The sequence below is a fragment of the Centruroides vittatus genome, unplaced genomic scaffold (genome assembly GCF_030686945.1).
Source record: "Centruroides vittatus isolate TY-2023 unplaced genomic scaffold, ASM3068694v2 contig_391, whole genome shotgun sequence".
Classification (NCBI taxonomy): Eukaryota; Metazoa; Arthropoda; class Arachnida; order Scorpiones; family Buthidae; genus Centruroides; species Centruroides vittatus.
Window position 1 is genome coordinate 861,514 of NW_027122207.1, and position 144,179 is coordinate 1,005,692.

Here is a 144,179-nt window from a genome sequence, read left to right on the forward strand (position 1 = left end):
TTACACTAAATACAAACAAAAACTTGAGTGTAACAAAAAAATTGACAAGATGGAATTTTTTTCATTTTTACTAAGCTGAAATCTATAAGAAAATGTATAAAAATCCTATGAAGTTTTTTACTTGCAGATCTGTGTTATTTACCTATTTCTTTACCAAATAATGTTTGTAGTACGTTCCTATTTTATATACTTGAAAGATTGTTTCTTATTTATATGATATCTATACAAAGTACAAATGTCAAAGTTATTTTCTTGTCAAATAAAATATAGCAAGTTTATCTGTTAATTTACATAAAACTATATGTATAAGGTACATTTGGCAAGTGATTTTCTTGACAAACAACATAAATTACTTTATTTTCTTCCAAATTATTTTTGATGTTTTGGTACAATTCTCTTATGTTTATTGTTTTTTATACAATTTTTTGTAATTCCTGATTTTTGTTCAATAAACTTATAATTAATATATTTGTATTTCATTTGTACTCACCGATACATTTTTATAAAGTGATTTTTTATTGTGGGGAAGGGTATACGGGTGCCAACTAAAGCAAAATGTTTATAAAAATGGTTGGAAGCTGGATCTGCAGAGGAGTTGCAGGAGAAAATCAAGATCAAACTTCTCCATTTCACATGACAACTTGTGAAAGTTAATAGAATGATTAAGACTAAATGTTGAAATTGCCAATTGCAGAACTGATGATCTCATATGATCATTAAAGATAATAACTGAACATAAAAAAACTTGTTGTAAAATAAATAATAAATTTTAAACTTTGAAATTTGTGCACATTTTTAGGATACATGCCCTTATATCACAGATTGATATTCAGATAAACAACTTCATTAAATTGAACAAGCATTTCTTCAATTGTAGAAATATTTTTTAATGTGGGTCAATGATTTCTTCCATTCATAATTTCAGGAAAAACTTTATGACAAAAATAATTATTTTGTCATAATGTAACATATCATTCAAACATTTGAATAAATAAGTAATACATTTGTTTGATGGTAATAAAGGTTATACATTGAAAAATAAGCAATTGGAAAATGTCAACTGGGAGGCATGGACAATGGTCTTTTTCACATACTGTAAGTTAAAAAAAATGCAAAACCATTGGCATGGTTTTGCATTCTTTTTAACACTACAACTCTATGTCATCTTTGACATGGAGTTGTAGGTTTATCTTAATCATCTGTATTCACATGTATCTTCATGAAAAAATGAAGATCACAAACTTATCAAAAGGTGGATGATATATAGAAAAATAAGTTTGAGTTAAAATACTGAGAATTTTGACTTAATGAGACTGTATTGCATGGAACACCCTACATAATGTGCCCAGGAAACAGGTTCAAGTTAATGCAGTTTGATTTAATAATAATAATAATAATAATAATAATAATAGCTCTCCCGTGGTCACCACCTGGTCGTGGTGGGAGAGCCCAGTAATTTTACTGATCCATAGGGCAATGCAGGCTGGAGCACAAGCTCCTGGTAGGGACACCCATGCCAGTAAGATCTATGGGGAGAAATGAAGCTAAGTGTGACCACACCCACATTCTGTGTAGATATTTATTATGGTAATAACCAGATCAAAGTGTGATACCGGCTCGGACGTCGCCCGGGTTAACAAGGTCCGCGTTCGTGGGTTAGGCAGAGGCTCACGTTCGAAAAATAGGCCACAGTCTCCCTTGGTTACCGGTGGCAAAAGCAGCACCGGCCCAAGCATGGCTACTGCAATGCCCTCAACAGATGTGAGGAACCAACCCAGCCTTGGTGTTTCTGTGGCAATGCATCCACAGACCACAAAGGCTGGAAAACCACGCCAACGGATGAAACGGACAGAAGAAATGAATGAGTTTATCATCCGTACTTACTACACAATCACAAAACTCGAAACAAACATGACAGCATACAGACAACAACTACACCATAGATTCACACAACAGTATCCTCACCTCACTGTCACCGAACAAAGGGTTGTTGATCAAAACAAGAACAATTATACACAACAACCTTATTCCACAAACAACACTTGAACTTATCAAACAACAGGTTGCTGATCAAATACATCAACAGACAGAAACATCTAACATTAATGAAGATCATGTAACCTGTCAGGATAATTCAGCAACAAGCATTGATAATAACACACATACAACAATTACCACTAATGATACTACAGACACTTCCTCTTCCATCACTGATAACATAGACATGGATTTAGTTAATACGCTCTCACTTATATTTCAGGAAACACTCACTAAATATACAGGTACAGATCCCACACAACGACCACGAATACCAAAAATCAACACGTCAAAAGAAGTAGGAAAAACACTAAATTACATAAACACTCACTTACTACCACACTACATTCATTCAATTTCTACACTTGCAGACATTCATACATTAGTTTATGCTGGGGCAGTCGCAGTAGTGACACACCATGGACTGAAAGTACAATCACAGACAAATACACAGAAAACACAATTCTATCACAAGCCTGCCTGGCAGAGAAGAATAGAAATACAAATAAATGACATTAGACAGCAATTAGGCAGGCTGACACAATACGCTAAAAGCAACATAACACCCAAATTAAGGAAACAGCTCAAAAACATTTTCAAGAAAATAAAAACACACACAAAACATGAACATCACAACACACACATTACAGAATACATTGATACACTAAAACAAAAACTTGCTGCCAAAGCACGTAGACTCAAACGATACAAAACATGTACACTACGAAAACAACAAAATAAATTATTTACAAACAATGAAAAACTCTTTTACAGACAAATTAATAACAAAGCAAACACTGATACACAGCACAGTGGCACACCAACAGAAGAAGAACTCACAACATATTGGTCTTCTCTTTGGTCCAGTGCTGTCACGCACAATGCTGATGCAGGCTGGATCGAGGAGGAGAACAGAAACTTGCACAACATACCAACTATGCCCTGTGCTGAAATAAACATACATGATTTCCAATACACTGTTAACAGAGCACACAACTGGAAGACACCTGGTGTAGACAACATTCACAATTTCTGGTACAAAAAGTTCACATCACTGCACCAGGAACTAGCTAAACACCTAACACACATCATCATCAATCCACAAGACATGCCAAATTTTCTTACTCAGGGCATCACCTACATGAAACCTAAAAACAACAATACCACAGACCCCACACAATACAGACCAATTACATGTCTTCCAACACTCTACAAATTATTGACATCCTGTATCGCAAACAAAATATACAAACATGTTGAAGAACACGACATTCTAACGGAACAACAAAAAGGTTGCCGTAGAAATCACAGAGGATGCAAAGAACAGTTACTCATAGATTCAGTCGTTCTACGGCAAGCACACAAACAACACAGAAACATATACATGGCATATATAGACTACAGAAAAGCATTCGACAGTGTTCCACACAGTTGGCTGCTACATATTCTACACATGTACAAAATACATCCATCACTCATTGCATTCTTTCAAAACACTATGCAGCACTGGAGAACAACACTACATCTCAGGGTTCATAACACTTCCATACAAACAAACCAAATTTTTATTAGGCGAGGAATTTTTCAAGGAGATTCCTTGAGTCCTCTCTGGTTCTGCTTAGCCCTGAACCCATTATCCAACATGTTAAACAACACGCAATATGGTTACAATATCAGGCATGAAAAAACAACACAGTTTACACTGTCACATCTCATGTACATGGATGACATAAAACTTTATGCATCCACACAAAAACAACTTCGTCAACTCCTACAAATCACACATTCATACACCAAGGACATACAAATGAAATTTGGCCTAGATAAATGCAAAACACTTCACATAGAAAAAGGAATCCTGAAGAAAGAAGATTTTGCACTTGGAAATGGAGATGTTATTGAATCCATGGAAGAGGGCAAGTTCTACAAGTATTTAGGATTCCAACAGGCCAAACTAACAGAACATACACAAATAAAGCAAAGATTAATTAAAGAATACCAAAGTAAGTTAAATGCTATTCTCAGAACACAATTAAATGCAAAACACACAGTTAAAGCAATAAACACATATGTCATCCCAGTACTCACATATTCTTTTGGAGTTACACATTGGACTCACACAGATCTTGAGCAAACTCCAAAGGAAAACAAGAACAACACTTACTAAGCATAAACAACATCATCCTAAATCCGCCACAGAAAGATTAACTCTTCCACGTAAAGATAGCAGACGTGGCCTGATTGTAGTGAAGGTTAACTATGTCAAACAAATACAGTCACTATGAGAGTTTTTCTACATTAAACAAGAAACAAGAAACATCACAATTACATAAAGCAGTAACTCTAGCAGACTCAAATAACACACCATTAAACTTACAGTCACATCATATGGACACAACACAACATATAAAAAGCATAGACACCATTAAGCAATCGTGGGCTCAAAAGGCACTCCATGGCAGGCATCCTTATGATCTGGCCCAGGATTTTGTTGACAAAACTGCGTCAAACAGCTGGTTAGCACAGGGATGCCTCTTTGGGGAGACGGAAGGATTCACGATCGCCATACAGGATCAGGACATAAATACTAAAAACGACAGAAAACACATACTCAAAGATGCAACACTCACAAATGACACATGCAGAAAATGTCACGTCATGCCAGAAACTATACAACACATCACTTCTGGTTGCAAGCTCTTGGCACAGACAGATTATTTACACAGACATAATCAAGTAGCAAATATAATACACCAAGAGCTTGCAAAGAAACACAAATTAGAAGACATTCACAAACCTTACTACAAATACATTCCACAGACAGTATTGGAAAACAACACGCACAAAATGTACTACGAGAGAGCCATAATCACAGATAAAACAATTTACCACAACAGACCAGACATCACACTCATTGACAAACACAATAAAATCACATACATTATAGACATATCCATTCCAAACACTCACAATATACAAAATGCTTGCACTGAAAAAATTAGTAAGTACACAGAACTCATCCAGGAAATAAGACATCTGTGGAGGATGGATAGGGTGCTTACTGTACCTGTTGTTCTCTCCTCTACATGTGTCATACCACACACACTACACAAAAGCCTGGGCACATTACAATTGAATAGAAACACATACATCACACTACAGAAGGCCACTATATTGAATACATGTCATATTGTGAGAAAATTCTTGAATACAGACACACACACTGATACACTTCTTTAATTTCTGTTTTGGTTACTATGCCTTGACTTTGGTCCGGCATAGTACACAGCCACCGGTGTTAACAGAGTATATCTCACTTAACAAAACACACAATAATACAGTAAAACCTCACTATTATTATTATTATTACTAAACTAAATATGTAAAAAGTTCTATTAATTTTCGCCTACATACTAAACAGAATACTACTCTCTAATGTTTTGAAATATATTTAATTGAAACTAAAATTATTTATTACAAGAAATACTACTAATTCATAATTTATTTACAAATTTTTATTTAGTAGGTGGTTTCCAAGACTGTATTTTTGGGTTTGTTGTGCTATAAGGCATATATGCTTTATTAGTTCCAGTAAAATTTTCTGTATGATTTATCATCCATTTATATTGTACAGGAGGCACTTTAGTTGGTGGATCATCTGTCATGTAATGCAACCAACGATGCCTGTAAATATTACATTATTAAAGAAAATTTGTAAATATCTATAAATTTATTTTAAAAAAAGTTATTTTTATTCTTCAAAAACTGGAATGACTCGCATAAATGAAGGACCAACACCTGAAACCAGCACAAACTCAAAGTAATTTTACTAATACACAAAATAACACTTTTTACTTATAGCTGAGATAATTTTAATTAGAAAACTAACGTTTTCGGCTTACTCAATAAGCCATCTTCAGGTTCTAACATTCGAAAAAAGGAACATTATCATTCCATTAACAGAATACAAATGTTTGAAAAAATTCAAACCGTTAGCAACGGACAGAAAAAGAAGAACATGGTAATATAAGTAAATAAATATACAAAAATAAATAAAAACAAAAAAGGAAGAACAAAGTAATATAAATAAATAAATATACAATCAAATCGTTAATCGTATAGTGGGAAACGATTCCACTGGTGATGCTTTTTTAAAAAGAGTGGCAGGTTATCGAGGAATGATGCCAAAACAAGCTAAGACAAGCCTACGAGTTCGTCATACATCTCTTAACTACGAATTTCCAAGCTGTTGGTAGAGGCATGCATAAATGCGAGGGACGCTGACAGCCTACCAACAGCTTGGAAATTCGTAGTTAAGAGATGTATGACGAACTCGTAGGCTTGTCTTAGCTTGTTTTGGCATCATTCCTCGATAATCTGCCACTCTTTTTAAAAAAGCATCACCAGTGGAATCGTTTCTCACTATAACGATTTGATTGTATATTTATTTATTTATATTACTTTGTTCTTACCTTTTCATTTTTATTTATTTTTGTATATTTATTTATTTGTATTACCATGTTCTTCCTTTTTTGTTTTTATTTATTTTTGTATATTTATTTACTTATATTACCATGTTCTTCTTTTTCTGTCCGTTGCTAACGGTTTGAATTTTTTCAAACATTTGTATTCTGTTAATGGAACGATAATGTTCCTTTTTTCGAATGTTAGAACCTGAAGATGGCTTATTGAGTAAGCCGAAAACGTTAGTTTTCTAATTAAAATTATCTCAGCTATAAGTAAAAGGTGTTATTTTGTGTATTAGAATAATTATTGGCTAAGCTAGTATCTGCTTTATGTAATTTTACTAATGTTTTCATATATAACAGACATTTACAAATAGATGAAAACATTCATAAACTTACTATTTTGAGTTCCTTTATGGTGGTTTCTAGTGTTGAACTTTAATTATTGTTATTCGGTAATATGCACATCATCAACGTGTAACATTTCTAAAATGTGGATTGTGTCAAAAATCGAATCTATAATGCTGTTATGATTTTAAATGAAACTGCTTATTTTTGTACTGAACACGTAATAAATTTTTAACTGAAAAATGTGTAATTTGATTAAGCAAAATTTAAAAATTAAAAATCATAACTTTATAACTATTGAGTTTAATTTATTTCTGTCATAAATACTAAATCTCAGCTTTGAGATGTCTTCAAAAGTTTTTAAAATCAAAATTATGTAAGAAAGCATTTGATTAAATTACAGAGTATTATAAAATGTTCTCTACATACATAAAACAAAACTTTAATGCTCTCATAAATCTTACCATTCAGCTGGAACTTGACTACCATCATAATCCATATGAATATATTCATTATATTCAACCCATCTATTACGGCCTGAAAATAATTAAGATTAGAAATAGACTCAATTACATACATACAAATTAAAAAATAATAATGTAAAGAACAAATAAACTAATAAATTATTTTCGTATGAAAGATACGAAAATAATCTCCGATCTTTAAAACATATAATTAAGCAAAAATATCCCATGCAGCTGAAAAAAATTTTTTTTGCAGACCTGTGTAATATATGTTGGAGGGTAAATAGTGTGTGGAAAGTTGAGCATATTGGTTGGGTATCCCTTGTTATTGTGTTGGTCTTATGTGTCCAGTTCTCGGGGTCGGACAAATACTATTTCTTCTTTCTTTCTGGTTTTTCTGTTTTGTCTGGTTGTCCATTTTATTAATTGTGGTTTGATGATGTGGTGTGTAGTTTACTGTTAAGTTGTTTGTCCCCAAATAATTAAGTTTTCAAAAAAAGTAAAACTTATTTTGAAATTAATAAATCAATATCATGATCAATTTATAAAAAGATAAAATGCAAACTTTATTGATAAATTAAATGTAAGCATCAAATAAATTTTTATATATCTAAATTAATGTAAAGAAGTTGTAAATAAAGCAATAAAAAAAAAAAATTAAAACATGCTTGAAATTTTTACTTTTCTGGGTGTTACAACAGAGGGAAAGTATGGCAATCCAGAAAAAAATGACCCTCCTCAGATTTTTACATTTTTGGGCTCAGGACACATTGAAACTTCAAGAAATGCAAAAAAAATTTGGGAGTAATTTCTGTATGTATAGATGTACAGGAAGACACTACTAATTTCAGGTGAAGAGCATATATTTTAAATTAAATTAATTAAAAATTGCAGCCTGGCATTGTGACATCACAATAAATAATTACTCATTTTAATTGTGGTGTTTCTTGTTTTTTTTGTAGAAATACTCTCTTTCGATGTCTGTATTTCTTTGTTATGAAGATTATATCAGTAAAACCTCATCCTTCCTTTTCACATAAAAGTATCAACTTTTTCTGTGGAAAATTTAGGACAGCATTTGTTGTTTTGTTAATGTTTGTTTTTTTTTTCTTTCTTTAAAGTTGTTTTAGTTTTGTGTGTGTCGAATTTAAACTCCAAGTGAAATCTGAATATTAAAATAACATGTATAATTATTTAATAATGATAAATTTAAATAAATAATTTTGAAGCAGATGAAAACTTATTTGATGGCAATCATAAAAATATTCAAAATGAATTATTAACATCACTGATTTTTATTTAATTTTTTCAAAACTCTGTTTACATTATGATTAAATTCTTATGAAGTTCAGAGAGGGACAGGGTGTCCCAAAAGTGGTAAACCCTTTTGAAATAAGGATAAAAATGAGAGTTCTCATTACGTCCTTGTTTTGTGTTGCAGGTTGTTGCTGTGACTTTGAAGATCAAATATGAATCTTGAAGCAATGCCATTGACTGTCTTGCACACAATGGCATTACTTCAAGAGGTGCTTCCAAATCATATGTCATCACAGAATGGAAACATCATGTGGCCTCTGAAATTGTCAAAGCTCCAAGCTCCTAATTTTTTCTTCTGAATAAATGCAGAAGAAATAATTATATATATGCCCTTTCTCAAAGAAAGGCATGCGTGAATGAACCAACAAAATTGCTGTTCTCAAGAATAACATTTGCAGTGTAATTTAATCTCTCCCAAGAAACTTTGGAGAAATTTATGAAAACAATGATGTCTTGAATTTTTCATTGCTGAGATGTAAAAGATGGTCATATGCCCAATGTTATTTTTCCATAAGTAATCCCAATCTGTACGCTTCTAACAAATACTACAATTTTGCATAATTCAGAAAGTATTTAATAATAAATAAATCATGTGGATTTACTACTTTTGGGACACCCTGTACAATTTAAATTTAAAAAAAACACTAAAATAAATTATATTATATTTACCATAAAAATATAACTTGTTTTCATAATATTTGTTACCATATTTATCTTCACCAACTAAAGTGCCAACTTTGGCATCGTCCATTCTGAAAATAAAAATATCTCATTATATTAATAATTATGCATAATTATGAATATTTCAATCATAAAACTGAAAAATTCCAGCAATGAACTGCATAACTTTCCCATCAAAAAAGTTAAAATTGTGTGTGAGGCCATCTGTTATAAAAAGATTTGTAATAAAATCTCATATTATTAAGTATTATAAAATAACAATAGACAATTTTTATTTTATAAAACTCATCTCTAGCTTCAAAATTCTATTCAAACAACAGAAATATTTAGTCATATTTAAAAGGTAACCACAATATGACAAGGCTGCTTATTAGTTAAACTAAATGTTGTACAATGTAAATATTAAAGAAAAATACAACAGAAATACATATAAAACTATTTTCTTGCTTCAAGAATAACAGCTTGAATACATTTTACTATATTAAGAAATTTGCCTATGCAGGTTATCTATAAATAGTTTTCTAAGTTTTGGTGGGTAATATATTTCTTTATTTCCTTTTATTATCTATATGCTGAAATCATCCATGGATCTTTATGTTGTTCATAGCAGTGCAATTAAATTTTTGCTAATTATTTTTGTGTGACAGCATCATTGCTTTACAATTGAAATTTGCCAAATTATATACTGTATTTTTGTATTTCACTTTACATACATATACATGTATCTGCAAGTATATATACAGAATCAGATATTACTGCAAACATAGATGCAAGCAAGAGGCTTAAAGAAAGAAGCAGCGATAATGGCTAGTCTGTTCACAACACTATAATGTACTTACATAACGGCAAATTTGACATATAAATGCATAATGCAGACTATTTTATTAGACCATTCATCAGTAAACATGGGAAAATCGTACAAAAGGTCAGAGGAGTAAAATAGATTTTGTTGCATATGATATAGATTGAGAGATGTAGTGGAGGATACAAGAGTTATGAGAGGAGCTGACAGTGGCTTGGACCATTAATGGTATCAGTGGTGCAACTGAAGATTGGGCGGTGGAACAAAAAGGAAAACAATAGCTTTGCAGTGAGTAAAAAAGTACCTGATGAGTAGAAAAGATGAGTATAGAGAGCATGTTGAGTTGAAACTGGGGAAAGTGAATAAAGATTGAGTGATGTGGAGGTTTGGAAGAATATCCAATCTTGTGTGATAGCAGCAGCAAAAGGGATGTGGAATAATGAGTGTGAAAGAGTGTGTGGTGGAATGACAGAGTTGAGCGAGCAATGAAAGAGAAAGATTGTATATATGGGCTGAGTGAATGGCAATGTGAGTGAGAATAGATATAGAATAAAGAAATGAGAAGTTGCATGGATAAAAAGGAAAGTAAGGATAGAATGAATAAGAATGGACTGAACATTTTAGAAAAATAGAAAACCGTTCTGGAAGCAAATGAAAAATATATGTGGTAACAGAAAAAAAGTGTACCATGTATATGAAGTGCAAATGGTAAGCTGCTGTGGGATGCATAATAGGTGGAGTGAATATTTTGAGTCTGTTGAGGGGCAATGGAGGTTGCACGAATGGAGGAACAGTTGTAGTTAAATACAGTTCAACATTTTAGGTCATATTTTTTTTTATCCTTACAGCTTTATCAAACCAATTATTCTTCACATACACTCAAAATTTAATTAGAGCCAGCTCTAAGCATTATAAAAGGCAAAGAGTAAACTTGAGAAGATACAGCTAAAACACTAATCCACTGTTAGCATTTAATATAATATTAATATGTAAAATTACTTAGTTAAGTAACTAAATACTATAATTATATAATATTACTATTACATAGTATACAATTACAAGAACACAATTACACTGGGTGTATTTCTTAACAAAGCCACTTTGTTAAAACAGTTATTTCCATTTAGCTACTGTAGTGCTACTGCAGCAATGTTCATTAGTGCTGAAGACAGAAGTTAAGATAGCTACCACTATATAATATATGCATATTAAATTAATAACCTGTATAGCTTCTTATAAGTTCCTATAATTCCACCATTCTGTTTAAGAATATCGAACATTCTCTTTAGTTTATCCAGAGCCAAGTATCTCGCCATCTTGGCGAATGGTTTTTAAACGCACAGCGCCACCTTCCAACTTATGTATAAAAGAAGAAGAAAAAAAAAGAAAATTTATTATAATTAATAAACATCTAAACTTTTAACAATCATTCCAATATATAAGATTTTTTTTAATTTAAAAATAATAATATAAATTATAATTTTCTTTTAATGTTACAAACTATCATTTTCTTTCTCATTCAGTTCGTAAATGGATCACAGTTTAGAATTGTGTGTAAACACATGCCGGTGAGTTGCAATTTGTTTTCATACAAAAATTTAAGTAAATAATATTTTTAAATGTTTGTATGAAAAACTATAATAAACAAATGTATTTAATTATTTTTTATTTATAATCGGTAACGAATTACAGTAAAAACAATACTTTTATATATGTCAATACAGACCTGTGTCCTGCATGTCTAATATTGCCTATTAGTAGAAGTTAATTTGTATATGCATTCATATATACACGTTATCTAAAAGTAACTTTTACAAGCATATACATTAAATATATGCTACCAGGAACTGTTGAGTTAAAAACTTAATTAAAACATAATTAATCTTTTACATGTGTTGCTTCATTAGGCTGTATTACCTAACTTTTAATCATGTAAATGATTCCATTATTTTAAATTTTACTTTTCTGCTTCAAACTGATATGTTACCGATAAGTTTTAAAAGGCATGGAATGATTCTTATTGATTTTTTATTAAGCTTATGTTAAAGATAATATTACTAAATATTCCTATTTTTTCACATGTTCATAGTTTCATACTTTATGTAAACATAATTTATTTCCTGTAACTTAGGAAATATATTTCCTAGTTTTATAGGAAAATTTTGAAAAGCTAGGACCTATAACTTTCAAAAATTTGTCAAGGAAAAGTTCCTTTAAAATACAAATATATTCAAATATTTAATTTTTTTACTTTTCTTACTAAGAGAATTTATCAGCTGAAAAACTGTAATACGGAAAATTCTCATTAGTTTGAAATTCAAGGGACGAAATAATTGCGAGTTCAAATTATCAAGTTTTGAATAATCTGCAGTTTACATATTTCTGTACTTTATGCCAAATGTTGTGTAACTGATGTAATTTATTAAGCAAACAGAATACAACTACATATACAGAATGCTATTTTCATTAATTAATAATTTATAATATTAAATATGATATAAATAAACTGCAGGTAAACAGCACATATCCATTGAGAACCTCACAGGTTGCCAGATAGGTTTTATAAAAAGTAAAGCAGAATTCCTCAAAATGTAGCCCAAATTATTTTTAAAGTGGCCTGAAAAGCAGTAAGTCACCCAAATTTAGTAGTCTACAAATATCTCAATTTGCTACTTGTAACCCAATCTTGCAATCCTGAAACTCAGCCATATTTTATGAGATAAGAGGAAAAGGGGTAGACCATGGGTAAGGTGACACCCAAAAATATATTACTGTAAAACCAAAGCCATATTGACCAGATTAGAGTGGTCTATTGTTCTCTTATAGTATTAAGGTACTTCAGTTTAAACGAATGAGTTAACATATGCATATTATAGTTTGAACAGATTTTTCACTTTGAATTTCGAAGTACCCATATTTTGAACTAACTAAATTCTGTAATGTGTAAATCTTTATATCCCCAGCTTATAAAGATAGTACAGTTATGAATTAATGGGATTTCAAATTATCTGAGTTTGAATTAATGAGGATTTCCTGTATGTAAATAAGAAATATATAGCAAATACTGTTTTTTTAGTATCATGTGACTATAAATGTAAATCCTCTCATTATTCAATCTGACCAATAAAATGAGCCAGGTATGGATTAATGTGAGATACAGGGCTATATTTAATAATTAACTTACATTGTATATAACATTTATTAGAATATATCTTTGTATATGTAAGATTTAAAACAAAATCAAATGCTTGCTTAACAAAACTCGTGATGGGCATGCACAGGTGCGCATGCCCATATGTAAGGTTTCTTTACAATAAATTTTTATAGTTTATTTAAAAGCAAGTTTTATATTTATAAAATATAATATGTGTATAATTTATACATATAAAGTAGGTCTGTAACGTATGCATTTGTGTGTGTGTACAATTTAATCTACAATCATTGTAAAAATTTAAGGAAAGCTCCTTTTTAGAATTCTAAAATAGATCTTTATTTATTCTAGGAACCCCATTTATTCTATTATTTTAAATATTTAATTCTAAGCCTAATACAGGGTATTGTTAATTCTAATATGCTGGAAAGAACTCAATGAAATATGATACAGCAACTTTCCAACCGACCTCAGTGCACCTGAAGAAGGTCTTTCAAAATGGCTGAAAACGTTTGTGCTTATTAGTTTAATTGCTAGAAACAACGTGTGTAAGGTTTTTTGTCTATGATTTTAAATTCAAGCATTTTTGTAACATATAGATAACTTCATTGAGAGTACATAACTACAGAATAAGAAAAACCATGGTATCTTGAGTTTAAATTGGTCCCAAAATTTTTCTGATTGTCAAGAATTCCTCAACCTCTAATTGACTACTGCTGCTATTTTTTTTTTTTTTTTTTTTGCTAATACAGTTAATAATAATAATGACAATAACAAAACAACAACACCTATATAAAATACATCCAACATTTATTTTTAGAAAACTGAAGAATACTCCCGGAGAACAAAGTAGAGAACAACACTACAGCTCAATCTTCACAACACATGCATTAAAACAAACCAAATACATATAAGATGAGGCATTTTCCAGGGAGACTCACTCTAAGTCCATTTTGATTTTGTCTGACCTTAAACCTATAGGATTGCATAGGTGATTTTTGTGTTTTTAACCTATTGAATAGTGATCCAATAGGTTAAAAACACAAAAATCACCTATGTAATCTTATCAATGTATTTATTAAAATTAATTTTTTTGATCAATTTGACTGATCTTCAATTAACAGCATCTTTGAATAAAAGAAGACAATTTAAAAATATAATATAATGTTTGAATTAAAAAAGGAACAAGAAACTTAAAATAACAAAAATAAATAAATAATAAAACAGAAATTTTTACTAAATGAATACAGTTTAAAAATAGAATGGAATATTTGAATTAATATGGGAATATGAAATTTAAATAACAGAAACAATAAATATATAAATAAAAAATAAAATTTAATACACTAATAATTTAATATTTAAGGAATGAACACTAGCTTTTGAATACAAAGAATTGAATATATGGTAAAGAATCAAATACAAGATTTGATTCATCCTCCATTAGTCTCAACAGATTTTATTTTCCACAAAAATATCAACCATGCAGAGTCAGTGCATAGGTTCACTTTTCCTAAGGAATATTAAAAATTTTTGAAACTTTATTTAAATAAAATTTTCAAACATATAAAACTATTAATTAAAGTTTAACAACTAATTTTATTGGTAGAACCCTAGAATTCCACAGAATGCAAATTGGAAGCCACTTGTGTAGTCAAATGTAGAACACTTCATATAGGAAAAGGAGTCCTGAAGAAAGGTGATTTTGTACTTGGAAATGGAGACACAGTTGAATCCACGGATGAGAGTGGAATCTACAGATTCTTTCAAACTTGCAGAATATGCATAAATAAAACAAAGACTATGAATAGAATACAATAGCAGATTAAACTCAATACTAACAATATAGCTGAATACAAAACACACATTACAAGTAATACCCCATTTGCACTGAGCATTTCAATCTAGATTGTGATAAGATTGGTGACTGTGCTATGGTGCGACCTCTCTCAACCATTTCATCTTGACTGAAACAAAGTTCAATCACAATCAACACAAGAGAGTTTTTGAAACTAGATCCAGTCATAAGAGAATTCCCACAATCCCATGCATGCAAGAAGAAACAAGATGGCTATGGAACACATGTTAGGCTATCAACAGAGAAATAAAAAAGATATTTGGGTAGATGATGGAGATCTGGATATTATTAGATATGTGGCAAGAAAAAGTATTTATTTCTAATCAAAACTTCCATTGTTTTGTTGGTGATCATGACTTATTGAATAGTTATGTCGGTTTTATCATTGCGTGCAATAACCGAGTTCTTCTCAAGCGGACTGCCTGTGCAAACAGCTTGATGTTCGACTGGTGACGGTTGCAATCAAGATTGTGGATAAATCAAGATCAAAGTGAGTCATGGATTGTGTGCGAACACAGTATAACACATCTATCATCCCAGTACTGATATATTCATTTGAAGTTATACATTGAACATACACAGAACTAGAAAAACTCTAGAGGAAAGCACAAATAACATTAACAAAATATGACAAACACCATCCTAAGTCATCCATAGAAAAGCTGACTCTTTATCATAGAGGGAGGATGAGGTCTGCAATACAAACAAATACAGATACTGAAAGTAAAGCTGTGACTCTTGTAGACCAAACAGTGCACCATTAAACTTACACAAAACTGATCTGGATCTAACACAGTACACAAAAATGCACAGATACCATCAGACAGTCCTCAGCTTAGGCGTAGCTCAATGATAGGCATCCCAATGATCTTAGCAAAGATCATGTTGACAGAACTGTGTCATGCTGCTGGCTGACTTATGGGTGCCTCTTCAGAGATACAAAGGGTTCATGATAGCCATACAAGACCAGGTCATAAATATAAGAAACTATAGGAAGCACATTTTAAAGGATAACACTCACAGATGACTCTTGTAAAAAATGCCACATAAGACTATACAGCACATCACATTGGATTGTTAGCTTTTAACACAGACTACATACATTAAGATAATGACAACAAAATAGCAAATATATCAAAAGTGTGCACACAAACACAAACTACTACATATCCAAGAACTATACTATCTCAGACATACAGAAAATAAAACAAAATACACTATGGATGAGTTATAATTGAAAACAAAAGAATATATCACAACAGGCCAGACATCCCATTCATTGACAAACAAAACAAATCCCACATAATAGACATGGCAGTACTAAACACTCATAACATGAAAAATAAATACACTGAGTATTTACTAATTTTTTCAGACCTTGTCCATGAAATAAATTGTCTGTAGAAAATTGTTAAGGTACTTTTTGTTCCTATAGTCATTTCTTGCATAGGCATCACAACACACACTACACCAGTGGTTCCCAAAGTGGGTGCTACCACCTCCTGTGACTGGTGAGTAAATCTAGGGGGCAAAAAGTAGCAAGTGGGTGGCAGGGGGCATTGGAGGCAGGATACTGAATGGTAATCACAGTCAAGGGTTGGAGTTACTAACAACCTTTCCCTTTCCTCTGTTAAAGTAGGTAAAAAGAAACATTGCGTTTAATGGTGTCCAGATGTAGATAACAATATATAGTCAAGACACAAAGTGTGAGGTTCATAGAAAAGTTCTTTTAAGAATATATCCAAGCCTTTCTCACAAAAGGGAAAATGGGTTAGGGGAGGTTGGGGTGCAGTTGGGGATGTCGAGTTGGTGGAACCAATGGTGCAGTGGTTTGAAAAAGTTTGGGAATCATTGCTCTACACAAAAGTCTCAAAACATTAGGACTTCATAAAAGCACATAAATCACACTACAAAATGTTGTCATAGTAAACATGTCACATAGTCAAACACAGATACATGTGCAAACAGCATGTAAACAAGAAATTTTTTCTGTAGTTATGCCTTCACTTTGGTTTGATGCAGCACTAGGCACTGGTATACAGTCAAACCTGTTTTTATGCGGTCTTTTTTTGTGTGAATTTTTTAATGCGATTTTTTATTTGTGCGGTTTTTTTTTGTGCGATTTTTTTATTTGTGCAGTATAGTTGGCGACTAGTCTCGTGCGATTTGTCATGTCTCACGTTGACTTATTATAGCTAAATAAACTTATTATAGCATAAATGAACTTATTATAGTAATATTATTGCATGAATATGCGAAAAATGAAATAATTTATTTTTTAAGTCAACAAAACACCACCTGGACAAAAATATGTAAAACAGACGATCGATGAGACGATGCAGTCAAGTGCTGACATCTGTTGTCAATAAATTCTATTTCGTACGGTTTTGAGTTATTTTCTATGTGAGACTTTTTTATGTGGTCCCTATTGACCGCATAAAAAAAAATACTTTTTTAATTGTGTTGCGAAAACTATTTTTTATAGCCCTCGTGAAGTTTCGTGCGATTTTTTTTATGCGGTCCCTATCCACCGCATAAAAACAGGTTTGACTGTATATACTGTATAGGAACACTCCAACATACGATAATAATAATAAATAAATAAATCTGATGAGCCAGTATTAATCCACACACTGTTTACATAGAAAAACTCTACTTAGTTGTGCAAGTTTACAACATTCTGAACCATAATATACATAACCCATTGGATTAATAATTTTTAATGAAACAATTTCAATCAATCTCTAGAAATACCTTATTCTCCCTTAGTGAGTTGATATTGACCACTTTGAGGATCCTTGATTTAAATTATAAAATTTTTTTTCATATACATATTTTAAAAATAATTATAAAAACATTTATGAAGTTTTGCAATCCTTTCCATAACTAAAATTAATTATCTTAAGGGCTGTTGTATAGATTACTCCCCATGGAATTTCGGGACTTTGGAATTTGAGTATATATTTGAACTCGGGATCAAGACAAGTTCAACAATACCCTACTTTTAGACCAGAGATGAAAAATAAGAAAGTTATCGTATTTACAATTTCTTGCCTTTCACAATGAATTTATGCCATTTTAGAGTTTTCCACTAGGTGGCATTCAACTGTTTATGCTCCCGACGGACTCCTCCCGGGGGAGTCACTGGCAGGCCGCCGAGTGTTTAATGTCACTAGTTATTGATTCACAGTAGTACTTGAACAAAAGAAAAAAAAAGGAAACATATACTGAACTACAAGCAGCACCACCTAGTGGAAAATTCTAAAATGGTGTAGAATGGCAAAAAATCGTAAATATGATAACTTTCTTATTTTTTGTCTCTGGTCCAAAAGTAGGGTATCGTTGAACTCATCTTGGTCCTTTGAGTTCAGATATATACTCAAAGTCCCAAAATTCCATAGGGAGTAATCTATACAACTTCTATCTTAAGCACTAAGCATTTAAATGCATTTAATTACTATATGAGAATTATGTTAAGAATCACAAGTATTTAATATATATGTTACCGGCAAAACCCGATTTTACACCAAACTAGTTTGGCGTAAGCGTGTCAGGCCAAACTAGTTTAGAATTATTATTTAAGTATATTAATGGTTAAAATAAAATAAAATTAAAAGGCAATCAATTAGATGAACAATATTTATTCAAACATAGTCTACTTAATAATTATGGTAATTTATTAGAATAGGTTAGTGTGAATGTATGTTTCTTTAATTCGAATAAATAAATCCAGTAGACTTCCTCACAGCAGTCTACCGGATTTATTTATTCGGATTAAAGAGACATACATTCACATTATGTATATACAGCTACCATATCTGACATTGAGAATAATAGGTTAGGTTAGGTTAGGTTAGAACGCACGTCCCCACTGTTCCCTGTCTTCTAATTGCTGGACTCAGAGACGAGTCGCCACCTTCGATACGTAGGGTAACATTAACCCCGTTTTTTTATAATTAAGTAGACTATGTTTGAATAAATATTGTTCATCTAATTGATTGCCTTTTAATTTTATTTTAACCATTAATATACTTGAATAGTAATTCTAAACTAGTTTGGCCTGACACGCTTACGCCAAACTAGTTTGGTGTAAAATTGGGTTTTGCCGGTAACATATATATCTATTATATATTTAATATTTGATATTTGCTGATATTTTCAAGATTTGTTAAGAAACTATACATTACTCTCTGTTATGTTTAAGTTAAATGATTAAAGATGAATCATAATAAATATAAAAATATATTATTTATATTTATAACCAAACTTGTTGTAGATACAAACATTTCATCTAAAAAAATTTCTTTAATTTCATACAAAACAAAAATACATGTGAGATGATTAAAATTTAATAGATTGTTAAATTCTGCAATTGAAAGCATAAGATAAACTGTGTAATTACTAAATTTTCCAAATTTCGGTTATAATTAATATCATGACATTAATATAGTTATTATATTTATTGTTGATCCACTTTATACTGGAAAGCTCTAAATTATTTGAAATAGACTAATGGAACTTGAAATATGTTTATCTTTTTTAATAAAATGTATAATAGATAGGGTCTGAAAAATGGACCTTTTTCAATGCTCTATCCTTTTTCTTCCTCAAAATTTAAGTTTGTTTTGTAAAATATATTATTTTTGTGAAATATACAGTCAAACCTGTTTTTATGCGGGGGATAGGGACCGCATTAAAAAAAACGCATAAAAAAAATCTCACGAAACTTCACGAATGGCTGTAAATAATAGTTTTCGCAACACAATTAAAAAATATTTTTTTTTATGCGGTCAACAGGGACCACATAAAAAAGTCTCACATAGAAAATAACTCAAAACCGTACGAAATAGAATTTATTGACAACAGATGTCAGCACTTGATTGCATCGTCTGGTCTATCGTCTGTTTTACATATTTTTGTCTAGGTGGTGTTTTGTTGACTTAAAAAGTAAATTATTTCATTTTTCGCATATTTATGCAATAATATTACTATAATAAGTGCATTTATGCTATAATAAGTTTATTTAGCTATAATAAGTCAACGTAAGACATGACGAATCGCACGAGACTAGTCGCCAACTATACCGCACAAATTAAAAATTCGCATTAAAAAAATCGCACAAATAAAAATCGCACATAAAAAGAGCGCATAAAAACAGGTTTGACTGTATTATTTTATTGTAAAATGATTTTTTTTAGTGTTTTTGTAATTTAAACTTAGAATATTAATTTTAATCTTATTTTATTCATTACATAAGCTAGCTAGGTAAAAGAAAAAGTTCTTAAATTTATTGTACTACTTTGCTTTAATTTATTATTTTATCATTGCATTTTAGATTATAAAGAATTACACAATACATCACATTGCATAACCTGAGTACTAAATTTGATATATAGTTGTATGTCCTTTGATATATAGTCTCATCTTTTTAAAGCAATTAATCTAAATGATTTTTTTTTATTTTTTTTAAAATGAATTTGAAATCACATTTGTTTTGTTTTTTTTCTTTGAAATATTCAATATTGACAGTTTATAAAATTTAAAACAATAAACCAATATTTTTGCATAAAAATCATGCATTCTTTGCATAATGCATAAAAGACGATACAACCCAGGACCATTTTCAATTGAAAACTAAGTAGACATATTTTAAAGTCTTTTTCTTTAATCCTTTTCCACTATCCAATACAGAAGTAATAGTAAGTTGGCTTTGAAGATATAATAAATTTTTCATAAAACCTCATAAATAGATTATTGAAAAATTAAAACAAAGTTAAAATTGATCAAACACAGACCTTTTATTTTAGGATCTGGCGTTTTTTACATAAAAACAATGATAAAAATTTTTGGCAAAAAAGGATTAAAGAAAAAGACTTTAAAATATGGCTACTTATTTTTCAATTGAAAATGGTCCTAGGTTGTATTGTCTTTAAGCAAATAATGCACTGTTTTTATGCAAAAATTGTTTGTGAATACCAAAAGCACCACCAGAGGACTCAAAGCAGTAGTTAAATATGGCTGCAGGACATGATAGTTATTGTAAGAAAAATCTTTATCATTGTCTTAATGTAAAAAATGCCTGATCCTAAAATAAAAGGTCAGCATTTGATCAATTTTAATTTTGTTTTAATTTTCTCAATAATCTATTTATGGTGTTTTATGAAGAATTTATTATATCTTCAAAGCCACCTTACTGTTACTTCTGTGTTGGATGGTGAAAAAGGATTAAAGAAAAAGACTTTAAAATATGTCTACTTATTTTTCAAACCAATATTTCTTTCTACTTTTACTATCATTTATTGCATAACTAATTTGCTTTATTAGCCACCGAAACTGAATCACCATACATACAGTGAAACTGCTAATGTGACACCTGTGTAAGATTTCCAGTTTGAGCTAGTCTCTTCACTGGTCACTTTCAATGTAAATATATATATCCATTATTATGTTTTTTAGTATGTAAATTATTGTGCTTGCTTAACATATTTACAACTTTTATTTTCTTATGCTTGTAACTTTAGGAGTCTTGATTTCATTTGTTTCTTTGTTCTAGATTTCTTCATTGACAAGTTTTTTTTTATAGCCTATTTTACATTGTTATTAAGATAATTTTTTATAGGTATTACAAATTTAAGCAAACAGGTAACTTCCTTATAAAACGTTTAGCACAAATTATTCACAATTTTATCAATAGTATGATTGCATAAATAATCCAAAAACTAAAAAAAATATTTTTGCTTTTATTATTCAAAACATCTTTAAGTTAAGTTCATTATAAAGATCAAACAGTCAAAGCAAAAGTGTTTAAATTTAAATTACTTAACTTGTGCAAGGAATTAAAGTACTTAAATTTAAAATTATAAACAAAATAGTAAATATGTAAAATATATAATAATAATAATAATAATAATAACTCTCCCGTGGTCACCACCTGGTCGTGGTGGGAGAGCCCACTAATTTTACTGATCCATAGGGCAATGCAGGCTGGAGCACAAGCTCCTGGTAGGGACACCCATGCCAGTAAGATCTATGGGGAGAAATGAAACTAAGAGTGACCACACCCACATTCTGTGGAGATATTTATTATGGTAATAACCAGATCAAAGTGTGATACCAGCTCGGACATCGCCCGGGTTAACAAGGTCCGTGTCCGTGGGTTAGGCAGAGGCTCACGTTCGAAAAATAGGCCACAGTCTCCCTTGGTTACTGGTGGCGAAAGCAGCACCGGCCCAAGCATGGCTACTGCAATGCCCTCAACAGATGTGAGGAACCAACCCAGCCTTGGTGTTTCTGTGGCAATGCATCCACAGACCACAAAGGCTGGAAAACCACGCCAAAGGATGAAATGGACAGTAGAAATGAACGAGTTTATCATCCGTACTTACTACACCATCACAAAACTTGAAACAAACATGACAGCATACAGACAACAACTACACCATAGATTCACACAACAGTATCCTCACCTCACTGTCACCGAACAAAGAGTTGTTGATCAAAAAAGAACAATTATACATAACAACCTTATTCCACAAACAACACTTGAACTTATCAAACAACAGGTTGCTGATCAAATACATCAACAGACAGAAACATCTAACATTAATGAAGATCATGTAACCTGTCAGGATAATCCAGCAACAAGCATTGATAATAACACACATACAACAATTACCACTAATGATACTACAGACACTTCCTCATCCATCACTGATAACATAGACATGGATTTAGTTAATACGCTTTCACTTATATTTCAGGAAACACTCACTAAATATGCAGGCACAGATCCCACACAACGACCACGAATACCAAAAATCAACACGTCAAAGGAAGTAGGAAAAACACTAAATTATGTAAACACTCACTTACTACCACACTACATTCATTCAATTTCTACACTCTCAGACATTCATACATTAGTTTATGCTGGGGCAGTCACAGTAGTGACACACCATGGACTGAAAGTACAATCACAGACAAATACACAGAAAACACAATTCTGTCACAAGCCTGCCTGGCAGAGAAGAATAGAAACACAAATAAATGACATTAGACAGCAATTAGGCAGGCTGACACAATACACTAAAAACAACATAACACTCAAATTAAGGAAACAGCTCAAAAACATTTTCAAGAAAATAAAAACACACACAAAACACGAACATCACAATGCACGCATTACAGAATACATTGATACACTAAAACAAAAACTTGCTGCCAAAGCACGTAGACTCAAACGATACAAAACATGTACACTACGAAAACAACAAAATAAATTATTTACAAACAATGAAAAACTCTTTTACAGACAAATTAATAACAAAGCAAACACTGATACACAGCACAGTGGCACACCAACAGAAGAAGAACTCACAACATATTGGTCTTCTCTTTGGTCCAGTGCTGTCACGCACAATGCTGATGCAGGCTGGATCGAGGAGGAGAACAGAAACTTGCACAACATACCAACTATTGATTTCCAATACACTGTTAACAGAGCACACAACTGGAAGACACCTGGTGTAGACAACATTCACAATTTCTGGTACAAAAAGTTCACATCACTGCACCAGGAACTAGCTAAACATCTAACACACATCATCATCAATCCACAAGACATGCCAAATTTTCTTACTCAGGGCATCACCTACATGAAACCTAAAAACAACAATACCACAGACCCCACACAATACAGACCAATTACATGTCTTCCAACACTCTACAAATTATTGACATCCTGTATCGCAAACAAAATATACAAACATATTGAAGAACACGACATTCTAACGGAACAACAAAAAGGTTGCCATAGGAATCACAGAGGATGCAAAGAACAGTTACTCATAGATTCAGTCATTCTACGGCAAGCACACAAACATACACATGGCATATATCGACTACAGAAAAGCATTCGACAGTGTTCCACACAGTTGGCTGCTACATATTCTACACGTGTACAAAATACATCCATCACTCATTACTTTCTTTCAAAACACTATGCAGCACTGGAGAACAACACTACATCTCAGGGTTCATAACACTTCCATACAAACAAATCAAATTTTTATTAGGAGAGGAATTTTTCAAGGAGATTCCTTGAGTCCTCTCTGGTTCTGCCTAGCCTTGAACCCATTATCCAACATGTTAAACAACACACAATATGGCTACAATATCAGACATGAAAAAACAACACAGTATACACTGTCACATCTCATGTACATGGATGACATAAAACTTTATGCATCCACACAAAAACAACTTTGTCAACTCCTACAAATCACACATTCATACACCAAGGACATACAAATGGAATTTGGCCTAGATAAATGCAAAACACTTCACATAGAAAAAGGAATCCTGAAGAAAGAAGATTTTGCACTTGGAAATAGAGATGTTATTGAATCCATGAAAGAGGGTGAGTTCTACAAGTATTTAGAATTCCAACAGGCCAAACTAACAGAACATGCACAAATAAAGCAAAGATTAATTAAAGAATACCAAAGTAGGTTAAATGCTATTCTCAGAACACAGTTAAATGCAAAACACACAGTTAAAGCAATAAACACATATGTCATCCCAGTACTCACATATTCTTTTGGAGTTATACATTGGACTCACACAGATCTTGAGCAACTCCAAAGGAAAACAAGAACTACACTTACTAAGCATAAACAACATCATCCTAAATCTGCCACAGAAAGATTAACCCTTCCACGTAAAGATGGCGGACGTGGCCTGATTGACATAGTTAACCTTCACTACAAACAAATACAGTCACTGCGAGAGTTTTTCTACAAAAAACAAGAAACATCACAATTACATAAAGCAGTAACTCTAGCAGACTCAAATAACACACCATTAAACTTACACTCACATTATATGGACACAACACAACATATAAAAAGCATAGACACCATTAAGCAATCGTGGGCTCGAAAGGCACTCCATGGCAGGCATCCTTATGATCTGGCCCAGGATTTTGTTGACAAAACTGCGTCAAACAGCTGGTTAGCTCGGGGATTCCTCTTTGGGGAGACGGAAGGATTCATGATTGCCATACAGGATCAGGTCATAAATACTAAAAACTACAGAAAACACATACTCAAAGATGCAACGCTCACAAATGACACATGTCTGTGTAGATAATCAAGTAGCAAATATAATACACCAAGAACTTGCAAAGAAACACAAATTAGTAGACATCCACAAACCATACTACAAATACATTCCACAGACAGTATTGGAAAACAACACGCACAAAATGTACTACGACAGAGCCATAATCACAGATAAAACAATTTACCACAACAGACCAGACATCACACTCATTGACAAACACAATAAAATCACATACATTATAGACATATCTATTCCAAACACTCACAATATACAAAACGCATAAACGCATGCACTGAAAAAATTAGCAAGTACACAGAACTCGCCCAGGAAATAAGGCATCTGTGGAGGATGGATAGGGTGCTTATTGTACCTGTTGTTCTCTCCTCCTAGTACTTGGTGTTCCACATAATTTTTAATTCGTAAATTACATCTGTTATAAGTAAGAACCAGATATATATATACATAAAAATGCCAGTAATATACACTTAACTAAAATATAATTAGCTGAGAATTAAAAGTGTGCTTAGGGCACCACATTTTGCTCTCCTGTAAAATATTTTGGAAAGCTGGGAATGAAGCATATATATCTATATTATAAGTAAGAACCAGATATATATATATATATCTGGTTCTTCTTATAATTATATAATTATAAAATATCTGGTTCTACTTATAACAGATGTTCTCTCCTCTACAGGTGTCATACCACACACACTATACAAAAGCTTGGGCACATTACAATTGAATAGAAATACATACATCACACTACAGAAGGCCACTATATTGAATACATGTCATATTGTGAGAAAATTCCTGAATACAGACACACACACTGATACACTTCTTTAATTTCTGTTTTGGTTACTATGCCTTGACTTTGGTTTGGCATAGTACATAGCCTTGGGTTTACTTGCAAAAAATTGTAATGTTACTGACGTTTTTGTTCCACAGCTAAGACCTTCCTCAAGTAGAATTCCCTAAGAAATCAAATCTAATGAAGATTGTAATAAGTTTTATGCACCATGTACATTATCAAAACTATCAATCTAAATCACAATATACTAGTTTTTATAACAATATTGAAGGAATTGATGATTCAAGTTTTATTTTTTTATTAAAAGTAATATGAAATTGTTGTCAATAGCTTTAGCAAATAAAACAACTTTTATGCTTTCTTAATGAAAGTTTCTCTTTTTTACTAATATTTACATCTGTAATATTTTAAAATTAAATATATATTTAAATAATTTATTAATAGTTTATTTATATTAATTTTTTAATTTTATAATTAAATTATATAATATATACATTTTTTTTTGTTTTTTCTTTCTTGGAAGAAGCCACATAAACTAGCACTTTTGTCAGGTACGTCAGTTTATATTTATTAAAACTGTTAAGTAAATATACCATATTTACTCGCTTACAAGATGATCTCACATATAGAATGAGGTGTGACTTTAAAGATCAAAATAAAAAAATTAGATTTATTAATACAATTCTAATTTTATTTCATTTACTCATAAATAAAATATCAAATGCATGTAAATGCATACATTGTCCCATAAAAATTACTGGCATTTTAAACTTTAAGAAAAAATCTTGTAAAATCGACTACATAATTTGTTCATGTAAGTGGAACAATCGGGAACTTTATTTGCCAATTCATAACAGTCGATTACACTTATGAGTTTCTCCGAATTCTGTTTTCTGATTAATCATCTGTTTTCACATGCAATTGGATTAAACTTATATCAAGCTCCTGTGTGATTTTGGAATTTCAAATTGAAATTCAATTCATAAGCTTTGCTTTTCCTATTGCTATTTGTCTTTACTCCTGACAATACACAAGAATGATTGAAATGACCCAGATAAAATACTTTTGTTTTTAAACACCAGAGGGTGAGCATCCAGTAAAAAATGCAAACACATGGTTCACAAAAATTATTGCAAAACTTCAAAGAATCCTTCACTCATGCATATAGGACAACCTAGGTTTTTGAAGCAATGAAAAATGAATAAAAAGCTCGTCTTATATGTGAGTAAATACGGTACTTTAAATACTAATAATAAATTTTATGCATTGGTTTTTGAATGATTTAAAAATACTTACGATTCCTATATTACAATTGCATTATGTAGATTTATAATTGAATTAATTATTTTAAATAATCTATATTTAATAATAATAATTTTTGAAATTCAAATTTTAGGAAGTGACTGCATAATTTTTTCCTAATATTTTAATTTCTCCCTAGTGATTAAAAATTGAGAAATCACATTTACAAATATTGTTTCAGTAAGAGAATTTAATTATTAAATTTTTTAATAACAGGTTGATCCTGGAATAATGACATCTTTTCCTCCTATAAAGCATTTTATTTCAAGAAAATGGGGTGGTAAGTTTTATTCTGGTTATGTTAGAATGACATAAATGAATAAATTAAATCACTGTTTATTTAAGAAAACCAATATATTTTATTGAATTGGTCGAAATCCTTAGCTTAGAAAGATGCAAAAATAGAATACTTACATTGAAACAAAATTTAAATTAAATATTCATGACAATAGACTAAAATTTTTGAAAATAAACTCTAACACTTGTTAATTTTAAAATATGATAAAATATTAAAAATAAATTATAATTGAAATTAAATGTTCAGAACTATATGTCAAAGTAAAATTTTGAAAATTAGAAACATGTTATTAAAATAAAACTTTACAAAGAAAAAATATTTTTAAGTAAGTTTTGAAGTTTTGATTCTCTTATATAAAGAAAATAGTATCAAAATTTATTTAAGAAACAGTTTTAATTTTATATAAATTTTATTACATCATTATTAAAACAAATTTGAAAAAGAGTGATATTTATATAAAATTTTATCCTCTCAATTTCCTGTCAAATTTTACATTTATCATATGTGGAGTTTTTAACCTTTCTATCACACCTTGGTCTCCCTCCAGCCCTACCTATTGCTCTATTGATCACAATGAAGCATATTTTATCAATAAAGTATACTATTATTTTAATTTTTCTCAAAATAATTTTTCCCTACTCAGAATAGCTTTTTTTTTGACCTGGCTATCAGTTACAATTGTCTCTTGAACACCTACCCAATTAATGGATTCCCATTGAACCATACATCAATTTTCTTGAAAGGTTCCAGCTGCATAAAAATTTCCAAATTAAAACAGTTTGGTAAAATGAACTTTTATGAATACAATTTAATTAAATTCTTAACTCTCTTCTCCAGATTTTTGTAATAAATGATCACTGCCATCCAAATTAGTTCAAATGTGACAGAGTCTGCTGTAAATGATTTTATATAAATTACCTAAATATTATACTTTTATAATTATTTAACATTATAATCTTACTGACTGATTGACTATTGATGTTATTGACCCATTCAATGATAAGAGATATTCGAGTAAAAGCAGACTTCTTACAGAAAAACGAAATGATACATTAAAAAAAGGACATTGAGTACATTATTAACGAAAATCTAAAATCTCCAAAAGTCAAATATTTTAGGCACTATGATATGTTAAAACCTATATATTTTAGCCTTCAATGTTTCTTAGGATGTCATGATTATTTACAGTTATCTGATCAATACATATGACACTAGTATTGTTCATATCATTTCTTTGTAATAAATGACTTCATTTTAATAAACAAGATCAACTAATAGCTAAAATTTTTTAAAAATTGGAGATTTATTTATAATTAAACAATTTTTGACATTTTGTCTCCAGATCACTATTAGAATATCCTATTTTAAATAAAATTATCATATTTTGAATTAAAAAAAGTCTTTAAATTAATTAAAATGAAATATCGAGCATGTATTAAATCATTTCTTGTGAATTACATAGTAGAATATGTTTTTTTTAAATATATATTTATTATAACATAAAATATTCTGGTTACATCATAGAATTTACATTATTTAAGTCAAAATTATCTTAGTTTATCTAAAAAATAATATATTTAAGTGTTGGTACACATTACAGTATAGCAACATAATAATAATAAATTAATTAATTAAATTCCAGGACAATAATAAAATATAAAAAATATTCAAAAAAATTGGATGAAACAATAAATGTTTTCACATCTTCAGACTAGAGTCAAGCTCTACAGGGTTTTTTTTTCCCACTGATTTTCCCTTGGCTGTGATCTTGCTAGATAGTAGATAGGGACAATTGACTCTAGCCTCAGGTATTAAAAAAAAACAAAATGTGGACACATTTATTGTTTCTTCCAACTTTATGAATACTTTTTTATATTTCATTGTTGTTCTGGCCATTTATTTATTTATATTTTTTTTATGATTGTGTGCTGTCATCATGGGATTTTTAAACAATTTTGCAGATCAAGGCAGATGACTACCTCAAATTAAAGGTCAACTCAACCATAAAGATTGTTGTGTTTCTGAGATGAATATATTTTATATAATAATAATTATTTCAAAAAATGATACAATATTTCAAAAAAGTGATGACACATTTCAAAAAAGTAATATTTTAGATCATTCTATATTGGATTTTTAATTCCCACACTTAATTCATTTCCTTTGTTCTGCTTGTTCATAACAAGGTTGAGAATACATGATTATTATTAGCTCTTTCACCACTTTTTTTGGAACTTTTAGATTCCAAAAATATAATCTTTTAACAACATCAGCTTTAAAACATTAAAGCATTAAACATAAAAAATTAAATGAAAGTTCCGAACTCTTATTTATTTGTGGTAATTAGCAAACTGAAACTGTCCATATAGTACAGACAAAATGAAAAGGTTTTCAATTTATAAATCTTAATTTAAATATAGTGTTAAAATAAATAGTAAAAGATTCTTACAAAATTATTTTTGGTAAAATATAAATTGGCTTAAATATCATACAAAATAAATATAAATATAAATTTTAATTAAGTTTTTGTAATTTACTAAAGTCTTAACATTAAAAATTAGTTATTATGGTTGGGTTGTATTGTATTGTTGCTTGTACCTTATGTAGAAGAGATATGCAGGGATTCAATGAAGATGCTTTTTGAATAATAATGAGCAATTCTGCATAACAAACTATAATTAATATCCAAATTCTTTTTTTCTGGAACTATTAAAGCAGAATTATTCTATTTTACTCCTATATATTGTTTAGATAAAAAAGCTATTCTTTAGGTTTTATATTCCTTAATTCTAGATTTGAGCAATCTCATTGTATTTTGTAATGTATGATTATTCTGTACATCTTATGGCTGTTTTCTTGCATGTATTAATACTTGGAGCTTTATGTATTTTCATTGTCATAGAAATTTCTATATTTACTTTTTCATTCTTGATTAAGTCATTACTATTTGTCTCTAATGGTGATAACCCCTCTTTTTTCATTTCAAAAAGAGCTTTTTCAAAGAGCAATTTCAAAAAGCTTCCTCTATATAATGATTTTTATTATGATTTGAATTGAATTATATTTAAATTAATAAATAAGATTATTTTTTATGCTGTTATCTTTTTGTGAGGTTTCATGGATTTAAAAGAAGTAATTTTTAAGAACAGTGTTTTTATTTTAAAATATTATTAGATTTTTCAAACATATTTTATCATATTATTTCAAAATAACAATATGTAATTAATTTATAAAATTTTAATATATGAATATTTATACTGTGAACAAAACTGAAATGTTAAATGTGCAGATACTTTGTTTTAAATCAACATAATAAATCCAAAGTTATTTATCACTTGAAATAAACAACTAATTGTCTTCAAATTCAATAGCTTAGAATAAATAGAATACTTTCTAAAAACTAAAAATATTAATAAAATAAAAATGCAATTTATAATGTATTTGTTTTTATTAATAACAATGCTGTTTTAAATTTATTTTTTTTACAAAAAAATTCAAAAAATTTCTTCTAATTGAACTTGCAAAAAATTACTCGAATTTACTCAAATATTCTGATTAAATGATATAAAATTTATTCTTGATACATTCACAAAGATTTATATAAAATTATTCTTACTATTAATGCTTTTTTACTTTAAAAATTGACAATAATTTTATCTTTTTATTAATATTTTAAATTTTATTTTAAAAATCATAATTTACAGATGAAAGCTCTGACTAGAAAATTCCTTCAATAGAGAATCATTGATATATCAGTACTATTGGATAAAAGAGCTTGCATTTAATTTACAATTTTGTATATTTTTATAAGCTATGGAAGATTATTTTAATCGAATTATTAGTTAAATAAATTTGAAAAACCATTATTTTATTCTTATTTTAGAAGTCACAGTTTATCTTTAGAAATACAATAAAACATTAAAAGATTAAGAAAAAACAACAATTGGAAGTTTTACACTATTTAAAAGTTTGATGATGATCATTTCAGATCATCATCAAACTTTTTGCTAAATTGTTAAATTTATTTTATTTTTCTGAAAATGGATTATATTTATTTAAAACCAACTTTTGGGCTGCAATTTTCAGATTGCAGACATACATTTCCACTGTCATCTATCTATCTGTCCTTTATTAATCTTGAGAATAGAGTTATATTAAAATTGAGACCAGATATGGAAAGTTTAAAGACCGGATGCCCTGATTAACTGTATACAAACTTCCAGTCTGGACCAGGAGTCAAATAACTTTTTAAAAGATGATTAATATTTGCAGCCTGGCAGTGTGACAATGTCACAATACTGTACATTTGATTTTTTACCTTAAATGTTTCTATCACTTGGAATATATATGATATGGAATGAGAGGAAAGAGTATGATTTAAATTTGGATTTACATATACATATCTGAGAAACTTTTTCTGCACTTAATTTGTGCACTTTTGAAACAATAACTTTGTGAAATTTAATACGGTATCATTAATACTGTGTCAAATTTCACAAAGTCGTATGTATAATTTTTAGGTGAGTCAGAAAACCTATAATATTTAATTTAACTGTTATTTAAAGATTTATGAATAAAAGTTGTAAAATGTTATGTATGAAAATTCACACTTATACATTATTAATGATATTTTTAAACCAACTTCACTGCCTGTAACTGGTGTGCTTCTTCTCCAGTGAAAGCAGAGGACTTTGCAAACATTTTCAAACCTAATGTGGTTCTTCTTCAGGCATTATGGAATTCTCTATTCAAATTTGAATTTCCAGTTGAAATAGAATAGATATTCGAATAGAGAATTCCATAGCGCCTGAAGAAGAACCACATTAAGTTCGAAAACATTTGCAAAGTCCTCTGCTTTCATTGGAGAAGAAGCCCACCAGTTACAGGCAGTGAAGTTGGTTTAATTTATCTACTCCAATGTTAAAATATTTCTTTCCAATGATATTTTTTTTTAAAATATATTTTAAAAAATTCTTTTTTATTGCATTACCAATAAAAACTCTTTAGGATTTTTATTGTATTTTTTTATCACATTATTTAGTAAAATTATTTTATGTAAAATAGTAATTTCTATTAAACAATCATTTTTAAAAAATTTTAAATTTTAAAATTATTATAGTGCAGTTTTTACAATGTATAAAGAAGATTTCATTGTTTTGATTTTACATATAGCTTTTATTTTTGTATTTTAAAAAATTATCTTGGTTTTTCATGAGTCCTATATACTATTTTTATATCTATTATCAAATAATATAAAAATGATTTTGAACAAATTTGATAAATGATACTTTTTAATTTTTTTAGGTGTTTTAAAAGTATTTATAGGATTGGCATTGTTATATGGAACATTTATAGTGATGACATACTTTTCATATGGTAATACTTAGTTAATTTTTTAAATTATATATTAAAAATTATGACAAACTTTATGCATGCATTTATCATATATTAATTTGTAGAAGAAAATGTTATATTAAATAAAAACAAATCTATTAATTTTTAATAATAAAATGATAAAGATGGATTCATTATCAGGCTAAAACTTGGTAAATTGTATATTACATACTTTGGATTGAAGGTAAATGATTAAGCAAATATCATTTATCTTTAGGACTTTTCCTGTCTTTTGTAAAAATAAATATGTTATAATAGTAATAATGTGATTAAAAATTATTTACATTTATCTGACTTTTGCTAGCCAAAAATCTAATTACAATTGAATATTTTTCAATTATAAAAAGGAATATGAAAAATTATGAACTATCAAAAATTCAAATTATCTGTTTTTTGAAAATTAATTCTACAAGCTTCTAATGTTCGGTTGTATTCCTTATTCTTTGGCAATATCATTTTCTCATTAGTTTTTTCCTCCACTTTTTTAATCTCTTTAATCTTGTAATCTAAAGATAATCTGTGTGTTTGATGTTTAGACATCACAAAAACATAACTAAATTGCTCTATTATCACTGAACCTAGGAATCATGTGACAATATCACTTATATCATGCAACTTTACAGAACATACAGTATGCATTTTGGGAATCCTTGAAATATGTGCATTCTACAAATCAGTTGATTGGATGTAACATTCTCCTTTTAAGTTTCATTTTCCAAATATGAGAACTACTAAATTCAAATTATCAAGTTTATATTTAAAAATCTTGCTTAACTGTATTTTTTAAACATTTATTTAAATATATATTTTAAGGGGAATAAAGTAGGTTCTGTTAATGTAATAAGTTAATTCAGATTAATCGAGTTCATATTAATCAGGTTTAATGTAGTTTAAAGTTTTTAATCTTGTATTGGTATTACTATTAGTGATGTAACAGAGTAATTCTGGGTAGATTTATCTCATTTACTAAGTTAGGAAAGAAAAATGTATTCAGAAATTTAAAACTGTTTTTGTTGATATATAAGTTAAAATTTTTAACTTTATAAATTATTTTATTTGATTTTTTTAATTTATAGTTATCAATATAATTGTTTTTAATGTATAGATGGATCTTTGATTAAAACTAGATAATAACTTTTTCATTATATTTTACAGGAAATAATGAATCAATAAGTACAAAACTGAATAAAAATACAAGTAAAATTTTTGTTTTATTATTGTATTAAATATAAAAACTATTTAAAAAGTATAATATAATTTAAATTGTTGATCATTAAATTATTAATATACATATACTCTTTATCATAGTTAATAATTGAGGATAGATTTTTCTCTTTTACTTCTTTTGCTTATATTTAATTAATTTTTATTCTCTTTTACACTTAATATCTTGTATAAAGAAGTAAAAAAGGATAAATAATTTTTGTATGCTATATTCAAATAGAATTGGATTATTTTTATAATTAGCAATAATATGAACTATTAAATACTTTTTTACAGGCATTCCTTTACAAGACATTATTGCTACAAATGACAGTGTTATACAGTTAATGAAAAAACCATCAGAATTTCAAAAGTAAATGTAAATGAAATAAATTAATACAGTTTAATTACAATTTTTAGATTTTAAAAATTAAAGTTAATTAATTTTAATTTTTTTATGATGTAATTTTTGAAAATTTTTCATTTTAAAACATTTTCAAAGATTATTGTAAATTTATAAAAGAAGAGTTTAGTCAAAATTTTATATTAGAATATAATTAATTGTAAAATATGAGGTTTGTGGCTCCACATTATTATCTAAATTAAATGCTTATTTCAGATAGCCAATTGATTAAATTTATCAAGAAGGAATATTTTCATCCTGTTTTGGGACAGTCTCATCTTCCTAATGAATGTAATTCACTGTTAAAACCAAATTCAAATTTTCAAACCATTTTTGGGGATTGAATGATATTTAAAATGACACATTTTCATTCTAATTTAGAAAATAAAACCTATGCATAACCTATATTAACCTTGATTCTCAGTAGCTAAAAGTGTTAACTTTTCACTCTTTTCTTATATCAAACTGCCTCCTTCATACCTCTGTCTTAAAAGCATTTAATTATATCTTCCCAATTTCTTGTTTCCAGTACTCCCTTCCATCTGATGTTTAGTTTTATTGAGTCCTATACATTAATGATGATAAAATGCTTTTTTAATATGTAAATGAAACATTGCTCCAGAATCCTTATGTTCTTAATGTCATACCAGCTACTAAGTATTAGTGGTTGTTTCCAACAGACTTCTACTTTTTTTTTTCTAGGACCCATTGTGTTAAAATTGTGCTATTCATGAGGTATTAGATAATGGATTCGAAAAGCTTTTTGACACTGATATTAACAGATCTATAATTGGATCCTATGTAGAAAAATTTGTTATTCTCTTTGCTTAATCCAATCACATAAGTCCCTGGCTTTTTAACTTCTTCCACTTTGTCTTTGTCTGTTTTAATTATCTGTATGATTGAGGGTATTCTTTTAATCATTACCTGCATGTTATATTTTTTTGCTAACAGTGTTATTGTCTTTGCCACAGTTTTTAACTTTCTCATTTTTTACTTTAGTTGTAGATTTCCTTGTATATCTGTCTCTAATTCAGACAAGTTTTAATCAACTTCTTGTATCACTTTTTTGCAGAACTCCATGCATATGTGCTGCATCAATTTTTAACCTGATTTCTTGTTTTCTGTTCTCATGATAGTTGAGTTCATGACCATTCTTTTCAGTAGGGCACTATAAGCTGCCAATTTATTGATCTCTTGAATAATTGGAGCTTTCTTTATTTCAGATGTTGTGCGAATAGACAATTTTACAATTTCTTAAGCAAAATTACAATGACTTACATTTCCATAACTGTTTTTGAAGCAGACATTATTATTCTGAGATTTAATGATTAAACTTATTAATATATTAAGTACAGATTACTGTAGATATAAATCAACATTAAGGTAGAGAAATAAATCTTATATACAAAAAAATAAAGACGTAAATAATGCAATAGGAGATGGGTTAATTATCAACACAGTGACAACACAGGGAGAATAATAATATCATGTTGATACATGCTTCTTGTCCTTAACCACTTATATTATACTTATGTCCACTTTGGACATTCTTGTGAACTAGGACTTGTTATACTGAGGGAAGAGAAACATGCAATTTCTAATTAAAATATATTTATATTAAATATATTTTAATTAGAAATTGCATGTTTCTCTTCCCTCAGTATAACAAGTCCTAGTTCACAAGAACATCCAAAGTGGACAAAGTATAATATATTATTATCATCTTTATAATAGAGGATATTTATACAAATTTAGCAGTATCATGATGATACAGAATATATGTGTGTTCCTAATTGCTGTACAGAGATTATGCAAATATGGATCAAAAAGATTGACAAAAATTCCACTAGTTAGATTCATTTAGACAGTGTAACCAAATTTTTACTTTAATAAAGCAAATATAATCTGTGTATTAAGTTTTAAGAGAGTATTAGTATATTTAATAATGTAATAATTTTCTCTTCATTGATTATTTTATAAATGAGATTAAATAAGTCAAGTCAGCAACTTGTGGCCCATTGGCACAAAATATTAATATTAATACATATATCAATTTCCCAATTTGAGGAAGTATGCAGCAAAAATTCTATCATTATTTTCTATAATTTAGTAAACATTTAGTAAAAAGTAAAACAAGAAATTTGCTTACAGACTCACATCAAAGCTAATTTAAAATTAGCAATGACTAATATTCAACAAAATATTTTAGATATGTTATATTCACATCAATGACAGAAGTCAAATTAAGTATACTTATGTTAATTTATAACTCATATATGAATAAATAATTATGATTTATCTGCATTTTTTTTCTTTTTTCTCTTGTGTGTGGTCTGTGTCAGTTTAAAAGTTTTAAATGTTGCCTTTATGTAGAAAAAAACGGTTGCCCATCCCTTAAGTAATGTTTTTATATAAAACAAAATATTGTAGAATATTTCATATAAAATCTAAGTAGTATTTAACTCCACATTCAGTTCCTTAATTATGAAACGACCACCATTTTCTTATGATTATTTATTTTATATTCTTTTTATGTATAAACACAATAGTTGATAAAAATAAAGTGCCTTTTTTACATTTTGTTTTATGATTTTTTTCTATGACAACTTATTATGTTATCATTACATATTAATATAAAATAGAAAAATGGAATTTGTTGTATGAAACTGACTATTTATTTAAAAAAATTTTTTTTAGTATCATCTCTGTTCCAGTTCCAATTAAAATTGGTGATATTGTACCAAATTGTGGACTTAAACTTCCATGCAAAGATAATGAATTTTCTGTTCATATTTATACTGGAAAAGATCATAATGATCAACCTAAATTATGTGTTGATGGAAAATAGTAAGTTTGTATTTACCAATATTTTATATGTTAAAATAGGAACAATTTCATTACAATTAATTCAGTAAAAGATTTTTTTTTTTTTTTTGAATTTTTATTTTTAAGTAAGAATAAAAAATTAGTAATTTAAAAACTTCCTTTATTTCTTTGGTATGATTATATGGCATGATTAAGCTTAGTAGAATACAGATAAATTTAAAATGAGTAAAAATCAAATAAACCAAATTACATAAATACTTTTGCTGGTACGTTATCTAATTCTTTCTGTCCAAGAAATGCAATGTTTTAAAAGATAGATATAGATTTAAAAGTTATTCTCTAAGTAAATATTTTCAATCAGGCTAATTCTTTTGTTGGATTTTTTATTTAGCATTTTAAACATTGTTTTTTTTTAATTAATTATTATTTTTTGTTAAGATATATAAAATGTAAAAAATTTATTCAAATAAGAAATCTAATAGATATTCCCCGCTTTACAAAAGTTTTCTTTGTCACTTCATTTTTACAAAAAACATAGTATTTGTTTTTGCTGACTAAAACAAATCTGAAGAGGATTTTTGCTTTTACAATAATAAGTTGAAAAGCAAAAATAGTGTTTAGTGTTTGTTTTGCAGCAAGCAGTTTTAGAGATACTGTGCATTTCAAACAGCAAGAGGCAGAGGCATATAGTTATTGTGTTTATGTTGATTTATTTTGTATTTGTTAGCAAAAATAAAATGATAAAATGGAAAGTATCATTATGTTATCAATCAATCCACTTAAGTGGATTGATGGATGTACAAGCATGATGTTCCATTCTCTTTAGTTACATAATTATATTAAATTACAATATAATATGAAATATTTTTCAATTTTATTATATATTATTTAAAATATTATAAAGAATATTTCAAGAATAATGAGATTTTTTTTATGACAAATGAAATAGTTGTTTAAAAAAATTAAGTTTTACAGATACAATATTTCAATGACAGATTTTCAAAAACAATTAGAATATTTGGAATCTTGTGAGTATATCCATCAGATTCTAAATATTCTAATTGTTTTTAATCTTTTCTTAATTTTTAACAGTCTTTTAAATCATTATTTCTGTGATTAACTATGTGATAATTATATACTCTTCTAGTCAAAGTAAATCAATTTTAATAATTTTTCTGTTTGTTTTAACGTGGGCTTTTGACTTCTATTTTTATACCTGTGTGTACTATTAAAAAAATACAGATATATTTTTAAAAATTTAAGTCCTCATTTTTTTAAGACAGACAATAATTTGTGACTTTTTTTCTGTGTATTAAAACTGTAGCTAGTGGATAATTGAAAATTTCAAAGTTATGTTCATAAAAATACGCTTAAATTTGCACAATGAAAAAATGTTCAAATCAGCTGAATAGTATGATGTTTCAGTTTCATTATTTTTGGAATATTCCTTATAGACTTTTTATAATTTTATAATTAAATTATTTTTAATCTTCATTTAGTATTATTTCCAAAGAAATTAACGGAGGTGGTCGAGGAATTAATGTTGCAGTTATAGATAATGTTACTCAAACAGTAGTACGTGTTAGTCATTTTGATACATATGAAAGAGGTATTCAATTTCATTGCTTTTCTTTATAATACAAATAATCTAATTTAATTGTGTGTAAAATTTAATAAAATTTATGACTTTTACAAAGTTTTTCTATTAAACTTTTCTATGTTTTTCAAAACAGAAATCATAAATAATGTTTTTCAAAACATAATTTATGATTAATACATTATAAAAATTGAAGAAATATCATATTTTGATAGTATTGCAAAAGAACTTGGTGGAAAGCCGCTGTATGTTGGTAGGACACAGAAAAAAGCTGAAAGACAGGCAGAATTAAAATTTTGATGTTAAAATTGATATCATAAAAATAACTAGAATACTTGTATACAATAGTCATTGGATATTTCTATATTCCTTGAAAACAGAATTTATAAATATACATTTTTTTTCTATTGACATTGTTAATTCAATAAATTTAAATGTAATTATGAGATTAGCATCATTACAATACTAAAGAAATAACATTGATGTAATTGTGGAACTTAGTTGAACAATGATGAAATCAATCAATAGCAAGATTGAAGTTTATGTTTGTGTAAGAAACAAAAAAAATTTATATATAATTTTACATGGGACTAATATAGTGTATAACCAATTTTTTTTTTCTCAAAATTGGAATCAGTAGATTTGATGCATTTATAAATAGAGAGAAAGAAGAGAAAAATTTTGGTTACCAGTTAGATAACCTAGACTTTCCAAGAAAAAGTAAAGGAATTGTATCTGAGCATTCATATAAAAAAGATTCAACTTTAAGTCTTGAGAGAAGAGAGTGAATGCTGAGAGAAATATCTTCTCAGCACTTGCCATATCACCTCCTAACAAAAACAGAGGAAGCAAATGTAAAAATAAATAATTCAGTAGTGAAAAAATGTAACTCGCCTTTCTTACAAAAACAAAAATGAAAATAAAATTTTTAAAGATTCTTAAAAAAAGTCAAGATTTTAAGCTAGAGCAGCAAGAGATATGGATTTGTAGGCCAAGATGCAACACCACTCACTCTTACAAATGTATTTGTGTTGAGTAAATAAAGACAATAACTTAACCCTTTCCCGGCCAGGGTACCGATCTATTGTTACCCTAATTGTTTAGCAAAACGGCCAGGGTACCAATTGATTGTTACCCTGTTAACAATCGATTTTTATAAAATTTATCAACAACAGATGTCAGCACTTGACAGCATCGTCTTGTTTATCGTCTGTTTCACATATTTTTGTCCAGGTGGTGTTTTGTTGACTTAAAAAATTTTAATTATCGGTTTTTTTTTCTTAATTTTTCATTTTCTGATAATTTTTTATTTCATTTTTAGCATATTCATGCAATAATATTACTATAATAAGTTCATTAATGCTATAATAAGTTTATTCAGCTATAATATGTTAATGCATCATAAATATTCAAGTTATGACCTTCAGTTCTGATATTTTATATATTTTTTTAATTTTTTATTTTTAATTTTTTTTAAAATCTGAAATATCAGCAAATGTTACATCCATTGCTACTGGTAATCATATGTTTATTAAAAAATATATAATCTTGTTTGATATGAAATGAATAAAGTATATTAGTTCATTATATTAGTTGAAAGCAGAATAAAGTTCAGATTTCAAACAAATGTTTGATATAATGTGCGATAATTTCACAACGAATAAACGTACATGCATAAATGTTATATCAAATTGTACAGAACAATATTCTATGTCCTTCTGGCTCAGTGACAATAAGAATGAAGTAACCAGACAATGTTAATTTTGACAAAAAGTAACAAATTTTTAAGTCTGAATGTCAGTTATCATATATTATTTTTTTTTTTCTCATAAATTTTTCAAACAAACTTTATTGAAAAATGTTGTATTTAAAACTAACTATATTGATAAATATATGTGATTTTTTTCATATGAATAAAATAATAATTTAATTTTTGGTGAATTTTTAAAATAATATTGCCTATTTCACCTATTTTGCCCTTGGTCGTTTTACAAAATAAGGGGCGCGGCAAACGGCAGGCTAAGGGTTAAAATTGGTTCCTTTTTTACAACTGTTTGCTTACAAGAATTTTTGATTATTACATATATGTTTAATTTTACATAAACTTTTATTTTAAACATAAAGTATTTAAATGTTGGATATTCATTTTGTTTTTCTTGTCAGTTTGGTCTGGAATATTTTTTGGGGCCAATGAACTCAGATATTTTTGCTTGGAGACATTTTGATTGATTGGCTCCTAAATCACTTTCTCTTGGCTGTGTAAATTGTGCTTTGTCAAGAAACCTGAAATGTAAATCTGTATAAGTAGTTAAGCTAAGTTAAATTAAGTTTTAATAAGAAAGAAAGTTGGTCTGTTGTCTCTTTCCTGTAATGGTTAAACTCTTTCCCACAGAAAAGATAAAATGCCTAGTTATATGAATTGAATTTATTGACTTTCATCAACAAAAAATATAACTGGTATCATTCTTATGTAATAAACTGACTATATTGACACACTATAGGATCTCACATACTTAAAAATAACTTCCCAAATATTATATGATTTTATCCCATTTCTTGTGTCCATGCAGCTGAATCATCTTATCACATATAATCTGTTGAAAACTTGCTGTTTATTTTTGTTGATTATTGCTGAGTTTATCTTTCAGTGAACATTTAGAAAACATTTTTATTTACTTTTATTTGAATAAAAAATTTATTTTAAAATTCTTTAATATATAACCTAAACTTTGAGAATGGATTATAATTGTAATCTACATGTCCATCCAAATTAAACATAAAATATCTACAGCAGGCTTAAATATTCATTTATATATAATATTTATCTGACAAATTAAGTATTTAAAATTATCTAATTATGCACAATCTGGGATTTTCCTTTTAATTTAAAAAATTACAAGTTTATATAATAAAAAGTTTTTTTTTATAAATATGTATTTTAATTTTTTGAAAAATTCTTATATAGTATAACTTTTAAAATTGTGAAATTTTTAATATATTCTTAGAATTGATTTTTAAAAATATCAATTATTTAATATATAAAAGATATATTCAATTTGTAAATTTAAAACTAGAATTAGAATGTTTTATATACAGTTTTCATTTGTTAAACAAACTAGTCTTGGCAATGTAGTATCTATGTAATATATTAAGAGGAAATCATTTCATTGCCAGAAATGATTGGCTAATAATAGCCAATCATCTGTCTTCATCTATATGATAGCCTATCTGATAAAATGTTAATTTTTTTGTAGTTTCACAGTTTAAATTATTTTTAAAACAAGTCTTTACACATGATTACATACAGCTGTTTCTTCCAATTAAACGATAATATATATTTTTTGAAAACAGTATTATCTTTAAATTACTTTTATTACTTTTTTGTTTAAATTATTGTGTACAATAATCAAAAACAAAAGTTTTAATTTTTAAAATTTTAAATTATCTGTTATACAGTCAGACATTACCATTTTAATATACAGTTGACTCTGCATAAGTCAACACCCCAAGGGGAAGTGGAAATGTGTCGAGTTATCCGATGTGACGACTAAAGCAAAGTCGGAAAAAAACCACATAACTACAATTAAGAAAATACAGTAGTGCATTATACAGTAGTATAGGCTTACAATATATTGTGTCCTCCATCTAGTTACTCTGTAGATGAAAAACTGAAAAATTCATTTAGTTTTGAGCACTTAACTGTCTCGACTTTCTTTTTCAACGATCATGAACACCTTTAAAACATAATCTTCGCAATTGTCAATTGTTGGCAAGTAATGTCTAAGGATTCTTAATGCCTCTGGCATGAGAAAATGCAAAATTGGATTCTGGTGTGACGTTGATGTAGATTGTATATTTTCTTTTTGTTTATCTGTTATTATTTTATACATAAAAATACATAAAATGTTAAGGCATTTTTATTAATGTGTATATATATATTAATAATAATAATATATTATTATATTATTAAGTATATTAATTATATATTAATAAATAAATCGACTTTCCCTCCTGAAAAAAAAATGAGTTTGCACCACACGTGCAGAGTGAATTCATTTTTTCAGGAGGGGGTGACGACTTATCGGAGTGTGGAACAACAAAAGTATGTCGACTTATCCAGTGGTGATGAGTTAAACAGTGTCGAGTAAACCAGAGTTTTTTAACATTACTGCCTATGTAAGTCGGCTGGGACCACAGAAACTGACTACTTAACCGATGGTGTCGAGTTATCTGGGTGTTGAGTTATCCGGGTGTCGACTTATGCGGACTCGACTGTGTATATATATACAAACATGCTGAAAATTTTATTAAAGTTCTAGTTCAGTAAAGTTTTTGATTATCAAGAAGCTTTTTATGCAGAGAAAAATTCTACTTTTTTTTATATTTATCTATTATAACTGTATACTGAAGATGTTTTCAATTTTTATGAAAGTATGCAACAGTGAATAATTACTCCTGATAAGATCCTAAAATTTTATAATATAGATGCAAGCATTTAATTTTTATGAGAAAAAGATTTTAAGAAAATTATAAAATATGTAAAAATATTTGTCATATAGTTAATATGTTAGTTTGCAGAACATAATAAAAACACAATAATTAATGATTTTTTTATTGTTATATGCTGTAATGGTTTTTTTTCATTGTTTTGTATTTCTGGTAAAGATCATAAAGTATTTTTATGAAATAAAATTTTTTTTTAAAACTCAATAAAATTTTAAAAAAATCAAAATTCTTAAAATAGAAAGATGTTGTATGGCTTTATCACTTAATTTTTCATTACATTAAATATTTGAAAATACTTCTTTATTTTATTTTCACAAGAACACAAGAGTACAGAAGAAATTCATTAACATATAATAATAAGAATAGAAACATCATTTAGTGTGCTTATTCCATTCTTGTAAAGTTCATTTATTTAAGCATGTGATGAAATTTTTATATACAGTGTGTGATCAGTTAACGAACATAATCCGTTCCAAGACTTTGTTCACTATCCGAATTGTTCGTTAACTGATTATCAGTTTACCATAGGTTTTTATGGGAATTTGATTAATTTATTCTGGAGACCCCAAAAAATAAAAAATATATACTTCCTTACTACATTTATTTATATGTAATAATAAAAATACATATATACACAGTCTTGCATTTTTTTAGTTATGTTTTTTGTTTGTGGGGGTTAAAAAAATTTGTCTAATGTTGATTGCTTTTCTCTCTTCTTCAAGATTTTCAGAAGTAATTAATAGCATTATAATTGTAGAGATTTCCAAGTCTATTAACCTCAATCTGGTTTGTATGCCATTCTAAGACCATTGATCTGACATCCCCCACTTTTTCAAACAATCTTTAATTAATAGCAGATATCGGCATTATTCCTCTTTTTCATAATAAAACATATCTTGCCAAGTTTCTTGATGTTCTTCTCAAGAATGTTCTTTTCTTGGTGTTCCTCGTTCAAGAGTTCTTGGCATTCTTCTGTTGTCAGATCCGTTTCAGGTTCCATTATGACCTCTTCAATGTTCTTTATTTCTCGGATGTGATTTTTGTTACTCCTTTAGCTGGTTGAGTTTTCTTGATTATACTGTATCTTTCTTAGATAAGATTTGAACTGCACCCTACTGTAGATTTGTTCAATCCATACTGCCTAGCAACATCAGACATCTTCTGCCCACTCTCTACCTTTACTATTATACTCTCACCTTTTGAAAATAAAAACCCACCCAAAACTTAAGGAGTGCCTGCCTGACAGTCTTACGAATACTATAAAAGAATTGTTTCTGTCAGAAAAATAAAAGGCTAGAATTACAAGGGGAGTATTTCAAAGTTTGAGGAATACTATCTGATCAGTATATATCGATTGAGTGTCGATGTTGATGTCTCCTGCACTCCAAAAAGTTTCAAATTTTTACCTTAAGACAAGGGAAAATCAATCAGTATTTGCTATTTTCATTGCTTCTTTTTATGTTTGTTCAGTGAAGTGTTCATTATCTGATCATGTGTTCATTGTCCGAACATAAAAATCTTTTGCGAAAGTGTTCGTTATCCGACTTGTTTGTTAACCAATCTGTTCGTTAACCGATCACCCACTGTAGTTTGTTAATATTTGAGCATTGATCATTTCCGTTACCTGTTTCTGTGGCTTTTATAAGCCTAAAATTTTGGCCAAAAAAAACCAAAATTTTATACTTAAAAAATTCACAGAAAATTTAGCAGTTTTCTCAGTTTATTTTAATTAATGTTTTTATATTAGGATAATTATTTGTATTTATATTTAAATAAACTTTAATATTTTTATTTTAATATTAGATTCCACAGCACTTGAAACATTGCTTCTGACTTTAAGACCTGGTGATATTATTATTTTACTTACATTTGATGAGCCAACTAGAAAGTATGTTCTTTTATGTACTTTTTTACTTAAAAATATTTAATATATAATAATGTAATACATAATAAAATATAATATAAATTAATATAAAAAAGTAATACCGTATTTTACGGACTATAAGATGCACTTTTTTCTTCAAAAAATTGCCTCCAAAATTCAGGTGTGTCTTATAGTCCGTAGCGTCTTATAGGTATTTTTTTAAAAATTGCTTAAAAATTCAGGTGCATCTTATAGTCCGTAAATATGGTATATTTCTAAAATTTGGACATTATGTTCTATATTCAGGGGGGATCTCGATAAATGGCCTGGATTAGGCTCTATCCCTGCAATTAATAGAAGACTTCTAATCAGTCTTAAACATATCTGTTTGTTTTAGCTTGAATCTTCAGGTAAAGTTTCATTGTAATTAGATTTCACCGTAACACTTCAACAGCACCACGCAAGTCAAGAAAAAGTCGCCAGCAGCGTCGGCAACCACACCAACTCCCCAAAATTTGGACATAAAATCAGTCAAACTTCAAGATGTATTAGAAAAAATATGGCTTAAAATTGTTTTTGGTTTTTTTTTTTTTGGTATGTTTGGTTATATATTATATATATTGTGTTTTTTGTCAATTTTTAGCAATTTCTTCTTGCAATTTTTTTTTGTTTACATTTTTTGAATATCCCATACATTGCTTAACCATTAGTTCAAAATTTCCCAAATGAAAATTTTTAAATCACATTTGCACATTTGAAGCTTAGGAGCATTTTTCCTTTACACATTACAAATCTTTTTTACTGTTTGTATGGCATTATATCCTTTCTGAAATTTGTAAAGCATAGTATGTCAGATATACTTTTTGTCTGAAGACATTTTGACTCCATTTTATTCAAACACACTATGAAGTAAAAAGTTTAAAATAAGCTTCTAAACAAAGAATACAATTTCTCATTAGCAATTATGTGTTAAATTTTACAACTGCTACAATTAAATCACACAACTATGTTAAATAACTACAGCTGTTAAAACTACATACAAACTTTCTGCTTAGGCCAATATAACCTTTACTTATTAACAATTGCATCCAAGAAGTATGTATAAGCAACAAAATCTAAAAGGAAGGTTATAATATCAATAAATGAAATGAAAAAAGAACTCACAAAGCGTGAAAGCAGTACACTTGTGACAGATATGGTGACCATGTTTAAGATATTGAAGTCAACAATGTGTGACTGGTAAATGCAATTTTCATTTTATTTTATAGTTTTTACATATTTTATTTATTGTTTTGTGTTTTAATTTATTATCAGGGCATTTAATTATGTTATTTTTACCTTAAATTATATGTATTTCCTTTTTTAAGTTTATCAAAATGGATATTGTTTAGGATCCGGAAAGCGAATTAATTATTTCTTATGAGAAAAATTGCTTCTGAGTTTGAATGACTTCCTGGAATGAATTAAGTTTGAAGTACGAGGCAACACTATTCATTAGTACTCCATTTTGGTTCTGTTATTTTAGTCACAACATTAAGTGCTAACAAAGCAATAAATTAGTTAGTTTCAGTTTTTAAGTTCATTATAAACAAATTATTTTGTGTATATTTGTAATGTAATGAATCAGGACTAATGTTTCAAGTTCATTACAACTAAGTTCACTGTAACCAGAGAGTATTGTAATTGTATAAAATTACATGAAGACATTTTCAAAATTCTTTCTAAAAAATTAATTAATAATTTAAATTAAATTAATTTATTGACATCAAATTTTTCATTAACAAGTTATTAAATTTATTGTAGATTGTCAAGAGTTGCTAGATTATTACTTCATGAACTTGGGAGTGCTTTAATACAAAATCTTTATTATAGAGGTAGTTGGTTTATGGTAAGCCAAAAAGGAATAGCTGGATTTTCTCCATTTGAAGAGGTAAATATGTAAATGAAAGTTATTTATAGTATAAATCATTTAATAAATTCATAAAAAAAACTTTTAAAATATGAACAAAATTATTTTAAAATTTAAATCCTTTTTTTTAGTTGCACTTAGTTGAAGCTGGAGGATGGTCTCTTCCTCATGATGATAGATTTTGTGTTCCATTGAAATGTGAGTAATACATTTTATTTTATTTGTATAGTAATTAATTTTTTTTAAATATGCAGTTGAATCTTTTTAATTTGAATATCAGGAAATCCAAAAAACTTTGAATTAATTGTGAGGTCAGCCGGGAGTATAGAGTTTGGAATACACTTGCTATACCACTTAATCATCTACTAATCATTTAGATTAGCCTCAGAGTCGAAGGATGGTGATTTTATGAGTTATAAATATGCAGAGACGAAATGATCATAGAATCACTATCTCCTGCCAGGATTCCCGACACCAGTTAAACTATTTTATCATGGTTTAACTCACATATATAAAATCTATACAAGGGCTGCTCAATGATAAATATGTCAAAGATAATAAATGAATGGGATCCAGATATATATTATACAAACATTATTTATTAGATTAAGGTAATGAATTATATACAGGATTCTATAAACAATATAATAAGGAAAAAATAACCTTTCAAACTTAATGATTCTATATAAACTATATTCTCTACGTCTCGCACGAATGTTACACCTGGGAGAGAGAGTTTACAATGATTAAACATATACTACCTCAAATGCAATCTTTTTATTGTATTCTTGGGAGGGGGAGAATGAGAAGAGGATGGTGAGATAATCTTTTCAATTCTTCCATCACACCATGATATAGGATTTATGGCAGGAAGATCTTTCTGTAGCCATGGACTGCTTGTAGATATGTGGCCTCTGAGTATCTTCTTCTATGGGCCTAGTTGATGTGGCCATAAAACCCTTATATGCACTCTGTGGAGGTTTTGTGAGAACTCCTCGATCGCAGGAAATGCTTCTGCATATACAAACATGCTTGGCCTATCAAAACAAGGGATTTTCTGTATGTCAATGGGATGTTTGGGAGGTATGTGAAAGGGTGAACATCCAGATGACACCTAACTGTGTAGATAAGGGGTGCAGGAAAGGAAGTTGATTTCCCTTTTTCTCTAAAATGACGGATGCAACTGGTGAATAATATTTTAGAGAATTAATAGATTTCTTATGATAATTTAGCCTAATAAAACTTGACTCTCACATAATTATTTTTGAAAATTAAATAAGTTTCTGCAAGATATGTGTTCAACAATATTCCATATTCTTTCGAATCACATTTTCTCTTTTCTTTCCATTTCTTGAATCCTTGAATCATAGTCAAACAACTCTGCTATCTAGATGCAAATGTCATTAAATCTTATCATTAAATCTTATGTCATTAAAACTATGAGACATTTCTAATAATCTTACTCATGTCTCAGGAGTTTAAAGAATACATTTATAATATTTTTTCACATTATCTTTTTGAACATGTTTTATGTAAAAACCATCCAAGTTGGGCAATAGTTCAGACTTGGTCAGTCCAAGTCTGAATAAAGGAGAACAAAGGTAGATGAATATCCAAAGTGTGAAAGGTAATAGTGAAAGGTAATCAAGTTTACACATTACCTGCAAGGTAATGTGTAAACTTGATGCTTGGAGGCTATGAAAAATGGACAAGGAGTATTGCTTTATAAGAAATAGATGTATCTAAAGAAGTGAATGTCTGCAAGAACATCAAGAATGGAAACTGTCAATGTTGATAGCATGACAGAAAGAGAAAGAGAAACTGCAAACCTCATGAAAGTGTAGCTTGGGCATACTATTTCAGGAAAATAGATGAAGGGGAGACAAGACAATGAAATTAGGAGATGATTATAAGATTATCCACAATGGAATGAACAAGTAAAGAAGAAATGGCATCAGTATTATCTTGTCAAAAGAAATGAACTGTGTTACTGATGTTTGCCACAGAGGAGATAGGCTAATCAGAATGAAACTAGATTTAGAATGGAGTTAAATATGATTAGTGCCTGTGCCCACAAGTTGGATGCTCAAATAAAGAAAAAGATGATTTCTGGAATAGGATGAAGAATGAGATAAATTATTAGCAAAAACAGTGTGATGATATATGACAGAGGTGGACAAGCAAGAGTTCAGTGGGAGCCGCAATGTAAGTTTTGCAAAATGCATGGGAGTCACAGTTCTGTACTGTCGTGGTGGATAGTATGGTAAGGCACATGATTTTATTATATAATATAAATATAATATAAAACAAATATTGAATTTTTTTAATAAACATATTTTCACAAAATTATAAAAATAAAATTGTAAAAATATTAATAAAAAACAGAAATTAACATTTTCAGCAAGAGCCGCACATAACTGAAAAAGAGCCGCATTTGCCTATGCCTGATATATGACTTGATGGACACATTGGAAGTTTCAGTGAACGTATTGAAATAATCTGTGGAGAATATTTTGAATCAGATAGGTAACACCGGAAGGAAATGAATGATACTTTTTGCAGTAACATCGAACCTGACCTTAGGAATTTCTTTGAAAAAGAAATTCCTAAGGTCAGGAAAAAAACAGAGCATCTCCTTACATACAAAGTGGTCATCCCTGCTTATAGATTGACTTCAGCTTACACACAAGGAAACATTTCAAAGAAATTTAAAGGAAAAAGCTTCTTTTTTATGAAGAAGCAAACTTGCAGATTAAAGTAGCATATATCTATTTGACAGTTGACAGTGAGAACTTATATTTGTCCCAAAAAATAGAGAATTGCTGAAGATTGATACTTTTGTATTAAAAGGAAATTATAAGAAGACTAAATACTACAAACAATTTGTCTAACTGTTTAGATTAATTTAACCTTAACAGCTTGTCATTGTCAAGGAATATTGAACTCAATCTTACAAGATTAGAAATTTTTGGAATTTTTATCATTTTTCATTTTTTTTTATTGTTGTACTCCGGTAAACTTGGATAAGCATCATCGATATAATTTTTTTTTCTTCATTAAGTACGTTAATAACCACTATAGAATATATAGTGCACAAAATAGTTGGCCCAGGAAGACTTTTTGTGGTTTATTTCTGATCTTTCTGATCTTGGTAAACTAGAAATACTTAATATATCTGAGAATTTTGTTATAGTTTAACTTAATAACTTGTTAGTGGCCATAGTAGTTTGATACTAATTCTTGTTTATCTATCTATTTCTAAGTATGATAGCTTGATGATAGATTTTGAAAGACATATTTATGATTATGTGAATAATGCTGATTTCTTAACATTAGGAGCAATGGTGGCCATTTTCTTGGTGGTCTTTCCTTATATTAATGTTCATTATATTTTACTTGAGAAAAATAATAAACAAAATACAAGTACAGTTTGTTGTATTAAATTTAAAAAAAGTAAATGCTGCAGTTTTTTTCATTTGAACAAACAGATGTCTGACTCACAGCAAAACCTGTCTGTTTTGGTACTAAGTTTAGATGTTACCTTGGTTCATTAATAGACTCATCATCATAATACAAAAAAATATTTATTGAAACAAAGTAATGTGGGCAAAATAGCTTCTTTATGATTTCGCAGAAGAAAACGTATTTACATATATACATATACCTTGATATGTTACATATATGCTAATATATAATATATTTATTTAAGTTATAGGTAACATATTTACAATATGTTACAAAGTTCTTGAAAATATGTATACCATTATGCCAAACACATTGCTCTTTTTGACACAGAGTTCAAATTACCATATCATAAATTCAGTACTCTCTCTCACAGAAAGATCCATAAAGCTCTAAAAATTCAAAGAATCCACTGATTCAAAGTTTGAATGCTTCTTCTTCATGAAACTTGATGGCTCTTACAGTTGTTTTCATTTTAAAAACTGGAAATTTCTATTATGTCTGTCTAAAACATGCAATTACTATCATATGTTTCTCTAAAAGCAGACCCTAGTGTTGTGTCTCTTTTTCTCAAAACAGACATTCTCAGTTTCACATCTCTGTAACAACTAACCGAACAAAAATAAATAAGTACAATAAAATTTGTTTGTTTTCACATTAATTACAAGAATTATTGTAAGAATTTATTAAAAGAATATGATATTTCAAACCCATTCAAAGTCAAGATTCAAAGATTGGAACTCCAAGATTGTTAAGATATGTGGGTTTAGAATTTGATCTGTAAAGACCTGAAGAAGGATGTTGAGCAATGTCTGAAAATGTTAGTCGTATTGTGAATAAATTTGTTGGATTTTAAGGTGTAATGATTGTTTTATAACTTTCCATCAATGTTTTTTTTCGTTTCCATTCAGTACTTGAATTATTAGGTAATTGTTACTTTTTCTCAATTGATTGCTAAGGTTACAATTGTCCACTTTCAGATCATCCATGTAGAAATTATTATTATTACTATTATTAATATGCATGTGAAAATTATTTTCTTGTTTTTAGTGGAAGGACAACCAATTCATCCTGATCCATTACCTCGTGAAAATAAAGCAAGACAAGAATTCTGTAATATAAATGGAAATTTTCCTCATTTTTGTGATGGTATGTTAGAATTATTTATTATATGATGACTATAATTGATATTTAATTGTTGATTAATATATCACGAGAAAACAGTTAACTGTCCTTTTATTCATATAGTATATCCTTTTCATGTCCATATGTTCTATTCAATTCTTTTATTCATACGCTCAATTACTACATGAATGCATATGTTAAGATTATTTTAACATTAAGATTGTCATGACATATATTGCATTTAACAATTGCAGTTATGCTTATTGTTGAAATGATGGCAGAGTGTCTCATTCTAATTGATAAAAAGCACAATTATATATTTTACTATTGATGAAAATTAAAGTCAGTGACAAAACTGCCAAACTATATATTTTATTTATAATTTCTGTCCTATTTTTATTGCTTTTCATAATAATATAATAATTATGAAATGCTTTATGTTTATAAATAATTATATCTTAAGATTTAACGATTAATTTTGTAACAGTTGTATTGAATTTTAATATATAGATATTTAATATATATATACACATTTACATATTTTCAACTCTCTTCTTTGTGGGCATTAAAACTGCCTTTTTTAACAAGTCTATTATGAATTTAGCCATGTCCACAATGGAGATGGCCAGGTGGTAAAGGACAGGACCTGATACATCCAGTGGACCACCTGAAAAATTCCTGGGATTTTTCAGTCTGTTTGGATTTGATCCCAGGTTTCCCAAAGCCATAGGCTGCCAGCTTAACTATTTATTTATTTTACAATCAAATGGAAATGTCATCAGACAGTGGATTTCCACTCCCTATTAACAATTATACCTACATTATAATATATTTCATTTTTATATTATAAAATTCATATGTATGTATGTATTATGTATGTTTTTATATAATATTATCTCTTTAAATATATATATAATTACAGAGATGACATTATAAAAACATAAAACTAAAAGCATACAATTTGAGTAAAATAAATGTGAAAAATATTTGATAGAATTAAAACTTACATTAAAAAAAATAAAATTAAAGCACTAATTAAAAATAATGAAAATAAAAAATACCTAACAATTAGAATTTATGAAATAAATAATTTAAACATTAAATATTATATAAAATACATTTGCATATACTTTGAAGGGAGGTATAATCATGATGAAATGTGTGTTCTGTAGGTCTCAAGTTATCAACAATATGATAAAAGAATGATCTATGGGAAATGGATAGACAGTGATGTGGAGTATATAGACAAGAATAATTATGAGTTTTCATATTGGGAACTCCAGGACAAACCAATAGTTATATATTATGCCATTATAAAATTTGAAACATAATATTTGGTCAAAATATTTTATTCATTTAGGATCAAGGGTGAAATGCTTTCTCAGTGATTTGACATATTTAATTCCTCCAACCTTTCTAAAATGTTAGGCCAATGAGTTTGTGTCAACCTGATCAAAGCCCTGAAGGTCACTGTGGAGGATCATGTGAGGACCAAGAGATAAAGAGTGTATTTATTATAGGAAGACTTACAATATACATTAGTCTTGATGTGGCCATCTAATAAAGTGATTAGGTTGGCCACATTAAGACTTTTAATAACTAATGTTTTTGGTAATTCAATGAGACCAAAAACATTAGTTATTAAAAAATTGTTAGTTATCATATAATGACACTTGTTAGTTTTGGTTGTAATAACATAAAAACCATTTGAGAAAATTTATTTATATTGTCTGTTTTCTGTTTAATCTATGCTTTAAATAATGTTTTATGCCTTGTAACATATTTTCTGTAAAAAAGAAAAACTTTCCTGCTTCAATAAGAGATTTTTATAATTTTTATTTTTTGCTCTAGGATTACAACTACCTTTATAACATGCCCTATTGCTTGACTTTAAGACATTCAAACTATTATGTGTACTTTTAGGAACACATTACATCTGAAAATGGGGACTGTCACTATTCTATTTTTGGTTACTTATTGAACATTTAACACTTTTAAATTATAAAATAAATTTATTTTAACAATTTACACTTTAAAGTTTATTTAAAACTATTAAAACAAATGTAAGCCTACTATTACAATTAAAATTTGTTTAATCTTTTTTAAAATTTATATTTTTATGAGAAGTAATCAGAGTAAATTCTTTTTAAAACTTCTGCAGTTCGTTTTTATTACCTGACTAAAATTCATGAAACAAACTGTACTGTCTTTGTCTTTATTGAAAAAGTATTCTTTCCACAATTCACTCAGATAATACAAGACATTGGTTAAACAGGTCTCAGTTAATTGTGACTCTACTGTAGATGTGTTTGGTCTTTTGCTTCTGCAGAATCTGATGTATCATAAATGGTGTTATGTTTTCTTAAATTTATTAAATTACAACAAACTCCAATTATATGACTAATTATTCAACAGAATTGAATAGTTTTTTATTGTTAATTATAAAAATACTAGTAATTTTGAGTAAATAAAATTAGCATTTATTATTTTAGTTGACGTTGTAAATGATCCATTGTTTCCTGCTCCTGTTGTGAAACAGTCACTTGTCAGCAGTAAAATATACACTATTCCTATTCTTGTTCTCAGTGGTAAGTTTTATTAATATTGTATTTTTGTTAATCTAATTATTATATTTACAAATTTTTTACATTTCAAAAATTTAAATTTTGTTTTAAGTTTGTTTCATAATATTCAAATTTATTGACTTTAAAATATTAATTGTTGTTTGTGATGTCTAGAATCATCTGATCATGGTATATATAATAAATTTTATTTACCAATTCTTTATTTTTTATGGTACATCTGATGAAAACATATGGAAAGAAAAGAAAAGCTTTTTATAAAAATAAAGGTTAAAATGAGAATTTATTTTAAAAAATTATTGGAAAAACTTATCATTTTTGACTGTCATTTTCATTACCTCATAAGAATTTTTATCTATAAAAATACTTCATAAGAAAACCAAACTATTATCAATGATCCAAATATTCAAATTTCAGAAATGTTTTCAGAATATTTTATTTTCTATGAGCTATAAAATGATAAACATTTGTTTAGTATGGTCAAGATGTCTGCAAGGAGTTTAAAATATTTTGAAATGAACTAGTGAAATTACTATTACTGTAATAAGATTGTAAATTTCATGATACAAGCAAAATAGTTAGACTTAAATATGATGTATGTTTATTATTTCTGCTGGATAATACTTTTATATTATTGTTTAGTTTTTATTAAATTGATTTTAATTTAATTATTTTTAAGTAATTATAAATGTGTGAAGTTTGTGTCTTTTGATATTTGTTGCTGAATGTAAGTGTTTACACTCAAAAAATTCTAACACTAAGAAGGTTATGCTTACTACTAAAGTTTTGAGCTGGTTTATGAATGGCAATGATATGGTGTCATATGCACAACTAGGGATAAGAGGATGGTGAAGGAAATGATGAGATTCAGTTGGAAGGGGTCACTCAACACAGTTAACTACTCTTCAACATTTATTAGACAGCACAAAAATTTATACAGTACAGTACTTATCTAAATAAGATCATGGGGTTCATGTTTATGTTTGTTTTGATCATGAAGAGAGAGAGAATTTATAGTTTACAATACCTTTGAATCCTGATAAATATTTCCCATGTTGGAAAGAACAAGCAAACATTTCCTGATGACATAAAAGAGTTCTTGATCTGGTAGAGCTTTGAATTTGGAAGTTATTTTTTACATTTGTTACCATCTGAACAGAAATGCAGATGAAGCAAACAAACACAAATCTAAATGGGTAGTTCCAAACACTGATCTTAATGGCTCAAAGAACAGGCGATGACTGACCAAAATTGACCATCTCTCATTGTAATCAAAGGTGCAATTCCCCAGAGGTGATTAATAGTTAAGGGAAAGATGTCATAAGATGTCATGACCAACTTTGAGAAATGTCAGTTAACACTCTCAGATCAGAAAGTTGGCTTTAATGAGATCATTGTCAGGTTTTTTCTTTGTTTTGTTTTATTCTCACAAATGATTATTAAATTGTTAAATTTGAAATATTTTAATAATTTAGTTGTCTGTTATAAAAAGAAAAACTAAATTAGCAGATCAACAGTTAGACAGTATGCATATAAATCCTACTATAAGTAAAGAAGCTGCTTAGAGAATGAAATAGTGTGAATAATATTAAATGATATATTTTTAATTTCTTTTCTTTCAAATTACTTAATAACAAAGTTGTTAATATTAACATCGAATTTAGTTAAAAATAATATAGAAATGTAATTTATATTATAACGTAAAAAATATGTTTATTTCTGTTAGACCAATAATGAGACAGTTCTTTAACTTAGAATTAAACTTTATTGTAATCTAAGAATATACATGCACTTGTTCACACATTCATAACTTGGTGGACAACTAAAACAGATCTCTTGTTTCGAGTGGTCTTACACAGGTTTTGCCAGTTGCAATATTGACACTTGCTTTAGTTTAGTATTCCCTAACAATTTGTAAATTAGATATTCGTAATATCCAATACTGTATTACTTTTTACTGTAATATATGATTTATAGGATATTATAGTCTTGAAAATTAATTATTTAGAAAAATAAAATTGATAATATTTAATAGTTACTTTTAAGAATAGACATTAAATAATTATAATAATTAAAAAAATGCTTTATTTTATTTTTTAAATAGGTGAAAATATTAATTTTCTTCCTCTGACCTTGGAAACTATAATTAGACAAGCTGGTATAAATCCTTCGCTTGTAGTTGTAAGTTTTTCCTTCTTTTCGTGTTAATTATATTTATATTTTTTAATATTATTGAAGATGTTTATGGAAAAATAACACAAATAAATATTTTTTAAATTACATTTTATTTATATATATATGTATTGGCAGATGACCAAATTTACATATAACAACTAGACCAAAAGTTTGGCAACACTATGAGCTGCCAGCATGCTTGTTACATTGCTGCCACATGTTATGAGAAAAATTTAAATCTTGAACATTTACTAAGGACTCAAGAGATAACATTTGAAATTTTAATAAGTAAATAAATAAACAGATTATGATCAATATTTTTACTTTAAGGCCAAAACTTAATTATTTTGTAGTTGTATGAGTAGAACTAAGGGAATCTAGTCTTGTGAGGTAAACAACCTAATAATTTCCTGAGACTAGCTTTTAATTTGCCCAAATGTTTTGAAGGCTTTCCTCAGATAATTTTTTGTTTATGACAGTTTTTCTTTTTTGCACAGATCTCATGGACATCAGTTCAGTTTTTGATAACTTTTTGTGTAATATTTCACTATGAAAATTCCCTGTTCTCTACAGAGGATATTTTTACTTGGCACAACACTTGATGTACACTCCTCAAAAGTGAAATCAGACGTTAAGACAAAATGATATCCAGCAATAAATATGCATTTTATTACAGAATTCAAAATTTTTTAATAAAGAGATCTATTAAAACTTTCCAGATTTCTATCATTTATTACACCAATGTTTTAAATAGGATTTATTCTTTTAATGAACAACATTTAAAATTCTTTTCACATTTTATCTTCTTTTCTCTAATTATTCATTAAAGTTTTTATTTGTATCAGTTGTTATCACTAAAGTCAATTATTATACTGCCAAATCAACTAAACTGAAACGTGAGAATTGAATAAGAATGAAACTAGTAATCACTTCATGAATCAAAAAATGATGGTAGAAATTTTTATTAAAACTACAAGTATAGTGCTTATAACTAGACAAACTAGTATGTTTTTGCAACAAATTCTTGTATATTTGGTAATAAAATTCTTGCAATGCAACAAATTTTCTTTACAACAGGTTTTATGTAATGGATTTTTCTTAAACTTGTAGCTTGTAAAAGTACTTGTTACTGATTATAAATAACTTTATGCAATGAAAATTGCTTATAACTAAAAGCTTGTAACTTGTTACAAAACCTTTCATTCAACATATTTTGCTCGTAATTTGTAACTTGTAAAGTTTATAACAACTACAAGCATCTTATGCAATAGGGTTCTGCTGATCCTTGTGGTCAATGAAGGTATGGCTTGTCATAGAAAATGCATCCAATTCAACATTGAGAAAAATTGTCATTCAGAAGTTTTTGCATCTTTATATGATACAATTTTTTAAGCTCTGGGCCTATAATTTTAAATCATACAATTTTTAATAAATATTTGTATTCATTTATTAAACTAGAATTAAATATTCTAATACTTGTTTAAAATGATCATTTTTAAGTTGTATTAAAAATTATTTTTTGTAAGCTTTAAATAATCATTTTACAATGGAAAAATCACATAAAAATACTCTGAAAATATATATTAAATGGTAAAGTAAGAAAGTTATTAATTAATTTTGAAGATATTTTATTTATAATTAGATTTATAATTATAATTAGAAGAAAAATATCTCTTTATTACCGTATTAGCCCGAATATAACGCGATATTTTTCGACCATTTATTTTCTGTTAAAAAGTCAACTTGCGCTAAATTCGGGGTTTAAGTAATGGAATGTAATATAAACAAGGACATTTTCCTACAGAGGTTGAAACACGACTGAACGTCCGACCAATTCCTAGCTTGACCGACCACTTCAAAACAACCATATGATCTAGTTAGTAGGCCTGCGCTTTTGTTTGCATAGCGCTTCTATAGTAAGGCTATGTTTCCACTCGTTAACGTCTCACGCGACTGTTTTGTTTCATTTGCTTTTTGCTCTAGTGACTAGCGACGGTTACTTTACTATTTTCTTTATTGCCCATAAAAAATGAGTGGAGTAATAAAGGTAGTGTTGAGAAAAAAGGCTCATCAAAGAGTCAAATAAATAAAGGTACCAGGAGAACCTACGATATGAATTTTAAAATTATGGTTGCAAACGAGGCAGAAAGAACGAACAACTTGAGAGCTTCGAGGAAATACGGAGTTCCAGAAGTAAACATCCGCCTATGGAGAAAAGATTTAAGGAAATATAAGAATGCAAATTCTTCAAGAAAATTTTTAGTGGACCTAAAAAAGGAAGATTTAATGAAGTTGAGCAGCGAGTGTTAAAATTCGTAATATAAAAGCGAAATGAAGGGTGCCCAATATCCCGTGAAGTCATAAGATTTAAAGCGTTAGAAGAGGCTGCTAATTTAAACATTCCTAGAAAGGACTTTAAGGCAAGTATGGGTTGGTGTAGAAGAATGATGAAAAGGAACGGTTTATCACTACGACGGCGGACAACTCTCGCGCAAAAACTTCCTGACGACTTTAATGAAAAATTGTTGGCTTATCAGCGCCATGTTATATCATTACGCAAAAAGCACAACTACAGTCTTGGAAATATGGGAAATGCAGACCAAACACCAGTCTATTTTGACATGCCTTCCGACCTTATGGTAAGTAAGAAAGGTGAAAAAACGGTCTTATTGAAGTCAGCTGGTTATGAAAACTCCAGAATTACTGTTATGCTTGCTGTTACTGCTGATGGACAAAAGCTTCGACCTTACGTTATATTGAAACCTAAAACAATGCCCAAAGAAAAGCTATGTCCAGGAATTGTTTTTCGGGTCCAAGAAAAAGGTGAGATGACAGAGGAGTTGGTATTAGACTGGTTGAATGTGATATGGGGGAAACGGCCAGGTTCTCTGAGAAACTCCCAGTCCATGCTAGTCCTTGATGCATTTCGAGGCCACCTTACGACAAGTGTTAAGGAAAAAATTGAGGCATTGGATTCCGATCTTGTAATAATACCGGATGGTATGACTTCTCAGTTTCAAGTCTTGGATGTGGTGGTTAATAAACCATTTAAAAAGAATTTTCGAAAAGAATACAACAAATGGCTATTATCCATTGACACATTCAGGAAAAATAAAAAAACCCTCAGTCTCTCTTTTAGGAGAATGGATTGCCACTGCCTGGCAGAAGATCGAACCTGAATCGATAGTTAAAGGTTTCAAGAAATGCTGCATTTCCGATGATTTAAATGGAACGGAAGATGACATTTTGTGGGAGACTGAAAGCAAGAATGAAAGTACTGATGATACCGATGTGACATCAATGAGTTCTCATTCTGAAAACAGTTCTGATTCTGAATAAACATTACCGTTTTTTGTTGTTACTTACGTAATATTAATTTTGTTTTGCATTACTTAATTTTATTGACATGAATTTAACCTTTATTATTAGCTGTAATTACCTAAATAAATGCTTATCTGATTGAATTTTACTTTCTTTGAATTCTTTTATGAGTATTTTTTTTTTTTCTAAATATCTTTATGAAAATTTCGGAGTTGCGTTAAATTCGGGGTCGCGTTATATTCGGGCTAATACGGTAATTAAAATTTTATTACTTTATAACTTAATTTATCATTTCTATATTTTGAAAAATTATTTTATTTTCTCTTGTTTTTAATAAATCATTTACTATATGGTATTTTATTTTATTTTTCAAATTTTTATTATCAGTTTTTGTTTTTAACTAAAATTGAAAGAAAGTTCCAGTTAAGAACTGAAAATGATTGAATATTTATTAATTTATTATATGAATATTAAATATGAATGTATTATTCTTAATTTTGTAATTTATTAATCATTTTTATTTTAAAAACTTATATAAGAAAATTTACATATAAATGATTTTTTAGGTTTATTATATGTCACAACATCAGGAAGTATTAAAGTTAGTGGATCTGTTTGGTTTCATGAGTGAAGAATTTATACAAGAAGCTACTTATTGTGGTTAGTTTTATATTTGATATTCCTAATTTTTAAATCAATATTTTAATATAAATGTTACTGGAGCAGAAGTGAAGTAAATTGAACATTTGAAACTCTTAAATGCTTAGTGATATTAGTATATTTTCAGATGTTTTTCTTTTCAAATATTTTGGAAGCTAGTATTGAATATTTGTTTTTATGTGTATTTACCTCCAAATACTCATTACAAACTATTATATGAAATCTGTTTTCTGAATTAAATTTTTTTTTTTTTTGTATGTGTTAATTTAAATATTAGTTAGAAATTATAATTTTGCTTATTGAAAATTAATTTTTCTAATTTTTATTTTTTTCTTATTTTAACCAATAGTCATTTTATATTATTTCATATATAAACATTTATTAACTAAATTTTTGATTAAGACCAAACAATCTGCCAGATTATATCAGACTATAATATGACTGTTTAATAATTAAATATTAATGCTAAATGATTTGCCAGATTATGTGAAGTTATAATATAATCCAGCTCTGGGATGATTCTTTTCTTTCTGAACTTTCTAAATTAAAAATTAAATATTAATTTATTTATAATTATTAAATTTATCAAGAGATAGCTACCTCCAGGCATATTTACTTAATTAATATTTAATTATTAAATAGGAGCTATATTATAGTCTGATGTAATCTGGCAAATCATTTGGTCTTGTACTATTTCATGACTGCATTTGGCCTGAACTGTCAAAACTTAATTCTCCATTGCTTTAAATTGATATTTTATATAAAATTTTTATAAGGTTATAGTTCTTATTAAGTTTTTTAACTTCTGTTGGATCTAACTACTTCATAATTAATGACTTCTAATAGAATTGAATGCAACTAATTTTAAGGTAAAAATTAACTTTTCTTAAAAAATTAAATGTAAATGTGGAAATTTATTATAAAATTTATTTTTTTTATTCCATTGGTCATGATGAATTTGTCAACATCAGAATTCAATTAGAATTCAAAAACTTAAATTGATTAATCTAAATGCATTTTTATTCAAGTATGTCAGTATGTGTTTTAAAAATTTGATGTACAATAAAGAGGATCTAGAAATTTCAATATATATATAAAAGGATTGCATGTTTATGATAATACTATTATAATTAATGTAAACTATCATTTGTTTAATCAAAGTATACATTGTTGTTCCATAGAACTTGGGCTTTGATTTCTAGTGTAATTTCTTCCAAGGATTTTAATCTGAGGCATATTTCTTTTGTGTGATTTCTCATTTTGACTTTCTTTTATTTTTAAAAATGCTTCCCAGATCTACATATATTTTATTTTCATTCATTACTTTATAACAAAAGAGAAAGTGTTTCTTTTATTGATGTACTATTTTTTACATTTTAAATTTGTTTCTCTTTCTTCATTATATCAAAAATTGTCATTTTACTACTACAACTGTCTTTTCTCTATTCTTTCTTAAAAGATTTACATAGTTTAAAATTTGAATTTATAAATATTAAGAAGCAGCTTGATTTAAATTGCTCTTAATCATTTATTTCTGATTGTACTTTTTATTTATTCTAGACAAAATTATAGTCCAATCAAATCAAAGTCTTAGCTATCAATATTTATCTCAAAAAATTCTATTAATGATTGCTTGTCTAAGAAAGCTTTTTTTTTTTTTAATAATACCAGCTATTCTAAACTTTTCAATATTATAAATATGAGGTATGAGAATACTTCTAGCTATTAGCTGTAATCTTTCAGACTAAGCTTTTATTGTCAAAATTAAGTTTAATAATTTTTTACTCATATTAATAATAATATTTAATAATAATTTCAGTTTAATTTGTAATTTAAATGAAATAATTATTTAAAAATTAAAATGCTAAAATCTTTTGTTAAAAATCAAATTAAATTTTAACATTTAACAAAAGGAAATTTTATTGAGTGTATTGAAAGAATATATGATATTTATATGTTTTATTACATTTCATAACTAAACTGTTTCTAAAACTGTCATAATGAAAGAAAAGAAAAAGCCTAATGCAGTGGTTTCCAACCTGTGGGGCGCGCCCCCCTAGGGAGCCGCGAGACTGTTGCAAGGGGGGCATGCAGCTGTTTCCAAAATATCATTTTCAAATACAAACCAAAAAAGTCGAATAGGTGTCAAAAAAATGAATCAGCAAAATAGGTATACGTAATCCACAATCCTTGTCGCGAATTTTTTGGGTACAAATGCTAAAACATCCATCCATACTCTTGCTGGAACGAAAACATCTCGCTTTCGCGTTTGGAGCTGAGCGCCGGCGGGGCGAGGAAACAAAAGACAAGCACTCGGAACATCCCGGGTATTCTCGTGCTTACTCGCGCCAAACTTCAGTAAACAGAAGCATCTGTTTTTTTTTCTGTTGTCTATGAACAGAATTAGTTCGTTAGTAGTGCTTGCGATAACCACGTTGATATATAGAATGAAACACTTCGCTTTGGTAGCTTCTAAATTAATGTTGAGGTAAATTTCATAACTGTTATAATAGTACATTATTTTTAGTACATTTAAAATTATTATTTCTTATAATAAATAATTATTTTTTATGTATATTTTTACATAATATTGTATATTATTTTGTAGCCCATTAAATAAATTATAATATCAGTTGAGTATTTATGAAATTAGATTGTTAGAAAAATTAAGGGGGCGCAACAATTTTTTTTAAGGGGGGCGCAGGTACAAAAAGGTTGGAAACCACTGGCCTAATGAGTTTAAAGACTTGTTGTTATGATGCAAATGTTTAAGCTACAGAAATTCAAACATTGTTAAATTAAAAATATTAAAAGAAAATTATTAAATTATGACTGAATATCATATAGTTGCTTCTTAAAAAATTTTGACTGAAAAACATGGACAAGACTAATTGCTAATTTTCAATATAAAGCTCACCATCCTCCAAACACGGGAGAAATCATCACTTTGTTACGAACCTGTTACCAGTGTGCTTTGTGAAAAGCATTTGTGATAAGCTGTAATTTCATGAAGCACACTGGTAACAGGTTCATAACGAAGTGATGCTAATGTTCTCTAGATATTTTCAATAATAGAGAGTAAATAAAAATGAAGTGTCAAAAACTTTAGACAATGATTCAAGAAACCATACTGATTACAGCTTAAATTATTGGAAATATTAAATGTAAAGATGATAGAATTTAGAACATTGTACTGGTATACTGTATTTTACGGACTATAAGACGCTACAGACTATAAGACGCACCTTAATTTTTAAGCAATTTTTTTAAAAAAATACTGCTACGGACTATAAGATGCACCTGAATTTTGGAGGCAATTTTTTGAAGAAAAAAGTGCGTCTTATAGTCCGTAAAATACGTTAATTACGTACAATACATGTGTATATTGTACATGCGTATATAACCATATAGATATAAAGTTCTTGTTAAACTATACTAGATTAAATTTATACTATATTACTGAAAGTTATGTCTATATTTATATTTAAGTTTAGAGAAATTTGATTATAAATTTTGAAAAAAATTTTAGGAGGTAGAATTATTAGTATTATCATCATTTATTTTATTTATATTTATGAAAAATATTATCTGTGTTTATTATCATGTTGGTTTACCTGTTGTAATAAATTGTAATTATGACTGCACTCTATTAATATGCAATTTATCATTGGAGTTATATTATATTTGAATTATACTTATTATAATCTATTTTTTCTGAAATAATAGGTTTATTTTGTCAGAATTTTTGATGAATAATTTTAATGAATATCTAAATGTAACTGAAATTTAAACTGTTATTCTAAATGCATCATTTTTCTATCTTTTATTTTTTTGAATAATGTTTTCTTCTATAATTAACAATTGTAATGTAATTTAAAAATATATTTTCTGTAATAATTTTAACTTGATTCCAATCCTATCCTAAGAATAAGAATTGCCATAGTCATATTATATTCATAATCTATGATAATTTGTTCAGAAATAAGATTGCAATCAAGTTTTAAATAATTCTTCCTCATTCTTTAGACAGAAAATTTAATACATTTAAGTTTTATCTATGATCACAGAGTTTCTATGCTTTATTTTTAATTTTTAATTAATAAGGTATTAAATATGTCTAGAAGAGATTAGTCTGGGGGGTTCAGGTAGCATAACTGGCAATGCATCTGTACTGTAAGCAGTTGTGGGTTCAAGTCCCACTCTGGGCTGACTCTTTTCTTCCAGAATATTCTAAATTATTTAATTTAATTATAATTATTAAATTTAATAAGTGATGGCACCTAACACCTTCCTCTAGTGACAAATTATTTAGAAATTAATTAATAATAATGACAGAAAAGGAGCCCAATTTAATCTGGTAGTCATTTGACTTATTACCAATATATCAAGTTTTGATGTGTTTATATATGTATAAGGTATTTTTTGTTATATCAGTAATTAGAGCAAAAATATCACTATCAATGTATAATAATGATTGAATCTGTGATTGAAGATAATTTTGTTTGAATGCAATTTTAATTAATCAATAGTACATTGATTTATTTCGCTTTTGTAGAATAAAATGATTTTTTAAATTTATATTTTAGATCAAATTTTTGAAGCATTAGAAACAATGGAACTTTTGTTTCCAGATGCAGTAAGTAATTTATTTAAAAAATAAAAATTTTTAAATAAGTAAAATTCAGAATTAAATGCATTTAATCTTTTAATTTGGATGTGATTATTATAAAAAATAATTTTTTAGGCTTTAGTTCAAAAATATTTTTGTGTTTTGTATCTCTTGTATTTCAGTGTTTTTTTATGATAAATAAATATAATTAGTTTCAATTATTTTTATATTTATCATTTTAATTTTATATTGGAAATATATTTGATTTAATCATATATAATTAAATCAAATGTATTTTCAATATAAAATTTCTCTAACTAAAGAGAAAAATAAAAGAAAATTAATTTAAAAATTAATATGTATTTTATTAATAAATTTATAAATATATTTAATGGCTCTATTGCAATTACAATAAACTGTCTAGTGCCTTTTTAATTTTTCATTAATATATTTTTTTTAAATATCAAATAAACAGTCAGATTTCATTATCAGGTTATTTAAGTCTTAATTAATTATAGCTTTAAATTGTCCTGGCCACCCAAGTGGTGGGTTATGAATTTTAATAAAAAAGAACCTTTGCACAATACTTTGTATGGAAAAACCGATAATTATATACTATTACTAATTTCAATGAACAAACCCATACTTGGTAGTGTAAATAACAAACTAATGATAGTAATGATCACCTATATTCCATCTGACTCCTTAGTAAAATTAAATGAAACTTTTCGTATAATAGATTTATGGCAACATATTACTCCATTCATTTTATTACTGGGGGACTTTAACTCAGGTATTTCTGAGTTGATGGACTCATGGTATGGTGGTCCCAACTCCCTAATTCAAAATATTCCTATTTCTAAAGATAAGCTTACCAACAGACTGGGAATGAATTTAATTGAAATAATAACTGAAAATAACTTGTTTATTCTTAATGGACATAAACTCGATTCCTAGCAGAGTATATCCTGTTTGCAACATAGTAGGAAATCCAACCTTACAATTTGTTCAGAATTTCTATTACACTGCTGCTTGGAGTTCTTCACACAACAATTGATGCGTCTGACCATTTCCCTACTGTAACAAAATCCTTATTATTTTTGCAAAAAAAATCTATTAATTTACCTAAAAAGTGTGAAAGGATTAATTATAATACCTCAAGATATTTGGCCAAAATTGAGAATTGTTTTTTTAATATCCCAGAACTAACCGATTCTAATAGTGATGAAAGTTATAATCTTATGATTCAAATAATGAATGAATACATCCAAATTAAAAAGGATAAAGGCAATATTTATAACAAGTACAAAAGCCCCTGGTATGATTTTGACTGTCACAAAATGAAAAAAATAAAACAAATCAACTTAAATTTATTTAGAAAAGACTCGAATGATGTAAATTTTATTAATTACACGAAGGCTAAACAGACTTATAATAACCGTCTTAAGGTCAAAAAGAAAAATTACTTTAGGAATATTGAATCAAGTTTAATCAACAATAGTAAGGATAGTAATTTATTTTGGACCACAATATGAAAATTTTGCTTCAATATAAATCTAAGTGAAAACTCATCAGTAATAGATTATAATGTATGGAAAAGTTATTATCAGTGGTTCCCAAATATTCAACCTATTTCACCAATAAGATTTAATACTGATTCTTACAATGATCATTTAGACTCCTCCTTTACAATTAAGGATTTAGAAGTTGCTATTAACAAAACCAGAATTAAATCAACCCTGGGTAGTGACAATATTCCGGCTGGTTTCTGAAGATGCTTCCTCATCAGGCAAGATTAAAACTATAAAAATTATTTAATTCAATGTACAAAGCAACTTTATATCCTGACTCCTGGAATTCTGCTATAATTACAATGATATACAAAAAAGGCGATTGCCTTTCTCCAGATAACTATACGAGGGCTGTTCGGAAAGTTCACGGCCTTGCCTACATGTGGCACTGCGATCAATTTAACTTTTGGCGGGAATAATTCAGCCATCTTTGCTGAAGATATGATACCAATTTCTGCTTGATTTGTCGTAAAGTTTTGTCACAAGAGCTTAGCAAATAGTCAGTGTGCACATGCTTTGTCAAAAATGGAGAAGATAGAGACTCGTGTGGTCATAAAATACCTGACGAAAAACAGGTTGATCCCATCTCAAATCAAAGCTGACATGGATGAAGTTTTGGGAGAGTCTGCTTCTTTGTACACCACTGTAAAAAAAATGGGCAGCCCTTTTTAAATCTGGCAGAGAGAGTGTGGAAGATGACTCTTGCAGCGGACAGCCGTCAACTGCTGTCACTAAAGAAAATATTGACAAAGTTCACGATTTGATGTTAGCAGATCGCCGTTTGAAAAACGTGTGAGATAGCTGAGACAACAGGCATCTCTGTCGACCGGGTGCACCACATCCTAACCAAAAATTTGAGTATGATGAAGGTCTCAGTAGAAAAGAAAGTGTATCAGTAGATCCTCAAAGAAGGCAAAGACAGATCCATCAGCGGGGAAAGTGATGGCCTGGTTTTTTGGGATGCTAAAGGAATCATCTTTATTGACTACCTAGAAAGAGTAAAGACCGTCAATGCTGTCTATTTACTGTAAACTTTTGGAAAAACTGAAAGAAATCAAAGAAAAGAGGCCACACTTGAAGAAAAGATGAAAAAGGTTCTGTTCCACCACGATAATGCGCCTGCACATTCCGCCAGAATCAGTAAACAAAAGATAAACGAAATTCACTTCCAATTAGTTCTACATCCACCATACTCACTTGATTTGGCCCCCAGTGACTTTCACCTTTTTTCAAACCTAAAAAAATTCTTGGCTGGAAAGAAATTCCACTCAAATGACGAAGTCATCTCTGAAGTGAACGAGTATTTTGCACACCTTGACAAATCGACCTATTGTGATGGCATAAAAAGCTAGAACATCGCTGGAATAAGTGCATTGCTAACAAAGGAGACTAAATTGAAAAATAAAAAAAGTTTTAACATTATTTTGTTTGTTGTTCTATTTGAGGCCGCAAACTTTCCAAACAGCCCTCGTAGACCCATTACTTTGCTTTCAACACTGAGAAAATGCTTCACAACAATGTTAGCCACTAAATTTTGACAATGGACTAAAGAAATGAACCTAGATGCTAAATTTCAATATGCCTACATCAAGAATAAGGGAACAGAATTTGCAATCTTTCTATTACTGTTTATAATACAACTACACCTAACAACAAAACATAGGAAAGTATATGCATCATTTATAGACATTAAGAAAGCCTTTGACTCAGTCTATGATCCCCTACTGGTACATAATTTTGAGAGCAAAAGGTGCAGGCAAATGATTCTCAACAACAATACTAAAACTGTTTTCAAAATATAATATAAAAATTAAACAGGGAAACACCATTTCTCTATCATTTGTCCTGTCATGAGATATACTTCAGGGTGATCCCCTTTTGTCTTATTTATTTAATTTTTATTTACTTGATATAGACCAGGCCTAGCCAACCCAAATTGTTTCATGGGCCACTTTGTGATGTGTAACATTATGGTGGGTCACACTTTAGGCAAACATGCTTTTAAAAAAAGTAAAACAAATACAAAATGAATAAGATTTTATTGTTATACCAAGAGTTCGTAGTCGCACTTGTGCATTTTAACAATGACACATGCAAATGTTCATTTATTTAATTTTTTTGGTATACACATAACGAGAAACAAAAGTTGTAATAGATATATAAAATCGCTTAGCGGGCCACACAACTTAACGGGCCGCACGTTGGTCAGGCTTGATATAGACCACCTTTTCCTACAATCCAATGATGGAATTGAGGTTGCTGATAGAGTTTTTCATTATGTTCAATTTGCTGACGACTTGATTATTCTTGCACCTACTAAAATCTCTCTACAAAAGAAACTAAATCAATTAGACTTATATCTCAAATTAATGCATTTAACAGTAAATCCTGCTAAAACAAAAATTATCATATTTCGTAACAACAGTAAAATTTCACAAAAAGAGTTGAAGTTGTATCTAAATAACATTCCTCTATAAACAGTTAAAGAAGTCAATTTTTCAGGAGTCACAGTTGATTGGAACACTACCTTCAAAGCACATATCACTACTATTAATAACAAAGGGAAGCAGGCAATTGACAGTTTGTTATTTTTATGTTCAACTTTGAAAATGTCAAATCTGAACGTTCATATGAAACTCTATAACTCAATAATTAAACCAATCATATATTATACAAGTCCAATTTGGGGCCTCGATTATCTGTATAAACTGGAATGTTTTTATATTTATTTTCTTTGCAACTACTCCATTTAGAAAGGTTATTCCTGGCTAAGCCATATGTCATGAAACCAACCACATCTGGTCTTTTCCTTTTTTCCTTAAACGAATAATAAAATTCTACTACTGTCTGAAATTCAAAAGTGACAATAACATTTTTTTACATCAGAAAATAATCAAAAAAAGTAAAAATTCAAGATTAGACCAATTTTGGCAAACTAAGTTCCAAAAAATTTTAAATTTATTTGGTGTATCTGATTTACTATTTAAAGATAATCTGCAAGACTGGAAATATGATTACACATTATTAATTGAATCTGCAATATCTCAGTCTATAAATAAGGATCAAACAAGTCTAAATCATAGTAAATATCACCCCTGGTATATAAATTTACTGCATATTCCATCTTCACAACCATATATGACTAAATCAATTAATTTAAACGTGAAAAGATTAATAGCTCAATTACACCTTAATAAATATTCTATTTTTATCAATAACAGTTATATTAAATTTTTAAGTACTCAATGCATTTGGTGAAATTCTGAGATACTTGATTGATTTAGCATCTATTTGATAATGATTTAGCATCTATTACAGAACTATCAAGGTTTAGCAAGTTTGCATTATTCACTTGATATTAAACAGATATTCCATTGCAGTTCACTCCTTGAATTTAGAATGAACATAAATAATATCAATAAAAAAGTCTTATATGAACTATATAACTATTTCATCAAGATTACAGAAATGTTAATAAACTAAGTCAACAGTTGCATTGGTTATTATTATTCATAAATGTTAACTGTTTCTGTATTGTCATCTTTGATGTTACTGATTGTGATTATTTGGAATATGTTTATTTGAAATCAATTGTCAAATAAGTTTAATAATCTCGAAACTGTTCCAACTTTTTTGTAATCCTTTCCTTAACAAATGTACCCTGTAACAAGTAACTCTCCCTTTTTGTTAATAAATGATTGATTGATTGATTGATTATAGCCTTAAGTAGTTTGATAAAGAAATTTAGCTGTTCATTTGATATTTGAAGTAATTATAAAATTGATTGAATGTGTTATTACATTTTTTAATCTCAGTATAATCATTTCTTTTGAACAAAAATCTTTACATTGCCAAATTCATTTAGCAGTTCCTAAGTTTTATTTACAAGGTACAGACACTGATTTAAGATTAGATTTCATTATCTGTTTTCTTTCACAATGAAGTAATGATTTAAGACATCGGACTCATACATTTACTTTATTCAGTACTGTATCTTTTATACATTTGTTTGCCAATATGCATTTCTGGTTTCCACCCCTCTTCTGTTTGCTAAAATACAAATTATTACCATATTCATATACAGTATTAATAAATTTCATAGAATTTCTTTACAAACTATGATGTACAGCTTACATAGCTTACACAACCTGTTTTTTACATTAAAACTGATCTTCAGTTTGCCAATTAGTTTGCCAATATTTTGTGAATTGTTTTCTGCATATATTAAACATACATTATTATTATTTTTTATTCATTAAAATTTTTCTTTATACATACCTTTATAACAGTCCTGTATTTTAATAATTTATATTTTTAATATCAACTTTAGTTTATATTGATTTTGTATCAAACAATCATTTCATACTTTTCCTGTTTAAAACATTTTCTATTTATTTATTTCTTTCTTTGTCTTATTAATTATTTTATTATATTCCATGTTAAATATATTCTTTTTATTATATAAAGGAATAATTGACCAGAAGTTTATTACTTTTTGCATGTTATGTGATATTTTATAAGTTTTAAACTTTAACTTATCTTTCCTCCTCTGTATTGTTATATCTAGATAGTTTATTTCATTTTTAATTTCTTCCTGTATTTTAAATTTGATATTATCAGTTATACTATTTATTAGTCTATTTATTTAATCAATATTAATAATAGAGTTATTGTATATTATAAAAATATCATCAGCTCAATGTTTGTAAAATCATATATTTTTTATTTTATATATATCATTGTCTATTTCATTATAAATTCTACCAGTTTTGGCTCCATCACAGATCCTACACTTATGCCTGAATCTTGTTTATAGAAGTTATCATTTATATGGAAATAATTGCTTTTATAATCAAATTCTATGAGCTCTATGATATAATCATGTTCTTTTAAACTTTTTTAATTTACTTTCTATCACTTCCCATTCAGTAGAAGGATACATAACTGTAATATCCAAACTAGCCTTTCTGTAGTTTTGCATATTTTTATAATTTGTAATTCACTTATAAATTCAGTTGTATGTCAAATGCATATTGGCAAACAAATATGTAAAAGATATGGTACTGAATAAACTGGCTGTGTCAAGAATCTGATGTCTTAAATCATTATTTTGTTGTGAAATAAACAGATAGAATGGAAACATTGTGAAATAAAGATTTCAACAAAAGGAAAGAAAATTATATTTTATTCTAAATTACTTTTTATAGTTCAATTTAATAATAATTTGGAAATATTTTTTACTAGCAGTGATTGACTAGTATTAGTGATTACTAGCATTACTGCTAGTGATTACTAGCAGTGATTGATACAAGGAATTTTCAATTTATTAACAAATTCTGTTAATTTTACTTTATATAATTAAAATTGATGGGAAATTTGTCATAAATCTTGATGGTTGTATATTGGTTTTAATATTTTCTATTACTTTGTCAAATATCTTTTCGATTAGCAATTTTGTTCAACAATGATTTATTTTAAACTTGAAATTTAGGAAAAATAGTGTTTTTAGCTGATAAATGAATTGATGTTTTAGATGTAAATAGTAGAAAAAAGATTTAATAAGTGACTATTTTTATATTAGTTATTATTGATAGTTCATTTCAAATGTTTTCAATTTTATTAAATTTTTTTTCTTTATTTTTTTTTGTTTTTGTTTTTAATAGAAGCATATTATAGTACTTGAAGAGGGTGTTATATTATCTCCTGATTTTATGTCATATTTTGGACAGTTGTTGCCAATGTTAGATAAAGATCCATCAATTGTTTCTATTTCAGCATGGAATGATAATGGTAAGTATTATATTGTGAAAAAATATTCATTAGAAAATATATGTTCTGATACAATTTAAAAATTATTTTCACTGAGATGATCGATTATCCACTCTTACTTCTTGTAAGCATGTACCTGTTCAAAACTTTGCTGTTTAATTTGACCAGCAATACCAAGGATACAGAAGCTCTCCTACTTAAGAAATTTCAGACTTATGAACAATTTGATGATATGTCTAAAATTTAAATTTGACACAGATTTTGAAGTACTCTTGTTGCTCATGGACTAGTGTTGAAGTCAGTCTTTGGCCAGTAATAAATAATAAGTTTTTAATAAATAATTAATGTGGGTAATTTTGGTTGTTTGTTTCCATTTTTCACATGCATATTGTTTCACTCTGTAAGCACTCAGACAAATTGGAGAGCATATATCATTCATTACAGCATAAAACTGGTTATATCTAATATCAATAACACCACAACACACAAAACACTAAAAAATAAACATTAAAATTTACTTATACTAACATTTTTATTCTTTTATAGTGAACATCATCAGGCATCATAGAATGAAAACTTAACAGAAAATCTTTAAAACATTTGAAGATACTTAAAATACAAATATTGACATGCGAAATCATGCAAGATTACATTTAAAGATAAAACCTAAATTACATTAAAAATAATCTAACATAATATAACATAAATTTATTTTTAAAAAAATAATAATAATAAATTTCCTTATTCTGTAAGCATAATGCATAGATTATAAGCCATTTACAAAGAAACACTAAACATAGAAAAGTCCTAATTGATAAGAAGTAGAACTCACTGTGTATGGCGTTACAAAATATTTTCCTTCCAAGTGCTTTCGATGAATGTGAAAGCGCTTGAAAGGAAAATATTTTGTAATGCCATACACAGTGAGTTCTACTTATTAATATTACTTGGTGTGAATAGCATACCAGACTATATTATGTCCTAATTGAGTTGAAACTTTGAAACTCAATTAGGACTTTTCTATGTTTTCTACTAAGAGTTGGGCTAGTAATCTTTCTGATGATGTATTGATGTTCCTTTACTCAGACATTTTGGCCTTTGGCAACAAACAGCCAAAGGCCTAGATGTCAGATAAACCAAAGAGCAATCAACCCTGTCTTCATGTAATGGGATGGAGTAAATGCCTAATAAGAGTTTATGTAAAACTTCCTCCAGATTTCATATAGCATAGAGATGTTCTTCCATTATGTTGTTAATGTAAGTGTTGAGCCTCCCTCTGTATGAGTGTAGGTGATGTTGTTTTATCTTTGACAGGACATAAATGATGATCGGTCTTGCATGTATTAGCAAACAAAAATACAAGAAGGGAAAGCTGCCACAACAATGACAGAAAAGGTGTTCAACAGTCAAGCTAGAAGTGTTTTCTAATGCTTCAATATCCTTGATTATATCTGTTCCATAAAACAGTTAGGGACAGTAGAGCATTCCATGATGTCAATATATTCCATAATTCCTCTCTGGTGTGATTCTAGATTCATAAGTGCTATATGTTTGGATTTATCAGCTCTCACCACAATCATGTAACCATTTCTTAGATGCCTTGACAGTCGTCCACAGGTTAGCTTCAAAGAGACTATATAGTTGACTGTGGATGTTAAGTGTCATTTTCCTTCTAAAGTATTCTTTGGAAGTAAAGTCTAAACCTTCAATAACTTTTTATACATCTAGAATATTTGACTAAATCAAATATTCCAGATGTATAAGATCAGACTTTAGACTTTAATTCCAAAGAATATTTTGTTAAAAATAATGAAAATACTGATAAATAATAAATTCTAATTGATAAAATAAATATTTCTGTAGATAAATAATATGCTGAAAGATTTTAAAAACTTATAAATATTCAAAAGTAAATACTAAATTATTCCACAACACTTTACATGAATTTTTTTAAGACAGTTTTTGTAGTAAATTTTAATTTAAAATATAAGCTTACTTGTCATTGGGCTGCAATTTGAAAAAATTGTATAAATTCCCACTGTCATTTGTCTATCTATTCATCCATCTGTCTTTCCACAATCTCAAGAATGGAGTTAGATAGATCATGGGTTTCTGGCTTGTATTCTGTGGAATCCTAGGGTTCTGCCAATAAAAATTTGGGGTTTCACAATCTGTTGAGTCTAGTGATGTATGAATGTGCCAATGCAGATTTGGGATGTGAGGTGTAATTGTTCTAGTCTAGATCCGAGACCATACATGTACTAAAGTTATTTATAGTTTTATAAACAGTGGGGACCGATTTATCAGCAATAGAATAAACCAAAATCAAGATATAATGTTTTTATCAAACATTATATCTTGGTAATGGAAATCATAAAAACAGTAAAATTTAAACTAAAGCTAGAAAATCATTTAAAAAATCATAACCTTAAAAAGAATCCAACATGTAAATAAAAATACAATCATTAAATCTTTATGTATGTATGTATGTATATTATATATATATATATATATAAAATGCAAAATCAAAATGTTCTGTCAACACTGCACACAAATAACATAAATTTAAAAATAAATTTGATTTACAGTTTGAAAATTTCAAAACAACTTTTAAATGATTTTTAAAAACAATGTTTTAATTTCAATTGATTTGATTTCAATTTTAATTAATTAATTTTGATTATATTTAATTGTAGTTTTGCTTTTGGTTTTGGTGTAAAGTGGCTACCTAGTTTGCTTTAATTTGTTGATATCTTCCAAGTTCTAACATTTTTTATTGAGGTGAAAAGGGTTCTGTGATAAAAATAAGCTGGAAACCATAAATAAACAACTACTAGCCCATTATAGATAACAATCAACCAATGCCGAATTATCGGGCTAGCAAATGGCTATAGTAATATTAATAATTTAAGATAATTTGGTACTAGAGTTAGGCGTTAGGTGCCATCTTTTTGCATTTAATTAAATAATTTAAATAAATTTAGGCCTAACTGGAAGAAAGCAGCTGGAGGAGGAGAGCGGATCAGAGGTCCGGGTAGCGTAACTGGTAACGTGTCTGCACGGATAGCAAAAGTTGCGGGTTCGAGTCCCGCTTCGGGCCGTTTCTTTTCTTCCAGTTAGGCCTAAATTTATTTAAATTATTTAATTAAAATTCTAATTATTAAATTTAGCAAGAGATGGCGCCTAATGCCTAGCTCTAGTACCAAATTATCTTAAATTATTAATATTACTATAGCCATTTGCTAGCCCGATAATTCGGCATTGGTTGATCGTTAAGTTGGAAACCTCTGAGATAGATGAACCAAATATGGAAACCTTAGAGCAGGAGGCCCGAATTATAAGAACTTCCAATGCAAACCAGAAAGGCATGTTATTTCAATTCAAAAATTTTCCTCTGAAAGCTGTTAGATAGTGACTGGCACAACTCTATTGTTAAAGGAAAAGTATGATGTACAGGGGCAAGCCACTACTAATTTGAGGTGGAGAGCATATATTTTAAATTAAATAAATGAAAAATGTGATTAAAAATTGCAGCCTGGCATTGTGACAATGTCCCAATAAATAATTGCTTATTGCTTGTTTACTTTATATATTTCATTTTGGTAGTGTAGGGAAAATTACATTAATTTTTTCAAACAATTTTATTTAAAACAAAAGTATATTAAAAGTTCTATCTTTATTTTTTTTACTAAAAATTTAATAAATTTTTCATTAAAAGAACTCAAACTGTAATGTATTTCTAGTTAATAATAAAATTTGACATGTTTATAGGAGTTTGGAAATTATAGAATGATTTAACAAGTTTACCCATGCTGATATTCAATAATTTAATCAACATAAATAAATACTGATGCTGAATTATGGTATTCTATAATTTTCAAATTTCTTTTATCATTGTATTAATGAAAAAGAATATAAAGTAATTTCTAAATCATTTTATATTCTCAAATTGGAATTACAATATTCAATGTATTTTAAAACTGTTTACAAGGATATTTATACATAATCAACAATATTAGATTGAGTTAAGAAAACATTTGTTCATCTTTTTAGCAACTTAATAATTTGTATATTTGAATCTAAAAATTTTTGGTTTGAATTAAGTATTTGAACTTAAGAATTTTTCAAATAAAATCTTACTTTTTTATGATAAAATTAAAAATATTTATTGTAATAATAATAATATTAATAAACTGAAAATTTATACTAAATATATCGTAATTAAAGAAACTATAAAAATATAAGATTGCTTTTGTTTAGCAATAATAAATAAAATGATTATTTTTATTGCATTTTCTAGTGGATATTGTATTTATACAACTAATTAATTATCTTTAAATAGAAATCAAGTAATTAATATTTAATTTATTAAAGGTTTTCAAGGTGTATCTGGAGATCCAAGTGTAACATACAGAGTTGAGTCATTTCCTGGTGTGGCTTTTATTATAAAAAAAAACTTTTTTCATAAAAGTTGGTGTTTGAACAAGTATGTTGTCATTTATTTTGTAAAATTTTATACTGCTTTTAAAATAAATTAAATGATAATCATTAATTTTTTAGCTGTTTAAGATGCATATCAGAATGTTTTAAAAGTGGTCATTTTGTTTCATTTTACTGCAGATGTTGAAAGTAATTTATGGTTTATGACATCTCTTTTTAATGGCTATTATTTTGTGTAGCAAAGATGAAATTTTCTGAAGTAAATAGTATATTATAAATTAATCTTAGATAAAATCAGGATTTAGTCAAGTTTGTTAAAATTTTAGGATATACCACAAATGTAAAAAATGAAAATGATTATTATTTCAATATAAAACACTTGTGTATAAATAAAATTTTAAAATTGTTTACATTTAAACATTAAAGAAGAATTTTTCAAGATAACTTCAAATTTTCAGACAGTACTCTTGAATACCTGTGAATATTTGGAGAAATTGCAAAATTCTTAAGAACAGTTTTATTTTACATTTATAATATCTTTTATAAATTTTATATATTTTACAAATTGATTTAATTATTATTAAGGTTTGGTGTTTTAATTACAGTTTATTAAATTTACAATGAATTTCTGTTTTGTTAATCGTTAAAATTTGTTTTATTCATTTCAATCCTTTTTTAACAGTTATTTGAATTTATTATTTATATTAGTATTTTTGAATAGTTTTTAAAATTGGATATTATTATCTAATATTCATAACAAAATAAAATAATTCAAATTTATGAATTATTAAGAATAATTAAAGAATAGATGGAAAATAGTTTTAAAAAATTAACTGTAAACATTCTTAATTAGAAGCTGAACTTTAGAATAGAATATTATTTTTAATATCCTGAAATTATTAATTTAAGAGAAAGTTTATATTATTATAATTATACATTAATTTTCTGAAATTAATGATTTATATTACTATAATATAATTTATAACTTGAATATTGGAATGATTTAATCATAAAAACTGTAATACATAAAAAACATAAAAATTCACTTCAAAAAATATATATAGAAAAAGTATTTTTTTTTAAATTATACTAAATTATAAAATTGGCAATAAGCTTTGATTTGAAGTAGATAATTTCTTCTAGCATATCTAATATTTTAATGGGAACTATAAACAACTGTACTAAACTCGATACGTTGATAGTCTATGATTTACAGCAGTTGTTGGTGTGTTAATAAGAACTATTTGATAATTTTAATGCTTAAAAGTTTAAAGTTCAAAATTTTGATCAAAGTATGAATTAACTTGTAAAATTACACTAGATTAGAGTTAGATCTTTATTTATTCAGAATTTTATAAAGAAATAAATATGTTTTATTTTAAATATTATATTGTCAAGATTTATTTATTTTTAAAATTAAAAATATATATAATATAATAAATGCATTATTATATTATTAAATTAATAAAGTAATAATAATATACACTAATAGTATAAAATATTTTCTTTATAATTTAAATATTTGTTCTCATTAGTATTATTTACTATGATTTCATTTATTTTTCAGTTCTACTGATTGGTCATTAAGTAATATTGAAGTATTTGGTGAAACAGTGATACCTGATATGTCTCGTGTTTTATTAATGTACATCAATAATACTGTGAAGAATCAAAACTTTCAGCATTCACTCTTTTTTGAAAAACGTGTTACTAGTATGTAAGTTGATTTTTGAAATCAATTAATTCTAATAGTTTAATATATAAGTTTTAAGTAACTACTTTTAATTGGTCATATTCTTTTTATGTTTTATCACTCATAATGAATTTAGCTTCCTAAGGTAATTGTATTACTTAATTCAGCTTTATTAAATAAATTTATTAACTCATCATAAACAGAACACAAAATAAACAAATTTTGTTTGTTGATTCTATATAAAACAAGTAAAGATTACTTACATCATCCAAAATATTTCTGAAAAATTATTTATATAAGAAATTTGTCTACTATACTTTTCAAAAGTGAAATTACAATACCATGAAGGAATGTGCATAGCCACATGCATATTGCAGGACCGGTAAAGGTGACAGATATGCAAATAATTAAAGAACAAACAAAAATATGCAACAGACACCTGTTTATTCAGTAATGAGTATGGCCTCCATGGACAGTTATACTGGCTTTATATGGTGAGGCCTATTATTAATGAGGCACTTAATGGTTGCCTGAGTTATCCCTTGCCAAGCTGTGTTCATTGTAGTGTCTATGTCATCTTTGGTATGTGGTGGAGGTCCCCATGCAAGGTTCCACAAGCGTTTGATAGGAGAGAGATGTGGCAAGGCTGCCTGCCAGGGAAGGATGTGAATTCTGTTCAGGCTGGTGAGAGTGCTATGGGCGGTCAGGCATTATCTTGTGGTCATTGGTGATTGGTCATTAAGTAATATTGAAGTATTTGGTGAGTGCAGCCTGCACCATTGGTCAAACCACAGGTCCCACAATTATGTATTGGTCCGCTGTCAGAGTGTCAGAAATGTGCACCAGGGCTATCTGCTGATTGAACATGATGTCTGGTGTGGGGTCAGTAAGACACTCAGCAAAAATGACTGGCAGGTAGAGTATCCGGGATACCACCACACACATTCACAGACAGAAGTGGGACTTGTTCATAAACAATACTTCATGCTGTTCAGTGTCCCATTGCAATGACAACACTATATCAGGTGTGCAGCTCTGTGTTGAGCAGTTAATGGCACCCTGGTTGCTGGTTATGGCTGGCATTCATGCATGAAGTCAGACTGTATGGTATACATGCATACAGTCTGACTTCATGCATGAATGGTTTGGGTGGACATAGATGCACCCATTGATGGTGACAGGCAGCTTAAGATTCACATGCTCTGACAAACGAGATCTAATGGGCTGTTCTGAAAATTTGCCAGTCTGTGCATTCTTATGCACTGATGTGATCCACTCCCTCTTTGGCATGTATGCAGATGTTCCTGCATCCATCATGTCAGACATTGCTGGATGGTACTCATGTCATACCCAACATGTGTGGCAACTGTGAACACAACAAATCAAGGTCGTGCAGCTCCAGGATATGGTCTCATTCCCCAACTTTTAACTGGTGGTACTCAACTCATCGTTGTGTCTGAGGCATTTTTTATACTTCTTCAATAGTTCAGCTGCCATAAACTGTTGCTGATAGCATTTATGGCCTGAGCTGGCTGCTGGTCTTTATAGCTTGAAACTAGATAGCACATGACCTGATGCATGTACAAACTTAATCATTTGCATATCTTTTTCACCTCTACCAGTCCTACAATTTGTATACACGCATTCCTTTGTGGTGCTGTGATTTCACTTTTTTGGAGTGTATTGAACAGTATTATGGAAAAAAAATTTATTAAAAATTTATTTATTACTATTAGATTTGTTTATTTTTTTATGTATTAATTCATTCATTTGTTCATTCACATGGCATCTTTACAGAGAGTTGCAGTTGATGGACAGTTCTCCACTCTTCACCCTTTAGGGTTTTCCCAATCTTGAGCCAGTTTATTTTTTGATGTTGTCCTGCCATGTTAGTCTAGGTTTTCCCTTTCTTTGTCTGCCCTCCACCATTCCTTGAACTGCAGTCTGTAGCAGTATACATCTTATCAATTTCCTGACATAATTGATTCAATCACTTCTCCTTTGCTTGTTTGCACATTATTCTTATTTGTTTGTTAATGATTCTGTATATACAGTAGAGCATCGATTATCTGACTCAATTGGGGACTGAGGTTGGTCAGATAAGTGAAAAAATGGATAACCGAAAAGTATGAAAAAATACATTATTAGTATAGTGTATTATATGTAATACACTATACTAATAATGTAATAAGCATATAAGTATATTGCTATTAACCTACTTCACGTTGAATTTTCATCGATGTTAAGCCTAACAAAATTTTTTTTAAAATAATAATCATTAAATTATTTCTTTATTTTCCACAAAATAAAGACAAAATAGAAAATTAAGCCTGGTTTAAATACTGGTCTCCCTTTCATGGTCGAGCCAGTGTTTCCAGCTAAAACACGCAAAAATTTAACAAAAATAATATTAAAGTTGCCAAGACATAGCCAAATATTGTGGCGGCACATCACTAGCAGACATTTGAATTTGCCGACTAGAACGTGGTCGGTTAACTGATGTGACGGTTGATCGGGGTCGGATAATCGATGCTCTACTGTGTGTATGTATGTATGTATGTATGTATGTTTGTATTATGTTTTTTTTTGTGGTATTAGTGTTTTCTGTATCGTCTTCTTTCATCCATCCATTCCATTAGTAATCATGGTCCATTCTTTCATCCATTTCATTAGTAATCCTGGTAACAAAACTAAGAATAAAGTTAAAACATGTTAGGCCAAAAAAAGCAAAATAATGGCTCAATATAGAGGTGTTGAGGAACAAATCAAACAAGAGAAATGCTATGTATTAATAACTATTGATAAATATATGCAGTGCTAAATGCTAAATCATATAAAATAAATACAATTAGTATATCATGCATACTAAAATACAAAATTATAAATGGCAGACAATTAATGTAATTTTAAAAAATTTATTGACTATATTATTTAATATTTAATTATTAATAATAATTTTAGGAAATACAGTCTGACAAATGAGTTAACAACAATTATACAATATACTACACCAGATAATTTATTTCTTTAAATAAGTGGTATGCTTACTTACAGAAATAAAGAACTTTTTTGTAAAATAATACATTAAATAAAATTAAATAAAAACAACTAATAATAATATAAATGTAATAATGATGAAAAAAATAAGTTCAAGCTTATTTTTGGAAATGTATTTATTAATAAAAATTGTTATTTGACATCAGAAGAATAATAATATTCATCAGTTGTTTTCATCATGCATTTCACTTATCTTGTTTTCTTTTCCTTTAATGTCTGTACTAGTGTTAAGCTTCTCCTGAGACATTTGTAATTCATTTTTGGCTATTCCATAGGATTTTAAACTTTTTGAGATTGAGAAAGTGGATGGAAGTGAATGTCAAAATTATTTCCCAATTTTGTTATATTCTATGGTTCTTTTATGTAAATTTTTTGGATCAAGTTCTCTCATTCATCATAAGATTGCAGGTGGTAGAATTTATTTGCTGATACACTGTTATGATAATTTATTTAAAAGACTTTTTATGTCTTACAAGTTAGGTTTAAAAAGTCATAATAATGATAGACTTTGCCTTAGTACTAATTTATCTTCGTAAAAATCATACATTGACAATAAGCTTTCATATTGAAAACCTCTATAAAATACTTCAATGAGTAACTTTATAGTCTTTTCTGTCTTATATTGAACTATGCTATATATCAATAATTATATGCATATATCAATAATTATATGCATATATCAATAATTATATGCATATATCAATAATTATATGCATTATCAATAATTATATGCAATATATCAATAACAAGCATAATGATGATAAAAATACAAAACAACAATCTGTTATTAATGTACAGTGGCAACTTAAAACTCAAATACAATTTATTCCTAGAGGACATTTGAGTTTCAAAAAGTTCAAGTTTCAAAGCAATTTTTTTCTGTAAGAAATAATGCGAAGTGAATTAATCTATTCCCAAACCCCAAAACTTCTCATGTTAATTTTCAAATTCATAATTTAAGCTTAAGCAACACCAGTAAATGTCCTAATTAATGCATAAAATAATAATAATAATAATAGATTAAAAACAATGAAAAAAGAAAGTAATGCAATAAAATGCAGTGGATGAACTATGTGTGGCTAGGCTCTTTCAATACAGGTGCCAAACTTGTATCATTGTATTTAGAAAAATAACAATTTTCATTATTTGTAGCCCAAAATAAAAATTAACCCAATCAGGCAACACTGCTACATCATGTATACCTGTACAAATATACACCATTGAACTATGTATGGCCATCTTTGTTTGTGTTCAAATTTCAAGAAAAGTTTGACTTTTGGGCAAAATATTCTCAAAGAAATTGTTCAACTTATTGGGCATTCAAGTTTCAAGGGGCCATTGTATTGGCATTTCTATCATAATTATGAGATATTTTTCAGAATTCTGAATATATGTATAGAAATATATCATTTTTGAATTAATATTGAATACTGCAGTGAAATATACAATTAATTTTTATTATTTAAATATTTTAGGGAAGATGATTCTTTATTACAAAAAGTTGAGAATCTTCAGCAAAAAGAATATGAACATCAAATTAGATATCTTTTAACCAATGCTACTCATTTATCATATGATATGACAGCATTACTGAACTGTGTTGATGTTAGAGAGCAAGGAGAAGAATTTTTTAATGATGGCATAGCAAATCTTATTCCTTCTGTGAAGCATAATTATACAGGGTAAGGAAAAAATATTTTGCATATCTTTAAATAAAGTTAGTAAGTTTTAAGGATGCATAAATATTTCATATTTAAAAATAAATGTTTATAAAAATATTACTCTATTGATATATTTCATTATTTTAGCATAGTTTTTCACCATCATACTTACTGTGAAATATTAACATATTTATATACAGAGTATTTGAGTTTTATCATGTAGTATCATTGTATTTTTTTTTTTCTGGAAAGAAATATAGAAAAATAAAGTTTTCAAAAAAGATTATGGAGAATGTCTTTATACTTGCTAAATGTATTATTAATTTTATTGTAAACCTATTTTGAATTATATAAAAAATTTATTGATATATTTGTTGATTATTGATGTATTGAATATTATTTAATATATGATCAGAATCCTGATATCAAGCAATATATCCAAAGAGTAATCTTGAAAGAACTTTTTTACTTCTAAATATATTATATTGCTTATATTTCCATATACCATATTTTACGGACTATAAGACGCACTTTTTTCTTCAAAAAATTGCTTAAAAATTAAGGTGCGTCTTATAGTTCATAAAATACGGTAATTTTAAATTTATCATGGAAACACAACTTTATCTTGTAAACAAATAATTTAAAGAATTCAATTAGAAGATAGCATTAGTTATATTCTGTAGTTTGATTAGGTCATTTGACATATATCAAAAGATGTGATTCTTTTTTCATTCCTAATTTTATCCTGTAAGAAATATAGTAACAATTCCAAGTGGCTACATTATTATATCCTTCATTTCATAATTATTTGTTTGAAATTTTGCTCTTAAAATAATAAAATATTTTATGGCATTATTATTATTATTTGAAAAAAATTGTAGATCTATAAATTCCCACTGTCATCTGTCTGTCTGTGGGCAGTGGGGACAAAAGGGACAGTGGTCTGAAATGCTGAATAACTAGCATACAGATTTGTGTTATAATAAATACCTGAAAAAGAATTGTTATCCTTCTCTTTGATGTAAGAAATCCTTAAATAAAGTAAGGTTCTCATAAACATTTTTTAGAATACTTACACAATAAGGACAAAAAGTAATTAACATAGGGCATCATTTATTTTTCACCACAACAAAAAAATAATTTTATTTCTTTTTGTTGCTCAAATCATAAGTTTTGCTCCTTTTTGGTGCACTCATTTTGTACTTAACTGAAATTATTAAAGATACAATAAAACAATTTTTAAAATAACTACTTAACCTAGCAACAATCATTGACACAGAAAGCACTTCTTCCTATTCACCACATTTCATCTCATAGAGGACAATATTACCAATTCATAGTTAATAGTTATGAGATCTCCATGAAAAATATAGATTTAATATCCCTATTGAAATAACAAATATTTTTGTATCTTTTAATGGATCATATTATCTACTAATAACCAAAAGTGATGATACTACCAATTTGTTGATTATGATTAACTTGTTAGTCAAGCTTGCTATATTGTATTTTTGCTTAAAATAAGCATTGCACCTGTAAGTCAGAGAAATTTGTTTTATACAACAGAGAGTTTACAACTTATAATCTTTTCAATCACTCTTTCTATGTCTTAGCTTATAAATGCTTATACAGGTATCCCTCATATAACATAGTAGTTATGTTCTGAAAAAGTGCAGTATTATGTGAATCCATGCTGTACAAAACAAAGGACTAATGCAAAATATAGGATTACATTCCAGAACTTAACAAAAGTATACTATTCTTTTTTGTCCCTAAGAGAAATATGTTTATTAAAGCAATTGATAATTTATTTTCAATAAATAATTAATTAACAATCACAATTAAAAGTACTGTATTATATGTTAATATTAATTTTAATGTTGATCTTGATCAAAAATATCAGCAACATTTTCATATTTTCTATTTTTATCATAAAAATTTTTATGAATGACAAAATAAAAATATGTTATTTATTGAAAATTTTTTCTAGCAGATTGCATTTGTTTAGTTGAGTACTGAGCAACTTTTTTCCAGAATTTATGTTTGAATATCAAATTGTTCAAGTACCAAGATATTACCATATTTCACTCGTCAGTTTATGAATGATTGCTTACCTGTAATTAAAAAAAAAGTTTAATAGCACTTACCTAAAAATGTTTAAATAAACTTTACTAAATATGCACTTTAATGTATAAAAACGAAACACAGTGGGTCTTAAAGGCTAAAATCTGAAAGCAATGACATCACTCAGTTGATAGGAAAGCTAGGACAAGGAAGGAAAAATTGTTCTATCAGTTTTCATTAAAGTAAACCTGACAAAAGGCACAGACAAATTGAAAATTTCAATATTCTAAAATCCATGAGCAAATTTGAGACAACACTTATGCTTACTTGAATAAAAAAAAATCGAATAATGGAGTTTACTCTTAAAAATTGTGAAATTTTGTATGGAGGATTTCTAAAACTGTGTTAGCGTAAAACCAGAAGTCATGTTGTTTAGAGGATATTCCCAATTTTCAAACTGTTAGAACAAAATTGTGTTGTAGAAGTACCATGTTGTTTGAGAGATATCTGTATTTATGCAACTATTACTCTTTTATGACTTGTAGCTTGTACCAAAAATGTGACTTTTTAAATATGCACTGACTTCTTGTAGGACTTGTAGTTTGTAATAATAGTTTGTGGCAAAATTTTAATGCAACAGGACCCAAATAAGATTTGGCATTGCAGTAGTTGCAACATTGTATGCCTTCATAAGTTTAACCATATTTTGCATGTATTTAGGCAAGAGGAGACCTCACAAAATCCTAAAGGTTATTTTATATTGTATCATTGTACACAGGAAATTGTTTCTTTGCTATGGTATTGTAATGTCATTATGTTTGCACTAATAAAGTTTCATTTAATTTCAATACATTCTGGGGGCATAACATCTTTTGTTAATGAGTGTGTTTTAAAGGTTTTTAGCAAAGGATTTTATAATATTGTAATTAATAAATTGTTTTTTAATTTTCACTATTTTGTGTGTAATATAATTATATAACTTTACAGTGAAAATTACTGTTAAATTCCCATTAATATGAATAATATCATACAAAGTTTAGTAAATCTGTAATATTTTTCATTTATTGTATCAATTATTATAGATACAACTACTTTAATTAAAAATTTCTTACTTATAATTTTTTTTCTTCATTAAAATAAAATGTAATTAACCTATAATTAAACCTGATTATTCCATTATAATTAGATTTCTTATTGCAAATTGTTAAACCATAGTTATATTGTTTTAATAATGAATTTAAGTGAAATCTGTTGTAAATATGAATTTTCTAAATGATTTTAGTGAAATCAGTGAAGCTATTGACATATTCAACTTTTAAGATTTTGATTTGAGTTAACAAAAATAAAAAATTTTCAATTAATTTTGACAAATTTTAACAATATACATTCTTCAGAGAGATTTAATTTAATTTCTTCTCTATTTAATTTCCTTTAATTCAGTTTTAACTTAAAAGCAATATACTTTTTGATTAATTAGTTTTCTGAATGTAGTTTCCTTTTAACAATTTTGAATGAAAAATTAATTTAAAATGTGTTTTTGAGATGAATAAAATATTAAATTTTCTGATTCAGAATTTTAGTAATTACTTTAAAGAAATTAGAGTTTGTTATTGATTTGTTGCTTCTTTTCTTTTGATCGGATTTCTTTTCGATTATTTTTATTTCAAGAATTTAAGTATATTATTTTTTAGGCTCATTGATTTGCTGAATTTTTATGAAATTATTTCCAAATCCATTTTCTAATTTTATTTCTAAAGACTTTTATATTTCCATAGTGTTGTTGTTAAATATTGATTAGTTTATGAAGTATTTTAAGAAAGTTCTTTGAATTTCTATACAGAAAATGAGACAAATTCATTGGAGATATTTTTGTTTAATGAAATAATTTCATTAACTCAATAATGAAAATAATATTTTAAATAATTATGTTTCTAGTTTATTAAATTAAAATTGTAGCTCTGAACTAAAATTAATGTCAAATTTTATATATTAAAAATGTATAATACATCTTTAATTAGTTATATGTTAATGTTCAAATTAATTTTATATTTAAATAAATCTATTAATATTATATAAACTATATATTTAAATATTTTAAATTTAATTATAGTTTTGTTAAGCGGAAGTTTATTGTTAAAAACGTTAATATAAATTAAATTATTAAATTGTCAAATATATTAAAATTAGCACAATATTTATTTATTTAATAATTTAGTTTTAGATGTTGTTAACCTTATTAATGATATTCTGGGTTGTTTGGATTTTAAAACCATATCTTAAATTCAAAACTTTTATCATTTTAATACAAATCGTAATCATATTTTTAAAAATTCAATTTATCAATGCTAGAATTTTATCTTATGATTCTTTAATCTATCAATTTTTTCCAGTTTATGTAAATGAATAATTAAAAATGAATATTTTCATAAACTTATTTTATCAAACAATTTTATTTAATTGTTTTTAATTATTAAAAATATTAATTTAAGAATTGAAATTAATATGGAAAAATTTCAATCTGTAAAAGATTTTAAATTTTTTTAGATGTAGACATTTTAATAAAGTTTAAATTATAATAAATTTATCACCATTTTCCAAACATAAAATATGATATAAAATATTTATTAAGAATAACAAACTCTTAAAAATATAATAATAATAATTATTCCAATTTTGTATCTTCCAAATTGAAAAAAATAATTTCAAGATTGTCCTCACAGTATCTCTGAGCATTGATGTATGTTACTTTAAAAAACACTATTTTATTGATGTAAACATTGAATTTAATTAGCATAGATTACTGAAAAAGAAAGCTTTTTTTTTTTTTTTACGTCTTAGATGTGTATAGAAAGACTTTTTAAAAATTTGTTTGATTTTTGTGTACTCTCAGTATTCTTTTTTCTTTACATCCAAATTTCCCTAGAGTGTTTCTCACTATTTAAATTGTAAAAGAACATGCTAAGGTTGCATTTCAAATCACTAAAAATTGTTGTATTATTCCAGTCAATTCTCTAAAAGCTAATAAAATACTCCAATAAAGATTTTTATTTATATTGGAAATTACTGGCCTAATTTATTTAAATCTTTTCATACTTTATAAATGTAGAATTGTAAACTTTAATGTAAAAAGAAAGGTTTTAAAAATTTAAGAATTAAAATGATTTTATTATTATCCTGTTTGTGGTTGATATATTTTGGTTAAATTAAAATATAATTAAAAAACTATATTTAATTGTAAGTATTTTTAATTAAATTTTAACCCAAAATATTTTTATTTTGTACATTAATAAAGCTGTATTATTTAGAGTTTTAAAGAAAATTTTATGGTGAAAACTTTGATTGTTGTTAATCTTGTTAACGCTTGCATTTTTGTTTTTGGAATTTGCAATTTTAATTTGACATGTTATTTTTTTACTTTTAAATTATTTCTTTAATTTGTAATTTCTTTTGGTATTGTGAAAAACTTTATGACAGGTTTTCACATTACCAATTCAAAATTATTCCTATCTTTTGGGGCATTAAATTAATATAGCATATTCTATAATGAGTATTTAATAAAAACATAATTAATATTAATGGTATTTGTTTAAATTTATCTCCATTTTTAAAAACATCAAACAATATATTAATAAAAATATTTTCAATTCAATTAATTATTGATATTAGGATAGATTTTTATAAAAACTAAGATCTAAAAATCTAAAATTCTTTAGATCTATAATTTAAAAATGCAAATTTTTTCTTAAAATTCAATGAATATTCTTTATCTGAAAAAAGAAAAAGTTTTTTTATGTTGTTATTCAATGAAGTAATTTATGTCACTATGTTATAAATTTTTGAAGAATATTGATCAGAACCAAAAAACATTTAACTCTTATGGATAATTCATGAATTTAAAGCTTTTTTTACTGTATTTGATATAAGAAAAACTGTTTGATTGTTCAAAATCTATGAAATCGAGTCTCCCTCTTGATATTGCAGAAGTAGGAAAAGAAGCAATTTTTTTTTTTATGCCCAAGTCATTCAAGATATCAGCAATTCCAAGAAGGTCTTCCATTTTCTTAACAAAGCTGATGATAAAAGTATCTTGACATAGATACTTTTTATTTAAGCTTTTCTTGTAATATTTAGCAAATTGTTAATATATATTGTTTTATATATATATATATATATATATATTTGAAGTAGATACAAGAAACTTTTTCTAAATTTATATTGTAGAAAATTAGAATATTTGCAGTTAAATATAAGATTTTTATAATTATTAAATCCGTTCATAAGTAAGTGTTTTTAAGCTTCATTTAATATTTTGTTAGAGAACTTTATAGTGCCAAACTTTTTCGCCAGATGGCGTTGAATATTACTAGTTGCTTACAGACTCTACTAGTTACCCGAGGCAGGATTTTAAAGAAAGGAATTTAACACGATAACAATGTAATTTTTCACGTTCCTGTATTGTAATCACTTCGATCTATGTTATTTATATATAACATAAAGATATTTTCGTTATAACGAATACTTTTGCAATTTTATGATAATTTAATTGAATTATTTTTATTTCGTAAAGATCCAATAAGGAGCTAAACTAAAGTACAGTGGCTAGCCACTGTAACTAAAGTATATTTAGTTTCGTTTTGGCAGGTGACTGAAATGATTTTCAATGTTTTGAAAACAAGAAGTAAATTCGAAGATTGGTTACCTAACATTAATAAATTTAAAGTATAATGAAAGCGTGTAAAACACATTTGCACTTTCATAGAGAAACATATTTGACATTAGTTGCAAATTGCGAATTTCGTTTATTGAAACTACGAAATTAATATTACAAACATTTAAAATAATGCTATGCTATCCTTTTATGTAGATTAAATATTATAATGAACAGAAGATAAAAAAGATGTAAACTTTCGAATTTCTTTTATTATTAAATTTGTCACTGCACATATTGCAGGAAAGATAAACGAGCAATTATTTATTGTGACATCGTCACAATGTCGGGCTGCAATTTTTAATTTTATTTAATTTAAAATACAGTAGAGCATCGATTAACCGACTTATCGGTTAACCGACCGCGTTCTAGTCGGCAAATTCAAATGTCCGCTAGTGATGTGGCGCTACAATATTTGGTTATGTCTTGGCTACTTTAATATTACTTTTGTTAAATTTTTGCATGTTTTAGCTGGCAGCATTGGCTCGACCATGAAAGGGAGGCTAGTATTTAAACCATGCTTAATTTTTTATTTTGTCTTTATTTTGTGGAAAATAAATAAATAATTTTTCACGATACAATAGCGACGATTATTATTTTTAAAAAAACTTTTTGTTAGGCTTAACATCGTTAAAAATTCAACGCAAAGCGACGCACAACGGAGAAAAATTTCAACATGGGGTAGGTTAATAGCAATATACTAATACACTATACTAATAATGTATTTTTTCATACTTTTCTGTTATCCGACCAATCCCAGTCCCCAATTAAGTCGGATAATCGATACTCTACTGCAGTGATTCTCAAAGTGGGGGTCGTGAAAAATATTTGGGGGTCGCTGAAAAATTGATGCCAGATCAATTTTTTCAAATATTTTATAAATTTACTATGGATTCATGTTTAGAAATAATAGAAATAAAAAATATATAAAATAATTTTTACTTAAATAAATTGCACATATAAATAATAAAAATAATATAAATATTTAAATACGAGCCTAACCCCCTCCCTTCGGGATGTTTTTTGACACATACTTATTCTTCAGGGGTCCTTTGAAATTTTTAAGTGCAGAAGGGGGGTCGCGATCCAAAAAGTTTGAGAAACACTGCTCTACTGTATATGCTCTCCACCTCAAATTGGTCCCTGTACATCATACTTTTCCTTTAATAATAGAGTCGTGCTGGTCATCTATCTAACACCTTTCGAGGGAAATTTTTGAATTGAAATAACATGACTTCTGGTTTGCATCGGAAGTTCTTACATAGTTAATCGGGGCTTCCTACCCCTAAGATTTCCATATCTAGTCTTTCATCTAACTCCGTTCTCGAGGTTAAGGAAAAACAGATGGACGGACGGACGACAGTGGGAATTTATAGGTCCACAATTTTTCAAATTGCAGCCCAATAACTTATCTATATAATGTATATATAGATAAGTTAAATATTCAGACATCCACAGATCCCCTGCTGTCAGGCAGATATGTAAATGGTTCATATTCCATTCGCATATCCATTCGGGGATCATGGGCAGTAAGTATAGGCTAAAGAAAGTATCGCACAGATGTCATCAGGATGACACATGGTGCAGAGTTGGAACTTCCAGCGGGAAATGGTGATGGGATGCCACCTCAGCAAGCAATTAGTTTGATCTTTTGCAGCGCGTTTTGACCTACCAAAGTCCACTTTTGGCAATGTTACCTGGAAACGAGAAATAACTAGTGACTGTACAATGCCGCCACGTTCGGAAGACCTCGTAACTGACTGAACGGGAGTAACGATGGCTTGTACGAGTTGTGAATGCGTCACGCTCATCGTCCGACAGTTGCTCAGGAGAGTTAATACATCCAGTTACATCAAAAATTTCATCCGTGACAAAAGCATAGAACTCTGGGAAACAGACTGGAACAACTCTACAACCGGTAGTACTACTTTCAGCTTCCTCCCGTCCATCCGGAAGAGACAGAAGTATAACTACATAAACCCAACATTTTCCTTAACACAGTGCTTAACAAGCCACGGTAACCTACCATCTTACCTTCACAGGATAGGGAAGAGAAGTAACGCACGTTGCAGTTGCGACGACTCATCTTACGGAGACACATTCCACATCATATTCGACTGCCCGAAGTACGAACCTGATAGGAAGGACCTGAAAGAATACTGTACCTCTCATGGACAGGCTTAGCCGCCGAATCTGGACTATCTTTGTGCACATAAAGAAAGCTTCAATCTTTTCTCGAAATTTGTCGTTGCCTGCACTTCTTTTCGGAGTGACTTTACGACTTTGGAAGCTCAAACAGTTGACACAGACTGTTTTACCAATGTGAGATGCTGGTATGTCATCGATGGACTCTCTGTCATAATATGTTTCCACTTCCTCTCTCATAGTGCAACTAGCACTGTTATCATTTTGACTCTGTAATTTCTAAATTTAATCTAATTATTGTAAAGTGCAAACAGCATTGTCTTATTCTGGCTACTTTGAAACTAAAATTTTTATGTACGATGCAATTACCACTAGTTAACACTAGTCAAGTCGACTTCTTTTTAAATTGTAAATTCCATGTATCTAACATCCAGTTTATTCTTTATATTATGTGTTACCTTTCAAATGTCTACTAGACACTGTGGAATAGCCGTTACCCTTTTAACTGTCTTCATTATCACAGTACGACGTTCACTATACTCCAGCCATCTCAATACTGTTTATCTTAATATTATTGTAAAATGCAACTAGCATTATTTTAATTAACAACAAAACTGGTTACCGACTACATCGATATATTTATATTACTCTGTGTTCTTATAATATTGTATTGTGTTCAAATTGAACCAATCTCTTGTCGGGAAAAGTACTCCCGTTTTATATATAGTGTTAATTCTGTACACATTTGTATTCTATTGCATCTTGTTTTACTTGAATAAATGGCGATGCAGGCGCGCGTGGGGTCCCTTGGGGACCTCATGGTTGCTATTTTCACACCTTCCTATCTTTCTTTGTTTCTTCTTCCGCCTAACTTCTCTTTTCTTATTCTCTTCTTTCCGCTTCCAATAGGGCTAAGTCCGATGCTATGTACGGATGGCCCTCTTTTCTTTTAATCCAAAGTCCAAAGTCGCTCAGGAGGTCTCAGTCTCACAAACCATTGGAATATCATTAACATTAGAACCATACAAAGGGTTACCATGGACCAGCGACGGCATGCAAGCTCTTAACATCAAAGCATTGAATGAACAGTGGCGCCTATGATAGTGCTTGGAGCGTCGTTCTTGGATTGCAAATTAATGGAAGTGAATGTTATGCATCAATGAATCGCGGTACATTATCTTCCGGTCGGATAGTTGCATTTGAATTTGGCAATTGCCTGGAGAACGAATTCTACACGACTGCGTTGTCTCAATAGTGAATGGCATGGAGGTATTTCTGTTGAGAAGGATAAGGGCAATGAAGTCCACCCTCATCGCCGATTTATTCAGAGACATTCTGGTTAATATGTTATTACCTGCCATGTACAGGTGTTTTGGTATGGCTTCATAACTCTATCAGCAATACCGAGCACCCTGCCATATAGCATGCAGTTTTAAGGCGTGGTTTGAAGAGCAGAACGTTTGCAAGCTAAAATTGGTCAGCCTAAAGTCCAGATCTTAATCCCATCGATCATCTCTGAAATGAATTGAAACGCAGTATCATTGCGCGGCCAACATGCCCGTCATCCACTCCAACGCTATTTTCAATTCTTGAGAAATGCTCATACATCCACACAACTATCGGAATTTGGTTTCTGTGCAGTGATTCAGGCCAAAAGGCAACCTAACATTATATTGAAAAATGTTTAATAAAAGCTGCTTTCATCATCTATGCATGTCCCAATACTTTTGTCAACATAGTATGTGTATATGCATATATAATGTAATAATTCGGAAGACCTCGTAAACTGACTGAATGGTCACGATCGGGAGTAAATTTTGAAAAAGTAATTTTGAAAATGAATAAAATAAATTTAATCTACAGTATTTAGGATTTATTTTTCATCCACTTTCAAAAGTATTTAGTATTTTCTGGTATAAGTTATGAAGTTTTAAATTTATGGTGTTTTCCCTGTTGCTTTAATACGTTTTGTTTGTTGATAAACGAATAAACCTAATTGAGCATGATACTTTTCTCGAACGAGATTTTTTTAGACAAACAAACGCGTAAATAAACCTCGTAGAGCCTGGAACAATGATATTCAAACTGAAGTGCTAATGGAAATGAAGTTGGGCCTCGCAATTGTTAATACTAATTTATGCCGTTTTGTTTGTTCTTTGTTAGCATTGCATGTTTGGTAAAGATTTTCGGTTGCACAATAATAGGTTATTTTTAAATTCAAAATAAATTGAGAGTAATATTAAGCCAGAATTCATAGTTTCGTGTTTTGAAAATTATGCCATTTTATAAAACTTCGTTTGTACCGTATTGTTCCGTTATATCTTCATTTGTTTTATTGGATTCTCAATAACAGGTAAAAATTAAATTAATTAATTCCACATATTTAAAGGTTTGAATTTAAATGGTGGATTTGATTGATTGTACCAGTTTTTTTCCATCGAAATTTATTAATATCCACAATAACTTATACTCGTAGTTTCCGTAGCTTCCTGTTCTTGTATTTGTAATTCTGATTAGGCATGAAGTTACTTTAAAAGAACTAATCACACAGGAACTTCGGACAAATAGTAAAAATAGACTTTATTAATTACAGGAATAGATATGCATTTCAGGTGTTTTCGCCCCTCGTCAGTCTCTTCGTTACAAATATCAGAGACGAATGATGTCAGAGTTTCGTCAGAATTTCGTCGATATTGAAATTCTGACGAAATTCTTTACGCGCGGCCTCTACACTGCTATTCTTGTAATGGCAGTGTAATGGCAGTGTAATGGCGATTTGATCGCAAAGGCACGATGAGCACCACTCCAGTGCTCCATGATTACTAAATGGGAAGATGGTGATAGCAGGGCTTTACGAGCATACGTCGTTAATTAAGTGCTTCCTGCCTACCACGGCTACTGCAACACGTTTAAAATTTTCCGTTCTTCGGAGTCATCCTCTATTACCCATCCTAGCTATAAAACTTTGAAAGCATTGATCTAAATTATTTTTAAATCTGGATTTCAGTAAGAAATTATTAATAAAGATTTAAACTTCTATATGAACAACTCGCATTCAGGTAAAGGTATACTTCTTTATGTTTTTAATGATGGTTATTGGACTGTAATTTGAAAAAATTGTAGACCTATAAATTCCCACTGTCGTCTATTTGGTTTTCTGTCTGTACTTCCTTAATCTCAAGAACGGGATTAGATAAATGAAAGCCGAGATCAGATACGGAAAGTTTAGGGGCAGGAGGCCCTGATTAACTATATACGAAATTCCGGTCAAAAAGTTTCCCCTGAAAGGAGTTAGATGACTGACATAACTCCATTGCCAACAAGAAAAGCATGATGTACAGAGGCAAAATACTACTGATTTGAGATGGAGAGCGTATATTTAAAATTAAATAAATTTAAAATGTGATTAAAAATTGCAGCCAGATATTGTGACGATGTCACAATGAATAATTGCTCGTTAATTTTACTTTTCCTCAATAATTCATGTATCATCTTTCACATGTCTTCTTCCATCCCGTTCATCTGACATAGACCCTTTCGGCTCAGGGTAACTCACGCCTACTCTTTCGCTGCAATGACTATAACATCTGATTATTTTGTAAATATATTCGTCATTGGATAAAATTCAATAATTTGAATATAACACAAATAAATAAAGCATGTGCACTGCATATATAAAGACTAAATCACTTAACTTTTCCTGATAGAGTTGCTTTTACCTCTACATTTAGAAATTTTTTCTTGTACTGTACAGTACAGAAGTGAATTTGGAGGTGATTTAAATTTAAACGTTTGTTTGTAACAGCAGTTGTTTCTATATATTTATATATATATAAAACTTCTGTTGTAAATTAGTAGAATTCAAAGCTGAAAGTAAAAATTGTTCTCTTTGGCTTATAGGCAATAAGAAAGTCAGGCCTTCTTCATAAAAAAAAAACAGCATAATTTTGCTTATGGTCATTTGAACCCGGACCTTTTTTGATGGTAAAATGGGAGTACATCCATTACATGGAGTCTGTCTACTCTATCATAAATAGACGATTCCTCTCGTGTAACAACGCACTCACAAGGAAATTTAATCCTTTCCTGAGCATAGCGAGACAAATGTGTGAAGGACACTGAGTCGTTTCGTCTTTTGAGACTCTGGCAGGTCGCATTTATTTATTTGTGTTACATTCTTATGGCCGAGTTGCTTCGCAGCCCTTTGCACAGTTCCGGACGTCAACGACATTTCCAGACACAAACTTCTGATGCTTGCAGTTATTTCTTTTCGGACGGCATCATCCAACTTCAGCATAACGTCACTCCTTGCAATCCATCGTGTTTCCTCATTCCTTTCTTAAACTCAGCACGCCATCGTGCAGTGATTTGGTACGACAAGCATTGCCTATCGTACACTTCACGCTTCCATGAATGAATTTTAGTCGCTTCTGTTGTAAGAAAATTAATGACATCGCGTTGATCAGACTTCGAGAGTTTGATATGGGCACTGCCATCTTTAATTGCATGATTTATTGCGAAGTCATATTTAGCATCAAATACACGGCATTTTTCCAAATGTAGAAGTCATTTTCATTGGCTGAATGTATGTTGCGAGAAACAAATGATGCCATCTCATTAATTTCGGATCACAGCCAAATATTTAATGGTTAAACCGTAGCTTTCTCTGGGAAAGGATATGGATTGATATAAGGATAGGTGTTTGCCTGCGCGAAAATCCATCACGGTCATTACAAAACAAAAGCATTGAAAAATGAAAATAAAGAACAAATTGTTCTTTGGATAAAGGATATACCGTCCTTTCTTGTTTTAATAAAAGACAAGGACAGTTTAGCTAAAATAAAGGATTGTTCTTTGAAATAATGGACGCCTAGAACCCTATGCATAAGCAACTTTTACATAGTAAAAGGCCATGTGACGCTTAATGAGAGATCGGGCCAAAAAAACAAAAACATGGGATTTTTTGTAAATTATACATGAAATTCGATTAATAGTAATAATCGAAGTAATAAAAGTATCTTATATAAATTGCATTCAGTTATAATCGCAGAAGAAAACTAAGAAAAAAATATTTGTACTATAGTTATTTAATTTTACTGAGAATTTTGATGTTGCATCTCGTTAATTACAATCGGCAGTTCGCACACATTTCCAAGTTTAGTACGGTCATTTGAAAATAAAACACGAATACTACCGATAACTACAGTATTTATATTTATCATTTACAGCCTTATGATTTTTGTTTACTGGATACGTGGACTCAAGTAAATTATATATGACGTAAATATGTTTAAGGATTTAGATACTATGCTGGCCATAGAAAAATTCACGGAGGGCCTCAGGTTACACTTACTTGGCCTATGAGTTATTTCTGGATTGTTTAACAACTCAATTCTGGCATGTGTTAATTACTTTAATGTCATTTAGCGTATTCTTGTCAGTAATTGATTAACTGTGTCGTATTGAAAGAAACATAAATTTATATATTTCTGAATTTATTCTAAAATATAAAATTGTCATTTTTATATAAAACCCTTGTCAGTTTTCTTAGGTGGGTTATATTTTGATTATTATAAAACATGTATATATATAATAACATACTACAGTGCTATTAGCCTATTTGATATATACTGTATATTGTTTATTTAATGACATTTTTGCTATTTCAACATCTGATATTTGCTAATCTATACGCAAAATAATAAAACATTCAGTTAGTGTTATGTACTTTTTTGCATCTGAAAAATTTCACTTATAATAATGAAACCTGCTTTATCAGAATTCTATTGAACATATTAAAAACGAAGATTTTTTTACTATTAATTATAACATTACATAGACTATGTGTATTTAACTACAGTACTATCATATAATTCCAATGGAAAAAATAATCTGCTTTCAGGATATGCAAAATCCTCGTGAAAAAGTTATAAACAGAAAATTAGGGTCGTTGAATCGATTTATTTCGTAATTGAGTGTTACGAGAGACTTTCGCCTATACCACAACTGAAAGATTGTGGTATTTTCTTCGATTTTGTAACACAAATGTACATTTGAGACTGCAAGAAAAATTTGACCGACCATTTAAAAATAATGTCAATATCCCGTTCTTGCTTCTCATCCAACTCGATTTTCGTTATTCTTCTAAAAATTTATGAAAGTAAACGTCTTGAGAAAATACGTGGAGAATAAGTAGCGACATCTCTTTACGAACGTAAATACTAACTACCGAGCAGCTAAATCGAACTTTAAAATAATCTGAGCCAATTTTAATTCATTAGACTGACTCACGAGATGAATAAAAAAAAATCCAAAGTATTCTTTTCTGATATGCAAATTTCCAATTTTAAAGTGTTTAATGTGTTTCTTTTAACAGATTATTTACAATTAAATGCAAATTTACGATTAAATTATTTTTCTATAATATAATAAATAATTGTAGTCTATAATTATTTGCATAAATAAATTCTTTTTTAATATTTAAATGCGTCGCCTTTAGTTTATAATGATCTTTAACACATAAAAACCCGTTCAGGTTTTTATTGTCCCTAATTATTCAGTAACGATGTTATTATCAATAAAGTTAATTGGTCGACTGCTTTTAAGAATGTACATTTTGACTTAAAGGCTGGCCGTAGAACAGCCATTAAATTAGGTTATAGTAATCTAACTTGTGGTTGGCCCGCAGCTATTAACATTAAAACGATTGCTTTGGTTTCTATCTCGAAAGACCCGATATCGGCGAAAATTTTCGATTCGTTATAACAAATCGCTTCTAGTTTGTAATTAATAATTGTACACATCAGTAATTAATAAAGTTTTATTCATAATGTTAAACCTTGAAATCGCAGCGTGAATTATTAAATTAATGAAGTATCTTCATCTATTGACCGAAGAAAATGATTTATTTCGAAGTGATATACGTTGCTATACAATTTTTCAAACTTGCAGAATCTTACAAAAATCCCATTCATATACGTTAGTGTATATTTAATTAGATTGTAAATTAAAAAAAAAAATCTATTGATTTTATGTTTTGACAAATTGTATATCGCATCCATCAAAAGCGTCCATTATAAATATATCGAAAATTTGTTAGTTCTTAGCATTTTAATTATTATTTGATGTTATTTTTCTTCATTTTCCTCTCGTTTTAATTGAATGTCATTAGCAAACTTTCGTCGCCTTTAATTATCTATATACTTTAAAATAGATATAAATAAATGAAATACTGATCCCTAACTCAAAGGTAAAATAATTTTTTTTTTTCTTTTTCGTTTCAGGCAAGTATTTGTGATGCATTTCCAACAGTCGAATAGGACCGATTACGAGAATTTAAAACTATTATGTCGATGTTTTGGACTTTTTTATAGTTCTCATCAAGCACCTCGAGGATTACATAATAATATGTTGAGGTAAGGCCCAACTAGGCAATTTATTAAATGGCTTGGTTGGTTGATTCCCTACAGGGTTTAATTCTGTTTTTCCTCAACTTGTATTTTTTTTTTCTTCGTCTCCCACTTCGTTCGATAAATAAAATCAAGATTATTGGACACTCTTGTCACAAAGAATAACTTGAATATATATATATATTTTCTGTTGGTATTAATTCATTCTTCTCTGAAGATTTTTATGTTACCAAAAATAAATTTTATTGAGTTGTAGCTTTTATATGATGAAAAGGTAAGTACAGTTTTTCGGTTCGCAGTGTCAACAGAACAATGAATTTTTCACCGACCGATCTAAAGAGAACCAAACAGTTTGGGTTGTAAACGCCCAAATAGAAAGTAGCACTTTTATTTGTGAAGAATCCTATTTCTTCCCGACCAAAAGTACATTGGCTATGTAACTTACATAGAGGAGAAATAAACCGAAACAAGTCAAACAGAGACAAGCTTGTGTAAATAAGTCGGTTTTATTTTCCTTTCACTATCAAACAAGTAAGAAATTTTTCGAATTTCTTTAAACATATGGCATTCTAGTGTATCCAATTGAGGTGAAAAAAAATAATACTTTTTGTTTAGTTATCTTCGAATAGAAATCTTTTTCGTGTATTTTTATAAATACAATTAATAAATCAAAAAGATTTTTTAAAGACGAAAATATATCTTCGAGGTTGCAACTTTCTCTATTTAGGAAAGTCACAAAAGATGTAACGGGGCGTCACGTACTTGTTGTAATGATACACTAATGAGAACATGGAAGTGACAGGTACTTTCCTCTATTCGAATCCAGACGCATTAGATTTAAAGTGAGATTTATGTGAAAAATACTAAATTGTTTTTATGATATCGTATATCGCAATGGTTAAATCTAATAAAATTTTAATTTGTTTATGAAAATCTTAGCTAAATATAATGAAAAATTACTGATTAAACAATTAAAATTTTACAATAGATAAAGCAACCCGATAAATGCAGCGAGCTATCAAAGTCTGTTTCTTCTAATTTGAGTCAATAAACTTAATTAGAAAAGTTAGTTGTACTGTACTTAATAATCTACTACCTACATATTTTCTGATGTTTATTTAATAATAAACCAATACATTTTTGGATAATTAACATTATAGAAGATTTTGTTTCCCTATTCATTTATACCATTTAAATTATTTTCACTTCTGCAATTGCTAATTACCTCATTTCTACTAAGTTATATACTAATACACTATTCATATTCATTCCTATTCATTTATAAAAGTATATATATATATATAAAATTGTAATGATTAAAGTGTGAAATAAATTTAAATTGATTAATGGCTTTACTTTTTGTTGTTAAGAAGTTTCATAAGTATCAATTTAGCTAAAAATAAAAAAAAAATTTATATTAGCATATATTCTAATGATATCGATCGCTGCCCATTCGCATTTATAAAGATTGACAATGATGAATGATTTATGATTATGTAAAATTTTTTTCTGTTAAAATTTGATATATGAAAGAGAAGAAGATAAGTATTTATAGAAGATTGGCATCTTCCTTATAACACTTATAAATCCTTGATATCTCATATCCATATAATGTTAAAAATTGTTAGAGGAGTTAAAAATTTGTATGCTATTAATACAAATTACAAATTATGTTCATCTGTTAAGAATAATTTAAATGTTTTAAAAAACTTAACATATAATAATTAATATTTAAGATAAATAGTTTTAAAATGTTTTTTTTATATATATATATATAAAGATAAGGAGCTGTTCCTCTTTAAAATTTTAACTTGGTTATTTTTTGAAGTCACCTTATGCATTTCTAAATTCTATGACTAATTTAATTAAATTTTTTAATTCATTTTATAAATAATTAACTTTATTTACTAATTATTATTATTGATTCAAGTTCCCCCAATTTTCCATAATTTTCGTCTTAATTTCGTCTTAATTTTATTTATAAAATGAGCTAAAGTTATTGTATTGTTATAGAATTATACATGTTAATATTAATAATTTACATAGTGAAAGTGCGTTACTTTATTTTCAACGTTGAGACTTACACTTAATTAATCTTTGCTGAAATAAATTAAAATTATTATATTTTTAATTATAATAGAATATACTGAAGTAGTACCTCGTTGACAAAAAAGTTACGCATTCAGATAATATTGTTCACTTACTGCAAAATTCGGCATACGACTATGTCTCAATCAGGTAAGTAAATGATTATAGCTTGGTTCGATTGCACGCTAGGTAATGCTATCAAAGTACCTTAAGATTACTACTTTAGTATCTTATAAAAAGACTCAGTGGCAGAGGCTTACTGTGAGGAATTCATTTGTTCAGAATTTTTAGTGTATCTGTTGTTTGGAGGTCTTCGAACGCAAGGCACACCTGTACAACTGCAGTCAAAGACATACAATGCTGACCGAATTTGAGAAAAACCGTATTATCTGGCTTAGGGAAGCAGAGTAGCCGTTTTGCCGAATTGCTTGCCATCTGGACCATTCTGAGGTGATTGTGGAAGATGTTGGGGATAGTAGATAACTGAGAGCTTACATACGGCGGGCAGACTTTGGGTGTTCCAAGACAGACCACCGAGAGAGATGATCGTCTGATCATGAAACAAGCTGCAACTGAATCTTTGTCTATCATCTAAACAGACGTGGAAGCCTCGCTAGAGGACCCTTTCTCTTTCTGTGCCATCGGCACGAGACGAACTATAGCAAAATTTGCATGCATATATCGACCACCGTGTTAGAATGGACGATTACTGGTGAGCGCTTCAATCTCCTCTTATTCCCACCAGTGGCCGAGTGAAATAAAACTACTGAACACTGTAGTCAATAATGGATGGGTTCGCGCCTCATTATCGGCCTGATCAAGTGCTCGATAGTGAGACGCGAACCCTGAAGTTTGCTGGAATTTCTTCGTGTGTCTGACGGCTGAATAGGTCAGTTTCCCATAAAATCTTCCCAGGAGGTACCTCTCCTTGGAAGATCACACATGTGTTGTTTTTCTTCTACCATCAATCCCCTCTCTACTGATGTGCCGCTCAATAGTCAGCGGCACATTTCCGCTACTGCTGGTTTGCTGGTCTGGAGAACCAACTCGTATGACAGTTATATTTAGTGGTTCGAGAGAAATGTGTTTACTTTCATGACGACTGCGAACAGCCGTTTTTCAGAAAGAAAATGCTCAGAAAAACAGAGCTAGGATCCCCATGTTTCCGACAAGTCGCCACATTTCCTTGGCCTGCCCGGTGTCCAGATTAGTCGACTAACAAGCATTCGTGGAAAAAATATGGGATGCTAATTTCGGGCATCTACGACTATGAGGGATATGAAGCAGCAGTTACCTTGCCCGTTTGCCTTTATGTTCGATCATATCGCCGCATTATCACGCAAAAGGTACTAAAAGTTCCTTTAAATTGTTGTTGCACGGGAAAACTCTTTAACTACGATATTGTAATCACTTATTACTGTCGTCATTTTATTCGTACTAATAAGGTTTCGTACGATTCCAACGTCTCCTCTTCGGTGCGTAAGTTTTGTTGTCGGCGAGTATATCAATCAAATTGAAAATAAGAAATTTTTTTTCTGAAAATTACTGAAAATCGAATTAAATAATCGTTATAAATAGGTATCTAAAATATAATTTAGTTCGATTTGAATATTTGACATTATATTTTAAATTAAAGCGATAAAATTTTTGATTGATAAATCTAAAAGCTTAATTCCATTTTTTCGTATAAGATCATAATAACTACTAAATGGTAAGTTTCATGTATTAATCTAAATAAGGCCGAAAAGAGTGAGGGAACTGGGGCTAAAGTCCTAGGGCTCGAGCTAAAACAGGGGCCCAGATCGGGTTTCTATAATATACTTTTAATTACGAGATTGATTTATGTACTCTATTTAAGAAAAATTCTTAAAAATAGACAATACTTAAAAGTGTCTTCTAACTTTGTCTTTTGCACGCACACGAGGAAATTAACAGTTCCTCGACGGAGTCGACCTTACATTTGAGGCTATTCGTTCGCCTCGATATGTAAAATGTTAAAATCATTCCTCTGGCGACGCACAATTAAAAAATTTGACATGAAGAAATTAACACTTAATTTTCTCATGCGCGTGCAAAAGGACAATTAGAAGACACTTTTATGTATTGTCTGTTTTTAAGAATTTTTCTTAAATTTTGTAAATTTAAGCTTATTTATTCTGACAATTTTTATCATTATGTACTGTACTTTGAAATATATAAAAGGAGAAAAATAAACGTGATAAACAGAACGTCACGTCGGAAGAAGGTATATAAGGACCTGGAAGGACCTAACCCAGAATCCGTAATCGTTATCCTTAGTCCGATGTATAAAACGATAATAATAATAATATAATACGATAATAATATAAACGATATATTTTAGTATAGGTGTCTGACTCTTTTTTCTTATATATATTTTACATCTTTTCAGTTTTTTTTTTTTTTTATCATCCGCCAGTAGCGGTGCCTAGTTTCTTAAACAAAAACTTCAAACATATCAAAACCAATAATGATTTGACTCTGCCTTTGACGAATAATCTCATAAGAGAGCTGAAATGTTTTAAATTTTATATCTCTCAACAGTTTCTCTGTTTTCAAAGTCAATACCCTTCTGTCGCTTTCGGATAAATTCAATTTGCTTTATATAGGAGTCGTACCCGGGTCAAGAATTTAAATCGACGTTTATGTCTTTCGGAATATTGTGTGTTTTGATCAATAAATGAATACTTATTACGAAAAAATATACGTCTATCCGCTAGTTTTTCTCTCAATTATTTAAATGAATATTTAATGTTTCGTTTTTAAGTTCATGTTTAATTGTTGATGAATGGAAATATTTTTAAGTAACTTAATTAAGTATTTATATTAATTTGTAAGCATAAAATGTAAGTGATAAATAATTTAATTTTCAAAACTTTGAAAATCTAGATACTTACAGAAATATTTATGGATCTCTTTCTAATGCAAAATAGTATCTCATCACTGACAAAATGATTTTTTTATTTTTTCTTACTTTTTCCGGCCTGCGTCACAAATTTATTGACATATGCAAATATTAAACAAATAAAACTTATTCCAAAAGTGAAACGTGTCAAAGTTTAGTTAAATTATTACATTCGTTTTCTACCGAAAATATTTTCCCAATGTTGAAAGTAATTGTTGTGTTTTTTTTCTTTCTTTCTTTCTTAAGAGAGATTAGAAGAAACGAGATATAACCTTTCTGTTAACAGCTTAATGGATCTTGTGTTATAAATTAGATATTGGAATTGGCATCCCGTGAGAATTCAAAATGGTCATGCTAGAAACAAATGGTTCAAAATGGTTGTATCCGAGTTATCTTTTTGTATCATACTTTATTACTGGGATTATTAATGCTTTCATCGTTAGAAACGTTGCTATATATTTATATTATTAGCAATAATTATTTTATTATTTTATTTATAACATATATTACATAATAGCTATATTTATTGGCCTATAAATGTAAGTGGAAAAATAATTCTCTTTTTTAGTTGTAAGTTAAAAAGAATCATTCAACTGAAAACGATAGTTATCAGTGTTTTATAGTTTTTATTAATTATTTTTACACAATATATATATATATATATATATATATATATATATTGTATATTATTATATATATATATTATTATTGTATATATATAATTATTATATATATACAATAATAATAGTGTATATTATTTATTATATATATATATATATATATATAATAATAATAATTTCTCAATCTGATATATGACATTTTATTTACAATTAATTTTTCTCGTAACAACCAATCGACTATACAAAACATTTAAAAATTTTCATGTATTACTCTTAACATTTTAGATATTTAAGACACAGATATAAGAAATTACGGTTTATAAATACGTATAGAGGAAAGTTTAACTGAGTTAAATTAATTGGGAGTAAGAGCTTTTACGCTATTTATACACGAAGTTAATTTGAGTTAAGACGTAATCACATGCCACATCGTTTATATTTTTTTTCTTCCTTTCATTCTAAGAGGCGTGCATAAATCTACAGTATTCCTGTTAATTTATCATTCTCTACAAGCATTTTTTAATTTTCACTTTCACGATGATGGAAGAAGATACTTTACCACTCGACTTACTGTTTCTCAGCCTGACATTGATCTAGTATACTGTTAACATGTTAAAATAAATCACAAAAATCTATAGTGATGCTTTAAGGCATATTAACGATAAGTTGTCTTGTTTTTTATAGTTTATTATCTTTTATTTTATTTTTTGTTTATTTTTAACCTTTCGAAAAGTTTAATTTAATTAAATAACAAGAAAAAGTGGGCTCGTTTATATTTGTTTTGAAAAAAATAGATTTGAAGTAACTAACTAGAATCGCTATTTTGATTATTTGATAATTAGAATTTTTAACGATCGTCATCGAGGATTAAAGCTTCAGTCGCATTGACATTATTACAATCGTAAGGCCAACATTTAATGTCTCAAATTCGTTATGAAGCATAATTTTGTTTATTTTAACAAAAATTATCATTATAAAATTAATTTGGAGAAAAGGATATCTCAGAAATTTCTATATTCTTGATAATTTTAGTAGTAAATTAAGTCGATATATTTCTGTATTCGTCTCCCTGGCATATTTTATGGATATTCTTCTTTATATACCCCTTCGTAGTATGAGTGGAGATAGAGCCCATTTCTTGGGTTTGGGAGCATGGCATGAAGGTTGGGGCGAGGATTGTGATCACTGATTGTAGAAACTTTTTAATAAAAATTATTCTACGGGTAATTACGACTACTAAATATTCATACATCTATAAATAACGTACGGATCCCGGCTCAAAATTCAATAATTTTCCCACCGATGTTGAGGGTTACGCGCCTCCATGCCCCTCCCTAACTTCGCCCGTGCTTCGTCGCAATAATAGAGAAATATAACGTTGTTAGTAAATTACGTTATCAATAATAATGAATTAGTGTTTATAAATTTGTTATAATGGCTTTTTATAACGAAAATGCAAACGTATCCAATAAAAAAATTAAATAACTTCTTTTCAAAAATCTTGAAAATGTAACAAATTGAGAACATTTCTTTTCATGGTCGCATTTAGTGAAAAGGCGTGATGATTTATACATTCAGTTGCTTTTCTGATTACCTCCTCAAAACATTTTGATGAGGGAAAATTGTAAACAGATCCATATCGAGCTCCTTATAAAATATTTCAAGATGCTCTTCTATCAGCGTTATTTTTAAAAATAAGTCGGTTTGTCTGTTCATAATATCATCCAGTTTGGTATACGAATTAGTGGTGATAACTGATTTTTAAAACACTTTATTGTAGATTATATTTTCTTATTTTAACAATAAAACACCCAAAACGGGTGGTATAAAATTATATAAACTGGATAAAATCTTTTTTAGTTTTATATGACTTTATAAACTGATGTTATAAAAATCAAAGTTTCGTGAACAACTTTCACTTTGATTTTTTTTTTATGGTTTCTTTTTACATTTTTCTCATTTATTGTAATGTTTATTATTTATAGCCCGCAAGAAATCAGTTATTTTATTTAAAAATTTATTAATGTTTATTAGTTTATCATTTAATTTCTGAACTGTAGCATGATCATCGACTTTTTTATGAACTGTTTAACAGTTATAGATAACACTTGTTACCCAGTTAAATAATAAAAAATTACTCGTTTTATCGAAGGGAAGAAATAAAGAATTGCCGGAATTTATCTTATTTGTATTGAAATTTTCTGAAGAATTAACTGTTATAATTCTTGTAAACAAAGTATCTGACGTGTATTTATTTAATATTTAAGGTTACCATTGTAATATTCTCTACTTCATTATATGATATACGTTAATGTTTATCATTAATTGTTCGTGAACAATAGTTACGTTATTATACAACTTAAATGCTTTTTAATGAGTTATATAACTCATCTCATAACTATAATTAACTTACTTTCTTAATGTCGATAACCATTTTGATAAAAACATTTACAGTAATGTATAAAATTTACATAACTTATAATTTTTTTTCTTTCTTCTTTTCTCTCTCCATTAATCGCGCAATGCAAATTAATATTAGAGCAATATACAAATAAGACGTAACCAGATACTTCAGTTAAAAGTATCGTTAAAAAGAGAGATTTCTTAAATTGCTTCATTATAAATTATCAAAATGATATTGATTGTGGAAAATCATTTAGATTCTTTAAATGCTATCCTATTTAAATTCTTGACGTATGCATAAAAATTTAATAGAATTTTATACAAGTAATAAGCTTAGCTACTGTAAATATAATGGCACTTTAGACTTTTCACGTCAGGTTATTGTTAATTGTTGTTACTAATGTTTTAATTAAGTAATGGAGATAATAGAAGTTGATTAGAGCTCGTTATATTCACTTTTGTATTGTATTCGTTACAGTAGCAACGACCGTAACTTGATATCCAAGTCGCGCTACTCTAATATATCTTAACTATTAACGACGACGTAACAATTCTAAAGTTTCTAAAACACTAAAGTTAGGAGTTAGCATAACGAGGAATAATCATGTAATGCGGTTGGTTTTGATTAATTTGGTTTATCGGTGCCGTTTAATCGGGAGAGAAGAAAATGAAAGAAAAGTTTCTTCTTCCCCTATGATTAAAATTGGCAATTGTTTAGAAGAAATCGTACACTCGATCCAGTCGTAAACAAGTTGGAAGACATTTTCTTCTTTGATATTACCTTGATTGATTCTATAGCAAAATCATCTTGTTGATTGTTTGTCGATTCTTTTTTTCCTTCTTTTTTAAACTTCATTTCGAGATCAAAACGCTATTTTTATATACTTTAAAATGAAATGAGATTACTTCAAATGCAGTATTTGATTTAATATTATAGTGAGAAAGTTGATGAAATGAGTTTATTATTATCAATAAATTTATTATTTATTAAACAAGAATATACTTATGTATATGTTTATGTAAATAATTTATATGAACGTTTTTTCTTTTAAATGTAATAACATAAAAATTTAATTTTTTTTTTTTAAAAACATTTCAAAATTGTTTTCTTATTCAGCGTATCTCAGTTGTTGGTGGTGAACTTCTATAAAAATCAGGAATCATATTGTACAGTGTTAGTCATTTAATATGTTAAGTATATTGAAAAATACTGATTTAACATTGTAGTTCTCACTTGAAAATAGCAATTATAAATATATTAATGAACAAATGTCAAGTAATTAATTAATTACGATATAAAAAATCAAATAATAATTTATTCTAAATACTTTGAATTCATTGACTTTGTAATTTTATTATAGAAACTAATGTCAAGAAATATTTAAATATAAGATTAACTTGCTTATGTTTTCTTCATAAGAAATTATTATCTTATTTGTTTATCAAAATTAAAAATATCAAAATTTTTTAGATTCTATTTTTATTTAGAAATTAAAATATATCTGTTTTTACCTACTTTAATTTATGAAATATTATGTCCTTGTTTTAAAGAACGAAGGGTTAAATTGCATTGTATAATGTATTGTGACTTTCTATGCTCAATAGAACTTTTATGGATGATATAGAAATACGTGACTGTAAATTTGGCTTCAGACATCATCAATCATATTTGTCCGATATTATATTATATTTACGGCATATAAATAGATTTTAATAAAAAAACTGTAAAATTTTTAATATCAAGTATTCTGATTAGTTTTCCTTTTTATTTTTCAGGTTTATTTGGAAAAGTAGTCATGTTTTTCTGATTGGAACAACATCACCTTATTACAGTATGAAGTTAGGAAGTAATTTCCAGTAGGAAAAAAATATATATGTTCCTTATATTACATTGATATAAATTTTGATTTATTAACAAATATAAAGAATTTTTAATCAAGAATTGCACAAATGAACTTTTTTTAAATTTACTAATTAGTTTGCATTTCCAACTATCAGCATTGTGAAAAATAAATTTGTTTTGGTCAGTAGGATTAAACACATTTTAATCAATTACTAAGTAAGCAAATGTGACTTAATAAAATCTTGTATAACGTGAAATATCTTGTTGAGAATCAATGTTGTTGCTCTGTTAAAATTATTGTATCCATTGCTAACTTTAAAAAAAAGAAGAAAGAAAAAGATATTTATGTTGATACAGTATTTTTATTAAATTCTTACATTCCTAGTCATTTTATGAATATTTAAATCAAAATAATTTATTTCGATGTGTATTTTTTTGTATTGTGTAAATTAAGTTTGAAATAAACAAGAAACTTTTTAAAATATTAAATTAAATGAGTGACTTTAGATGAATTTTTATTTTATTTTTGCTTTAAAACGATGAAAATATATCCCCGTTGATTGCAGTGGCAATGAATTAGTTTCATTTTTCTAATCCAATAAACAACTTATCAATTCTTTTCAACTGTATAAGAAGATTAAAAAAAAAATAAAAAAATGTTATTACCAATTGAACCAATTACAGAAACATTTCAAATGCAATAAATATTAAATATGATAAACTGGTAAGATGATGATGATGATATTAAATTGAAATTGGATTATTTTTCATAGAAAATCATGATTGTGAGATGTAGCAAAAAAAAACTGTGCTTATCTAATAATTTTTTTGTTCAATTTAAGTCTCAAATAAAAAAATAAATATATTATTTCAATATAAATTCTTTTCTCATACTTGAAAGGAAAAGTTTGTTTATTCTATTGATTTTTTTCTAAGAACGATTTTATATTGTCACTTTGATTGAATTTATAATTTTAAATGATAAAAATATTCTCTGAAAGAAGATTATTAAGTTTTGTTATTTATTGTAAAAATAAATGTATATAATATCTTGAAAATTTTTTTTAATATTATAACTAAAGTTAAACAATTGTTAGATAATGCAAAATATTTCTTTAAATTTGTTTCATTGATAACAGAATGTGAGAAAATAGTTTTTTAATTCTAATAAACATATTATTTGTCAAGTTATTTATATTAAAAAAGTTAAATAATATTTAAATGTTTATTTTTAAGGCTTATGTAAAATTAATATTTTTATAATCATTTAAATTTATTTTTACATTAAAAATTAAAATATATAAACGTTTTTAATGATATTTTATATAAATTTTTTAAACATTAAAATTATAAGATACAGTATGAAAATAAGATTATTTTGACAAAAAGAAAATTTCCTATTTTAATAATAGGTATTATCTTCATTTAGTTTATTGGGGGAGGCTATCATTTGTCTATTGTAAGAAATAAATAAAATATAAAGAAATAAATAAATTTATCCATTGAATAATCTATGACTTTCATATTTTATTCCGGATATGTTGTTGAAATATTAATATTTATACTTATTGTAATTATGGCTATATACAAATATAGCCATAATACCGATCTACCGATTGAAGCATCAAATACTACCGAAAAATTGAGATAATCTCAAAAAAGAACTTTTTTTTTATTTTCAATGCATGAAGTGAATTAAGTTTAAATTTTATATTTATATATATACATCAATTATTCTAAGTCAGTTATACCCGAAGATAGTTTTCAAAAAGCCAGAAATATTTGTTAAATCAACATACTGCTATATTTTACAGGGTTTTTGAAGCTTTTTTTCAATTTATATAAATAAAAATTGAGAAAATTATAAGAAATTTAAACTGCTTCTTCAGATAACATCCTATCTACAAGTAAGACTGAGACATTTTGAAAATGTTTATTTTAATGTAAAATAAATTTGTAGATATGGGAAGGAGTAGTTTATATTTTTTATAATTTCAAAGATACTGCAGATCAACACCAAGATAAAATATTCATTAAATAAAAAACCCTTTTTCAATGTTAAAAACCCAAAGACACTATTTTTCATTTAATTTATTATATAATTTACAATATAATGCCAAGATTTACTCAAGTTAATTAAGAAGTATTTTTATATACGGATCTAATTTTATTAAGAAAATTAATTTTAAAGTTTCAAATAATACACATTCATTTACATTGATTACTTTTAAAACATGAAAATTTTATTTACGTACTTTAATTCTCTTAATAATTCAATAACAAAAATAAAATTTTTAAATTAAAAAAGTATTATTCCTTTAATATTCATTGTGCATTTTTAATTATCTAAATTGATTAATTTAAAACATTTATAAATTAAATTCTTATTTTTTAGAAAATATTGCAGCTAATTTAATTTTTAGTCATGAAAAAAACATGTTTAGTTTTTTTAAAACTTAATAAAATTTAAAATATATTTTTATGAATACATTTATTAAATTTCTATCTTTAACAGAATATTTACAATACTCAAAGACAAACAACAATATTGATGATTGAAATGAGATTTTTTTCAAATTACTTTTGTTTAATTTTTAATGTCAATTAATGTTAGATACTTGAAAATAAATTATATTAATTATTCAATTACAAAATAATTTTGTTCATAATTACAGACATTCATTATTAATTACCTTAAATATAATGAATGAAAATAGAGAAAATGGAATGGATAAAATGAGAAAATCTCATTCTCTCTCTCTCTCTCCATCTCTCATACACCAGAAATACAGCATATTTAATAATTTATGGAAAATTTTATTAATAAAAATTAAAAATTTATAAAAATATTTATAAAATTTTATTTATTTCTATATTATTTATTGTTTTGTTTCTTTGAAAATTGCTAGAGTAACAGAAGAATTAAAACTTTGATTAGAAGTTAAGTCATTTAAAAAATTTATTTCTCTCAACAATATCTTATTAATCCGTATAAATTTTTATATTCTCTGTTATTTTACTAGTATTTCTTTTAAATGTATGTTTTATTTAGGAAGTATTTTCCATTTTATATAAAAATTAATTAAATTAAGAAAACTTTCATTTTTTTAAAAATTCAATCAGGCAAACTCCTTAATAAATATGTAATTTTAAAGTTGATATAGAGTTGTAACACATGATTTAATTTTTAAATAAAAATAATCAAAACTTTTATATATATATATATATATATATATATATATATATATTAAATCTTTTGTCTTTCAAATTAATCATACAACAATTGAATAACTTTTTACAATTTTGTTTTTCCATTTAATTTTGTTAATAAATTAAACTTTAAAAAAAATTAATATATTGGATGTGCTTTCTTTTCTGTTATTTATTTTCATGTCTTACAGTTTCTACTGATGTTAAAATATATAAAAAGAAAAGATTTTGTTTAATTTTTTAACATCAAAAAGTATTGTAAAATTCTATTTATTTTATATATGTAATATATTTTTTAAATGAATTTTTAAAGGTATTTTTTATGAATTTTACAATATTTATTGATAATAAATATATATTTATTTATTTGTCAAATTCATAAATAAATATTGTAAAATTCATAAATCTTTATTTATTTATTTATGAAATGTTTTGTGAAAGAAATTAACTGAAATATGATCTTTAAAAGTTAAAATAATTAGCATTTTAAATGTTTTCAGGATTTCTGTCTTATTTTCAAAATATATATTGAGTTGCAGATTGTTTATGAATATTATAGATATGTTTTTCTGTATAAATAAATTATGCAAATCATTTTTCGTAATTGTATGTATGTGTAGTTACAGGTATATATATATAATATTTCTCATAAAATAAAATGAATTTGACAATATTTATGAAATTTAAAAAGGAATTAATATATTTAAATTATGAAATAAAATTTAACTAATAAAACTATTTATTTATTGTTAATTATGTTTAGTATCAAAAAAGGCGACCATCTTTCTCATAATTATAGATCCATTGCTTTGCTTTCAGTATTAAGGATATGCTTTACGTCAATGCTAGCCTATAAATTTTGTCAGTGGACCAAAGATACGGATCTAGATGCAAAATTTCAATATGCTTACACCAAGAATAAAGGAACCGAATTCGCAATTTTTCTACTACTGTCTTTATTACAATTTCAATTAATAATAAAACAGGAAAGTATACGTAGCATTTATAGATATCAAAAAGGCTTTTGACTCTGTCTACGTTCCTCTACTGGTTCATAAATTAAGGGTGCAGGTGATCGATTTTCAACAACAGTACTTAAATTATTTTCAAACTATTGTATAAAAATTAAACAGGGAAACTCCATTTCTCCATCATTAAATTTATCACGTCGAATACTTCAGGGCGACCATCTCTCACCGTATCCATTCAATTTTTACTTATCTGATCTAGATCATCTTTTTCTCCAATCCAGTGATGGAATTGAGATCGCTGACAGAGTTTTTCACTATATTCAATTTGCTGACGACTTGATTATTCTTGCACCTACTAAAATCTCTACAAAAGAAACTAAATCAATTAGACTCATATCTCAATTCGTTGCATCTGACAATAAATCCCGCTAAAACAAAGATTATAATATTCCGTAATAATTGTAAAATTTCACAAACAGAATCGAAGTTGTATCTAAATAATACTCCCTTACATATAGTTAAAGAAGTTAATTTTTTTGGAGTCATATTTGACTGGAATATTACCTTCAAAGCACATCTAACTACTATTAATAACAGAGAAAAGCTGGCAATTGACATTCTCTTGTATCTATGTTCTACTCTGAAACGTCAAACTTGAATATCCATATGAAGTTATATAATTCAATAATTAATCCCATTATATACTACGCCAGTCCAGTTTGGGGTCTCGATTACTTATATAAACTGGAATCTTTTCAAATTTATTTCCTTCGTAAACTTCTCCATCTAGAAAGATCTATTCCTGGAAGTTGAAACCAACTATGGCAAACTAAGTTTCAAAAAATTTTCAACTCATTCGGTGTATATGACCTGCTTTTCAAAGATAATTTGCAAGAATGGAAATATGGCTATACTCTATTAATCGAATCTGCAATATCTCACTCTATTAAGAAGGATCAAACAAGTTTATATCAGAGTAAATCTCATCCCTGGTACACCAATCCGCTCCATATTTCATCTTCACAACAATATATAAATCAATTAATTTAAATGTGAAAAGAGATTAATAGCACAAATACGTCTTAATAAATATTCTGTTTACATCAACAACAGTTATATTAATTTTGTAAATAATCATTGTATTTGGTGCAATTCCGAAAAACTCTCACTCTACCATCTGACTGATACAGGATTGTCAAGGCTTAAATGTACGTGACTCACTTGATATCAAACGAACAATTCAATATAAATCATTCCTTGAACTTAGAGTGAGTATCAACAAAGATAATAAAAAAGATTTTTTATAAACTATATAATTACTTTATCAAAATTACAGAAATGTTAAAAAAAAACCTAACTTAATAGTTCATTGTTCATTACTACTAAATAACTGTGATCTTATCTGTATTAATAACTTTAAGGCTTTGATTGTTATTATCCAACAAAAATATACTTGTAATTAATGTTATAATGATTATTATTTATATATGTAAAGTGTTCAACCTTTTTTGTAATTTTCCCTATTAAATGTAACACTCCCTTAACAGGGAAACTCTCCCTTTTTGTGAATAAACGTTTATTATTATATTATGTTTAATATCTGGAAATAATTTTTTTTTATCTTATAATTTTCAGTGAGGCAGTTTTATAACACAATTGGACAATTTATTTATTTTTTTTCTCTACTCATACTTATAACATTATACACTTTTTTGGACCAGATATTATATTATTTTGTGCTATTTATTTAATTATATTCCTGAAAATTATATAAAACATAAGAGTAATTATCATAAATTCACGTTTACTACTTGAAGAACTATTGGAAAAAGAATTTATTATAAAATGTTAAATATAATGATTTTATTAGTAATTAAATAAACTCTAATGATATTGCTAACTATTAACTTTATCTTTAGATGGATAATGTCCAAATATTTTCATTATTTAACATGTAATTTAAAAAAATCAATTTAAAGATAACAAGAAACTTTCTGAAACTCGGGGATAAAGAAAATTGGATTAAAAGCGATTAAAGAATACTTATTTTAGAAAGTTTTATACATTGGCGACAAAATACATATGACCTTTGCACAAAAAGTCATACGATAATAGCAGAGAAAAATGAATGGAAAAAAAAAACTTTCAACTAATTCATTGGAGGCGATCTTTAATTTAACGCTTGGTTGCTTCGGGTATTTAGTTTTTAACTCTTTCAAATTAAAGAGCGAAACTATCGTAAAAAGTAACAAGCTTGATTGTAAAATAAAGTTATGATAATCATATTTGATTATCAAGCCACTTCACTTATATAAAACTTTTCTAACGAACTGTAATTTTTCAATTGAGAGTAAAAAAACTTAAATAAAAACATTGGTTTAGTTTCATATCTGGCAGTTTACAAAATAATTTATAATCTAAACTTTTAATTCTAGAAATGAAACATAGAGTATTTCTTAGAAAATATATCCGAGAAGATAAGCAAAGTTGAACAAATCTAACTTTTATGGATTTGCTGATCAAATATAATGACGTTGTTAAGTCTCGGAATAACTATGCGGCATTTATCACTGAATAAATGTTTGTTTAATGTTATTCTCCTTGATGAGAGCCATTTCACCGGATGTCATTTATCACGTGACGACCCCCTGGAGTACTTGCAGGAAGGATAGTCCCGCTTCGGTATTATCTTTTCCTGCAGTTCCATTGTTTCGTTTCAGGAAACTGGTAAAATTTATTAGCATCGACACCCAAAGGGTTACAATATACCTTCGATCAACAAATTAATACTAGACTCGTAAAAAAAGATTACTTTTTTTATCCTTTAAAAGTCTCCGTTAACATAAATGTACCTTTGAAAATTAGCTAAATTAGCCTCTGATGATAAATTTCTGTCGATAATTCTAAGATACGATTCTTAATTGAAATTCGTTTCATTAGTGATGTAAATCAAATTACTTCATCGAATTTAACCATAGAAAAATCCATAAAATAAACGTTTAATTCGTATGAGATATGTAATTTCTTTTATTTTTATGTCTATAAATTGCCGCCGAGCAAATTAATTATGTATTTAAGGTAGAATATAAACATTCATAAAATGTAAACATAACTTGCAAGTTATCTTTCTCTATTTGTCTTTCGAACAGAAAATTCTTAAGTCTTAGTTTCTCAGCCGAATTAATTTATGTATTGATTGATAATCGTTAAAATTATAGCATTTATAGCGATAAAATATATTAACCACGTAAGATAATATCTAGGACATTATAAAACTAGAGCGTGATTCCTTTATTGAATGCCCTGTCGTCATATATCTTTGAATTCTTCAGAATTTTGCTATTCTCTCTAAGGTTTCTCCCGACTTTCAAAGAGGTTGTGAGAAACCTTAAAGCGGGTCGCAATGTTCTAAACTATTATCTACACATGATAATAATGTTGTCTATTGTGTACGTGTCTCTTCCAAGTTATGAAAATTCTGAATCTGACGCTAGAAGGATGCAAGAAACATAACAAGATCCGGTAATTAACGTTTATAAAATTCGGAAGAACCGATTCGATAAAAAAAAAAATATTGATTATTTCAGTTTGAATTTTTAAATATTTAAAAAATAGAATGACCGAATTGATAAAAACCTACACTGGTCGCGGGTTCGTGCCTCGCCAACGAGCTGAGGTGTGGCATTTTCTGGACTTACTTCACTGTCTCCCATTGAAAGTCCTCCCGAGAGGCAGATCGCCGGTGTATTGCGATCCATGTAAACCCAAACCCACTAACAATTGCTCGGGGCTAGCGCCTGACCAGCGAGTTGGCGACGTGAAGTTTTCCTAAATATCGGTCATCTTCCGGGAAGCACTACCGTGGGCAGATCGCTAACGTGTTGCATTGTCTTCTTCCATTAATCGAAATTAAATGAACTAATTAATGTATTAAACTACATTAAGAATAGGTTTATAGCTTAAGGTTATGAAAGACATTTGATTGAATTTTATAAAATATTTAAATTCGACTTATATGATGGCGATTTAATAATATATTTATCAAAAATTACAATTAACAAGACATGTAACAACTAATTAATATTAATGTAGCAAAGTATTTCGGTAAATATTTATGCGAATTGATAATTTAAATAGCGACAGATTTTTCTTTACGTTTTAAAATTAATAATTTATGAGCACTTTTAATTTTAAAATCTTGTTTATATTTATTTGTTTATAGAATAAAAGAACGAAGAATAAAATTTACAATATAGAAATTATTAAAAGAAAAATAGTTTGACCAACAAGTTTCAATTTAAATATATATTAGGGAGTTAGAGATTTAACTATAAAAGCGAAATCGTTAACAATGGGATCATGAAACATTATTTAATGGATTTAGATAATTAAATGATAGATAAATGTCTCTCGCGCCTCTCCTATGTTTATTGTTTAGAGATTCTATTCTAATAATAACAGTCAATCGGTTAATTTGCTTCTCGATTTATCTCAGACTGCAACTTTTCGCATTGAATCTCATCCGTCTACGTACTCTACGACATATATTTTCACGTTTATTATTTGAATTTGAAGAATGACTCTCGAAAGAAGAAGAGAAAGAAATATTCCAGATGTTAATCGATAAAGTAAAAGTTTAGATAGAACGTAAATCGTCCAACCGAAACGATTTTCAATCAAAGAAGAACAAGTATGCTTACCAAAACGACACATCACTTTATTAAGGACTAGCCACATCATGAAGAATTATAAAAATAAAAATTATAAAATAGCCTATTATAAAGCAACCGGTCGATCATAATTATAAAATTAACTCTTTAAATAGCCACGTTATCAATTAACTAGACCATTTCTTGCAACGACTTAATTAATTAATTAATTAATTATAATACAATCGATCCTTTCGTATATGTTGAAAGTAAGGAATGCTTCAATATCATTTTAATAAAGACGAATTCGTCTCTATTAATTTGTCATAATTTTTTATTTAAAAAAACTATCAAGTCGTGTCGCATTTGTCTTCGAGTTTTAATACAAGTTTAATTATTTAACATTATTTTTTAAAATTACGTTAACATCTTTTTCATAACGTTAATTTTGGAAATGAATTTCAACATTATTTAAGTCAAAGTAATGTGGAAATATATTTAATTCGGGCATTGGATATAACATGTTAATGGTTATTCCAATCGGATTTTAATAGGGAACAGAGCAAACATACCTATTTTCATTTTCGTGTTTACTTAAGCTCTCATTTTCCTCCCTCATCTCTTGTTTAATCATTTGACTTCCAAGAAATTACACAAAAGTCCCTCTTTGTCTTCAAACTCTCCATTATCAAACTAATCTGGCTTTTATGAAGAATTATAAACTATCTATTGTTGAAATATTCCCTAGCTGATATCTCAGTCTCACAGCTGCAGGTAAAGATATCTTTCAGGTAAAGAGAGGTACACTTCGGGATATATATTTTCTGCAAAGTGATTGATACGGGCACCAGTGGCTTTACCGCTTTCTTATTGGAAAACAAATTTTCAGCCAGAGTATTGAGTCAGAATCCCAAAGCGTAGATCCCGAATCAAGTAATATATTATCATTTTTTCCTTTCATAATAGTAACTGTAAAGAGCTAACTTGATTGAATCTCGCGTTAAAATATTCTTTAGTTATTCGTGTGTTATATCATTCTTACGCGTGTTGATATAAGGAACCGTGTATTACACAAGTACAATCATTACTAGGAAATCGATACCTTGAACTAGGTGGATGACAATGTAAGCAAGAAAGATGAAGTCTTCGAGTGACATAGATTGTCTGCTACAAAAACCTATTAGTACACCTAAAGAACTGGTCCTCGAGTGGATTTCTTTGCTCAAGTGCACGTTAAGGTTATTGATGCATTTGCTAAAATAAATGCTATCTTCAGCTTATTATTCGCTATTCTTTAAATTTTTTCTCTTTGCACTTTAAAATAAACTCTTTAACATGTTTTTATTTCAAAAGATTTAATAATTTCAATATAAATAGTGTTTTAAATGTAATTTCTGAAGTGTAAAAAACTCTTTTTTCCGGTACTTGTGATTATGAAAGGAAATTTTTCAGAACAGAATTATAAAAAAAAAATCTCTGTTAGTAAATTATAAATCAATGAATTTATTTAATAAAAATTTTATTTTTTAATTTCTTCAAGAATTTCAAGATCAATATTGTTAAATACAGGCATAAACATAAAATTATACAGATTCAAAAATGTATTTTATAAAACAAAAGAAAAAAAATACAATTTTAGTATCATTAAAAGTTTTAATGAAAAAAATTGTTTACTCTAAATTTAAGAAATTTTATACGTAATAGTTTATTTTTCTGCATTATTAAATTCTTTTTCTTTATCTGACATAAATGGTGAATAAATTGATAAAGTTTTCATTAAATCTAAACAATTTTATCTGCGTAACGACTCCATTTTTATTGTGACATTTTGTTTATATGAATCTATATATAAATAAGAAGGATGCTTAATAAACGAATTCTTATCAGAATTATTCTATTAAATTAATGATTCGAAAAGTACAGTACAACGTTGTAAATATTGATTAAAGAATCAACTGATATCGTTGTTTTGGGGGATTTCTACAAAGGAAACAAATTTCGAACGGGATTAAAACAAATAAAAATCAATAACTTTTATTAAAATAAGGATTTCTTTCATTACTTCTTATGAATATAACATCAATAATTAAGTGAAAAAATGTAAAAATTATGCGCTTAATAATGTTAGAAAATTAATTAAAAATAAATTTTAATCCTCATCTCTCTACTATCACTTTTATCTTCATCATCATTTTAATTAGGTTTTTAATGTATATATGTATATATTATTAGTTCGTTTAATATTGTTTTTATATATCAGCTTAATAAATAAACAAGATTTTAAATTATTGTTATCTAAATTTAGTTATATTTGATCTTTTGAACTTTTCCATCCGTGATAAAAGTTTTGATGATCTTCATACATTCTTTACTTTATCGTCCAGATCGCGATTTCATCGAAATCGATTTTAGTTCAACCAAGGAAAAAAAAAAAACAAAATAAATTTTATCTACTTCTATAACTTATTGATTTATATTAATCACTTGGCACTTGGTTTATAAATATAACTCCTTATTATCATTTAAACTGCACATTTTTTAAAAAATTTTCAATATTAAAATTTTATATTTAAAATGACATAATTAAATTAAATATACATAATTATATATTATATTTTTAAAAAATCCAATAACGAATTGCTTAAATTTCCCGGCAAGAGTTAATATTGTACGTGGCGTCATCTGTTGTGTGATTTTATTTTAAAAACCTTTTCTATTATTAATTATTATAAAAATACAAAAGATTTAATGTTGAGGGTAGAGATGAGTTTTATAAAAAAAATTACTAATGATAAAAACGAGTAAAATCTTCATCAAGATCGATCCCCACTCGAGATATGAGAAGTGACCCCCCTGTATCTTTTCACCCCCTCGATATTTAACCATCAAAACCATTAAAACATTAATCTCCATAATGCACAAACCTCTATGTAAAACTTCAGAAATTTTCGACAAAAAGCACAGGGGTTATAAAGCTTCAAATTGGATGAACGAAATCGTGTACCCCCCACACATACATACTAACATCCATACACAGGAAATAAAAACCCCAATGTTTTTATGTATTTCTCGAAGTTTCAAGGTTCTTTAAGTCCAAAATTCTGAAAATTTTTTGACTGATCGCCATACTTTTCCTCTTATATATAACAGCCGGGAAAATAGTATAAAAAAAGTAGTTCTTTTTATAAATTTCTTCTAACGTTATTGATTAGTTTCAAGGAGTAGAAAGATGCACAATAGGATTAATCTGTCTTTAGTTTGGTTTCTCAGATTTTAGAAGAAAAAGATTTACTTTTTTAGTCTTTTATGTACGTTTCTACGCCAATAAGTTACTGAAAGCACATCTATTAGTGTTATTCTGTGTGTCTGTCCTCACAAAAAACGTTTAACTGGTGGATAGATTTCGATCAAATTTGATTAAAGTGGAACTGAAAAAAAGGAAAAGAAATTTGTTAAAATTGTTTCGTTAAAAAACATTAGAATCAATAAAAATTAAGGTTAATGTTACCTATGGTTCCAAAATGGCGGCTCGTCTCTGATTCGAGGAAACAGAAAAAAAGAAAACAGTGAGGACGCACGTTCTAACCTATTCTAATAATTTGATTGGTAATAATTATGGTAATTTATTAGAATAGGTTAGGTTAGAACGTGTTTTCTTTTTTCTGTTTCCTTGAATCAGAGACGAGCCGCCATTTTGGAACCATAGGTAACATTAATCAAAATTAAATTTTATTTTTGTTTTATTGATTTTAATTAAGTCTTACATAATAATTTGGTCGAATTATATATTAAATATACAACATATTATTTAATTTGGAATTAGTCTTACAGTCATTAAAAGTATATGAAACTATTATAAACTTTAACGTAATTTTGAATTAATTTTTTTCAGTTTAATGTCTTCGTGTGTTAAAATAAAAATAAGATAAAGTTGTAAAGTTGACTTTTTCTTTCTTTTTTACAGAGTTTACTTTTAAAATTGTAAAGTTTAAAAGTTTTTTAATAGAAATTTTTTGTTATAATTCTAAAATTTCTTTAAAATTTTCTTGAACTAGACATAATAGAGGACCATAATATATAAATATTTTTATAATAAAATCTAGTTATTTTTGGATTTTTCTTGAATAAAATCTGAATATAAATTAATAATTGAGAATATATAACTGTTTACTATAATCAATACTTGTTGGAATGTTGTTGGGAACTGTTTATTAATTTTTGAATGAATAAAAATGGATATAAAAAGCTCCGAGCGGAGATTAAAGTATATATAATTTAATAATAAAACCTTTTTATTTTTTAATTTCCGGATACAATTTTATATTTTTAATTCTAAAAGACTAAGAAAGATGAGCGAGGAGATGAATTTTAGATGTTATCTTTAGATTAATACCCGTTCGAATCTCTTCTCCAGACGTAAGTTCGATTTCTTTTTTTATCTTATCTCTTCGAATCCATCAAATTATTTTTCAGATAATTCATTTTTTTAAACTGTTTAAGATTAATTATTACATAATTAATAAATAGAAAATAAACCGGGACGTAAATTTGAGTTTAGTTTGAAATAACTTATTTAAGAAAATGTGTATAGTTTTAATTTTATTTGACAAATAATTGTCGTATAAAAATACAAGAAAATAAATAAGTTAATTTCAAATAAACGTATTTTTATTTTTAGTTTTCGTGACTTTTATCATCTTGTTTAATCCAAGTGGTAACCTTAAGTAGCACGTAAAAGAATTATTTTTATTTATTTATCAAAACTATAATTGTAAATCCACAACATATTCCAACTTTATGATTAAATTTCACGATTTTGCATTCTGCTTTTAAAGTGACAATAATTGGAATTTATTTTCGACCCGATTAAGTTGATTCTCTTGTTTCGCTTCTTCTAGGGACTGGCTTACTTCCCAATTGCATTCAAAATATTCTTTTAAACGCTATATACTGAATGCATTTTGATGCAAAAATTAGACAGAAATTACTCTCTTCTGGCATAGGAGATATTTAAGAATATAATTACGTTTGGTCACTTCTAATTAAATCTTTCGTAAGAATAAATTAAAAGAAAATTTTTACAATTATTCTTACGAAAGATATTGCTATAGAGCGTAAGAGCCTAACTAAACGTAGACTCCAGATGCTGAAGAGGTTAGAAGAGGAATATCTTCTCGGTAACCAAAATTTAAAACAAATAAATGAATAAAATATAATAAAAAAACGAAATGGTCTTTGCTTATTACAATATACACAGATTATAAGTTCAACTTGCAACCTAACCTTGGACAGGTAACGGAAAGATAAGGGTAGGTTCGTAAAGTCGAAGAAGTTAAACGAATGTTTACCTAGCCGGTCATAAAGTAACAGTGATGTTTACTATAGAACAGTGATAACTATAGTATTCTAACTATATATAATATAAAATACCGTTCCAATATGGCTTTTGCGTATTTCCGATAGACGATACATGGCTCCCACATTGACAATGTTTTGCCACCCCTGTTACATAATTTAAAATCCGTATCGTATGATATTTCATAGTGTAAAAAATCTAGAATCCTAATTATTATTAGATTCCAAATACTAGATCAAGATCGTCTATCAAATTATGCGTGTGTTAGGCTCCTAAACGTACGAGACGTTAGATAAAACCTTAGAATATCTATACTTAAATCATCTCGGACTGTAAAAGATTATCGAAACACAACATTTTGGCATGAAAATAGACTCGAAATTAAAGATTTTTGTCAGTAAAAACATAAAATAACTTTGTCATAATTTCTTTTACAATAATAATGGATTCCTGTCTTATTGACCACTCGATTAATGAACAATTTCGTCGGTGCTTGCTATTCTAACGAATGGTTCTGTTTTTTGAAGAGTTGGCTATTGTATTAAAGATGTCGTCAAATATTAAAATAAATATTTGATAATGCGAGCGAAATAACTTAAAACTAATTATACAGTTTATGAAAATTTAAGTATACTTTATTTTGTAATTAGTACTTTGTGACTGTAGAACATTTTTCATCTTAGAATATGAATAAACTGAATTGAATTTCGTACAAGTTTATTGTTTCTTATTTAATTTATAAAGGGTTTATTTTGAAATTAACACACTTCTTCTCGCTTTTATTTAAATAATATTTATTAAAAATAAAAGTTTTAATTATTAAATTCCTATGAATTCCAATCGAGTTACCGTAGAGGAATGAAATGGTATTAAAGTTATTTACAATAGATACAGGCTTTATATTTTCTTAATTGTAAATTTGATGACATTCAGTAGCTTCTGGTTTCATATGTCAAAAATTAAGAGACATTTATCGGAAATCATTGGTTAATTATTGTTAAAACTGAGACATTTTAAATTACAAACTTCTTCATTTGTAACGAATATCATTATTTAGTGTCGCTTAAATATCAGCTTTTTAAATTAATATTTTATTGTTAACAATACTTAATGAGCTTCTTATTTTTAAATGTTTACTTTTAAATAAATAATAGACTTTTGAATTTGGAGTTAAATGAACGAAGATTATGGCACTTTAAAAAAGTCTTTTTATTTAATTATATTAAAGGATATAAATATTTCAAAGAATATTCTTAATCTTTCCAATACATTCTTTACTCGAAATACCGTCACGTTTTGATTATCGTCGCCTTTCTCATTCTCTTCATTTCCATACATTAAATGTGAAATAAAGATTTACGTCGACGTTTATTTAAGTATCTTTCGAATCAGAAACTAAAGGATATTTAAATACTTCTTGTTGAAGCTTATATTATTTATTTTATTCCGCGATTACCATTTTGGGAATAAGTAAATATTCTTCATATAAAATCTAAATGTTTTTTTCTTTCCTAGCAAGATAAAGTATTCATTATTTTTATTCGCTGAATTAACGCTTCTTTTAACTTTATATTGTTAAATAAAAAATTTTATTTTGGGAACTTTTTTTTTCTTTCCATTTGATTTTTCGTTGCTTTAAATATTTTATTTATTTATTTTTCTATTCTTTTCCTCATCCATTGTCAATTATTTCCGTTTTCCTTTTTATTCGATTGTTTCCAATTTTTAAAGTTTCTTTATCTGTTCTTGTATCGGTTTTTTCCCCCAAATCTCATTTGTTACTGTTCATTCTTTCATAAAAATTCATTGTTCGTTCCATGTTTTACCGCCATTTTTTTCTGTTAACTTGATTTAATACAATTCAGAATATTTTATAATTTATTAAATTTATTTTTAAGAATAATTAAGAAGGGGGAAAATATTTAATATTACTGAAATTATATATATTTTTATTTAAAAAAATTCATTTTCTTCTCGATTATCATTTAATAAAATTGATTTAAAAGGAAATGTTTAATTATTTATGGCCTTTTATTACATAGAATCACTTTATTACATATGAATGCTTCACAAATTAGTGTTGCATTTTTGAATTTTTTTTGAATTTTATTTTTTAAATAAGGATTTTACAAATAACACATTATATCTGTATATTACACTAAAGACAAAATCATTCTTAATTAAACAATTTTCAAATAAAGATTTTCTTAAGAACGTATTTTTTTAAAATAATTCTTATATAATATATATTTGTATACTTATTTATATCTATAAGGTATATATTAATTTATATCTGTCCATGAAAATCTTAAAACTGCTTTTCATAAACACTATTATTCACAACAAATCCAGACGATGTTTCACTTTGAAAACTTCAATAGATTATTGGTTTTTATCCTGTTTTTTTAAATATATATATAATTTTAAACTACATAAATTTTAAAATAGAACAATTTTTATTTCATTCTTTTTTATATACTTTTAATGATGATAATTAGTTATCATTGTAAAATTGAGGATATCTGATATTAAGATAATTACGTTTACCGGGTCCACCTAAAAATTCCGAAACTCTTTTACCGGGTCCACCCAAAAATTCAGAAAATCTTTTACCCGGTCCTCCCAAAAATTCAGAGACTCTCTTGCCTGGTCCACCCAGAAATTCCGAGTATCTCTTTCCCGGTCCACCCAAAAATTCGGACAGTCTTTTTCCTGGCCCTCCCAAGAATTCGGAAAGTCTTTTCTCATTGTTATCCCGAAGATAACCGATTGGCACCATGTTTTCTTCTTCTTCCAAATAACTTCTTTTACCCGGTCCACCTAAAAATTCCGAAAGACGTTTTTCTGATGTTCTCAAGTAATCTGAAGATATCGGTAAGTTTACAATTTGCCGTTGTCTCCCGTCTGGATCTAATTAAAGAAAAAAAATAACATCAGTTAAAGCTGATACTGATTCAGTATTGATATTAATAAATAACCTAACAAAATCAGACATAAATTAAGTCAAAATGAATAGTAATTCCTCATGCAAGAGACTTACTTGTTGAACACTTCGGCCATGACAGATGTTTTTATTATTTTATTGAAGAAGATAGCTAAATTTTAGAGTAATTTCCACATTATTACATATATACATTCATTTTAAGCGTTATTTTAAATATTTTGTTTCTTTTTATTATTATTTATTAAATTTAAAAATTTTCACATTTACATTTTTTTAAAATTCGGTTTCTATTTTTTAAGTGAAAGTAAAAAACATTTTCCACATGCCTAAATATATATATTTATTTTATATTACTGGCGAATTTTAATTCTTTCAATTATTATTATTAATTAAAGAAGTGCGTAAATCTAATTCGCGTCATCGTAATTAGAAATAAAAGTGATTAAAATTACATTTACACGCAGCAGGAAAAGTTAATGAATGAAAGATGAAGCTCACCCTACACTCTCTCCACTGACGACCTTTGATGTAAATCTTTTTCTGTAACGTCACGCTTACGTCTTCCTAAAAATTCCGACCCGATAGGGCTACTTTTACCCTGATCATTATACATGACATCCGCTCTTTTTCCCAAAAATTCGGATCCTATTCTTTTACCTAAAAATTCGGATCCCATACGTTTGCCCAAGAATTCCGATCCCATACGTTTACCTAAAAACTCCGATCCGATTCTTTTTCCAAGAAATTCTGATCCCATACGTTTACCTAAAAATTCCGAACCTATTCTTTTGTCTCTTTCATCGTCTACAGTTCTTTTTCCAAGAAATTCGCTTCCAATCTCTCTTTGACTATATCGAGATCTCTTCAGAGATGTTTCGTGCGAATTAACTTCTGGAATGTTCATACCAGTTCCCACTCTGACTAATTCGAAGATTTTTCTAGCAACATCTGAAGGAAACTCTCTTCCAACACTCCATCCTGAATTTGATACAGAATAATTACATTTAACTTTCCATATATTTAAATATACAACAAACACTAATTACCTTTTCTCTTATTTCTCTTAAAACACACACACACACACACATATATATTTTTTTATATTAATTTACGCGAATTAAATATAAAATAAAACTATTTTTTTAAAAGAAAGGTAAAATAAAAGCTTATATATGCAAACAATTACGCGACATTTACGCGCAAAAATTAACTTTTTTTTTAATATTTATAAAACGGGATTTATCATTATTTTTTCATCGAAATAAAAAGTTAATTGTCTTTTTTCTCGGTTATATATTTTTATAATTCGTTCGAAAGAGAATTAATTCAGCTTTCTGTAATCTCATAAAAGGTTTTTCCCCCTTTGTCATAATATACAGAATTTGTCTTCCGAGACTTTATCGCCATTTTAAATTTTCATTTTATTTTCAACGTGAATAAAAATCGAAAAGAAAGAAAGAAAAAAAAATTGAGAATTATTTGCATACATAATATTTAAGTATTTCTGCCTTTTCCCTTAATATTTTTGGTGTAATGAGAAATTTTCTATTCCGTCTTCATTTGCATTTGAATTAGAATTTTTTCTATTTTGTTCATTACATATTTTTGTCATATTATATTGAACTTAATCCTATTTATAGCTATGTTTATATCCCGAGTTAAAATTGTTTTTTTTTTTTTTTTTTTTTTTAATAATAAATAATGTATTTGGCTTGATTTACTCGATATATTCGTACATATTTTTGTATTCTGTGAAGTAACTTTGAAAATATCTAAAAATTTTCGTAGGTAATTTATTTATGTTTCTTAAGTCTTTATAGTTTGCGGATAATTTTGATTTAATAACGTTTTTATCGTGGGTTAATTGTGCTTAAATACCACTAAAGTTAAGAAATATTTCAAATTTGCAATCAGAAATCAGGAAAAAATTGAATAAAAAATTTGATTTGGATGAAAGATTTTAATGAAATTATTGAAGAGGGGAAAAACTTTTTAAATAATACAAAAATGGATTCTAATCCTTTGTAAAAATTTCCAAATTTCTCTATTTAATCCCTAAATTCCTTTATTAATCCCCAAATTTATGATATTGAATGAAAAAATTTCTCAATTTTTACAAAATTTATTACACGTACTAATTAAATTATTATTTTTATTTAATACTTTCGTCAAATTTTCTGTTGTTTAAAAAAAACAATTCCTCATAAAATTACTCGTTAAATTTTCTTGAATTATCTAAAAAGTTCTCTCTAATTTGAAGTTAATCCCAGTTTAGGAACTTCTTCGGTTTGCAGATATAATCAAATAATATAATATATTTAATTCGTATTGTAAAATAAGATTCAAAGAAAAGAAATTGATGATGTTAGTGGGAATTGATGCATATTATTACCTCTGTTTGACATTGCCTGTTCGGGTTCTGATACACTCAAGACAGACACACAGGACATCACCATGATTACGGCCATTAAAACAATTTGACGAGAATAGGTTACTTCCATCATTTTCGACATTTTTATAATCTGAAAAGAATATAATTTAACATTTATTATGCTTAAAATCTATCGGAAAAGGGAAATTTTCGGGTAACAAATCTGGAATTTCCTATACGTAGGGCCTTTTCCATAGAAAACCTTTAAATTTAGTTAATGCCATTTGCCGAGTCACGTAATATTGAACCATAATTTGAGTGTATTTTAATATTGTTTGCTCATTTAATCTTCGATTTTATTCAAAAATCTTTATTAGACTTTTAATTAAAGCATCGAAACTTTATAAATTATATATAAAACTACGTTGGCATTAATTACGATCAATAGCCGGGGTTTTAAATGACATCTGAAATTTTAATTGTGTTTAATTTATCTGAAATGTTCTCGGTTAATTTTGATCGTAAAGCACTTAATGTTATCGGCTTAATTATAATATTTTAAATATTAAATAATGAAAAAAAAAGAGTTATTAAATATTGATATTAAGTAATGAAAATTAGTCATTGAGTAATATTAAAATGGTAATATTGAATAACAAAAAATAATAGTTAAATAATGAGTTATTAAGTTAATTATTAATTTATCTGTAAATATAACATTTTCTAAACATTAAAATATATTTAACATCGAAAATATTAGTAATAATTTTCTCAAAACTGTAAAAGAAACAATAAACATAAGCACAAAAATCACAATTACTTTCACATAAAATAATTGAATATTAGGCATAAAGGTAAATATTTGTATTGTGTAGGTTTAAAAAAGATCATAAAAATCTGTCAGATAAAAGAAAAAGATATAGTTATATAATCCGAAAATAAATGGCTAAATAGCAGATAAAAGAAGTTGTAATCTTTTGTACACAAGCCATCATCCATAGAAACATCTGCCCACAACGGCAACAAATAGTGTTGTGTCAGTTTTGGGCACAAGAACCAATACTGATGACCAAATATTAGTGGAAATAAACTACTGTGATGTCACCGACTGAAACTAACTTTGATATTTATCTTAGTTACGACATTCTGTAACGAGAGTTTCATGTGCGGACTCTTTCATAAAAACTTTATTATATTCTTTTCTAATAACGTCCTCTCTACGACACAAGACAATGAATTCTTCTTTTATTTTTTTTTAATCAGAAAAATTTCCTTATTGGTTCGTTTAAATATTCGAATATTGAGCGAATATCCACCAATAGATACATCATGTAAAAATGAACGATTAATTAATTAATTTTTGTTCTATTTTAAACTAATATAACTTAATTTTTAAGTAATATTTTTAAAAATGTTTCTAAATTCTCGATTATAATTAAATTTATTATTTATGATATTAAAACAATAATTTAAAATTAATAGAAATTAATTTTCTAGTCTTATATTTTAGTTTTTAATTTTATAATATATAATAATATAATAAATAATTTTGTTATTTAATTTAATTTTTCGATAGAAATTCAAATAAAACATCTCAAAGTAAATTGTAAAAGTAATTAAATATTTTAAAAAAATTTTATGTTCATATTTTTTTTTAAATAATAGACTAAATTATTGAAATTTAATTTCTTATTTATTATTAAAATAGAATATGTTTAATATTAATAACAATTTTTATATGATGAAAATCTTTATTTTTTTTATTTAATTTTATAAACTTTAAGTTAACCTTCGCTCTTAAATTATTTATTTCTATACAAAAGTAGAACAAAATTTACTTAAAAAACACTCTAAACTTTACAAAATATTCGATTAAAAGCTATAAATTTAGGCCTAGATATATATATGGTGGGTAGCTCAAAAGTTAGTTAACTGTGTTTCATTATGAGTTCCAGGTACTATATATTTGTGAATATAATTATATAAATAATAAACTAAGTTTAGATCAATGCAATTTTATTTTTAAAAATATGGATAATTATTTAAGTAATTAAATAAATGATTGATTTTGCCTTTAAATGATTAAATGACTCTTGGGCCACCCTGTATACAAAAACGCCGAACAGGATATTCAATCGTAAACAGAATAAAATTAAAATAAATTAAGAAAAATTTATTTTAATCAAAAGTTTATTTTATAATCGTATATTTTAATAGTTTTATTTAAATAATTTTAACTTTAAAATTGATAGAAATGCTTCTTTTTTAATGTTTTGTTCAGTTTCGTGATGACTGAAAGGCGAAGAATTTTTCTTTACTTTCAATCAAAAGGTGCTTGAAATTGAAACAAGAAAAGTGAAATTGAATAAAAGATCTATTTAGAAGAAATGTGAAATTTCTAAAGAATTATTTATAATCATTTTTTTATTTAAAAAATTGCATAAAAATAAAATTCACAATAAACTGTAAAAAATAAGAGAAAAAATCCATAATAAAATAAAGGATATAAAATAAAATTTTTGACTAAAGGAAAAAAATAGAGCAATATTTTCGGATCCGCATCTCAGATTTGGAAACAAAATTGGTTTTGTTATCTTTCCGTTTTCGACCGATAAAGTATGCGAAGAAGTCATACAACTTTACCATAATCATAAATCTTATTTCAATATCCTCTCATACCGAAGATTTATATAACTTGTATATATATTTGCTATACATTTCTCACCCCCACATACACACCTACACACACACATAACTCGTGCGTGATCACTTAATATCTTTCACCTGTAATCGCTTAATATTCTAAACTTCGATATTATAATTCAAAAACTTAAATTAGATATAAAATAATTTAGTTTATACAAATTCTCTCATATTAATGTATTGGAATTTTACATAATTAACAACATATTTTCCTCCATCGTTCGCAATGACGAAACGTAGTAATGTAGAATCGAGAGGTGACGTGTCACATCTTATAGTTTTTATACATAAAAACGAGATGTCTTCTCTACTTATCATTAAAGATAGAACCCCGAACTGTTTTGTAAATTGATAATTGCCGCATTTTGGTTACTTTTAAAGGCTAGATCGATATCGAGAAGTGATAGCGCGGTTTATAGACGACGTAACGAAGTAATTCACATTGTCGAGATGATTGGACATAAGACTAGGTGAAACGTCACGACTGTCAATAAAAACGTCCACTATCTGATAACGTTACTTGTCTAGTTTAATAACGATGATAAGAGTCCATTCTCGCTATATATAGTACGAAATCTTGCTTATGTAGGAATCTTTTTACCTGTTTGTTTCACTCTTAAGTAACTACTACACGTAAATATTTCGGAATTGCATCAATTTATTCAAAAATTTTGGCTTGGTGAAGCATTTTGAGTTGTTCTCTTTTTCCAAATTCTTAAAATTTTTGATTATAATTTATGAATTTTATGAGAAAGTTGCTATTCGCTCGAAGTGGAATACGTTTGAATCCTTCAATACGATAACGTCTCGAAGGATAAATTCGGATTGTAAAATAGAAATGTTTATTCGAATCGAGAGTTACACATAAATACATCTATCAATAGGATATTACATGTGTAACTGTAGTAGTAGCATAATATCTGTATTCTAGAGGATGGAAAATCCAAGCTTAGAGAGTATTAACGAAAGTAGTTCGATTTGGAGTGAATTGAACAGGAGAATAATAAGAATAAAAGTGAAAAAGGATTTCTATATCTCCTCCTAAAAATTTGTTTAAACATTTCTATAATAACTTCTATGCTTAAAATAATTTTTAGATATATTAGACTACAAGCCGACATTAAATAATTTCATGAGAACGTCTGAAATTTAACTCGGGTCGTTAAATTTTTTACTATCTAGCTTACATTTTTAGCGAGTAATTTACTTTTTTTCTTAATAGAACTTTACTAAACTTTAATGTATTCATTTGTCTTACTTTAGGTAAAGATTATTTATCAATTCAAGCTTTATTTAACATGAAATATTGGTATAGATGCCTTCATTTTTCAATAGTTCTATAACACATTCTTACACGTTGGGATAATGACAGAATTAAGAGCACCGATTTAAAATTTTAATTTGCTTTTTCTTTTAAACATTAAATTGGGATGTTTTAGGAAAAGTTTAATTAATTGTTCAATAATGTTTACATTAATAACCAGAGAGATATCGACAATATCAATGTGGAGAATTTCATCGATACATTTTTGCGTATTTTCCCACAAAAATATAGTATTTATTTTTATAATAAATAGCATAAAGACTATATTTTTATTTAATAAAATTCATGGAATTATGAGTAATATTATCTCATAATTTTTCATAGACTATATAAACTCGTTAGGCCTATACTTAAAAAAGAAATATAAATTAATTTAAATAATATAATTTATAAAATAAAAAAATTACTTCAATTATATTGCTGTTTAATTTCTTACGTATTATTAATATAATTCAAATCAAGGGAGTAAAGAGGAGGGAGAAAAGTATAAAATTTATCATTTTAACGAGTTAAAAATATTAAAAAATAAATTTAAAATAGTTTATATTACATTTTTATATTTAATCGATCAGAAATTGATCAGTCTTAACTTTATGTTTGATCAATCATAAATTCATCAACCGAAATTAATAAACCACGGGCACCAGAGATGTAACTTTTTAGTAAGTTTACTTTATTAAATACACCTAAAATATAATAATTGAGTGTATATAGTTAATTTTAATTAGTAAAAATCCTTTAAAAATTTAAATTTGTATTATAAAATCGTTGAACAATTTTATTTTTTTTAATTATTATTATTAAATTAAAATATTCTCGACTAAAATAAAATAATGCTTAGATTCTTGTTAATTCCTAATTAAAAACAAACTATTCTTTCATTTAATTTCTAAATTTAATCAGGAATAAAAGAAATTCTTTCAATTTTTTCCCCAGTAATTTCAAATCTTGTTTTTCTTTTATCAAATTATATCAAGGAAAATATTTAAAAATTCATATGATGTCAAATTATATATATTTTCCGATAAAAACAGAAGAAAAAATACTTTAATTTACAAATGGATCTAATCTATTTTAATTTACTAAAATACAAAAAAAAGCTAATTAATATATTCATCGAGATTCTATTTTATAAATCAATAATAAAATCCCGAACTGCTTAATATATAAAGATAACTTCACCTTTTTCTTGCTTTTTAACAATCGGTATGGACTTTTAAATTAATTTACAAATATGGAAAAGCGGACAAGAACAAAGAAGTTTTATATATTTAATCCCTTACAACATATCATAACATTAGCATTAGAAAAGAATGACGATAGTCGCCTTTAACTCCTTCGCAGCGGGTGTTCGAACAAGAAATGTTAACATTTCCTTCTTTTGTCGACAATTTTAATGGATTTAATTTATATTAAATCGAATTATCCATATTTAACTCGATTTCCTGCTGTTTTATGCATCTATGAGTAAATCTGAACATTCTCTTTAACTTCATTTGTCAATGGAACTACTACTACTTTTTTAGTTTAAAACTTTAAATTAGCTTCAATGTTTTAACACATTTGATCACAATAAAAATACTTAGTTTTTCCCTAAAATTTCCCCAAAATTCCTAAAAATATAACGAATAGTTTTTTACATTTCGTTAAGATTATAACTGCTTTTTTTTAATTTACAATTCTAAATTCGCTTTAATATTTTAACGTATATTTAAATTACAATAAAAAAAAATAAATGTTAAATTTTTTTATAACATTTCCAAAGTACATAAACAGAAGTCGAACTTAATAAAAATTAATTACGTTATGTGTAGATAAAATGTGATTAAATTAATTGCATCACATTTATAATTAATTTAAAAAATTTTTAATTTTATTATTTTTATTGCATTCCTCATATTTGCATATATATTTCAGTTAAAAATATAGCAGAAGATTTAATGAATGATAAATTAAATTCTGAGAAATGTAAGAATTAATTGTCACTTATAGTTTCTGATATTGTTAAAATATAATTAATCTTCTTGAAATAAAATGTTACAGTTAAAATTATAAAATAATTAAATAATAATTTAAAATGATCAAATAATAATTAAAAGTTACAAATTTTTAATAAGTTTAACTGAAAGTTTTGTTAAATTTATTGTATTAAAAGTTATATTTTAATTATTATAGAAATTTTTTTTTATTATGTCAGATAGGAAGTAAGTCGAAAGATTATGATGTATTGAAGATAAATAATTAAAAATTAAAAGAAGTTCGACGAAAATACATATATTTTTTTCATTTTTCCTGTTTGTAGTTTGCGGTGATTTTTCTGTTCTTTTCCAAATCTATCCAAAAATCTTTTTTGAATTTATTAATAATATAAATAAACAATTATTTAAGTTTTATATTAATACATTATTAATATTTAATAATTTTCGGGAATAATTTAAAATTTTTAAAAGTATTTGGAGTTTTCGTATTTATGAATGTAGCTAGACCTTAAAAAACTATTTTAAAAGACGTTTCGTATAATCTAGCAAATAAGTGATTAATTTTTAATATAAAGAAGTTTAGAAAATCTGTTTTTTATTGAGATAAATTTAGAATGGAGATTTAAAATCAGAATTTAAGTCAACAGTCTATGAACTTTGATGTTTACTTAATAATATCGTGAATTTTTTAAAAATTTAGACGTTATTTTAATAAGTAAATATTAAATTATTTTTCTTTAATTTGTTGATTAACTAATATTAATGCTTATTTAAGATTTAACAGCTTGTAATTAGGTAAATTAAGTTATAAATGAGACCCACATCATTTATTCGTGTTATATTAATAAATATGTGGAAAACGTAGACTTTTTTTTCTAGATTTTAGAATAATTATTTTAATTCTTATCGAAATTAGATTAGTACATAATTAAAATCAGTCGTAAATCGAATTTTTGTAGGGGATAAAGGTTTAAAAAAAATGTGTTTGTTTTTCTGCGAAGCTACCAAAGTTTAAGGGAAAGATAGATTTACAGGGGCAAACAGTTTTAATTCAATTATTTAAAAAAGTTATCCGGCGGAAAAGTGAAGCATTGAATGCTCTTCGATCTCTATTTATTCTATTGCTTACGACAATGACTAAAGAGATTTTTCAAGACCAAGGAGAAAATCTTGACTGAGGTAGATAATGAAATGAAGTAAATGAAAAGATAAAGAAATTTAATTAAAGATCTAAAAATTCTTTTTAGTCTTTTAGGGATAACAATTTACTTTTCTCGCTTATTTCCGTTTAGTTTCTTAAATCATCAATTAGTTCATCGATCTTTATTTATTCGCCGATAATTTTACATAATATTAGCAAATATTTAATATGCAAAATTTAAATTTGCTGCACAATTTTTGAAAAAAATATCTGTCAAAACGATCTCACTCCGTCACAAGTTAATGAAAGGTTGTCATTTCTAGGCGATTATAACTAATAAAGACATAAAAATTATTAAATTATACGGTTACACAATGTTCAAATATTATAAAATTCCATAAATTAAATAAATAGTTTCATGATTAATTATTTTGCAGCTTTTCTAGTTAAATGCTTCATATTTGTTATACTATTATTATCATATCGATGAGTAATTTATAATATAAAGTATTGTTAAGTAAATATTTTCAAAATAAGAAATAACTTTATATTTTATTCTTCATTTAAACTACATTTATCGACACGATAAGTAAATAATATTATAAGAAAATAAGTTGATAATAATAATGTTTTCTGGATAAATGCAGGAATAATTATTATAATCGACTAAAGAAAATAAAATAAAATAAACAAGCGAAAAATTAAATTTACAGCAATCAGTTCATCAATTGAATTCCTTTTCTTGATTTCTTCATTTCTAGTGCAACAAACGAAACGCTATTTGTATAAGAGCAATTAATGGACGTTAAAACAGGAAATTACTTGTTAGTCTACAACAAGTGGGTTTGATCATTAATGAACAATCACTGTTTAGGAATTTGGTTCCGAAGTAAACGAAAAAGGGAAATTACAGTATTAATTGTCACTTCAAAGGGTCAGTATTAGGTTCCCAGGGTACCGACTCCGAGGTTATCCATTTAACTTTCCTCCATTGTATTCGCTTCCTGTTCCAATTAGGGAAATTCCCTGCGACGATAAGAATCCCTAGAGACGTTTACTGTATCGAAAGATTGCCTCAGCGAATATTCGTTCCAGTTACTTGGTTAAAAAAAAAAAAAGTTAGCAAAGTACTGGAAAGAGACAGGCAAACCTTAGTTGATTACATTATGCTTTTGGTATTCAATATAGAAGTAAAAACTTATTTTCAAAATTGAAATAAAGTTTTAGTAGAGTATATTTCGTATTAGGTTACGAATTCTAACAAATTATGTAGAAAAATGCGTTTGGCAATTCAGTAAAAAGTATGAGCCAAGTTCAAATATATGCCGTACGACGTATCGGTATCGTGTAGCCTTTATTTACACATTTGCTAGAGTAAAAACGTCTTCAATATCATACAAAATATTCTTCTTATAAGATATTATATTTGAAAAATAAGTCATAGTTCCAGTCAATAATCTCGACACGATATAAGGGCTGCGGTTTCATACGCAAACTCCATTTACTAAGATAGCGAAGGATCCATAATCGATGACTGTTACGAACTTCTATATGTAATGAACCGGAATCGATCGCTCAACTACAGTATTACTCTTATAACACGAGTTTAAATCGCATTAAATCTAAAGTTTTTCGATTTGAAAGTTTATTAATAATTTATGTACAGAAAACTTTCGAAATTACTAATTAATAATCAAAGATTTATTATTATCATTAGAATATTTAATATTGCTATTAACAGATTTATTATTAAAGATAGTAGATTTACTAGTAATAATAATTATGAATTTACTATTAATGGTAGCAGATTTATGTCTTTAACACTAATATTTTACTACTAATAATAATTACACAGTTATATATTTATGTATACGTATATATTATTAACAGATTTAATAAATGTTATGTTTGCTGTAACTGTGGCAATGTACTGTACAGTACATTCGAAATATAATTATTACGCGAAAATGCGGGAGATGTATTTAGTCAATTTTTATTATTTATTAAATAAAATCTCGTATTTTAATTATTTTATTGTTAAAAATTACTTTTTATATAAAATTTACGGAATAATTAAATCGAATAGAAAAAATATATAAGTCTACCGTGACTTTTAAAAAGGTATTTTTCAAAATGATAATTAGAAGTAAATATAGTTTTAAAAAGTCTATTAAAGAGTAAAAATGTTAACAATGTAATTAAAATAAAATGCGGTTAAAGGAAAATATAAAATAAACGGGAAATTCCAGGAAATTTTCATTATATACGGACTTTTAAAGGGTGGAAAAATCCCTCGATTTAAGGAGCATCTCAAATTTAAGAAGCACCAATTGTATGTTCGGAAAAATGAAAAAAGTGTCTTAAATTCGAAGTGGAGTATACGGAAATTAAAAGACATAGATATGTTTAAATGAAGCGCTAATATTATTTTTTAAATATAGAATATTCAATGTATTTTATTTAAATATAACAGATATGACTTTTCTATTTTTTACTTACTCTCTTTTTTTTAAAAAAAAGGAAAGGAAATGCGTGAAAAGTGTATCAAAGAAAACATTTATTCCAATATAAACACATCCTTTAGGTAAAGACTAGCAAAACATTCTTTCGCTATTTTTCAAGTCAAATTTAAATTACTCGAAAAGATTTTAGAATATTAATTTCAATAGACGTCAATATTTTATATTTAACTACAATACTATAGAAGGATAAAAACTTATTATTATAGATAATACTCGCAATGCTTTTAAAGTTAGTGTTTTTATTGGGAAAAATATTAAAATGTTTATTTTCAACAAAACTAATTATTACAAATGGTTGCAAAGAGCCTGTCCTTATTGTGAAAGGCATCGAAAGTGAAATCTTTTCTAAAGATACAATTAAACTTTATCTAGAATATACAGTCGGATAAAAGGAGTGAGTGACAAGTTGATTCTCTTGTGATCCAAAGGAGAATCCGAAAATCTTGAAAAATCTTAATCGAGGATTTCCAAGAGTTTATTCGGATAATTCGACTTTAAAAACTAATTTCTTTGTAAAAATACGTTTCTTAATAAATAGATTGTTAATTATAAATTTAAGTAAATAATTAATTCATTAATCTTTAAGACGAAACCAACTTTTAATTTTGCGAGGCATTTCCTCATTTTTCCAATACTTTATTGATAATTTAATTAAGAAATAATTACTGGAATTCGTTAGTCTTATATTTAAACGTCATTTAGATATTCTTAATTTTCTTAGTTTTTTAATAATAGTAATTTAAATCAGGTAACAGTGCGTATAATCGTTCTGTAAACTTGGCCGAGCGTTCTGTAAAACTCCGAAAGCGTACACACTTCGATACCAAATTTGAGATTTGTACAATTTGAAAAGCGAATTTCAAGTTGTATTAAGTTTTTAAGATTAATTTTAAGGCATTTGCGAGTTCAAATATGCCACAAATTTTTCTAGTAATTATTATTTATCAACAAAAAGATCGATTTAACGACAAAGTGGTGGCGCAAACCTTAATTATTCTTCGGATTCTGAAAAACGCTGAAAAAACATTAAAATAATATTGAAAATAACACTAATTACTAATAAAAAAACGAATAAGTACAAGTATTAGTAAGAACAAAACATAATAAAAGCCAATTTGGGGAAGACCATCGAAGAGAAGAGAACTTTTCAATGAAACTACACCGCACCACTTGATAAAAATCAGTTTCGGTTGTCATTTTAAATAACTTTTAGCGGACTTTTCATATATATATATATATATAATGTTATTCTACAAAGCTGTGTTTTGTTATTGTATACACAAACTTTCGATAAAAAAGAAAATAATTTAAAGATATAAACATTTATACGGTATTACAATAGAAAGTTTAAGTAGAGAAACCACTCAGGAAATCTTGTATCTCTTACTGTCGAGATTCACTTCAACAGCTTCCGTTAAAACTATCGCCTTGTAGAATTCCACAATCTGTTAATCGGATTAAGTGGACTGTAATCCTGCCTTACAACTTTGAAAATTATTATTTCTTTGGGCTGTTTCTTTTAAAAATTAATATGTTTATTTATGATCGTCTTCTATTATCTCGTACACTATCAAACGATGTTGAAGTTGTATCTTTTCGGTTTGAGTTAACGGAAAATTCTAAAAAACTTGTTATTTCTTAACTTTAATATAATTTAAATATATATATTTACTCTATTGTTATTGTAACTTAAGGAAACATTATGAAAATTTAACTTTTCTAACCTCTCTAATACTGTTTGGGGAATGAGCCAATATTAATACGTCGATTTCTAAATACAGCATTTATTTTCGAGAAAAAAAATAGAAAATTGAGATTTTTAAAAATTTTCCTGTCAGATAAAAAACAAAATAAAAAGGAAAAGTAATTCATTTTTTAAGGCTGAAGTTCAGTTCTTTCAGATTTATTAACCTCACACTTAACAGTAATATACAATGCTAAAATCTATAATGTAAAACATAATTTGCATAATGATCAGAACTCTTTCTGTTTGAAATATATATATATATATCTTTATATCTTTTTTTTAAATAAAATTTTCAAAATTTCTATATTTTATTTTTTTCTGGATAATTTTTTTCTTGAATGTTTTGAACTATGATCCATTAATAATTGATAATAACAGGCTTACCTTAATGCAGAGAAGAACCAAATAACTGCAACACCTTCTACTGAATGTGAACCACGGCTCTTTGTGGCTCACTTTTATATCTCGTACAGTACTGCACGTGCTCGTGCTGTACGAGAAAAGCTATTCTATTGGAAGATGAAGTGTGACGTCAACACGCCTCCAAGAAAATGAAATGATAAGAAAGTGAGACATCTGTTGCATTTTTAAATAATGAGAAATGGATTCGAAAATGTGATTAATGGTGTTAATACTTTTTTATCTCCATCTTGATTTCTACATTATGTCTGTGCTTAATATACTTACTCAACTATACTTATAATATAAGGCTCTAATTTGTTTAGAAAATGTCTTAAATGTATTTAATCTTAACATTTCCACGTAATAATTTAACGATAATCACTTACAAATACCGAATAATTGTAATTTTTTTTCAATAATTATTAATTATAATCAGTTAACGTGAAGATTTAATTATATTCAGCTTTGTGTGTTAATTAATTATATTTTTTACACGAAAGTTAATTGTAATTTATTAAAATTATATTTAATTTAATCGATAAAACAGTTTTTTTTAAAAAATTATTTTATCTTATTTTATAAATTCTAAACCCCTGTAGATTTGTATAGATATCTGTTTTCTTTTTTCTTATATTTTTTAATATAAAAATTGGTTTCCTATTACTGATATTTATATATTTTCTTAAGAAAAATAAAGTAAATAATGATGTTGATTATGAAAAATATTCAAAGTAAACAAAATAGACAAATTAAACAAACTTTTTTAAATTTATTTTTTAATTATATATCATTTTAATGGCGCATTATACGCGTCATATGGTTGAAATAACTTTAAAAAATATACTTGAAAATTACTTAAAAATAAATTTAGATATGGGAAATATTATCGTTGGTTGACATCTAATTGATATTTAAAGAATTCAATGACTTTCGTTTACAATTTTGCCATCAAATTTTCAATTCTTCCAATCTATCTCAGTATTATTTAGCTGTATTAGTAAATCAAGAAGCGGTAATATGTCCAAATTTTAAATATAAATTCGAGTAATTTGAGTTAAAAAAATGAATAGAAAAATGATTCTTAATGAAAATAATAGAGATGAATCGGATAGCAAAAGAGTCCGGTTTCAATAAAAAATATATATATATATTTATTATGGAAAATATGATGTCGATTCTGAATAATGTCTCTTCTCCCCAATAGAAACAAATAATAATAATTTATTAATAAAAGAAAAAACGAATTAATGATTTAATTTTTAATGAGATGACTTTTAAAATGAATTTTTTTCTAAAGTTTTATAAACTAATAATACTTTTTTTGAGGCAATTATTCAGAATTAATAGCTGTAGTTAGTTTACGAGGTAACTTTTTTTCACGCTAGAACGAACGATTGGTTAGTGGATAGGAAAAAAGATTTCGGCAGTATATCAGAGGGTCACAACTCGTCTAAGATAGAGATTTTACCATAAAAATATCATCATAATAATAAATTCATCAATAATTTATCAAAACATACGAAATATTTTCATTCTTCGTTTACATTATTTTACCAAAATGATGTTTTATAACAACATAAGCTTTAGTAAAGCATAAGAGCCAATATACGTATACATATATACTGAACATATTTTACATATTATCATTCAAAATTTCCTATTTTATATATTTCCTATATAAAATTCGGATATTTTCTATAATGATACCTATAACGACGTCGTTAATCTTGATAATTGATGTATTGAATCAGCCTAAAAAATGATTCGATTTAAATGGTTTAAATCGATTTGTTATACGAAAAAATTTGACTGAATCTTATAGAAATGTCGAACCAAATCTAAGTTTGGATATAAAATTCAGTTTACTTTAATAATTCAATAGAAATTTTTTTCCTTTTCTTTTTTGTACGAATTATTCTTAAGAATATATTTTTCCTCATTAACGCATATTTAATTAAAAGAATATAAAACTATATCGATTATGTACTAAGAAATTTCATTTAATTTAAAATTTAGATTTACTTAAATAATTTTATTCATCAAGAAATCGCGTAAGATTTAATCATTTACAAATATTAAAACGCAAAATTGACGAATCGAAAGTTAAATATTACTTGAAAATTATGTTTAAATGCTAAAACAAAAGCTGAAATTTCTGATTTAAAATTTATTCTTTTAATTTTTTTTCTTTTTTTTTTAAATTTCTTATTTCCTTTACATAATTACCGAATATCGACGAGATAATTGAAATCTGCATAATTATTTCTTAAAATTAAATAATGATGACAACTTGACTCGAAAATAAAAAAGTGACTTCATTTAATTATATACGCCCAATTAAAATACCTGTAAAAATTTTATTCTTATATTTATATAATATATATTTTTAGTTTGTAATAATTAATAATTTAACACGAATGTGAATAACAATTGTTATTCTCTACTACAAATAATATAAAATAGTGTAGTTTTAAGGGTTTATATTTTTAATATTTTTATAAATTTTTAACTGAAAAAAATAATAAAAAATTGAAATATAATTTAGCTTTTCTTTTCATTTTATTTTTGTGTGAAAGTTGATTAAAATGTTTTATAAATTTATTATTTTTTTAATTAAATGTTAATTAATTATTCCCTTCCGACTTTATAAATTCGAAAATGTTTTTTTCGAGTTAAAAAAATAATGAAAAATTAAAATATTTTAAATTATATTATCGGGTGAAAATTAATAAATGTATTTAAATACCGTTATATACTGTATATATAAATTATTGTCAATCTGAATAAAGAATTAAAATATATTTTACTTTTTTTAAATATTTTTTGAATATATATTTTATAAAATGTTCTTCAATCAATTTTAGATCCATTAAATTTTATAAAAATATTAAATGTTTTTCATTTATTTTAATATAATTTTCCACCTTTTTGTTTAATAACATTGGCTTATATTTTGTTGTAAAATAAATTTTAACAGTATCGATTCTTATTTTATAATAAAATTTTTAGTACTTAATTGCTTACTGTTCTTACAACTAGTTGTATGCCTTTCGGAATTAACACAAAGTTGTTGTTGAGAACAAATCACACAGAAACACTCTTTTTTGATGGAAAAAGTAGGTTTATTTTCTATAATATAGACAAGATACGTATTTCGGGCTTAATGC

At 27.4% G+C, this 144,179-nt stretch overlaps 3 protein-coding genes across 5 annotated transcripts; 1 reads left to right on the forward strand and 2 right to left on the reverse strand.

The window, feature by feature from the left end:
* Positions 1-5,470: 5,470 nt before the first annotated feature.
* On the reverse strand, positions 5,471-11,463 carry ND-B17.2 (NADH dehydrogenase (ubiquinone) B17.2 subunit). The gene is made up of 4 exons (XM_067271103.1): positions 11,337-11,463; positions 9,302-9,384; positions 7,316-7,388; positions 5,471-5,721 (listed from the first exon to the last, which is right to left on the reverse strand). Exons 1-4 carry the CDS (start codon positions 11,429-11,431, stop codon positions 5,553-5,555), a joined length of 420 nt encoding a protein of 139 aa, XP_067127204.1. The 5' UTR covers positions 11,432-11,463; the 3' UTR covers positions 5,471-5,552.
* A 192-nt stretch (positions 11,464-11,655) lies between these two features.
* Positions 11,656-110,177, forward strand: LOC136975899 (protein O-linked-mannose beta-1,2-N-acetylglucosaminyltransferase 1-like). 3 transcript variants are annotated; one of them, XM_067271064.1, is made up of 22 exons: positions 11,656-11,683; positions 26,584-26,611; positions 27,579-27,642; positions 32,965-33,036; positions 34,210-34,251; positions 34,555-34,630; positions 37,361-37,510; positions 38,989-39,098; positions 45,396-45,480; positions 47,260-47,386; positions 47,497-47,563; positions 51,878-51,976; positions 54,445-54,540; positions 56,639-56,715; positions 60,597-60,690; positions 65,277-65,326; positions 72,534-72,660; positions 77,014-77,125; positions 78,647-78,796; positions 83,305-83,511; positions 99,691-99,822; positions 109,627-110,177. In XM_067271064.1, the coding sequence occupies exons 3-22, from the start codon at positions 27,594-27,596 to the stop codon at positions 109,709-109,711; spliced, it is 2,007 nt and encodes a 668-aa protein (XP_067127165.1). In that variant the 5' UTR covers positions 11,656-11,683; positions 26,584-26,611; positions 27,579-27,593; the 3' UTR covers positions 109,712-110,177. The 3 variants fall into 3 exon arrangements, with proteins under 3 accessions (XP_067127165.1, XP_067127164.1, XP_067127166.1); XM_067271063.1 differs by lacking the exon at positions 11,656-11,683 and adding an exon at positions 21,467-21,547; XM_067271065.1 differs by lacking the exon at positions 11,656-11,683 and adding an exon at positions 26,254-26,274 and having other exon boundaries at positions 26,582-26,611.
* Positions 110,178-125,877: 15,700 nt separating this feature from the next.
* Positions 125,878-141,018, reverse strand: LOC136975884 (helicostatins-like). The gene is made up of 3 exons (XM_067271037.1): positions 140,995-141,018; positions 129,216-129,345; positions 125,878-126,789 (listed from the first exon to the last, which is right to left on the reverse strand). Exons 2-3 carry the CDS (start codon positions 129,334-129,336, stop codon positions 126,374-126,376), a joined length of 537 nt encoding a protein of 178 aa, XP_067127138.1. The 5' UTR covers positions 129,337-129,345; positions 140,995-141,018; the 3' UTR covers positions 125,878-126,373.
* Between the last annotated feature and the right edge of the window lie 3,161 nt (positions 141,019-144,179).

Bases quoted from the DNA above. Each gene is read 5' to 3' on its own strand.
- ND-B17.2 (XM_067271103.1), bottom strand. From the start codon at position 11,431: ATGGCGAGATACTTGGCTCTGGATAAACTAAAGAGAATGTTCGATATT. The intron at 9,385-11,336 runs GTTATTAATTTA...TTTTATTTTCAG, and splicing joins ACTTATAAGAAGCTATACAG to AATGGACGATGCCAAAGTTG. The intron at 7,389-9,301 runs GTAAATATAATA...AATTATTTTCAG, and splicing joins AAACAAGTTATATTTTTATG to GCCGTAATAGATGGGTTGAA.
- LOC136975899 (XM_067271064.1), top strand. From the start codon at position 27,594: ATGACATCTTTTCCTCCTATAAAGCATTTTATTTCAAGAAAATGGGGT. The intron at 65,327-72,533 runs GTAAGTAATTTA...TGTTTTTAATAG, and splicing joins AACTTTTGTTTCCAGATGCA to AAGCATATTATAGTACTTGA. The intron at 72,661-77,013 runs GTAAGTATTATA...AATTTATTAAAG, and splicing joins TTCAGCATGGAATGATAATG to GTTTTCAAGGTGTATCTGGA.
- LOC136975884 (XM_067271037.1), bottom strand. From the start codon at position 129,336: ATGTCGAAAATGATGGAAGTAACCTATTCTCGTCAAATTGTTTTAATG. The intron at 126,790-129,215 runs GTAATAATATGC...TTCTTTAATTAG, and splicing joins ACAGGCAATGTCAAACAGAG to ATCCAGACGGGAGACAACGG.